Below are 141218 nucleotides of genomic sequence, written 5' to 3' on the forward strand. Positions count from 1 at the left end.
GTTTAATTTAATTTAATTTACATACATTCTCATACATGCATTCAGTAATTTATTTTAGTTTCCTTTAAAATAAAAACACACGGAAGGACAGCAAAAATATATATAATGACAACACATGATTTTTTGTTAACATCAAAATAAGAACAATAATAATGTATGCATACAAAACCAAACAAAATCTTTTTTTCACACTTCCCACTAATTGTGGGTATATTTTGCAGAATGGATGTAAACATGGCAAATATTTAGCTTTTATTGGAAGCAGATAGTATAATTAGTTCAGTAAATAACTATTATTGAAATAGCCAGTGTCTGTCACAGCTGAATAAGTGGGAGGAACATTGTTGTTCTTGAGAGCAATTGATTGAATAGAATCTGTGAATAGAATCTGTGGGTGCAGGATGACGTCATAATTATTTTTGGTCCGTTTTCCCAGAAGATAAAGAATGGAGCATTTAAATACATATATATTTGCTACAAGTTTGTGGTGTTAACATTTAGTACTGCAGTAGCATATTAGTGCTAATGGACAGCCTTAAACAAAAATCCAATTTTGAGACTTGAACTTGGATAGAATTTTGTGAACAAATAATGCTTGAATCCTAAGGACACCTGTGGGTGCAAATTTCGTACGGGAATTTTTTTTTATTTTAACACATACAAATCCTAATATATTATCTGAACATATTAACTCAGTCAATGATAAAACACAGAGCGTTGACCTACAGTAGAAGTAACACTATCAGAAAGTCAGATCAGAAAGGCTTTCTGCTCCAAACCTTAGCCTGCAGTCTCTCATACATTGAGGATAACAGATATATAAACTGAATTCCAAGGCTGCGTCCCAATTCACATGCCTACACTACACACTGAATGTACAAAGTAGAGAGTAAAAGTACTTCTGAGTTTGTAGTAAGATAGTATGCCAGTGTTAGGTCATTAAGTGTGTTTAGATTCCCCCCATCTACTGTTTGCTTTATAACGTTAGTATCTAGCTAAATTCCTAACCTTAAAATAACTAATGTTAAAATCATATCCAGTACACTTTAAAACTGCTGTGGCAACTTCTGCCTTGCATTCCTCGATACTTTTCTTTACCTGAAACAGTCAAAAGAAAAAACGTTATACTAATGGGGGACAATATTAGTTGAAATTAAAAAAAAAAAACATGCATGGATGCAATTCCACTAAAAAAAATGCCTTTGGCATATTATTGTGGTCTTGTTCATGAAACACAAGCACAATTATTGTCTGTCTTAATAAATTAATAAAACACAAAAATGTTTCATGAGTGAGACCTAACACTATTTGAGGGTAGATAATGTACAAATTGGGACGCAGTTCAGGATTTTAGAATCAGTTAAAGGAATAGAAAATGAACACCCAAAAATCAAAATTTCCTAAAAGTGTACTCACCCTCAGGCCATCAAAGATGTAGATTGTTTTTTGTAAATCCAGTGGATCCTCTGCAGTGAATGGGTGCCGTCAGAATGAGAGTCCAAACAGCTGATAAACACATCACAATAATCCAAGCTCCAATAGTCCAAGCTGTGTGTTTATAAGAACCTGAAGACTGTTTTCACCTGTAAATCCTGCTAAATATGTGCATATGTATCTCCTGAACCAGATGAGATGACTTTTTCACTGCAGAAAGCAGTATTATGGAGTCATATTTTAGCTGGAAGTAACAGTTTGAATTTAAAAAATCTTTGATGATAGATTTGTTTCCTACAAACAAGCAGCTTTTCTCTTCACAAGACGTTAACTGATGGACTGGAGTGCTGTGGATTACTTGTGGGTTACTTTGATGTGTTTATCAGCTGTTAGGACTCCCATTCTGACGGCACCCATTCACCGCAGAACAATCATTGCTGAGCAAGTGATGTAATGCTACATTTCTTACATTACAAATCTGTTCCCATGAAAAAAAAAAACATTTACATCTTAGATTGGCCTAATGTGATCACATTTACAGCTAATGTTAATTTTGTTTGGGTGAACTATTTAATCTGAGTTATGGAATCTTCAGCTGAGGATTCTAGAACTCTTGACTGGTTGGCATGGTGATTTTCGGTACAGTAGAGGAAGCGTATTAATGGAGCACAGATGAAACATACATGCTTCTCGAAGCAGAGGCACTTTCAGTTGTACTGTAAATTCAAAGCGAGAAAGTTAAGTTTATTGTCCATTCCCATATGGAGTTCAGTAGTGTGCACTGGGTTAAACACACACACACACACACACACACAGTAAAGCACATGCTCACACATACGTTCATTTTACCGCATCCAGAGGGCCGTACCCTGTATATCTGAATATCAGGGCCCTGTTAACCAACAAACACACATGAAGAGCACATCATGAACCTCAGTAATTCAGGATTGGATCAGAACAGCACCTCTTAGATTCTGCATATTTCAGTGTTTGGTTTCAGTTTGTCGTTCTTCCTCACATCCAATGTTTTTGGTGAACATCCCTCCAGTGATTTAATATATTGTAGCTTAAATAAACAAGTCTTTGATTGTATTTTTTCTACACACACACATGACCTGTCTCTCTCTCTCTCAGGTTCCCACTCCCAGTACTTTCCTCATGTGCTCGTAGACGACGTATGAGATGCTGACCGCCGGGATGACCTTGAGGAAGTTGGGAGCGATGCCTCGATAGAGACCCACCACTCCGTCCTGGGACACGATACTCCTGAAGAGGGCCAACATGGACAACTGAGGAGCTCCCTTCACTGACGCTGAGGAGCCGGAGGAAAAACAATCTTAACTTCTTATGATACCAAAAAAAAAAAAAGTATATATATATATATATATATATATATATATACAATTTCAGTTCATGCATATTTTATATGAAGTAATAAAATGTTTTTACAGTTTAAGTTCACAAAGATAACACTGTTACAAATCACACTAAAACATCTATTCTTCCAGCTTTATTATTAACTATCTCAAGTATTTTTATGTGGGTTTTGGGATATTGCATTAAAAACTCCAGATGGAAATGACAATATTTTAGATAAAATCTTAAAATGTACATTTAAAAAAACATATGCACTCAACTGTTGTTGATAATTTTGGGGAATAATTATGAGGTGGGAAAAAACCCTGTAAAAAAAAACACTTTTTATTAGTAATACATTGCACTACTTTTCCTGGAAGTGACAATTTTGTGTTTTATGTGATGATCTTCGTTTAGTTCTGAAGTGATCATTTGCAGTCTGGGAAGGAAGCACAGCTCTCGTCTGATTCTGTGTGTGTTAGGGATGTGCACGGATAGTCGAACATTCGAATATTCGTTCTGCTCTAATTATTCGATAAATAAAAATGATATTCGAATTTCGCAACAAAAAAAAAATTTGGTCTAATTTGGTCACTTTCTGTGATTCTCCACGGCATATTTGAAGGTGTATGCAAGCAAATAATTAATGAATGATTAAGGGGCCATTCACATATCGCGCCTAATAAGGCGTGGAAAAGGTTATGCGCGCCGCTTTCTCCTTCTTTCCAAAGCGCTCGGGCAGAAGCGCTCCTGAGGCGACGCGTTCTCTCCATGAAGACGCGGGAATTTCAGCAAAGGATAAATGGATTTGCAGCACAAAAAAAAAAATCGCTTTCAGTAGCTCTGCTACTAAATTTATTTCACAATGGCAATCCATATACAGCTATGATCAGCTGTTCCTTCATCTTGGCTGAGCTTTCAACGTTGTTACAGGAAAGGATGAAGCTGAATGTTTAGTTCTTGTCACATGACCTGCGGTGCGCTTGTAGCATTCTGAAAGTTGAGATGTTTTTAACTCTATGCTGTTTGGACGCGCCTGGAAAAAAACGGGACCGTGTCGCACCGCGTGCGCATCGCGACCGCGTCGCTTCCATTATGAGCGCGCATACCGCGCGCCTACATTGGAAATAATGAACTTGAGCATGCAGAAGACGCGATATGTGAACGCCCCCTAAAAGAACTGCGGTCTTCTAGTACTTCAAATATGCCGTGGAGAATCACAGAAAGTGATCCAAGAACATTGTTGCAGCATCTCTCAAGCAATGAAATAAAAACCGCTAACTTGGAGAATGCAGTGAAAACTCCTCTTCTCGTGTCTGCCCTAGACCCTCGGCACAAACATCTCAGGTTTCTCGATGAAAACATGAGAGAAGTCAGAAAAAAAAACTTTTTTAAACATTATCAGAACATTTTCCTTGATGTGAGTGGTGCGGATGCATTCGCGACGATGAAGAAGATGCAATGCCCACTCGTCGGAAAAGGCTGAGCCAGTTCTCCAGCGATGATTACAGAGAGTCCAGCTGAGACGAGTGGGAACAGTTCTTGCTGGAGCCATGTATTCCACCAGATGAGGATCCCATTCAGTGGTGAAACGAAAACACGAAGCGCTTCACAAAATGTATTCGCTTAGCACACCGTTATTTGTGAGTCCCGCAAACGTCTGTGTCGTCAGAGCGCGTTTTCTCCGCGGCCGGCCTTATTGTTAACAGACTAAGGAGCCGACTTTCCTCCGATCATGTTTACATGCCCGTATTTCTTAACAAGAACATTTGAAACAATAGGAAAAAAAAGCAAAAAAGATTTGCTGACAGTTTAAAAGTTAAGTGTAAGCTACATTCTGTACAATAGCCTACACTGAAAACCCTAATAAGTTGACTGAACTAAATTGATTGAGTAAACTTGTTGCCTCAATTTAATTGAGTAATGGAGTCTCCCAAAACTTACATATTTAAGTTTATTTAACTTGACGCTTTTGTAGACTCTACCTAAATCACTCAGAGGTTTAAATGTTGATACTTGATTCATTTGAAGTCACCATTGTGGTGGAAAGTGTATGGTTTAGTTGGGATCTTGGTCCAGTTGCTGCTGGGATGGTGTATTTTAAAACGCTGTTTTTGTGGTGAAAAAAGACAAATTTAAATGAGCTCAGGTGTTATCAGATGTTTTTTGTTGATGAGAAAGTCATCACATAATACGTATTTGAGATCATAAAATAAGTTTTGTTTGATATTTTTAACAGGCACCAAGAGCAAAATACTTATTTTGAAGATGGACAAAATGAATGCATTTGAAATATTTTGAGTAAAAGAATCAAGTACTCACACACACAGACTTCTAGATTTAGCATATGCATCACAACAACGGTGACAAACAAAAGAGCTCCATAGCACAAACTCATCCTTATTTTACAGCCTTTTTGTTCTGATTGTCACCATTGATGTGATGCATATCCAACATCTGTATGTCTGTTTGTGACGATGTGATCTGTTTTCAAAAAGTAAGTACATTATTTTATCTACTAGGTTTCTATCCATAAAAGTGAATCCACAGTTGCAGCAATACATTTTATTTTAACTTGTCACCATTACAAGCAAGATGTGCATGTCTGATCTCAACTCTCATTGCCACAATAACAGTGTTTTACAACACACAAGTTACAGCAGCAAGAGACAAGCTAACACCAATAAAGAGCTGATGACACCTGAGCTCATTTAAGTTTGTCTTTCTTCGCCACAAAAACAGTGTTTTAAAATACACTGTTACAGCATCAAAAGACAAGCTTACACAAGAAGTAACTGGACCAAGATCCCAACTAAACCAAACACTTTCCACCACAATGGTGACTTCAAATGTATAAAGTATCAACATTTAAACCTCTGTTAATTCTCAATAAGAGCTTCTCTAGATGTCTGACAGAAATAAAGTCACAGAACCTTGTGAGGAGGATCTGTGAACGTCTATATCGGATGTACAGAAGACATAGAAAACACTTAAAAAAGACATCATAAAAATATTCTGTCTCCTCAGTGGACATCTTTTCAACGTCTGCAAAGACATAAAAAGATGTCCACTGGACGTAACTTTGCCCAATGGATTAGGTTGATGTTAAAATACGCAAACATAGTAATTTTTTGTTAAGTTTACTCAAAAAAGCGCTAGCGATAAGTTGCCTTATTTTTTTAAGTTGACACAACTTTTTTTTTTTACAGTGCAGTATAGGGTTTACTGTATTTTCATAAATATTGTGACATTTTGTCAAAAGGTCAAAGTTTAAATATGCTGTTATTTGTTTTACTTCAGTGTGCGGTCAAAAATAAGAACATAATTTTCTGTTAAATTTACATGTTGAGTTAACTTAAATATATAAGTACACTTGAAATTAATACCAAGTTAAGTGAACATAATCATTTAAGTACATTAAATAGGAGTGATTTAAGTACAATCTACAAAACCGTCAAGTTAAATAAACTTAAATATATAAGTTTTGGGAAACTCCATTACTCAATTAAATTGAGGCAACGAGTTTACTCAATCAATTTAGTTCAGTCAACTTATTAGGGTTTCCAGTGTATTGGTTTAACGAGTTAAGCAGTAACGTTAGCTGCCATGTTCTTTCTCTCAAAGGAAAACGATTGGGCCACTTCATCAAATACTATAAGTTGTCGTTTCAATAATCATACCATATCAAAATCACGTACCACAAGGATAACGTATTTCACTAGTAGAAATCATGCAAAACAACTTTATATCTACATAACTTTACTCACCTAACATAATACCCTTAAAAAAATACGTCATCTTGAAATGTAGTTCAGCAAACCAAACAGACCAAAAGGACGAATTTTGTAATCCACCAATCAGTTCTTTTGTTCTCTTGTTGCTAGGCAGAATTCCTCCCATGGCCAATCACATTAAAGGAAGAACAGAGTGACGTTGAGTTTTTCCAAAGGATTACTCATGATTTTGAGCTCACAACACTTGAAATCTTAAGTTTATGCATTTTGAAGGTAAATTAGTTAAATTAACTCATATTTTTAAGTGGCAGGGCCAAAACGCAAAATTTTAAGTAATGTTTAGTCAACATTACTTGATTTAGGTCAAGACAACATTAGGGTTTACAGTGTAATTGCTGCAGGCTGCTTTACGTTTTTTCTTTGTTCACTTTTTTTTTTGCTTTTAATCTGTACTTTTGTTTGTTTGCACGCATTGTTAAAGGTTTTCAGCTACAAAACACTATGTGTAATGTTCAAGCTTATTGTAAGCTTGTTCAAAATGACGAAAACAAATGTTGCTGAAAAATAACGTCTGACTCATTAAACTTAATTTAAATAAAAGAATATTCGAATATTCGTTTTTTGTGAGCTCAAATATTCGAATGTGATATTTGTGGAAAACACCCATCCCTAGTGTGTGTCTCACCCTGCGCCTGCATGCGTGTTCGGATGAGGGCGAGCGGGTAGGACGCCAGCTGTCCGCAGGTGCTGGACACAGTCCCACAGCCCACCAGCACCAGGACGCCCGGGTCGGGCGAGCCCTCTGCGTACCGCTGCAGCCAGGCGTTCTTCAGCGTCTGAGAGAGGAGACAGCGTGAGAGAGAGCCTTTATGAAGGAATCATTCTCAACACACACACACACACACACACACACCTCGTAGACGGCGAGGTCTATGCCAGCGTACGGGATGATGCCCAGCATGTTGGGCAGGTATCCTTTATAAAAGGCCAGAACGCCCTCCTTCTGCAGGATCTGTTTAGCACAGTCCGCCACACTTGAATACTGTCCTGTTTTACGAAGAGTAAGACGAGTCTTCAGCACCTACAGAACCACACAGACAGACAGAAACCCACTCATAGCATTAAAACAAACACAAAAAAATGTTACAAATGGTTTTGACATTGATAAAAATAATAATACATGTTTCTTGAGCAGAAAATCAGCATATTATTCTGATTTCTGAAGATCATGTGACACTGAAGACTGGAGGAATGATGCTGAAAATACGGCTTTGATCATGGAAATAAATTACATTTTATAATATATTCAAGTATATATATATATTTTTTTATTAATATTATTTATAAATAATAATAAATAATATTAATAAATATTTCGCAATATTATAATTTTTACTGAATTTTTAATCAAATAATTGCAGCTTTGGTTAACAGATAAGACGTTTTTCAAAAACGACTGAACCCAAATTAAAACCCAAAGGCAATGTACTAATTATTGTCAGTGAATATTTATTTTACTTAAATTTCTTTTACTTTTAATTAAAACATTTACACCAATTAAACAATTAAAATAGTTTTTGAACTAATAAATATGTTCTTTACAAATATTGTTTATTGTGAATATTATTAATAAATGTGTTTTTTATTGAAGATATGTACATTTTGATAATGCAAATTTTTTTTAGAAGACTTTATTTGACATAAGTCCATTGTATTTCCAGGACTCCGCTTCACTCTCCATTAACCACAGCTCACTGCTTTATTCTGAAATGAGCCGCTGAATGCAGAGCGCTTTCTTTAGCGCACTGTGCCTGAACTTTATGTAAGGCCTTTGGTAATTTGAGCAGACATGTAGACGTGTGTGATAGCGAGGCCTTGACATATAGTGACCTTGACGTTCAGTGCATGCAGGAACCAGCTGTTGTGTGTGTGTGTGTGTGTGTGTGTGTGTGTGTTTACCTCCATTGGGTATATGACAGTTTGAGCTGTAGCTCCAGCCAGTGATCCAGCGACGAATCTCTCCTGAACTTTCAGAGTTCCTGCCTCTTTACTGCCTCTCATCAAGCATTTAATCTGCAGACACACAGATGCAGGCTGAGTTTTGAGGCGCTGTCCACTCGGCTGAGTGTAAGACAGAGCTGTACCTGCTCATAGGCCATGAATTTGATGGCTGTCTCTGGTGCGATCTTCAGGACATTGATGCCGTTGCCCCTCCACAGCGCAGTGAGGCCACCCTCCTTCACCATCGCACGGAGGCCGCGCCACACAGTCCCTTTATCAGAGCTCTGGCCGTGCACCTGAACATCAGCACACAATTCACATGAGTATTAATGTCAAGCTGTAGTCTAACTAGATTACAATTAAACCACAACACACCTAAACATAATAACAAAAAAAAGTTCAGTTGCAGTGTCTCATATGACCTCCAGGGGACCTCAATGTGGTGCTGAAAATATAGATGTGACGGTTAAGTTAAAATGTCTTTCATTTTATCCACAGAGGAATTGATTTTTAATAAATCATAAACCTTTAAAGACAGACCTACTGTGAGCTCCGAAGGCTGTTAATCGATGGGTCAACTTTAATTTTTAAATAATCCTGTTCAACATTAGTGAAAAACTACATTACCCATAATTCTAAACAGACTATTCACTAATCAGAGAATCGTAGCAGAAAAACAATGCATTCTTATTTTGTGTGACTATTAAACAAGTTATTCATCAGTATTTAACCCTTAAGATTGTTAGATGATTTAACTATATAAGTAAAAGCCATCTATACTCGTATAGATATCCTTTCAGAAGTGGTAAGAGTAACAGGCATGAACACATGTTGAGAGTATTCCTTCTCCTAGGGTCACAAGGCCAGGCTAAAAGGGTCAGGGTGACCTACTCTCTATGTGCATCAGATGGTTTCACTGATCCCAGACCAGCGCTGTCTCACCTGCAGAAAGACCTTGAGTCTGTCGAGCGGTGCGGTTCCTGTCCTGGACACAGATCCGGCCACGGCTCCTGCCATCAGCTGCCGCCACACAAACCCTGACTGCTTCTCCTTCTCCGAGAACTCGTCTGGGACCGTCAGATGCTCTCCGATGTCCAACATCTACACAAACACACCAACACATACACAACAGAGCAGTTACAGAAAGAAAGAGGCGCCATTTACAGTCATGAAAACCTCTTGATTCGTACCACTGAGTGTTTCCAGTACTGAGCGATTTCCTCCATGTTGAGCAGAGGGTTAAACAGGAAGTGATCTCGCCACTCGAACCAGTCGATGGTCATGGATTGGTCTTTATCCATACTGTACCGACACATTTCACAAGCACCATGTCAGAAAACCACAGCTGAAAAGCACTTCCCATACATGCTATGCACAAAAGCACACACCTTTGCAGGATTTTGGCGGCCTGCTCCAGCGTGACGTCCACGCCGAGATTGTGTAACGACTGCTGGATCTCCCCGACGTCCAGTTCACCTACAAACAATGTGGCATTGTACTGAAACATGAGATAACAGAGCTTAAACTGAATTCATGCTAATGCTATTATGATGCTAACAGTGATGTAAAGGTGCTAGCAGCAATATCACAGCTTCTGGGTTATTTTGATGCTAATATGTTACAGATAATATAAGGTTATAGATGCTATGTTGTGTAGTGGGATAGACTGTAGGGTTATTGGGAGGATATATATGGTAAATTTAATTATCATATCTGTAACATTAAAAAATTAGGTCTACTCTAACAGAGAATTAAGATTCTGACCAGTGTTGTTATTAACTAAAACTGAAGTGTAGTTGACTGAAATAAAATCTTGAAATATTAACACATATTGCAATAGAATATACAGTGAATAATACTAAAATAACACTGATTCTCATAATGCTGTGAAGCTGACAGAAACGAACCATCATTGTTTCGGTCCAAGCTGCGAAACATGAGTCTGAGGCGTTTCTCATGTGAACGCAGATACTCGGTGAACTCTTCAAAATCCAGCTGACCGTCTTTATTAACATCTCCAGCTCGTACAATCTGCTGAATATAGGGCATATACAGAGAGATAGAGGGGGGGGAGAGAGAGATGGAGGGACAGAGGGATGCCGGGATCATTAGGAAAGGTGGGATGGGGTGCAAATGAAGGAGAAACGCACATTAAAACCATGCAAAGCCACCGGCCCACAGCACCAACATCAAACATGAGCAATCAGACACTAATCATCGAATCTAAACAGGTTCATTTCATTAAATGCATTGAGAAAATGAATGCAAATGTGCAAACAAAGAAAGCCAAGCGCACGAAACAGTAGCTTTACAATGTGTTTCATTCATTTATAGACACTTAATCACTATATTAGTGTTTAAGTCCGATCCACTCCAAGACGCTGACCTTTCACGCAGTCTGCAGCCTACATGTGTTTCTGTGAGCCTATGTGTGAAGTTTAGCACTTTCTTGCCAAAATCATTCATAACAATGCACAATGCTCCCGAACCTCAAAAAGCAAAGCACTTTACAAAATCATCAAGTTTCAGAATCAATATGACACAAGACTGTCGCAGGCAAACAGATCAATAGTCTAGTCACTAAACTATAAACTGCTGTATACAGCAGTGTTGGGGTAACGTATGGAGCTACTTTTCAAATTAGTAATGCAAGTTATTTTTTCCCTGTTTATTCACGGACACGTCTTCTGTCCCTGTGTTGAGAGAAATTTGGAGTGAGGTGCAGAGGCACTTCCTTCAGTCTGAGGCTTATTATTTCACTTTTGGTGTAAAAGGCCCTTCACAGTGACCAAAAATCTACCTTTTAGGCTTTTTGTTGTTAAAGATAAATAAGCAAGCCCAACCCAGGTGACAAAAAGTAATGCAAAAGTAAAGTAATGCATCACTTTTCATGAAAAGTATTGCAATTTGTTTTTTTTTATAGAGTAACACAATACTGTATTGCATTATTTTTAAAAGTAGCTTCCACAACACTAAAAAAACAGCATGCAGGATGCTGTGGAAAGATAAGATAACAAAGATTCATTTAACACATGCGTGTGTCAGTTTGATCGTAACTTGGTTCTCATTGTTTCCTTGGCCTTTGGTTTGATGTGCTGGCATTACATCACTACAACCTTCTTAGCAATTAAATTCATTTAACATATGAAGCATCATGAGTTTGAGTATGTTAGCGAGTAGGCAGCTACATAATGTGTTACACTCTCACTATTGTCTGCAGCACATCTGTCTAATCTGAGCTGAACATCAGGCGCCATCCCAACCAGCAACAACTGATTTTTATTTGTTTTTTGTTTGTTTCTTTTTTTTGACCGCTTGTCTGCTTTCTACTTCTGGAGCACTGTTTGCCCAGTCTATCCACAGTGAAATCTCAGCATCCTGTAATCCGGTTTACATGAACATATATTAAATATTGCCGTTTCTACAGGTTTATCCCATTTTGTGTACTTTTTGTGCACCATTCTTGAAGTGTAATAGTGTGAGCAGTGCACTACAAGCGGCTTCACATCCTTGGAAACATGATTTCCTTCAAATTTTAAATCTACAGAAATTGTTGTATTTAAGATTACACTAATGTATGTATTTAGTGTAACCGCTCCACCTTTTTGTTTTGTAACATGCCAGCTTGAATGTGTCTTCATTTTATCTATAGCTGCATAAAATGACTGTAACAAACAACATTTGCTCTCAGAAGAGTCTAATTTGTTATCTTAATCATAAACACACTGCTCTGTAGCCCCTTTCATGATGTAATTAAAGCTGCAACAGTTGAGTGCATGAAGCGTCCAGATGTCGGACAGCTGTGACTACTGGACATGCTCACATCAATATAGTGTACATTTTGTCACACTGTACAACAATTATCTCTATTTTTGCATTACTGTAAGGGGTAGGTTAACAAACTTCCACACTTCCTTTTTTCGGGTTATCTAAGTGCACTTTTTGTTTTTGGAATTTTACACCCACTACTCAAACTATCTGTACTACAGAACGTCACAGAATGGTGCACGAGTACGCGATTTGAGACAGCGTAAGTTACACAATGTACAGTACACGGTTTGAGACGCAACTGTTCTCTTTACACTCATTGGTTCGAATCGCACTCTGCATTCTTGAATCTTGAGCATCAGACACAATCTGATTGGCTGCCTGAGATCGTATCGCGTACTGCGGCATTTTCGCTTTCAGTGTTCAGATCACGTGACCTGGAAGCGCAGGTTTAATTTCCACGTTAAATCATAAACCTTTCATTTCACGGATAGTTGTCCTGTTCTACAAGCACCCTTCCGTTATGACTGCATGCATTAGGTGTCCTCCGTACCTCCTCCACCGAGCTCCACGACATCCCCCGCGCGGAGAGTCCGACGCGCAGCTCGTTCACATCGATCCGTCCGTCCTTGTTCAGATCCAGCTGCAAGAAGAGCTCGGCCCAGAGCCGCTCGCGCTCGGGATCGACCCCGCTGTCCTGGCACCGCGCCCGCCACATGATGCTGTCCACGCACGGTCAGCCACGGAGAGACATCGGCCGGAAGACGCGTCCAAAAAAGGAGCTGGTGGGGAAACAAACTCCTTGCGTCGCGTCCAAGCTCGCGCTCAGCAGACGGCGTCAAACAGCTGTTTTGCACGCGAACCAGGAAGCTTGCGCAATCGTGAAACCCGTACTTCCAAGATAGCCATTCATATTCTTATCCTCAAGCATTGCGACATTTTAAGTCGAGATGAAAACACCACGCTGTCCTTGCGCGTCAAAACACGCTGTCCTTGTCTGAAACCCGAGGACTGCAGTGACTTACTGCTGCCACGATACAACAATAGCGGCTTCAGATTACACCCTCAGGGGGGGGGGGGGGGGGGGGGGCTTCCTTCTGCCAGCATGATATATGACCCTAAATATCCCGGTCCTGAAGTGTTAACAACAGAGAAACCGTGTTAAACCGTGCACAGTGCAGCCACTTCTCCAATGACTCTGCAGATGAATGGCACACAAATGAGATGACCGGAGTAAAACATTATCTGTCATGCAGAACGGAACATGATCTTCTCTTCACAAGGGTGATTGGTTATTTAGATTCAGGCTGCATGGCTTATGAAGTCACTTCCTGAGGGTTCAAGAAGAATTCAGGCAGCAGGTTCACTATTTTTTCAGTATATCTGCTGACTCTTATCAAACACATAGATGGATCAGAAATGTCAGCAGAAGAACATATGCCACCATGGACCACAAAATACCAGGACAGCTGACAGCTGAATAAATAGGGTTCCATCGATGTATGGTTTATTAGGATCGGACAATATTTGACCAAGATACAACTATTTGAAAATCTGGAGTCTGAGGGTGCAAAAGAACTCAAAATATTGAGAAAATCACCCTTAAAGTTGTCCAGATCTTAGCATTTCATATTACTAATCAAAAATTAAGTTTTGATATATTTAGGGTAGGAAATTAAAAAAATACCTTCATGGAACGTGATCTTTACTTAATATCCTAATGTTTTTTGGCATAAAAGAAAAATCGATAATTTTGATTCGTACAGTGCATTGTTGGGTATTGCTACAAATATACCCCAGCGACTTAAGACTGGTTTTGTGCTCCAGAGTCACAGATGGTAGAAACACATCTCTGACAGATCCTAAGGTGGTTTTGCTGGTTAGATGGTCCAAACCGGTCATTTAAGGTCATAACTGGTTTTTGATCTGTAGCTCATCTCTGTCAGTTTGGTTAGACCTAGTATACCTCCAAAAAACAGGTTTGACCACCTTAAAGGCTCCACCCCAAAATGTAAATGTTTACTTACCCTTATGTCAGTCTGAATGCAACCCAAAATAAGTTGTTTAGATGAATGTCCATGCTTTATGTTTCCTTATGATGTAAATGAATGGGTTCAAATGCTATCAAGCTCCAGAAAGGAGTCATTTGATAGATTTATGAGAGGAACAGATCCAAATGTAAGTTATTTTCCTCATCTCATCTGCATTTGCATATTGAGATCTTTCTGCACGAAGACATTTGAACTAAATATAGTGCACCAGTTGTTTGGACTACTTTTCAGTCATATACAAGGTCCAACAGTGTCCAATTCGTTCAGTTTCCCAACAGGGTCTGAAACAGCTCCACCATCATCCCTGTTCCAAAGAAACCCGAGATAACAGGACTAAACGACTACAGACCTGTGGCTCTAACGTCTGTCATCATGAAGTCGTTTGAAAAACTTATTCTGGCTTATCTGAAGGACATCACTGGACCCTTACTGGACCCCCTGCCGATTGCTTACCGAGCAAACAGGTCCGTGGATGATGCAATCAACATGGGATTGCACTTCATCCTGCAACATCTGGACAAAACAGGGACTTATGTGAGGATCCTATTTGTGGACCTTAGTTTGGCTTTCAACACCATCATCCCAACAGCACTCCAGACCAAACTTACCCAGCTCTCTGTTCCTAGCTCTATCTGTCAGTGGATCGCCAGCTTTCTTCAAATTCAAAATTTCTAATTCATGTCAAACAGCTGCTCCATCAACACTGGTGCCCCTCAGGGATGTGTTCTCTCCCCTCTGCTCTTCTCCCTGTACACCAACGACTGCAACTCTAAAGACCCCTCTGTCAAGCTCCTGAAGTTTGCAGACGACACTACAGTCATCGGCCTCATCCAGGACGGTGACGAGTCTGCTTACAGACAAGAGGTTGAGCAGCTGGCTGTCTGGTGCAGTCTTAACAACCTGGAGCTGAACACGCTCAAAACAGTGGAGATGATCGTAAACTTTAGGAGAAACCCCCCTGCACTCCCCCCACTCACCATCATGAACAGCACTGTGGCTGCAGTGGAGTCATTCATATTCTTGGGAACCACCATCTCTCAGGACCCGAAGTGGGACAATCCCATTGACTCCATTGTGAAAAAGGCCCAACAAAGGTTGCACTTCCTTCGCCAGCTGAGGAAGTTTAACCTGCCACAGGAGCTGCTGAAACAGTTCTACTCAGCTGTCATTGAGTCTGTCCTGTGTACTTCAATAACTGTCTGGTTTGGTTCAGCTAAAAAAAAATCAGACATCAGAAGACTACAAAGAACTGTCCGGACTGCTGAAAGGATTATTGGTGCTCCCCTGCCCACCCTCCAAGAACTGTACACATCCAGAGTGAGGAAAAGGACTCAGAAAATCACTCTGGATCCCTCACATCCAAGTCGCCCCATCTTTGAACTTTTGCCATCTGGCCGACACTTCAGAGCCGCAAATACCAGAACAGTCAGGCACAAGAACAGTTTCTTCCCCCAGGCAATCTACCTCATGAACAGTTAAATGTTACCCACTAATGCAATACAAATGTGCAATATCATTATATTTATTTGTTACCCCTCCATCCTAGTACATCCCTGCATCTTACTCAATCCTATTCCATTATCATTTATATCACAATTGTTTATACACATATGTATTTTTTGTCTGTGTATTATTGTCTATGTGTACTGGAAGCTTATGTCACTAAAACAAATTCCTTGTATACGCAAGCATACTTGCCAATAAAGCTCTTTTTTGACTTTAAATGCATTCACTATCACTATGATTAACAATTATAGCTTGACAAATGACAGTGACTGGAATCTGTGATCTGATGAACAGAGCACAAGATCAGCACACAGATAACCTAATGCACACCTGTTGCCTTCAGGCGCTGTTCTCGACACAAATACAGGTGATAACACACACAGATACACGCTTTCTGTAGAAAACCGCTGTCAGCTGCTGTCCACACTAACTGTATAACGTCAATACAGCCGGTAATCAGCACTGCTTGTGATGTGGACAGTCATTGTGTGGTGTTCTCACCCAACAGCTGTCCGTGTTGTTTCACGATCTCAGGATCAGATTAATGTCACTATATAACAGCAGCACACAGAGACAGAGAGAGTCAAGCGGAGCTGGAGACATTCGATCGATTCTCCGAGGTCCTTTCAGACGTCGTGTGATGTGTAAGGGGCTGTCTGCCATCCCCTCCTCATGCCTGGAGAAGTGAGTATCAGCGCTTTGAGACAGATACTGGAGCATTAAACTGTGTCTGGATGTGAAACTGTGTATTGATGTTTCAGGGCGAAGGGCATGAGGGTCAAACTGTCCCACCTGACCGAAAAGCAGGAGTGGGTTCACAAACACAGGTAAGAAGTCCACTGCTCTCATTTAAAGCTCAATATACATGTTAAGATTAATACAAAGTCCTTCCTTTTCTTTAAAAAAGCAACAAAAATGGGTGTTAATGGGATAGTTAACCCAAAACTGAAAATTCTGTCATTAATTAATATTGATTACTTTGTGATAACTTATACAGAACCCTTGTATTGTTTAAAACAAAAAGCTGAACGAAGTAATAATAAGCATATATTGTTTTGTTCAGAGCGTGTGAGAAGCTGCCTCAGGATCTGGAGTCTCTGCTCAACAGCAAGCGTGAGGGGACTTTCTTCTTGATCTGACTTGCTGAGCTCACTTCTCTTCTCTAAACTGAACTTCTCTGCGCAGCGGGCATCCAGGCGTTTCGCTGCTTCCTGCGCTCCGAGTTCAGCGAGGAGAACCTGGAGTTCTGGCTGGCATGTGAAGAGTACAAGAGCACATCCGGGTCCAGACTGGCGGCCAGAGCCCACAACATCTACAAGCAGTTCATCAACCCTGACACTCCTCGGGAGGTGAGAGACCAACACAGCTTAGAGCAGGGAGAATAAAAAAATAAATAGTAGTAGGCTTATTAAATTTAAGTAAATGAAATGAAGTAAAAAGTAAAATGTTTGCATTGTTTGGGATAATATTATCATTAACGGCAGTGCAAAAATAAAATATTTTAAATTAACTCAAATTATTACAATTTATAATACATTTAAATCAACTTATTTGTTTTAATGTATTACAGTTGAATTACATTTACATAATATGCTTTTGTATAATTATTTTAAGTGTATAGATTTTACTGTATTATTCTTAAAACTACTAAAATATTATAAAAACAATTATATTACATTTTATATTTGCATTTTATATAAATCTGTATAATAATGTATTTATATATTTAATAATTGTTTTTCTTCAAATAATATACCTATTTTTGCATTATTCTTATGACAAATTTAGATAGAAATGTGCTTAATTGTCATCAAAATAACATTAGAATGCAAAACATCTCTATGGAACTAAAATAGGCTTCATTTTCTTTTTCTAAAATGTGATTTCTTGTTTCTTTCTTCTGGTTTTAAAGTGAAATGCATTTCATGCATGCTCTTGACAGTTTTCGCTCTCATATTGGAGCTCGTGTGATGTGTTTCTCAGGTGAATCTGGACAGTGAGACCCGCGAGGCGTTGATGGGGCTGATGGAGGAGCCCACAGCGGACACATTCGACGAGGCTCAGCACCGGATCTTCTCTCTGATGGCTAAAGACTCGTTCCCACGTTTCCTGCGCTCCTCTTACAGCCAGCAGCCTCTCAGAGTCCTGTGAGACACACTGTGTATCTGTGGTCTAGACTAGATCTGGAGTTAATCTGTAGAGACGCATGAGCCACAGTCAGGTAGAATAAAGTGTAGTAGGACATAGACTCTTTAGACATTTGAAAACATCTATAATCACTCACTTTGCCTTTATATATATCTTTGAACCTAATAAAGTTATTTGGCTCAAAATGGAAGTGTTTGGCAGTCAATCACACACTGAGAGCCAGTCGGAGATCTTGAAGCTCAAGGTCGCCACACAATCAAGGCTGAACAAAGATAATAAAGCAGGCAGAGAATCACAGCGTTCAGCCAATCACAGAACGAGCAGCCCGTCCTTGACCACAGGGAGACCTCCAGAGATTAATCGCAGTAAGACAATGAGTGTGACTGCTTACCAGTGGAAAAACGTATATGTGACTCTGGAGCACAAAAGCAGTCATAAGTAGCACATTATATTTGAAGCAATAGCCAACAATACATTGTATGGGTCAGAATTATAGATTTTTCTTTTATGCCAAGAAAAATTAGGATTAAGTGAAGGTCATGTTCCATGAAAATATTTTGTAAACGTCCCACCATAAATATATCAAAGCTTAATTTTTTATTAGTAATATGCATTGCTAAGAACTTCATTTGGACAACTTTAAAGGCAATTTTCTCAACATTTTGATTTTTTTGCACTCATTTTCAAATAGTTGTATCTCAGTCAAATATTGTCCGATCCTAATAAACCATACATCAGTGGAAGAGAGAGAGCAAGTGCAAATCCTGGCAGTGGCACTTCTGGTGGCATCCCCAAACTAATAAAGTGATGAATGGAAATTGTGCAGTTCAATTAAGTCCATCCATCCATCCATCTTCTTCCGCTTATCCGGGGCCGGGTCGCGGGGGCAGCAGTCTAAGCAGAGAACCCCAGACTTCCCTCTCCCTAGACACTTCCTCCAGCTCTTCTGGGGGGACACCGAGGCGTTCCCAGGCCAGCCGGAAGACACAGTCTCTCCAGCGTGTCCTAGGTCTTCCCCGGGGTCTCCTCCCAGTGGGACGCGCCCGGAACACCTTCCCGGGAAGGCGTCCAGGAGGCATCCGGAACAGATGCCCGAGCCACCTCAGCTGACCCCTCTCGATGTGGAGGAGCAGCGGCTCTACTCTGAGCTCCTCCCAGGTGACTGAGCTTCTCACCCTATCTCTAAGGGATCGCCCAGCCACCCTGCGGAGAAAGCTCATTTCGGCCACCTGTATCCGTGATCTTGTCCTTTCGGTCATGACCCAAAGCTCATGACCATAGGTGAGAGTAGGAACGTAGATTGACCGGTAAATCGAGAGCTTCGCCTTGCGGCTCAGCTCTTTCTTCACCACGACAGACCGGTACATCGACCGCATTACTGCAGAAGCTGCACCGATCCGTCTGTCAATCTCCCGTTCCATCCTTCCCTCACTCGTGAACAAGACCCCAAGATACTTAAACTTCTCCACTTGAGGCAGGAACTCTCCACCAACCTGAAGTGGGCAAGCCACCCTTTTCCGACTGAGGACCATGGCCTCGGATTTGGAGGTGCTGATTCTCATCCCAGCCGCTTCACACTCGGCTGCAAACCGTCCCAGTGCATGCTGAAGGTCCTGGCTTGATGAGGCCAACACGACAACATCATCCGCAAAGAGCAGAGACGAAATCGTGTTGTCACCAAACCTGACCCCCTCCGGCCCCTGGCTGCGCCTAGAAATTCTGTCCATAAAAATCATGAACAGAACCGGCGACAAAGGGCAGCCCTGCCGGAGTCCAACACGCACCGGGAACAAGTCTGACTTACTGCTGGCAATACAACCAAGCTCCTGCTCCGGTCGTACAGGGACCGGATAGCCCTTAGCAAAGGGCCCCGGACCCCATACTCCCGGAGCACCCTCCACAGGCCGCCGCGAGGGACACAGTCGAATGCCTTCTCCAAATCCACAAAGCACATGTGGACTGGTTGGGCAAACTCCCATGAACCCTCCAGCACCCTGTAGAGGGTATAGAGCTGGTCCAGTGTTCCACGGCCTGGACGAAAACCACACTGTTCCTCCTGAATCCGAGGTTCTACTATCGGCCGGATTCTCCTCTCCAGTACCCTGGCATAGACTTTCCCAGGGAGGCTGAGAAGTGTGATCCCCCTGTAGTTGGAACACACCCTCCGGTCCCCCTTCTTAAAAAGAGGGACCACCACCCCGGTCTGCCATCCCAGAGGCACCGTCCCCGACTGCCACGCGATGCTGCAGAGGCGTGTCAGCCAAGACAGCCCCACAACATCCAGAGACTTGAGGTACTCAGGGCGGATCTCATCCACCCCCGGTGCCTTGCCACCGAGGAGTTTCTTGACTACCTCGGTGACTTCAGCTTGGGTGATGGACGAGTCCACATCTGAGCCCTCAGCCTCTGCTTCCTCAATGGAAGACGTGACAGCGGGATTGAGGAGATCCTCGAAGTATTCCTTCCACCGTCCAACGACATCCCCAGTTGAGGTCAACAGCTCCCCACCTCTACTGTAAACAGCGTTGGTAGGGCACTGCTTCCCTCTCCTGAGGCGCCGGACGGTTTGCCAGAATCTCTTCGAGGCCGATCGATAGTCCTTCTCCATGGCCTCACCGAACTCCTCCCAGGCCCGAGTTTTTGCCTCCACAACCACCCGGGCTGTAGTCCGCTTGGCCTGCCGGTACCTGTCAGCTGCCTCAGGAGTCCCACAAGCCAACCAGGCCCGATAGGACTCCTTCTTCAGCTTGACGGCATCCCTTACTTCCGGTGTCCACCACCGGGTTCGGGGATTACCGCCGCGACAGGCACCGGAAACCTTACGGCCACAGCTCCGAGCGGCCGCTTCGACAATGGAGGTGGAGAACATGGTCCATTCGGACTCAATATCTCCAGCCTCCCTCGGGATCCGGTCGAAGCTCTGCCGGAGGTGGGAGTTGAAGATCTCTCTGACAGGAGACTCGGCCAAACGTTCCCAGCAGACCCTCACAGTACGTCTGCCGTAGGTCTGCCTCACAGTAGGTCTGCCGAGTCTGTCCAGCTTCCTCCCCCGCCATCGGATCCAACTCACCACCAGGTGGTGATCGGTTGACAGCTCCGCCCCTCTCTTCACCCGAGTGTCCAAGACATACGGCCGGAGGTCGTACGGCCCCACGTCGCTCCTTCGGGCTGAGCTCGGCCGGACCCCGTGGGGGGAGGCCCGGCCACCAGGCGCTCGCATACGAGCCCCAACCCCGGGCCTGGCTCCAGGGTGGGGCCCCGGCTGCGCCATACCGGGCGACGTCACGGTCCTTTGATTTTGTCTTCTCATAAGGGGGTTCTGAACCGCTCTTAGTCTGACCCGTCGCCTAGGACCTGTTTGCCTTGGGAGACCCTACCAGGGGCATATAGCCCCGGACAACATAGCTCCTAGGGTCATTCGGGTACTCAAACCCCTCCACCACGTTAAGGTGGCAGTTCAAGGAGGGGCAATTAAGTATAGAATGTAAATGAAAATGGGCAAATATGGGATCACCGAGAAATTATTATTTTTTAATTACAATTTATATAACTACAGTTTTACAACAAATAGCATGCTTAAACTATAGTGAGTGTAACAAAGTGTTTTACCTGTAATAACCTTTTTTATTTGTTGCAAAACCATGTGTTATTTTCATGAGTTTTTAATGTTATTTTATAATAAGAAAACAGTATATATTTATAATATTTATAGAAAGCATTCAGTGTTAGAAAAGATCATGTATGTTATTTACTGTAAATGGTCTACAAGTTTGAGCCATTGATTGTTACAGTATTTATACCAAATATTTTGACTATACTTTTCTTCTTTCACAGCAGGAAACATTTTCTGAGAGACATCAGAACTGCCGCAGACTGGTGTGGTAACAGAAATTGAAATGGATTTTATTTTATTTATTTTTTTATAAAAAATTTATTATGCATAGGCTACTACATACCAACAAGCAAATGAGCACCAAATTAAATGCCTAGAAAAAACTGCGTGGGCAGAAGTTTGCCTTTCTATTAAAAAAAAAAAGATTTTGAAGTGTTCTGCACAGAAATGGTTGATAAAGTACAAAATCTTCGCCAGATATATATATACACACACACACACACACACACACAGTACAGTGCAAAAGTCTTAGGCCAGTAGTATTTCAGGTTGAAGATACAAACTAAACTGCGCATGCGCGTCCACACGAGTTCGCTCTGCTGCTGATGAGAAATATCTATTTAACGCTGTTTTACGTTCAGAATACTGTTCAAGGAAACAGTGCTTTCTTACCTCCTTTCTTGAGTGCTTTCGGTCTGTGTTGTTGCTTTTTAACCTCTCCGGGTCTTTGTGCTTTAAATTTTAGTTTGCCTTGAGCCATATCTACTCCGTAGTCGCAACCGGAAGTAGAAAGACATCCACGTTTAGGATGAAATAAAAATAAAAGTCTTTTCTAAATACCAAACAGTGTTTGTGTGTGCGTGTGATGTAGTGTAATTTAAGAGTTAAATTATGAATAGTCTTAGTGGTACGGATTAAATCTGTAAACTGATTTTAAAACTAATATATGACTTAAATTTGAAGAGTTTATTTGCAAAAACAGATAACTTTTTATTAATGTTCATTTTTTATTGTGTTAGTTAGCTATATATATATATATATATATATATATATGTTATTATTATTAAATCAAAACAATTCAACTGCAGTTGATTGATATTCATTTAAATGCAGGAGGGAAAAAAAGAGAGATTTTTGAACACACAAATTAACTCTTCATTTGCTCTTTTGTAGTGCCCAAAGATGTAAAGAAAGACTAGCTAGGTAGCTAGATTTGAACACACAGCCTACAAGTAATATGCAAAAACCACCACTTTTTGTTAATTGTGGCTTTATTAATAATAAAAAGTGCCACAAGTTAAAAGGTAAAGCATGCCACAAGAGTTTCCCATCGGTATATTTCTTTGCCGGAATGAGGGCCCTCAAAACACACACACACACACACACTAGGCACAGTAAACACAGCTGTACAGTTAGAGTTAGAAGTTTCTGATACCAAATAAAAGGTTAGGCACTTTTGAACAGGACAGAATGAGTGTTAAATAAAGTGATACATGGATCCTCCCGAACATAAACCCTCCGTCAATGACAGAAGCTCACAGCAAAACAATATGTGATTTAAAAACAGTCTTCATTCACACCAACCAATCACAGGCCTCGATTTGTTCAAATTAGACTGAGAGGAGGCGGGGTTACAGCAATACCGTGGATGCTGGAAAAATCAAGTTAATGCTCCAGTTTGCATGGACAAGAAGTTTTCACCACGAGTCCTTTCATTTGAAGATTTGTTTCTTGTATCTAAACTTGTGCTGTCAAACGATTAATCAAAATTAATCGCATCCAAAATAAAAGTTTTTGTTTACATAATGTTTGTGTGTGTGCATATTTATTGTCTATATAAATACACACATACAGTATTTAGAAAATATTTACATGCTCATTTAATTTCTATTATATATACACATATATTTAATATATAAATATACATTTTTTCTTATATATATATATATATATAGACAATGTACACAGCACACACACACACACATTATGTAAACAAATGGTTTATTTTGGATGCGATGAATTGTTTGACAGCACTAATCTAAAGCTGATTAGTGTAGAAGTCTTCATTTGATTGAGTCTGAAGAGGAGGACAGCAGATCTTCTCCATGCAGACCATATAAAGTAGACACAGTCAGATTCTCCCGATACACATGGACTAGAATCAGTTAACCCTCCAGAGCTTTTATACTTTACTCCGTGACCCTGAACATGAAACCAAAAGCAGCCATTAAAATCATATTCGTGCTGGTGGAAAATCAGAGAACAAGTCAAAGTGTGTTTAAAGCCCTCTTTAGTACTAGTTCTCATCCAGCCGTCATCACCTGAAAGCTTTACATGAAAAAAACAAACATTTAATTGATCAACCGACGTCAAAATCAATAAAAATAAATAATCTATATTCCTTGATTCCTCTGTGATTAAATAATTCAGAAATAATAATAACAACAATCAGACAGAATTGCACACAAATGGAGATTTGCACTGTTGTGGCGGATCGGATTCTCCGCTTTAAACCACACAACAACATATTCCCCACAATTCCCAGCTGCGCCTGATCAGAGCTCCAGCTAATCCTGATTTGGTCTCCGTAAGAAAGCCGTGGGTCCCCCCCGAGCCCGTCCTGCTCACACAGGGGTCCCTCAGTGATTGAGTCACCGAGGTATTCAGAATCCCGAGCTGGTTCATCCTCGGAGCCAGTGACCGTGACGGAGAGGCCTGATTGGCCGGGACGGGCTGTCCATCATCACCTCTTCTGCTCCCAGATCTCCGGCATGTTTAAGTCCAGATGCTCCAGAGAGCGCAGAGCCTGCACGCTCTCAGAGTAAAACGCCACATCCACCATCACCAGCCTGCAGAGAAGACCACGAGCTCATTTATCAAGAACAAATCACGAAAAAAACCTTTCCATCTAATAACAGTAAAAACATACTCATTATTAATATATATACATTATATGAAAAATAAGTATTAAAGAAATAATATAGTTCCGGTCCTTGATTCTTATTGGCTGAGCCACATTCAATTCAATTGTAAATTACTTTACAAACACACACCTTTGTTTACGTTTGTGTTTTTTTGTTAACAACTGTTGCAACAACAACTGATTCTGAAGAACTACATTGTTTGGTGGAAGAATACAAGTTTTTATCAATATTTTTACACTTTATTTGCTCAGATTTAAGGTCATTGCACACAGAGTTCGAAATTTTCGCATGCATTTTTTCGTATTTGTGATCCGAAAAATTCGTCACGCACAGAGTCCTTGCACACGGAGTCCGATGCGTAACGTATTAATCACTGCGTTACGAAAAAATGCAAATAATGAATGTCATTTTCAAATAGTGAGGATGATTTTTTTTGTCCTCTCTCTTCTTAAAAGAGAAAAAAAAAAGAAATATTGGGTCCACCCACTCCTGCGATCTCGTAGAGAGGAAGGAGAGTTCCACCTCCTTATCAAGAAGAGCGGGATTATCCAGAACGATTCAAAGTTTACTTTAGAATGTCAGTGGCTCAGTTTGATGTTTTGCTAGCGATACTGCAGATACATATAAAAAAAAGACCACCAATTTCCATGAATCAATTGATCCTGAATAGAGACTGGAAGTATGTCTAAGGTACCGCGCGCACACACACACACACACACGCAGTTTACAGAGACTTGGTGTGCTATAATTATAGCTGTTGTATAATAGTATTTGTATATATAATTGTAGGTATCGGAGCACTGGCGATTCATTCACCACCATTGCCAGCAGCATATGGTGGCTCTGAGTTGTCAAAACGTCTCTCAAAATGTGTTTTTATTGCAGTCTATGGTTTTAACGGATGTGAAAAACGGTCGAAAGTTTCGGAGGCAGTGAGCAAGCGTGATTGACATAACGTGAGGTCGAATTTATTTTTTGATGTGCGAAAATATTGCATGCGAATTTCGAACCCAGTGTGCAAAGGCCTTTATTCTGTGAACCTTACTCCGTGTATGGAATAACTATTTTATAAAAGCAATAAGCCCCGTGAAGCCGTGGTTTACAGTGAATTTACAACAATTAATGGGGTTTTCGTGCCCAACAACACCGCTTAGCTGTTATAAATTCACTGTAAACCACAGCTTCCCACAGCTAAATATACAACTAGATTAAATCAATTCTATATAGATAAATAGGTAAATAAAGGTATATGTTAGGTAAAAACTGTTAGCCTGAATGCACTAAGTCGCACTGGATAAAAGCGTCTGCTAAATGTATACATATATATATATATATATATATATATATATATATATATAAATAAAAGAGAGAATGTACATTTCTACATATTAAAATTTACTGAATATTATCTATATATAAATATATAAAATACTATTATATATGTAAATGTAAAAAAGTTTAAAAATAACAGTATAAATAATTAAATATGCATTTATAGATTTTTTTTTTTAAATATGCAAAATAAAAGATACATTAAAGCATATAGTATTTTCTCTAAAATGCAGCCTATTTTTGTAATCATCAGTCACTGGTTGTTCTCATTGCTGTAGCACACACACACACACACACACTCACCCATATTGAGGTCCGCCGTCATTGATGACTCCCAGTCGTGCTAGCTGTCTCTTCAGATTCAGCTTAAAGCTGGCGTTTATCCTGAGGAACAGCATCTTCACACACACACACACACACACACACACACACAATAAACACCACGAGATTGTAGTCTGTGTTCACGCTGACGACTCAAACATCACGTGAGCGTCTCACCTGCGTCTGCTCCTCCGGTAACAGCTCATTAATGGCCTCGTGCATTTTGGCCATCTGTTTACACACGTTACGCAAACACACAGACGGCATCGGTGCCTTCACCTCATACTGCAGAGAACACACACTTCAGCATTAATAAACCACAGGAACATCCCAGAGATCACACAGGTCCAAACCCACCTTAGACAGAGCCTTCTCAAACATGCTGTCCATGATGGCCACTAGTTTAGCAGAGATCTCTGCGATGTGATCGTTGTAGTCCTGGAGAGAGTCAGGAGGGAGTGTAAGAACAGCTGTGTGTGTGTATCACTGAGTGTTTGGAGGATGTGAGGACGTGTACCTTGGTGATGTGTCCGAAGTGTCTCAGTATGCTGTACTGTCTGGGCTGCAGTCTGCTCTCAAAGTGTGCTCTGATCACAGGGATGAAATGAACCAGCAGCTGAAGACAGCGAGACACCAGAGCTGAGGACGCACAACATCACTCTGACAATGGGTTGCTTCACAAAACACTTAAGAGAGACTTCAAGACATTTTTAAACAGCTGCACAAATCTTTATGCCCATAGACAACTAACATGAATAATAAAACATATAAAAAAATAAATAAATGCATTTTAGATTGCAAGCGCAAGTTTAAAAATACTACAAACATTTTATTCAATGGGTACACAAGTACTGAAGTTGGTTTGTGTGTTAATGCAGATATGACAACTTGTTTAAAGACAGGCAGTGGACTTTAATGCACTTATGCTAAAATCCATATACTCAGTGTGTTGAATAATAGCATTGGTTTGCATTTAATTGTGTTGAATTAAATGCCAGACAGTTTACTGTGCAATCAAAATAACAAGAAAGTTTGATTTTATACAAAATGCAGGACCTTTTTTTAAATGATAAGCAAGTCTGAAAAACATTTGGGCTCTTATTTTGAAATATGTTTTACTATTGCCTGTTGCTAATGCAAAAAAAGAAAAGAAAAAAAGAAGAGAAAGCTATGAAATATGCCCTTATACAACCCGAATTCCGGAAAGGTTGGGACGTTTTTTAAATTTTAATAAAATGAAAACTAAAAGACTTTCAAATCACATGAGCCAATATTTTATTCACAATAGAACATAGATAACATAGCAAATGTTTAAACTGAGAAAGTTTACAATTTTATGCACAAAATGAGCTCATTTCAATTTTGATTTCTGCTACAGGTCTCAAAATAGTTGGGACGGGGCATGTTTACCATGGTGTAGCATCTCCTTTTCTTTTCAAAACAGTTTGAAGACGTCTGGGCATTGAGGCTATGAGTTGCTGGAGTTTTGCTGTTGGAATTTGGTCCCATTCTTGCCTTATATAGATTTCCAGCTGCTGAAGAGTTCGTGGTCGTCTTTGACGTATTTTTCGTTTAATGATGCGCCAAATGTTCTCTATAGGTGAAAGATCTGGACTGCAGGCAGGCCAGGTTAGCACCCGGACTCTTCTACGACGAAGCCATGCTGTTGTTATAGCTGCAGTATGTGGTTTTGCATTGTCCTGCTGAAATAAACAAGGCCTTCCCTGAAATAGACGTTGTTTGGAGGGAAGCATATGTTGCTCTAAAACCTTTATATACCTTTCAGCATTCACAGAGCCTTCCAAAACATGCAAGCTGCCCATACCGTATGCACTTATGCACCCCCATACCATCAGAGATGCTGGCTTTTGAACTGAACGCTGATAACATGCTGGAAGGTCTCCCTCCTCTTTAGCCCGGAGGACACGGCGTCCGTGATTTCCAACAAGAATGTCAAATTTGGACTCGTCTGACCATAAAACACTATTCCACTTTGAAATAGTCCATTTTAAATGAGCCTTGGCCCACAGGACACGACGGCGCTTCTGGACCATGTTCACATATGGCTTCCTTTTTGCATGATAGAGCTTTAGTTGGCATCTGCTGATGGCACGGCGGATTGTGTTTACCGACAGTGGTTTCTGAAAGTATTCCTGGGCCCATTTAGTAATGTCATTGACACAATCATGCCGATGAGTGATGCAGTGTCGTCTGAGAGCCCGAAGACCACGGGCATCCAATAAAGGTCTCCGGCCTTGTCCCTTACGCACACAGATTTCTCCAGTTTCTCTGAATCTTTTGATGATGTTATGCACTGTAGATGATGAGATTTGCAAAGCCTTTGCAATTTGACGTTGAGGAACATTGTTTTTAAAGTTTTCCACAATTTTTTTACGCAGTCTTTCACAGATTGGAGAGCCTCTGCCCATCTTTACTTCTGAGAGACTCTGCTTCTCTAAGACAAAGCTTTTATAGCTAATCATGTTACAGACCTGATATCAATTAACTTAATTAATCACTAGATGTTCTCCCAGCTGAATCTTTTCAAAACCACTTGCTTTTTTAGCCATTTGTTGCCCCCGTGCCAACTTTTTTGAGACCTGTAGCAGGCATTAAATTTTAAATGAGCTAATTAAGTGGATAAAAGTGTAAAATTTCTCAGTTTAAACATTTGCTACGTTATCTATGTTCTATTGTGAATAAAATATTGGCTCGTGTGATTTGAAATTCCTTTAGTTTTCATTTTATTAAAATTTAAAAAACGTCCCAACTTTTCCGGAATTCGGGTTGTACAACGATCTACAGCACAGTAAAACTTAAACACCTTCATAGCTTTGCATCTGTGTGTAAATGTGCACAATCATTGATTGTGAACTATTCTGAAAGCGTGAGCCTGTGAAACACTTTGACTGAGACGTGCAGCGCTTGAATTTATTTAACTCAACAATGACCTTCTGTAGTTTAATTATCACATTAAATCATACTGTGACTCCTGTTTATGCATGGCCAGATTTACAATGATAAGGACTTTTGTTAAACCATTTAAGACTAAAAGAATTTAATCAAACTATGATATTTTAAGCACCCACAGTAACCCTGGGAAAGACATTAGCAGTAGTTTTATTTTATTTAATGCCATGTTAGCATCTTAGGCTATTTTCCTGGCAAAAACTATTAAAAAAACAAGTTTGTGAAAGGCATTTGCCAAATGAAGTAGTTCTTTCAGTATTTGGGGTTGTGCTTTGCTAAGCATCACTCCTCTTGCGTCTGAGATGTGGTGTGTGTGTGTGTGTGTGATCTCTCACCCAGGTTTCTGGTGGTGATGGTTTTCAGGCCGACCACCTGCAGAGCTCCCGCCCCCAGCACCAGCTGACAGCTGCGCGAGTTGAAGAGCTGGTGCACAGAGACAAAGCACAACCTGTCAGTCAAGTGATGTCACAGCTGAACATCACACACACACACACACACACACACACCTTGAGCAGGTCAGCGAGGCGTGTGAGGATGTCGGTGGTGATGGAGGGGATGTCGTTCACACACTGGCAGTACTCCAGAAACATGCGGATCAGCAGCAACACCGTCCTGTCAGAGCACACAAAGGTTAAAGGTCACAGTAGGGACCAGAGGGAACTAGCGGTGAGAAATGAAGCTCCAGCGCTGAAAACTCACCCGACCACAGCGTACTTCTGCCCGTCCACACACAGAAACTCACTGGGCTTCCTGTCCTCGGACCCTGAGACACACGAAACACATTTACTACACTCAGTTACTACAGTCATGAAGGACGCTAGGTATGAGATCAGCAAAACACTACAAATAAGGAATATTTTCTAAGAATTTAATTGAAAAAAAATCTAATATTATTATTATTGTATATAATAATGTTAAACCCATACTGTATGGTGCTTTTAAATATTTATTATAAAACAGCAAAAGGATTATTTTCGTTATAGTTAATATAGATAATCACAATAATAATCAGAACAAACATTTTTATTATTATCATAAAACAATTTATTGATACAGAAATTGTACAAATATGGAAAAAAATGAAATTACATGAATTAAACAAACTTGAATGATACACGGCAATAACTGGTCACTAAACAACTTATACCAACTCTTACTGTACTGTTAAATGAAAACAGGTATTAAACAATAATATTTTAATAATTACTTCGTTATTTTAACAACTATTATTATTTATATATTATAATTTATTCAATAATTTATTCATACGGAAATCCACACAAATATGGCAGAACCACATTGATGAAAATACCATTATATACTATTATAAAATAATAATAATAATAATGTCAATAAAAATAATAATCACACTTTTATTATACAAATATTACTTATATTGTATGGTATAAAAAAAAAACATTAAAAAATGAAGACCGAAATCTCTATAAATATGGAAACACCAGAACCCTGAAAATACATGAATTAAAGCCAAATGAAGTGTGACTGAAGGAGGGTTTGGTACCTGTGTGTTTGCGCTCAGGCAGTGTGATGCGTCCGTCAGCGATGGAGTCCACCAGATCCTGAAACTCAGCCGGGACATCGGCCTGCTTCCAGCGCTCGTTATCCAGCAGCAGACTGCACACACACACACACGAACAGTGACTCCCTGAGCTCAGACTGAGAGCTTCCCTTCACTGACAGCAGGAGCGCAGCTGTACCTGAGTTTATTCTTGCGCTCCTCGTGGAAGCGCTGCACGAAGCGGTTGGCCTGACTCTGCAGCGCCCCCCTCAGGCTCACACTGCGCCGGCCGCACAACTCATCAGCGTCTGAGACGAACGACTCCACCGCCTGACTCAAACACACGAACTCTGACGAGCTCAGGCGCTCCAGAGACCCGTCCTGCACACACACACACACACACACACACACAAACACACACTTCAACAGCCGTCAGTGTTATACAACTCAGACAGGGCGAGGCAGAAGAGGTTTGGTTGTAGATTTGAAAGCAGCGATCCGATATAGTGATCAAACAGGTTCAGGTGTGTGTCGTGTGTGTGTTCTGTGTATTTACCTTGGCTCGTGTCATGAGCACTTTGACGCAGCGGTCTTGACTGACGTCTGAAGAGGTGTACAGCAGCTCCTGAATGTTATTGGCCACCCGACCCAACTCCAGATCTGACGGCATCACGTCCTCACCGCTGCCACAGGGATGGGACATATTATCATGGTCTTTAAATATGAGGCTTATTCATACAGTCACACTAAGAGTCTTAAAAAAAAATCAAGTACATGTCAGTTCTTATTCTGCTGCATCTATCTGCGGCTTCTTACACTGTGAATCATCAGATCCTCCCGTCCTCCCTCTCATCACTGGGCATCACAGGGTCTAAGAGGTCTTTTCTGCTGACTAAGGCTGTATTTTTGTTAAAATGTAACTTATTTCTGTGATCAAAGCTGCATTTACTCCAGTCTTCAGTGTCACCCTAATATGCTGATTTGTTGCTCAATAAATATTTATAATTATTATCAATGTTTAAAACAATTGTGATGCATCATAAGTTTGTGGATACATTTATTCAGTACTTTTTGATGAATAGAAAGCATGAAGGATAGATTTGCTGTATATAGTATGTTTCTGTAACGCTAACAGCATGCAGTGTAACTCACATCGCAGTAGCGCCCCCTGTGGGCAGGGAGGAGGTAGTGTTGGAGTTGTGTTCCCTGCTGGAGGAAGATTCGGTGGTTGCGGAGGCCGAGTCGCTCCCGCAGGCGTCTGTGTGTGTCTGCGCTCTCGTCTGCGCATGTGCTGCTGTGTGACTGCTCTGCTCCACTTCATTCAGCGTCAGCGCATCACTGATGAACAGCCCCTCGTGTGTCAGATACGCAAGCTCCGCCTCTCCTGGGTGAAGGGCGGGGCCTCCAGACTCCTCCTCCTCTTCCTCCTCATTGGTCCTGCCATCAGAATGATTGGTTGAAGAGGAAACGTCTGCTAGCCGACTCCTCTGGCTGCTATCCAGCACTTCCAGCACCACACTGCGGATGACGCCGAGCGTAGCCTGAAACAAACACCAGAGAGTCTGAGGACGACTGCATTACTGAGAAAACCTTCTGACTAAAACACGCAGGCATGAAGTTCACCCTCCAGAGAATCTAGACATACAGTAACTCAATGGTAGTGCTGCTTTTCAAATGGATCTTTAATAGTGCAGTTATCATTAACAAAAACAATCATACTAAAAATTTTATAGACTAACACTGAAATTTAAAATATCAAAATAAAATCTAAATATTAGATTAGAAATGATTTCTTGGCAACTAACTAAAAGTTTGTTAAAATTACTAAATAAAAATAAATTTAAGCTAAATAAAAATATTTGTAAAAAAAGAAACTAATAAAGAAATTGTCAGCAAAAGCACAAAATGATGAAAACTTAAAATCAAATAAAACAATGAATATTAGATGGGAAAAAAAACTTAACTACAAATGATGCTTAAGCTATAAAATGAAAATTACCAAAGTAATAATATGACTAAACCTGAGAGAAAAAAAAGGCAAAAGAACATAAGATTAATTACTAAAACAAAAACATAAATATGGGTTTATTAAAAATATTATTTAATACTACAACAGGATATACATAATACTAAAATAACGAAGCTTACATGCTATTCATACAGTAAACTTTATTACAGTTATCATAACGGTCATGAAACAACTACATGTTCTATTAACAAGACAATGCAGTAAAACAGTAAATCTGAATCAACAGCTATTTGACTGATTTACATACATGAGCCAGGTGATGTCAGACAAACATGATAGTTGTTTCAATGGTTTTCAAGACAACAAACGTCTATTAAAGTCTGTTTTGAGGTCGTGTTGACCGGGTGAGGGTTTCTGAATGTCATCGGCTTCTCTAAAAGCCAGATATTGTGAGTTCTGTCAGGGTTTCACTGTATGTCCTGAAGAATATACGTTACCTTGATCCTCTTGAGGAACAGGATGAAGTGTTCAAAAATATCCAGCAGCAGATCAAACCACTGAGGAAAGGTCATCAAGCGCATCTGCTCGTGAAACCTATCACACACACACACACACACACACAGTCAGCTGGGATACACACGGCTGTGATAGTTACACTGTTCAGAACTCACCTGACAGTGTCTGCATCGATCTCACAGATCTGTAACACAGACTTCACAACACACTGCAGGGAAGAAGGAGAAATCATTCAGAGAAACACTCATTTGTGATCTGATGTTCCACTCTTTGTGTTCCCATCAGGCGCTGTACCTGTCGAACGACGCTCTTGGCGACGCGCACCATCTCCTCGCTGTAGATGTCCAGGAAATCCAGCTTCCTCTGTCTCAGCAGGCCGAAGACTAAAGACTGCAAGCGATCCTGTGATGAACACACACACACACAGACTCAGACTCATAATCAGATGAATACATCACTCGTAACACATGCTGCGGAGGTGATCTTGATTTGATTTCAGTCTTCGTCTGTGGTTGTGTACTTTCATTAAGGAAATTAAAAGCAAGCGGCGGTTTGTTTGCTGGTCGGCGTGGGATTCGGAGCGTGACCAACCTTTCCTGACGCTGCAGGCTGCTCTGAGACCTGTATGAGAAGACCTCACACTGTAAACCTCAAACCAACACTGGCCCACATCCAACACAAACATGACCTGATTTACCGAGCGCAGTCACATGATGGGATTTACGGGCTAAACGCTGTCACACCTGGGCACTGGAAACCACTGCGCTCTGCTTCAAACAACTCATCAACAACGACATTTACTCACAAGTTCAGCTTTTGCCATTTAAAATGACGTGACTGATTTTAAAAAAACGGCACCAATGCCAGCAGGACTGGATTTTAAAAAGCTTCTTTTTATCTTATTTTTTGTTTAAATGTTTGGGGTCAGTGAGTGTTTATTAATTTAAAATGATTTGATACTGTGATTCAGAAAGGATGCAATCAAAAGTGAGAGTAAAGATAGTTATAATGTTACTAAAGATTTTTTTTCTTTCTATTCATCAAAGAATCCTGAATAATAAAATGCATCACAGTTTCCACTAAAACATGAAGCAGCACAACTGTTTGCATCAATGATATTAATAATGAATGTTTCTTGAGCAGGAAATCACAAGTTAAAGTAATTTCTGAAGGATCATGTGACACTGAAGACTGGAGTAATGATGCTGAAAATACAGCTGCACATCACAGGAATAAATTATATTTTAACATTTATATTCACGTAGAAAACAGCTCGTTTGAACTGTAATTAATATTTAAATATTTCATCAATAAATGCAGCCTTGGTGAGCAGAAGAGATACAAAAAAAAAAAAAATCTCACTGATCCCAAACTTAAACTTTAAATAAGATACATCGGCATGTATTTAACCCTTTTATTTCCTAAATACATTTTTGTTGTTTAGCTCTGATAAATGCTCTTTTAGGTGAAGTGAGAGTTATGGTGTACAATGAAGTCGCTCCTGACACATGAGACTCATCTGACCTTCTCCAGGACCTGACTGTCCTCCTCAAAGGCTCGCCTGAGATCGCTCTGAACGTACGTGGAGAAATCGGCCACAATCATCTTATCGATCAACCTCTCCATCTCACAGAGCTGAGAACCCAAGTGTCTGCGGACACAAATCACAGGGAATGAGCGGCACTGCACATTCCTCTTCTCCTGGTGTGTGTGTGTGTCTGCGCACCTGAAGCTGTGAATCCCCTGCAGTTCCTGCTGCAGCACTTCTTTGGTGGTGGCGATGAGCTCCAGCGCCCCGACGAACTCTGAGGTGGAGAGCAGCAGCTGCACGGTGGGCTGCGTCTGGTGCACGGCCGCCATCAGCTTCAGCTTGTTGTGTAGCTTCATGCAGTTGTTGCGGGTCAGAGCGTCTCGCAGCGCTCGCAGCGGTCCGCGGCACATGATGCGGTCGATGGCGGCGGTGCGCGCGCGGAGCTTAGCCACGGCGTCCGCTGTTCCTCGCAGACGGTCCTGGAGCTCGTGCTGAGACGACATGGCGTGAAAAAAGGCCTCGGAGCGGAGAGAGATCTGGCGAGCGATGCTCACCTCCACCACGTCCAGATAGTGACTCAACTACACACACACACACACAGATTCAGAGCCAGACTGTTCACTTCATTTATGTACTTCTACTACTGTTTTTATTTGTTTAATTGATCATTATTATTTATGTCATGTCTTCAGTTTTAGGACTGTTTAATTATCTTTAATGTTTACGCCTACATGTAAAACAACAAATTTATTTAATTGAGAAATACTTCACTTGTTAATTATATATATATAAATATATATATATATAGTATTAAAATGTAATTTTCACATTAGCATATTGGCATTAATCCCCAAATAAAAAGTTATGGGAAAAAGAAAAATCCTGGTATTAGTTGCAAGGTTATTACAGTAACCTAAAATTCAAACCATTACAAAAATAAATAAATAAATAATATTAAAATAAGTAATATTTTTTTTATTAAAAAAATGTATTTGTTAATTGAAATACAATTAAATGTACCTGAAATATACATACATACATATAGATGAGATTTGTTTTTTTAAATTCAGTTAGTTGTCAAAGTAATTTCTCATTTTAATTTAGTTGTACTATTTACTAAAAAAAACGAAACTAAAAATAAATAAAAATCATAAAAGGCATATTAAAGCTAAAAATAAAAAAAACACAGCATAATTACCAAGAATTCAACAAAAACTCAAATAAAAATGGAAAATACAGAAATAAACAACTTGTTCAAACTGTTTAAAAAATAAACTATAATAACATCTTACTGATTCTAAAATAATGACTGCTAGTAACTTAAGGTACCAGATAATGACCTTTTCCTGCAGTAACCGTGACGATGCAACATCTCGGCTGTTCTTGCCCCCGGCGACGCTGAAGTGAGACCACGGCAACACAGCGTTAAACGTGGCTGGATCATTCAGCATAAACTCCGGCTTCATGAAGATCTGAGAGAGAGAACAGAGAAGAGAGGCAAGGAAACAGAGCAACAGTGACACACGCTTTCTAATCAGACTCTATAGATCACTAAGTGTACATCATGACTTCACAAGCTCCTGGTAGATCTGTTTTCAGGCTTGAGTTCTCACCTTGGGCACCTGCTCCAGTTCAGCTCGGGCTTTATCTACCAGACAGATGAGCCACAGACACAGAGCAGATTAATTCAAGCTCCTCTAATCAAGTGCAAACACCTCATTATTGTTCAAACTCAACGTTACCGTGATTATTGGTGATGTTGAGCACGGACAGATCGTCTTTGCTCTGGCAGATGTTCTTACAGCGCTCGTGAATCTTCTCCCTCTGAGATACAAACAAACAGTCAGCGTGAGAGCCTGACACAAACACTTACAAAACAGATTCAGACTCGGAAACTGAACTAATAATCAAACAGTGTTTTTAACAGTTTCAGTTAATAAAAGCTTGGTGTTTATTGGAGCGTCAGATGTCACTGTGCTCCTGTCTCTCTGTGTGAATCCTTCAGCTGCGGTCACCTGAGCCGTCTCCTGCAGGTACGAGCTGAAGTGTTCTCGGCTGATGTTGGGCAGGTAGAAGGAAGGCATGACCTCGGTCTCGGTGAAGTCCAGGCCCCACGTCTTGGTGAAGAAGTCTGACTCTCTCTTGGCCAGCCTGGGGTCGTTGAGGGCCGCGGGGAGGTTCACTTTAGAGTTATACACAGTCCAGCGGTGCTGATCGACCACAACAGACGGCCCGTCACAGAGAGCACCAGCCTCACCTGTACAGAGGACCACAGCGGGTCAGGAACAATCCTGAACGGTTTACTGAAAAAAGGCTTTGAAGGCTTTTAGACTGACGGTTAGGCAGAGCTATTATAATCAACTAACCAAAAACATTTTTTTTTTACTTAAAATAAAATAAATGTTAACTGAAATAAATAAATAGAAATGGAAAAACATCAAATAAAAAAATAAAAAAATATAATAATAAAAAAAAAAACATTTAATTTTTTTTAACTAAAACTAGTTAAATAGTTTTTGGTAAAAAATGACATGACAAATGTTTCCTTGTTTTTCTTGCAGTACTAAAAACAAAAAAATTAAACTAGTTTTAGTGGATTTAGGACTGACTAAAGTGCACAAAAGCCATAAAAAAAACACCTTTATTACTTGAAATAAAAGAAAATTTAATTAAAATCAATTTAAGTGTAAAAATCTTAAACTTATTTAATTTCAGCTAGATGCCAAGACAACATTTCCCATTTTCATTTAGTTTGCATTGAATACTAGAATAACAGAAAATGAAAAGGGTTAGGGTTTAAAATAAAAATAGGCATATATATAAAAATATAGACAAATATAGAAATTCAAAAAAAAAAAAAACACCACTACAACGTTAATAAAACTTTAACTGAAATTAAACTGAAAACAGAAAATACAAAAATAAAATCTAATTTAACGCATTGATAAAGAGCTATAGTATGTATAATATGTAGTCAGTAATACTGTAATAACAGTGCAGTGGTCTCTCACCGGTGGGCTCTTTAGGACAGACGTCTGGTAAAGAGTGCGGCGTTCGACCGTGTCTGGGGCCATTCGCAGGGGCCCTGGGCTTCCTGAAGAGCCCATCACTGGACTGAGAGAGCGGAGATGAGCCCTGGTTAGAGGACATCACTGCAGATCCCTCACATATGAGGAGGACTGGAAGGAGGCGCAAGAACACACATCAACTTCCTGCCAGCACAGGAAGTACCTGTCCTTTAGAGGAAAAGCACTAGATCTCCCTTCAAACTAATGTCAGATTGGTTTAAACTGCTGTGTGATTCTTTTTTTTAAATCACAACTGACCACATTTTTTCTAGAACAGAAGTATTTTTGGAAATAATTTAATTTAAATTTTAAATTGATTAAGTTGTATTTTATCTATGTATATTTAGTTTTGTATTTTGGGTTAAATGTTAGGTAAAAAAAATTTGCCTGAATGCACTGTAAGTCACTTTGGATAAAAGCGTCTGCTAAATGCATACATAAAAAAAAAAAAAACATTTTGTCATTGTGACATATATATTTTAATGTCTTTCAGCCTGAATTAACAGGGATTTACGAAAGCCAAGTAATGTCTAAATAATCAGATGCCAGTGCACTGAATGTGTCCAAATGCACTCCAATACTAAATCCTGCCATGTCGAATAATGAATGATTATAAATGGATAAGACTGAACACATGACATGACTGATGAAGTTCAGCAGCATCTGATCAAATCAAATCACACACATCAAGCCTCTCACTTCATCAAACAACTATTAATTATGATTCTGATTGTTATGTGTCTTCACCCAGAAACTATCAATGACAACTCCACAGATGATCTTATTTTAATCACTGTAAAAGTGATGTGGATACACAAGCCTTAGCTTCACGGTATTTCACAGAAGCAGAACACGAATTATGATTATTTACACATAATAATTCATGATAAAATCACTTGTTAAGAGCAACACACATCACCTCAGGGACAGCATCGCAATCGCTTTAACTGACACACAGACGTCTAATGACACTCTTGAACAGCTCGAGTGTGTGATTTTTTGGTGTTTTACAGCAGATTCAGTAACTCGTTAGTTTGGTGTGTTGTGTTTGTTGTTGTCCGAGCCGCTGTTAGCTGAGCGCTAATCATAACAAAGCTCCGTCTGCGCGCGCCGCACACGCTCACAAACACCGCTGCGCCGCTCATATACCTGTTAGAGGACAGAGAGCAGCTCCTGGAGATCATTATATCTTCAGATCTCACTCACTCACATCCTCACTGACGGATCAAATCACTCACTCTGCGGTCAGCCGGCCACCGGCCCATGATGCCCTGCGCGCGAAACCAAGAGACTTCCGGTTTACGATTGTCAGCGCGTGCAAATCTAACTCCGTCATAAAGTCTTTCGATTCATTGATTGGAAAAAAGCCATACTTTTAATGCGTGATTTTGGAGACTCTTTGACAACAGACACTTTTCATACTGAGCTTATAATTATTGTTTTATTTTATTATTTTTTCCTCATACAATAACATGTAACCTACATTCATAAATGTACTTTTTTTTTAAATAAATAAAAGAATACCTTCTTTTTATATTTTCAAGAAAGATATTGACAAATATTTGATTTCTTTAAAGAACTCTTAACTTATTTCTGTTCTTTATTTTATTGGTAGTTTTTTTTCTTTTATTCATTCTGTCTTCATTCTTTCATTCAATATTTCATTCTTTACTAATACAATTAAAAATAGGTGAAGTATTAACATTATTATTTATTTATTATTTAATTCTGAGAAAAAACAGTTTTCAACTATGATATAATATAATGTACTTTAGTTAATTTAATCAGTAACCTTAGGATTTATTTTATTTATTGTCTGAATGTTCTTTATTGCTAAATAAATACATACAGTAACTTGTTCTGATTACTTTTCATTAATTTCATTCATTCATTGTTTTCTGCCTTTTCTGTCTCATTTAACTCATTATTCTATAATGAGTAAAATATTTTTTATTACGTATTTTCTTTCATTCATTCAGCTCGTTCTCTCTATATTTCTTTCTATATAATGTCTGTCTGACCATATACAGTTTTTAAAAATATGTGGAAGACGTGCTCAGTGTTTATTGAAATATGATCTATAACTTTATTCTTTAAGAATGATACAAAAACATTTCTGAGAAAATACAACAAAAATACCGCTTTAATACTATATACATAATATAATAAAATAAAATAATATAATAACCTCATTTCAGACTCATTGTTGATGAAAATCATTGGTTTTTTGGAGTTGATAATCAACGGCAGTTTGAAACGAGCACAAATGAAAGTAACTGAATTCAGAAAACAGGTACACACACCCACTGAGGTGTATTCATACAGATTCCTCACATAACATTGTTTTTATGGCACAAGCGCAGTGGCTTTTCTACAGTAAACTACTGAACGTACAGTGAACAGCATCCAGTCAGACAGAGAACAGATGCCTTGTGGGAAATCAGAGCTGACATGGCCAAATCACCCCCTATACCCCCATCCACTATCCCCTACACTACACTACTAATACACTTTATTGAATGTGAAATTGGACACATTTTTTGTAATTTTTGTAATTTTACATCATCAGCTGAATAAACAAGCTTTCCATTGATGCATGTTTTTTTTTAGGATCGGACAATATTTGGCCGAGATCGACTAACTGTAAATCTGAAATCTGAGGGTGCAAAAAAAAAAAAGTTGAGAACACAGCCTTTGAAGTTGAGCAAATGAAGTTCTTTGTAATGCATATTACTAATCTCAAATGAAGTTTTGATATATTCATGGTAGGGAATTATCTAAATATCTCAATGGAAAATGATCTTTACTTAATATCCTAAAAGATTTTTGCCATAAAAGAAAAATGTATCATTTTGACCCATACAGTGTATTACAAATATTCCCCTGCTACTTAAGACTGGTTTTGTGCTCCACATATGACTCTGATTGGATTGGTCTGAAAGAAGAAAGTCATTTACACCTGGGATGCCTTGAGGGTGAGTGAAGCATGGGTTAAATCCATTTTTGGGTGGAGTAACCCTTTAAGGCTGTAGCTGGTGATTAGTGATGCAGCCACACACACTCAGTCCAGTGACCCCTGAAAGATGAGCCTGACGCTCTTTCTGTGGCGGGTGAGCGGCTGCATGCAGAAGGGGCAGGCGGGACAGAGGCGTTGAGTGCCTTGTGGCAGCAGCTGTCTGCTCCAGAAGGTGGCAGTGCGCTCCGAGCACACGTGTCCACAGGGGCTGAAAGCGTGCGTGGGGGGCGCGGAGTCCAGGTAGAAGCCCGACTCAAGGCCCAGCTTCAAAGGCACGTACAGGCCCCGGGTGCAGCACAGCGGGCACTCACACTCGCCCTGCTCCAGCCCCGGCTCCTCTCCACTCTGGGACTCGTCCTCCTTGAAGGAGCCCCTCCAGCTGTGCTGTCCGTGCACGTGGCCGCAGCTCAGGTAGGCCCAGAGCTGGTGGTCGGGGCGCTCCAGGCTGGGGAAGGCCAGGGTGTGCAGGCCCACGTGACACTGGGGCCGCGCCGCGTTCAGCTCCCTCCACAGCACCTCCAGGTGTTTGGGGGTCGGTGTGTGTGACAGACCCTCCGCCGAACGCCACAGAAGAGTCGCACCGCACAGATCGATTAAAGTTCCATCCACCAGCTCGTGACACTCATTCACCAGCTACAGAGAGAGACAGAAACAGAACAACATAATTAATGCCACTGATCACTTCACTATAACTTATATATTTAGATTTATTTTAAATATTTTTGCAGCATTTTTGTGTGATTTTGGTAACTAAAATGTTTGTATTTTTGTCTAAAATAAATAGTCTCAAAATAAAATGATCAAAACAATGTTGTTTTGTATCATTAAATATTGATGGAGCAACATGATTTGTGCAAAAAGTTAGCTTTGGTTGGAAATCATATTAAAATTATAAAAACTAAATGCTCACTTAATGGTGATTTTATATAAAAATAAAAAAGTATAATATAATAATATACTTTTTTTCATTATATGCATTTTTTATTTTATAATTGTATTAGAATAGAACATATATAGAATATATTGATATGAACAAACCCTGTTTGTAACTACAGTCCATTTTAATGGTCTCAAAATATATGATGATCAAAAAATATTATTTCAAGTTTCATTATATTGAATATTGGAGCAAAATATTATTTATATAGATGTTATGTAATGTTAAAAATACAAATATTTTTCATCTACTAAGTCGTGGCCTAATGGTTAGAGATTTGGACTTGTAATCAAAAGGATGTGAGTTCGAGTCTGTGTGTGCTCTTTGGATGGGTTAAATGCAGAGCATGAATTCTGAGTATGGTTCGCTGTATTGTCATGTCACTCACTTTTTGTCACAATTATTAAGGCCAGCATTTGGAACCGTCAAAATGGAAAACCACCTCTGCTGATCATCAAAGCAGGAGAATCATAAAACAGTCAGATATTGAGCGATTAATGTGTCTGGCTAATATAACCATCTACAGGTCGTTTCTTTCACTTGAGTTATCAAAGGATCAATCTGCACTGACTCTAAGCGTCCAGTAGATGATGCTCTCAAACACTGCTCAGCTCTGCACGAGTCAGTAATCTACAGTGAGTACACACAGAGTCAGAATGAAACAAGTCCAAACCACATCCACTATTTAGAGGGCAGACTGCACCTCAGGTTTGCCAGGACACACAAATCCTGCCCAACATCGCCAAATCACGACCAGAGAGACCCCAAACACAGCTACCGCCAACATACAGATGAGTTTACACAGGTGTGCTGTCAGAAATACTGCATTAGCAAAATTCACAGCACAAAACTAGAGTTAACACGACAGAGTTATTAAAAGGTAAGTCTCATGGAAATAGTAGTGGTTTTTATACATAGAAATAATGCCAAAATGCACAAAAAAATCCTAAATAAGAAAAAAACAATATTCCAGCTAACTAAAACCTAAACTAAAATAAACAAGAACTGAACTAAACTAAAATAAACATTTTGATTAAAGAAAACAACAACATATATATATATATATATATATATATATATATATATATATATATATATATATATATATATATATATATATATAGGCAACAAGGCAATATTTCTTTATTTTAACTTTAAGTACGAAAACAAATACATCTAATCAATAAAAGGTAATAATTTTTTTTTTAAAAAATGACCAAAACACTACAAGATTACTAAAACTTTGTTTACTAAAAAGTCGATGTATAAAAAAATCTAATAAATAATGATAAAAAAGGTATATCTAAAAGAACAGATATTGAGAAACACATTTCTGAGAGGAACTGGTTTAGAGGTTTTTGAGATTTGGAGTTGTTTACCAGTGACAGTCATTTCATAACCTCTCGTTCTCACACACTGTGCATCCAGAGAGAAAAAAAGGTTACAGACAGGACCTCTGACACCATGGAGACCAGATCTGAACAACACAACAAACTGTGCAGTCGGGCGAGAGTCATGTCACGCACAACATACACAAACACACAAACACACCAGCTATGTACTGAGTCAGTCCCCGTGGGCCTTTGCTGATTGTAAAGATACACAAATATACAAATTCTTCTTCACACTGCAACTGTGAGTACTTGTGTGATTCCAGATAAGGCCAGTGGGAATTGTCAAGCACTAAAACAAGTGTGTACCAGCACACGATCAGAGTTGTCATGGCGAAGCTGGGAAACAAGGAAATGCCACCCTTGTGTTTATCTGTCCCTATGGCAATGTTTTGACCTTGTTTTGGGGTATTTCATCAAGCCTTGGTCATTCTTTGATCTAAATTTGGTGGTGTGATAAATGGCTAGTCTATTAAAGTGTAATGTCAGCTCTCACCGGTTTTCCATGTTTCTGAGCGGACCGAGACTCTCGGAGGGTGAAGACATTGCCGCAGACTGAGATCTCTCTCCAGGAGCCTGCTCTGGACTCGCAGGTGAAGCCGTGCTGCGGTCGCATCACTAATACACCGTTGGTGGTCAGGCCGTCCATCTGGCTGTCAGAGCACCACCATTTCGCCGCTTGCTCCTGAGGACAGAAGATGAAACCTGTCCATTCATTTGTTGATTCACCGATTTTCTGATATATCATTTCGCTCACTTCTTTCACTGATTCATTCATTCATTAAGATTGGTTAATTCTTTCGTTTGTTTGCTCACTTCATTTACTGATTAATTTCTTCCTTCAATGCATGAAGCAATGAATTTGTTCACTCAAGTCATTTATCGATTCACTCATTCCCTCAATTCATTCACCAATTCATTAGTTTGCTCACTTCATTCACTGATTCATTCATTTTCTCATTGATTCTCACTTCGTGGACTGATTCATTTATTCGCACATTCAATTTACTGATTCATTCGCTCACTTAATTCACTGTTGCATTCATCCATTCACTTCGTTCACTGATTCATTCATTTGCTCACTTTGTTCACTGATTCATCTATTCACTGATTCATTAATTCACTGATTCATTCATTCGGTCACTTCGTTCACTGATTCATTCATTCACTCACTTTGTTCACTGATTCATTCATTCACAGATTGATTCATTCACTCACTTTATTCACTGATTCATTCATTCGCTAACTTCGTTCACTGATTAATTTGCTCACTTCATTCACTGATTCATTAATTTGCTCAATTTATTCACTGAATCATTAATTCACTGATTCATTCAATTGGTCACTTCGTTCACTGATTCCTTTATTCACTCACTTCGATCACTAATTCATTCATTCGCTCACTTCGTTCACTGATTAATTCATTTGCTCACTTTGTTCACTGGTTTCATCCATTCACTGATTCATTAATTCACCGATTCATTCATTCACTCACTTAGTTAACTGATTCATTCATTCACTCACTTCGTTCACTGATTCATTCATTCATTCGTTCACTTCATTCACTGATCCATTCAATCACACTTCGTTCACTGATTCATTCATTCGCTCAATTCGTTCACTGATTCATTCATTCGCTCACTTTGTTCACTGATTCATTCATTTGCTCACTTCGTTCACTGATTCATATATTCGCTCACTTTGTTCACTGATTCATTCATTCGCTCACTTAATTTACTGATCCATTCATTCGCACAATTCGTTCACTGATTCATTTGTTCATTAACAGATTCATTAATTCTTTCATTTGTTTGCTCACTTCATTTATCGATTCACTCATTCCCACAATTCATTCACCAATTAATTCATTCATACACACAGACTACCATTTAAATGTTTGGGGTCAGTAAGATTTTTGTATTTCATTAATTAATACTTCTATTAATCTAGGATGCACTAAATTGATCAAAAGTGGCAGTAAACACATAATGTTTATCTATTTTTAAAATATCCTTAAAAAAACTTTTACAGACCGCAAACTTTCGAACAGCAGTGTAGTTTACTCACGTCATGAATTAGTTCATTCACTCACTCACTTGTTCATTTCCAGCCTCTCCAGGATGAGTGATAGTGGACAGATGAACACATGAAAGCATCATGGAGTGGACGGATGGATGGATGAGTATGAAAGACTGTTAGAGAGGAGAGAGTGTGTTTGACCCACCCCCAGGAAGATGCTTTTGGACGAGTCGAAGCCAGCGGCGTAGATGTGCGCGGTGTAGGGCGGCGCTCTCTGACACATGATCCGACACGCGAATCGTGATATAGTGCTCTGAGATGACATCGTGCCACTTTTGTTGTGACAACCAGGCACCGTGTCCAACACCACGAAATCAATGGGGCTTTCAGTGGACCTGCCGATCTGCAAAATAAAGAGGGTTTCTGCAATGATTAAGGCAATATTGTGTGGGAACCTCTAATCTGTGACACACAGAGTAAAAACAGAGTGACATGCATGAATGAGATGAAGAACATTCAGTGTTTAGAAAGTGTTTATATTGCACCACTAACTGTGCAGTTTATTTATATGTACTTTCAGCATAAAGTAGTAATGCACCGAAATTTCCAAAACTGAAAATGGATTTTTGGTTTTCGGAAGGCATTGATAATATAATTTTATCTCCATTTCTTCAGAGATCTTTTAGTCTGTGCCTTTTTTAGTTAGTTCTGTCCATTTTATCACACAATTCAAACAATAAATGTGGTTTTGATGCTCTTTAATGTAGCGTGACCGGTCGCTGTAGTGCCTTATTTCAAGCGGCACAGGAAGCGATCATCTCTTTTTCTTTTATACTAGATATAGTACAAAATAAACATGAATGAACATTAGAAGGAATTAAGATTTCAATTTATTGAAATGCATCAATCACTCATGTTGGAGTAGAAACATGATTTTATAATGAAGTTGACATAAAAACATCTTTATGTGCAATTTAAATGTTTATAATTATTTTTATTTGAATGTTTATTATTAAATTAATGTGATTATTAAATAAACTTTATTTTCGGTTTCAGCTAATTTTGGTGTTGCATTTAGGTGCTTTACCGATTTGAAGGATGCAAACCAGATCCAAGTACAAATGCACCCACTAAATCTGTGCGCAAACACACAGTTACCTGAGGAAACATAAACATACCTGAAACATGTCAGTGGTGCTGTCGTGTGTGTACTCCACGACTACCGTCTGGGCCCTGGACAGCGTATACGACACACTGTGCTGATTTTTGTTGCTGATGGCCTGCAGAAACACCACATGCACACCAGAACCCTCGTCAAGAGCATGCCAGTTCATAATATTTACATCGGTCAAATCAGCTTACAGTTCATTTATCATATTCAGACATGCAGGAGTAACAGATGACAATAAAATGTTAGGGTTAAGTCACTCTGGATAAATGGGTCACATGCTACGCATGCTTCAGATACGACAAATGATAAGGAAAAACTTTGAAACACTTGGCTTGTGCAGAAGCCCTTAAAAAATACAATGTGATATGTAAATCCACAATAAAGACTTTTAAAAAAATATACAAAATGATTATCGGAAAACTGGGCGTGTACCTTGGCGGTCTGTAGACTGCATGTGCTGTGGACGGTGCTGGGTATGACTCCACTGGCTTTGGGTCTCTTAAAAAGAGCAAAACGACTCCTTCTTCTTCCCCGGTCTCCTTTCGGTAGGGAGCCGTTGTAGCTGTGGAAACAAAACATTAGTACTCAATGCTGAACTAGTAAGTCTTACTAATCATAAATGTAAATCTGATTGAGAAAGAGGAGTCATTCTTACCCGAGGATGATGATCTCTCCGTATTTGATGGGTTTGGAAGAGCTCAGAAGCTCCTGTTCAGGGGCAAACATCACTCTGGTCTGGTCTACAGCTCAAACTCTTTCTCTGAAATATTTCTGACTTCCCTTCTTGATCTTGTATCCTCAATGCTCCACCATCATGGGCTCACCAAAAGACATCTGCAAATGAAAAACACAACAAAAGCCGGTTACACTAATTTGTGGCACTAAACGAATGACTAAGCGACAGATGTCTCTGATCATGTCTGTGATCCAGTGATTAGTTTGCTCTCCTCCTACCATACGCCTCTGAAAGCAGCACAAAATCTAAAGATGTTAATCTTATTCCCACCTGTATGGTGGCACCACTGAGACTACAGTGCAAATAAAAACCCTGCAACAAGCAAATAAAAGTTATAGAAAGGGAATATTACCCAGAAGAGACACATTCGATATCATACAAGCAAGTAATGAAATAACGGAGGTGGTCATCTCCAAATATCACCAAGATGGTTTCACTTCCTCTCAGTGTGGGTTGTCATCAGTACTGTTTTGCTCTGTCAGGGTCAAACGGTCACAAAAAGTTGGCGCTGGCACGCGATGAAACCACAAACATAAAAATAGCAGGCGACAGACATCGCTGTTTCCGACACACACAAAAAAACCCAACAACAACTCACACAGCCTCAGATGACAGAACTTTAATCTCTCATGTGCATGAACAGAGATAAACAAGTGCAAAACAAAAACACACGTCAACATAGATGCAAAATCAAGACATAAGAAAAACCATCAGTTTAAACAAAACTAGAAAACAACAATAAATGTATACAAGTATAAAGCAACAAACACAAGTACAATTCTACAAATTAACACAAGTTCCAATTCCCTCCCTCTTGTGACCATATTTGGAATTCCTGTTCCTGTCCTTGTTTAGTTCTAAATAACTAATTTTTATTAGTCCCCAGCCCTGTGTCTTTAATTATCTATATTATTCTTCATTTAGTTCTGTACCTAAACCCTGTGTTTCCCTGTCTTTGGAGTCTGGTCTTGAATGTCTTTCTTGGAGCAATAAAGCCTGTTATTTAAAGAATTCCTTGTCTCCCTGTTCCCTGCTTGAGAAGCGTGACAGATGACCGGACCTTGAATGATGACCTTAAGGAACCTCCAAGTACCTCCAAGTGCCTTCCAGAGTGCCCTCCAGTGCCCGCTCCTTCAGAGCTTGCTCCACTGTCGGCCCCAGCCCCTGATCCCGGTCCACTGTTGGCTCCAACCCCAGAGCTTGGTCCAGTGTCGGCTTCAGCCCCAGAGCTGGCTCCACTGTCGGCTCCAGCCCCAGAGCTCGCTCCACTGTCCGCTCCAGCCCCAGAGCTCGCTCCAGCGTCGGCTCCAGCCCCAGAGCTCGCTCCAGCAGCTCGCTCCAGCTCGCTCCAGTGTTGGCCCCAGCCCCAGAGCTCGCTCCAGTGTCGCCTCCAGCCCCAGAGCTCGCTCCAGCTCGCTCCAGTGTTGGCTCCAGCCCCAGAGCTTGCTCCAGCGTTGGCTCCAGAGCTCGCTCCAGCGTCAGCTCCAGCTCCAGAGCTCGCTCCAGCATCGGCTCCAGCCCCAGAGCTCGCTCCACTGTCGGATCCAGCCCCAGAGCTCGCTCTAGTGTCGGCTCCAGCCCCAGAGCTCGCTCCAGCATCAGCTCCAGCCCCATAGCGCGCTCCAGCGTCGGCTCCAGCCCCAGAGCTCGCTCCAGTGTCGCCTCCAGCCCCAGAGCTCGCTCCAGCAGCTCGCTCCAGCTCGCTCCAGTGTTGGCTCCAGCCTCAGAGCTTGCTCCAGCGTTGGCTCCAGCTCCAGAGCTCGCTCCAGTGTCAGCTCCAGCTCCAGAGCTCGCTCCAGCATCGGCTCCAGACCCAGAGCTCGCTCCACTGTCGGCTCCAGCCCCAGAGCTCGCTCTAGTGTCGGCTCCAGCCCCAGAGCTCGCTCCAGCATCAGCTCCAGCCCCAGAGCTCGCTCCAGCATCGGCTCCAGCCCCAGAGCTCGCTCCTGCGTCGGCTCCAGCCCCAGAGCTCGCTCCAGTGTCGCCTCCAGCCCCAGAGCTCGCTCCAGCAGCTCGCTCCAGCTCGCTCCAGTGTAGGCTCCAGCCCCAGAGCTTGCTCCAGCGTTGGCTCCAGCTCCAGAGCTCGCTCCAGTGTCAGCTCCAGCTCCAGAGCTCGCTCCAGCATCGGCTCCAGACCCAGAGCTCGCTCCACTGTCGGCTCCAGCCCCAGAGCTCGCTCTAGTGTCGGCTCCAGCCCCAGAGCTCGCTCCAGCATCAGCTCCAGCCCCATAGCGCGCTCCAGCGTCGGCTCCAGCCCCAGAGCTCGCTCCAGTGTCGCCTCCAGCCCCAGAGCTCGCTCCAGCAGCTCGCTCCAGCAGCTCGCTCCAGCTCGCTCCAGTGTTGGCCCCAGCTCCAAAGCTTGCTCCAGCGTCGGCTCCAGACCCAGAGCTCGCTCCACTGTCGGCTCCAGCCCCAGAGCTCGCTCCAGCGTTGGCTCCAGCTCCAGAGCTCGCTCCACTGTCGGCTCCAGCCCCAGAGCTCGCTCTTGTGTCGGCTCCAGCCCCAGAGCTCGCTCCAGCATCAGCTCCAGCCCCATAGCGCGCTCCAGCGTCGGCTCCAGCCCCAGAGCTCGCTCCAGTGTCGCCTCCAGCCCCAGAGCTCGCTCCAGCAGCTCGCTCCAGCTCGCTCCAGTGTTGGCCCCAGCTCCAGAGCTCGCTCCAGCATCGGCTCCAGACCCAGAGCTCGCTCCACTGTCGGCTCCAGCCCCAGAGCTCGCTCTAGTGTCGGCTCCAGCCCCAGAGCTCGCTCCAGCATCAGCTCCAGCCCCAGAGCTCGCTCCAGCATCGGCTCCAGCCCCAGAGCTCGCTCCTGCGTCGGCTCCAGCCCCAGAGCTCGCTCCAGTGTCGCCTCCAGCCCCAGAGCTCGCTCCAGCAGCTCGCTCCAGCTTGCTCCAGTGTTGGCTCCAGCCCCAGAGCTTGCTCCAGCGTTGGCTCCAGCTCCAGAGCTCGCTCCAGTGTCAGCTCCAGCTCCAGAGCTCGCTCCAGCATCGGCTCCAGACCCAGAGCTCGTTTCACTGTCGGATCCAGCCCCAGAGCTCGCTCTAGTGTCGGCTCCAGCCCCAGAGCTCGCTCCAGCATCAGCTCCAGCCCCATAGCGCGCTCCATCGTCGGCTCCAGCCCCAGAGCTCGCTCCAGTGTCGCCTCCAGCCCCAGAGCTCGCTCCAGCAGGTCGCTCCAGCTCGCTCCAGTGTTGGCCCCAGCTCCAGAGCTTGCTCCAGCGTCGCCTCCAGCTACAGAGCTCGCTCCAGCGTCGCCTCCAGCCCCAGAGCTCGATCCAGCAGCTCGCTCCAGCTCGCTCCAGTGTTGGCCCCAGCCCCAGAGCTTGCTCCAGCGTCGCCTCCAGCTCCAGAGCTCGCTCCCGCGTCAAACAAAACAAGAAACAAATGACGCTTTTCTACTGTGTGGTAGACTCAGCTCGGCACGGCTCAGTATAGTACAGCTTGGCTAGGGATGATTTGCATTTCCACTGCCGTTTAGTATAGCTTTAGAGTGGGCGGGATTATTCACATGTTGTTGGGGTGGTGTTGGCGCAGTGGATAAGACACACGTCTTAGGTGTGTGAGACCCGGGTTTGAATCCCACCAATGTGTCCCTGAGCAAGACACTTAACCCCTAGTTACTCCAGAGGCGTGCGACCTCTGACATATATAGCAATTGTAAGTCGCTTTGGATAAAAGCGTCAGATGTTATAGTTGCACTGCCTTTACTGCCACGACTCCTAAAAAGTACTTTTTCATTCCGCGTTGCCCCATCAAACTCTCGTTAGATCCGCTCCTCTGCTATCAACAAGAGGCTGTTTTTGGTTGTTAAAAATTTTTCGCTCGTTCTGAACAGATCCTTTGCTGCCTGTGCTGATTTGTTTTTATATTTTACTTTTGTGTTTGTGTCACATGTTCAGTGACGCAGGTAGTGACAATTTTCTCTGGCCAATCCATGATCAGCAGAGTTTACACCTTACATTTTGGTAACAGTACAGTTTAATTGGAAACTCAACCGAGATGGTACTAAAAAATACCAGGTAACAGGAACTGTACCCAGTGGAAAACCCCACAAAAGTGAACCGTGCCGTATCAAACCGTACCTTGCCATACCATACAGTGGAAAAATGCCAAAACAAACACAAGAACAAATCTACAAATAAATCCAAGTGCAAAGCAACAGACATATAAAAAAAATACAAAACAAGACACAAACAAACACAAGAACAATTCTACAAACAAATGCAAGTGCAAAGCAACAAACAAACAAAAATAAGTGTAACGTAACAAACAGAAAACAGCAGATAAAAACAAAACTTAAATAAAAACATAAAGTGACAAGCTTACAAATGTATAAATTAAAAAACTCAAAATTAGTAACTCAAAATCAACAAACACACACCAACACAGCTCAACAAACTGGAAAACAACTGAAAACAAGAAACAAATTAAAATATAAAGCAGCAGCAGCAAACAAAAAAAAAACAGAACAAACACAACTGCAAAAAGAAAATGGAAAAATTACAAACCAACAAATGAAAATAAGCAATAAAAAAAACACACAAGTACAAATCGACAAAAATAATCTAACATAAATACAAGAACTGACCAACAAACAAACAGGTATAAATCACTTAACAAGCATCAACACAAGCACAAAATCCATAAAGAAAACTACTTTGTATATTGAGTACTGCAGAAGTGTAATGAATCTGTGCATGACTTTTTTTTTAGCAATTGGATGGCTAGCAACACCACACCTGTGTGTAAACGTACAAACCTTCAGCCGCTTGCTGTCTTTCATGTGGGTCTGTATGAATGACCCAGAGGGAGCTCTCTTGAGCAGGATAGATATCTGATCTGGGCTTGAAGCACTGACAGGACGACTCTGACATAGTGTGAATAATCTTCTCACCCCATTCCTGCCTGACACACACACACACACACACACACATGCACACACACACACACACACACACACTAACCACACAAAGCCAGATATGTTTCTTAAGGACAGATACTGTCAGCCCTAAGGGCAGCGTGTGTGTGTGTGTGTGTGTGTCACATCCTGGCCTCGTCCCTGTATCCATGCCAGACATTTACTCACATACAGAAGAAATTTGCACTCTTGCCAGCTGGCTACAACACACCGTAGTGTTTCCACAGCGACCCATTATACACCGGGTGATGCAGGACACACACCTCTCCCAGTTTATGCTCTTTGAAGTATGCATGGGAACGCTTGCTAATGATGAGCTGTGATTTATGAGTGATTTATGAGGATTGAAACACACACATATACATACAAGCCTGCATGTTTAGCACAGATTTTTGGGGTGGAGAGACGTAAAGGATAAAGACAAACATAGTTGCTGGGGGGTTCAGTCTGGTTGCTAGGGTGTTATGTAATCATCCACCAGGTAAAGAAATCACAAGACTGATCACTTATAAAAGTAACTGCAAGTAATGATAGAGTGACATTTATATACAGTAGATATTATGCAAACAAAAACTTTTATTTTGTATGCAATTAATCCAGATTAATTATTTGACACACTACTACGAACCTTTAAGAAACAAAAGTTAAGTGAAGTAACTGCTTGGTTTTTATTTAAAGCCTTTGTTTAATGCAAACAGCCACAGTTATTTTCCTTGCACTGTGCACAGTTAAGCAAAATAAACTTCTTAAATTCAATTATTAACCCTCAGGGCCCTTTTTGGGGAACAATAGTTACATTTAAGAATTAAGTTATATTTAAAATTGAGAGGGACAAAATCCCAAAGTATGAGCAAGAATGACTCTAGCCTTAGCAAACAGACTGCTAAGAGCAGCTGAAGCTCTGATGCTGAGATCTGACTAAGCTGTCCGTGTGAAGGTGGCTCGACATAGAGCTTCATTCACCCCACATCTGACTTTGAAAGCCCTACGCTGGGCTCTCAGCTCTGTTCAGTCCCACCCAACCAGCTCACGAGCCGTAGAGTGACTTCACTGCCAATAACACAGGATCTTTCGTGACACATGCTATAAACACACACTCACACGACCTTCACGCTGATGCTGAGATTAAACACACGCTCGACTTAGAGCTACAGTTCACTTCATCTATAGTATGTGTGAGAGAGACGGTTAGAATAAACAGTTTGTTTGTTAGGCAGCATTTTAGCCGTGCAATAGAGAGAAGTCTTTGTTTTGATTAAGCTGCAAAGGCTTCATTTCTCAGATTTATATATAAATGTAAATGCAAAGTTAGTTGTGATTTCTGATTCTGATTCATTAAACAACCAAATATTCAGGAAATTCCAGTACAGATTCTGTGTAAATTATTTTTTATTAATTTATTCATATGTTATGAAATGATAAACAAACGTGGAACATTTGCATATTTTCATCAATGTCATGTTTTGCACAAAAACCCTTTTCAGGATAGACAGTATATGGCCACAGAAGATCGCAGTGTTTAACAGAACAGCAACCACAGAAGTTTGTACATTTGTCCCTCCTATTTTTACATAACCATTGGTGTGCATTAACGATTTTGAAAATTTGACCCAATGCATGCTGGTCCTTCAGTTTAGTGCAGAATGTTTTGTCTGGAGAGCAGCTGTACTCTTAGCAGATTCAGCATATGAACAGTGTTTGAGTTGCACTGAATTAAACATACAGGGGAGACTGATGATTATGGAATAATTAGCAGAAAATATATCCTAAAACTCAAAAAGGAAAGAGCCGAATGGAAACAGTGAAGGGACAGTGTGTGTGTTCAAGAACAACATAAACATGATTTTTAGGATACTGAATATCACTGGTGACATTTTTGTTGGACCAATTAAGCAGTTTTTTAAAATAAACAAATCCTTTTTTATTTTTGTAGTGTTTTGATTTACTTGTTTTTTTTTTCATTACTTAAAAATGTATTTTAATGTTTGTTATGCATTTTAGCATGTATGAGTTTGCACAAAATAACAGAACAACATAGCCCTGCTAACAAAAAAAATAAATAAAAAATAATATTTCAGTGTTTTTTTCTTTCAACGAAACATGGTAAATTAAAAAAATAAATACTGAAAGCATATGTGCAAGCTGTTTTCATTATTCAACTGAGAAAGCTGTAGGCTTATTAGACTACTTTTCTCCTTCAAAAGTTTGACATTTATTTTTTTTATTTCTTTATTGATGACAGTGATGGCTAGTATCACCATGTCTCAGTTTTTGTCGACAAAAACTTTTGTAGTGCTCATTTTCTCATCGTCAGATGTTTTTAAACCGACTTTGTAACCTCAGAAATGACAGACTTTACACTCCTAAAAAAAAGGTTCCAAAAGAGGCTTTCACAGCAATTTTGGTTCTCCAAAGAACCTTTCAGTGAACAGTTCTTTAAAAAGAAAATTTTTCTTCCTGTGTGAAGAACATTTTAATAATCTAAAGAACCTTTTATCACTGTAAATAACCTTTTGTGGAATGAGAAGGTTCCATGGATGGTAAAAGTTCTTTGTGAAACCTATTGATTTCAGTAAAGAACCTTTATTTTTAAGAGTGTAGTGGCATACACACCACGCACGATCGAGTCTGCAGAGAAGGATAAAGATCCAGAGCCTATTCAGACTCAGGAAACATGATAATGCACTGATTCACATTATATTGTATAGCAGCAGTATTCATAGCTGAGAACTTCCTGACCGGATATTAATGCTGACAATCACAGACTCCCAACTAGGAATGTTTTCGTTCCGAGAATGTTCCGAGAACATTATATATGTTCTAGGAATGTTTTCAGCGGCAGTTATTTTTAGTTCCCAGGATGTTCTGCTAAAAGGTACATTCTAAATATGTTTATCGAAAACATTATTAGAACATTATCCCCTAACATTCTAATTAAGATTTAAACGGGAAACTTTCCATTGGACATTGTGTGTGGACTCAGGTTGAAGGTAAAAACCCAACCTTGCCAACACCAATAAATAACTCCAAAAATATTATTTTTAACTTCACTTATTATAAACCAGATTGACTTTACTGTCATACATTAACAAAATGTATTTTTGAGATTAACATAGGTTTGATGTTGTTGTCTGTTTGAAAGAAATAGTTTGGTTTGATGTCACCATTATGGTGATCAGTGTCAGCTTTAGTTGGTCAATTTGACACTTGACTTTTCAATATTTTTCTCTTGCTGCTGTAGCTATGTTTGTTATGGCAAATACAGCATGAGAACAGGGGATCGGATGATGCTAGTTGCTTGCATCATGTAGTGGTCTGATTTCATACAGTCAAATCTATGGTATTAGCTGCACACCATTTATTATAGCAGCTCAATGGGTTAACAGACTGAGAACCAGCAGAATTTTATCCAAATAATTTCGAGGATTTAAAAAATAGCCCTTCTTTGTCACACAAACATCAAGAATCAGTGTATGAATCTCAACAGTGGTGACATTCTTCACGCTGTAATGTATTGTGGGTGAATCATACAAAACTCATGTCTCACAGAATGCATTGTGGCATGAAGCATGTCAACATTGTTGAGATTTATACACTAATTCTTGATATATGTGTGTGTCAAAAAATTCAGTATTTCAAAGTGATTTATGAACAATGTGATTTAAAAAAGTTCAGACCGAAATACAGGTTATCTGATTAAAATACTGCTGGATCTTATGCTGTTGAAAAACACTTACAATAATCACTAATATAAAACTAACAGAATATACTCTAGATGAGATCAGTTGATCAGATCACTACATGACGATATCTTTAACATCAGCAAGTAGCCAACATCTCCTGATCACATTTTTTTCTCACTGTTTTTGCCGTAACAAACATAGTTACAACAACCAAGTAAAAACTAGCATTGAAAAGTTTGAGTCAAGCTGCCTAACTACTGATCATCATAATGGTTACGTCAAACCAAACTATTATTTTCAATAAAACATCAACATCTAAACCTCTGTTAATCTTAATCTAACATGTAAATGTATTTCAGAAATAAAATAAAGTCAATCTGGTTTATAAGTGAAGCTGGTAATGTTATTTATGCTGGAGCTTGACATGAAACAGAGGTTGGGTTTTTAATTTCAATCAACATTTGATTTCTGAGCAATGTCAGCCCACATCTAGTGTGATGGGAAGCTTTATTAGAATGTTAGAGAATAATTTTTGTAAACAATGTTATCAATAAACATTTTTAGAATGTTTTTAGAGAATTTTGTCCTACCTTTTAGCAGAACATTCTGGTAATTTAAATAAAACTTACCACTGAAAACATTCCTAGAACATGAAAAATTTCGAGATGGGATATCATTACAAATATGCTGACAGCTGTCAGTCAATCAACGCTGCTGATCAATCAGTGACGGTTTAATGACATCCAAAGCATACCTTCTCACAACAAACGGTAAACATATGAATGAATAAACAAGACACAGAAAAAAATAAAGCAGACACTAAATATAAATATGAGAATATATGCTTAACGAATTTTTCATTTAATTCATAGATTAATCACATTCAGCACGTATAGAGAATTATTTATTTCGTAGACTAACAAAAGTTAGTCAAATTCGGAGGTCAAATTCATTTTGCAAACTTATTGCAAAGGTTTTCATAATAGATATAAACTAAAATTAAATGTGCCTGGGCTGACTTAGAGTGCTTTAATTTCCATTCACTAAAGGTAACAGCTTACCTCTAATAAGACTTTTTAGTGTTCCTTCTCAGATATGCGCCAAACTAAAGAAACTCCAGGTGGACTGACTCGGGAGTGGTCGGAAATATGTAACAACAGTCGTTCTGTTTGTCGGATAAAATGGCAGAAAAAAAAATTATCCTGTAAGGAGTGAAGAATGTGCACGCAGTCTCCGTGCACTGACAGCTCTCCAGAATCGCGTCTGTGTCCACAAAGCGTGAGAGATGACGTCACAGAGCGCACCGCGAGGGGTTATGGATAATGAAGTCCGCCCATTAGTCCTTAAATATCACCCCTTTACTTTTGGATTAATAGCAGTTAACCAAAAAAAAAGTTTTGTTAGTGACCTTCATTAATAATAAGAATAAGAATAGCACTGCATAAACAACATTATACTAGGTTAGCAATTTCACACATTTTCACACACACATATATATATATATATATATATATATATATATATATATATATATATATATAAAATCATGAATAGAATGGAATATAAAATAACTCAAAAGAACAAAGCTATAATGTACTACAATGTGAATGTACTGGAATATAATAGAAAGTAAAAGGCAGGGAATGTGGCATTTAAAAGCACAAGATATATATAAAGTATAACAGGATAGAATATAACAGACTGAAATAGACTAGATTGGAACAAATAAGCATATAATAGTATTATGGGATAGCATAATAGAACAGAAATTCAACTTGATTTGAAGAAACAGACTAGACAAGAATAAACTAGAATGGAACACAATAGAATAGTATAGAATGTGGCATATATATAGTAGCATACAATATAATTGTGACACGACACTGCCCGGAAGGAACATGGAGCCGAGGATAATAGAAATAAGACTTTATTACTCCAACACAGGATATATCCAACATGGAACACTGAGGAAGACACATGTGGTTTGTAGACCCAACAAACATGGACTGAACAGACATGGGTATTTAAAGACAGGATAACGAAGAGCAGACAGGTGCATGGAGTAACTTAATGAACGGGAACATGGAACACATGGGGAAGAAACTAGACACACCTGGGAACTAATCAAACCAAACCCAGGAGACAGAAACTGGGTCACAGGGGCAAAAAAAAAGTCCAGGGGTGTGATACTATTCTCCCCTCCCAGTAGGTGCGTCCTCGCACCGTAGAAACAGAGGGGGAGGGGGAGAGAGAAGGGGTGGTAACTTGGGAGGAGGTTCCAGTGAAGAACGGACTTTCAGGAGGGGGGAGCAGACAGGGACCATGGAGGAAGGAGTCAGGGAGGAGACAGGAGGAATCTGGAGTAGGAGGAGCCCAGCAGGACCCAGGCCACAGCCATAATGGCCCAAGGTGGAGCCGACGGGGGAGGAACCATGGAGGAGGCCGCCCACGGCAGCAGAGCAGGTGGAGGAGGAGCCCGAGGCAGAGACGGAGAGCTGAAGAGCCAGGGTGATGGGGAGGATCCGGAAGTCCTAGGCGGAACTGATGGCTCTGGCAACCGACGCAGGGATGTGGATCTGGAAGGCCGCAGTGGACCCAGAGCGACAGAGGACTGAGGTGGAGCCAAGGGGATGAAGGAGCCTGAGGGACGAGGCGAAGCCAGAGCAGTGGAGTCCTGAGGCATAGGATGGTTGACGCCAGATCAAGGTGGAGCCGGAGGGACGAGGGAGCCAGGCAGAGCTTGTGGACTGCCGGGCCATGGTGGAGAGGAGGGAGCTAGGAGCCATGGTGGAGCTGACGGGTCAACGGGCGGAGATGGAGTCCAGGCCTTGGAGGCTGAAGGTGGAGGTGAGGGAGACTCTGGCCATGCTGGAGGATGGCAGTCCGGTGGAGCTCGCACTGCAATGGAGGGCTGAGGGCGAGCAGAGGGGCTGCCAGATGACAGCAGTGGAGGAGGCAGGAGCAGATGGGAGGGCGGGCATTTCGGAGTCACAGGCACTGGAGACACCTTCTAGGAACAGGCACTGGGGTGAGCTCTGGGACTGGAGCCAACACTGGAGAGAGCTCTGGGGCTGGAGAAAGCTCTGGGGCCGTCCCTGGGCTTAACTGGGGATCGGGAGCCCACCCTGGGCTTAACTGGGGATCATGCACTGGAGAATTGGAAGCCCCCTCAGGGCTGGATGAGGAAACCAAGGAGGGCTGGAGGGGACCAGCGGAGACGGAGAGAGGAGAGGTAGCAGTGCAACTTCCAGTACCGATTCACAGTCTATGAGATCCTCCTCCTCATTTTGACCCATTTGGCATTCTATATGCAGGGGCATAGCTCCATTCCACACTCACACCGTCCAGGACTTGCTACCTCGTGGTGGGCATTGTTGCCGGCTCTTGCATCTGATCTGATGGGTTGTGCTCTGGTTCTCCATCACTGGTGGGCTCGGGTTTATGCTCCGTACTGTGGGGAGATGATTGGCTGAGCTCTGGGTCGGGAGTGGATATCCTCCACAGGGCAGATGGTAAGCAGCGACCCGTTTCTCGCCAGAGTCCACTCCACAAAGGCGGCGAATTCCTCCAGAGGACCATTTTTGGACGACAACGCTCTGCACACTGTGTTCAGGCTGGCATTATAGAAAGCGCGGAATGCGTCATCCGGGTAGCTGTTGATGTTAACTAGCATAGTAACATTCACGTATGGTCCTCAAGAGAATGAGGAGGAGGAATTTGGGGCGAAGAAAAAGGACTGAGGAAAACCAGAAAGAAAACAGAGGGTTGACACGAAAATTTAACTTTTTTTAGGTCGGGACTTCTGTCACACTGCCCGGAAGGAACACGAAGCCAAAGATAAGTGAAATAAGACTTTATTACTCCAACACAGGATATATCCAACATGGAACACTGAGGAAGACACACACATGTGGTTTGTAGACCCGACAAACATGGACTGAACAGACATGGGTATTTAAAGACAGGATAACGAAGAGCAGACAGGTGCATGAAGTAACTTAATTAACACGGACATGGAACACATGGGGAAGAAACTAGACACACCTGGGAACTAATCAAACCAAACACGAGAGACAGAAACTGGGACACAGGGGCAAAAACACACATAAAAGAGTCCAGGGGTGTGACAATAATAGATTGTAGCATAATATGCCATAATAATATAGAATAGAATATAATGTAAATTAGACTTGACTAGAAGAAATAGACTAGACTAGACTAGACTAGACTAGACTAGACTGGACGGGACTGGAATAGAATAGAATAGAAATTAGACTTGACTAGAAGAAACAGACTAGACTAGACTAGACTAGACTAGACTAGACTAGACTGGACTGGACTGGAATAGAATAGAATAGAAATTTGACTCAATTAGAAGAAACTGACTAGCCTAGAACAGAATAGAATGTGGCACATAATAGCATAAGATATAATAAAAGTGCAACTGATTAGAGTAAAAAAAATAGCAATACAGAATAGAAAAGAAGATAATGAAATAGAACAGGTCTTAAAATGTGGGTATATAAAATCCCAGGGTGACATCATTGTTGCTCAGCCCGACGGCAACCCATAAATACATGTTTGACTTAGCGAGTGTTTGCCATGCAATGATAGAGTGTCAATGTGGTGTGTTGAATCGACACAGGTGTAGTCATGGGTGTAGTCCACACAAACATAAACAGGGAAAGCCATGCGTTTACTCACACAGTTTAACCTTTAGTCTCTCTTCAGAATAAGCAATTCCCAAATTACCCTGTAAAGTGAGTCAGATTCCAACACACAGCAACAGCATTCAAACACTTTCCTCATCCGTCTGCCGGAGGCAAAGCCATGAGCCTGGCACAGGCAATAACCTGCATCTGTTCTGTGTCATATCTGTCTGTCTGTCTGTCTGTCTGTCTGCCCAGCCCACTCCTCTCTCTCTCTCTCTCTCTCTCTCTCTCTCTCTCAGAGCACATCACGCCCCGGGGACATTTTTTTCACCAGATGTTCCTCTTAAGGAAGTACTTCAGCATGGGTTTGTTGCCACAGTTGCAACTCAACACACACCAACATAGCAACCGTCCCGCGCCGACTGCCCTGAACTTCAATAATGTGCGCCGCCTCTCTGCCTCGGCCTTACATAATGAAAATGTTATGCTAACGCAACGCAAATATTAAGTTACACCAGCTGCCAAGGACTTGTTGTCATGCTGTCATGGAGACAGTTGCCATGAGTATAAGTGTGTTTACACTGTGTTTTAAATACCCTGAACTTAGACTGGGGAGGGAAACAAAAGGACTGCTCGGCTGGAGTCCTGATGTCTGAGTGTGTGAGTGTGTGTGTGTGTGTGTGTGTGTGTGTGTTATAGCTGGGTGTAGGAGATAGAAAAGATAGATATTGCATTAGAAGTCTTTGTCTGTGTAACACATTAGTGTGTTGTTTACATGCAGTCTTCTTGAGTCTATGTATTCTCAAACCAGTCGTGCACCATAGGCATGGCACAATCCACAATGACACAGCAGAGCTTTATGATTCGCTTACTCTCTTTACAAAGGATTCAACTAAAACTGCCACACTTTTAAACTTGAATGAGGCAACAGGTTGTTGGAAACAAACACAACGAGGAGATGTTTGGAAATCAGATTTTTTTGAGAGAGATTCTGGTTGAGGTTGCACTGTCGGTCAAGCTGAGAGACCATCCTGGACTCTGTGGCTGTAATAATATGATATAATAATATACTATTTTTATAATTTTCTTTTATAAAAAAAAAGTAGACAGGTAGACTAATAAATGGATGGACGGATGACGGACGAATGGATGGACGGACAGACAGACAGACAGATAGATAGATAGATAGATAGATAGATAGATAGATAGATAGATAGATAGATAGATAGATAGATAGATAGATAGATAGATAGATAGATAGATGAGGTGTTTCAGTAGTATTCAGGTAAAGGCAGAAAGTAAAGTGTTGCTCTAGACCGCCCCCTGCTGTATATACCCTCACAACACAACACGTGTGTGGCTGTGTGGTGCTACCTTCACCTTGATTCAGACAGACAGTTTATATCAGTCCTGTGAACATCACAACAGCCAAAATATGTGTGATAATACTGTGTAAAAATGCCAAAGTCCTCCGTCGGCATACATGAGTAATAGTTAAAGATGAGTTATTATGGAATCTGTCTGCTGTATATTCATGAGATATAAAATTCCGGAAAAGTTGGGACGTTTTTTAAATTTTAATAAAATGAAAACTAAAGGAATTTCAAATCACATGAGCCAATATTTTATTCACAATAGAACATAGATAACGTAGCAAATGTTTAAACTGAGAAATTTTACACTTTTATCCACTTAAATAGCTCATTTAAAATTTAATGCCTGCTACAGGTCTCAAAAAAGTTGGCACGGGGGCAACAAATGGCTAAAAAAGCAAGCAGTTTTGAAAAGATTCAGCTGGGAGAACATCTAGTGATTAATTAAGTTAATTGATATCAGGTCTGTAACATGATTAGCTATAAAAGCTTTGTCTTAGAGAAGCCGAGTCTCTCAGAAGTAAAGATGGGCAGAGGCTCTCCAATCTGTGAAAGACTGCGTAAAAAAATTGTGGAAAACTTTAAAAACAATGTTCCTCAACGTCAAATTGCAAAGGCTTTGCAAATCTCATCATCTACAGTGCATAACATCATCAAAAGATTCAGAGAAACTGGAGAAATCTCTGTGCGTAAGGGACAAGGCCGGAGACCTTTATTGGATGCCCGTGGTCTTCGGGCTCTCAGACGACACTGCATCACTCATCGGCATGATTGTGTCAATGACATTACTAAATGGGCCCAGGAATACTTTCAGAAACCACTGTCGGTAAACACAATCCGCCGTGCCATCAGCAGATGCCAACTAAAGCTCTATCATACAAAAAGGAAGCCATATGTGAACATGGTCCAGAAGCGCCGTCGTGTCCTGTGGGCCAAGGCTCATTTAAAATGGACTATTTCAAAGTGGAATAGTGTTTTATGGTCAGACGAGTCCAAATTTGACATTCTTGATGGAAATCACGGACGCCGTGTCCTCCGGGCTAAAGAGGAGGGAGACCTTCCAGCATGTTATCAGCGTTCAGTTCAAAAGCCAGCATCTCTGATGGTATGGGGGTGCATAAGTGCATACGGTATGGGCAGCTTGCATGTTTTGGAAGGCTCTGTGAATGCTGAAAGGTATATAAAGGTTTTAGAGCAACATATGCTTCCCTCCAAACAACGTCTATTTCAGGGAAGGCCTTGTTTATTTCAGCAGGACAATGCAAAACCACATACTGCAGCTATAACAACAGCATGGCTTCGTCGTAGAAGAGTCCGGGTGCTAACCTGGCCTGCCTGCAGTCCAGATCTTTCACCTATAGAGAACATTTGGCGCATCATTAAACGAAAAATACGTCAAAGACGACCACGAACTCTTCAGCAGCTGGAAATCTATATAAGGCAAGAATGGGACCAAATTCCAACAGCAAAACTCCAGCAACTCATAGCCTCAATGCCCAGACGTCTTCAAACTGTTTTGAAAAGAAAAGGAGATGCTACACCATGGTAAACATGCCCCGTCCCAACTATTTTGAGACCTGTAGCAGAAATCAAAATTGAAATGAGCTAATTTTGTGCATAAAATTGTAAACTTTCTCAGTTTAAACATTTGCTATGTTATCTATGTTCTATTGTGAATAAAATATTGGCTCATGTGATTTGAAAGTCTTTTAGTTTTCATTTTATTAAAATTTAAAAAACGTCCCAACTTTTCCGGAATTCGGGTTGTAGATGATTCTGACAGCAAAGCTCAATAACCTTATGAGGATCATTTTAGTTCAAAATCAGATTTATGACTTTTAAATGCATGCAAAATATGATGTTTGATATGATATAAAGATGTTTAATTTCCGATCTTTTTCTTTTCAATGCGTTTTCTTGCCACATGGCACTTCAGTGTTCCCCAGGAATGTTCTCAGAACTCTGACTAACGAACATTCTTCCATTAGCGTTAATAGAACGCTTGTGGAATGTTATCTGATTTCAAATAATGTTTTCAAAACATTGTCAAAAATGTTAGCTCAAAAACGTTTTCTTGTTCAGTGCGCCGTGGTGTACATCAAAAAAAAGAAAGAAAAAAGTTTTACTATGGTATCATTTTCAAAAATGTAACATGCTATTTTTAGTTCTGATGGTGGTCAATCCTTTTTCATATACACTGCATCATTGATTTTCAAAAGTATGTCTTGTAAACTAACATTTTAGGAGTTTTTCAGTGAGTTGGTGAACAGGTGCTGAGTTTGCAAGAAGATGTTGATCGAATATAACATTTGACTTTATATTATAAAAAGTGCTCCACAGATTATAATGACGTAAAAAATAAATTCCAAAAAACATTTTTCTTCTCAGTCCCAGGGGGATAAACACAGACTAAAGTCATTAGAGCTGATTTAAGTTTTAGGACAAGCGCTCGGATTAACATCCTGCCCACGTCACAATGCAAACCCTGCTGGGCGCGCGCTGATTGGACACTGGACAGACGCTTCTTTCAGCGTTCTGCTCATAGACTGCTGGAGATACAGAACAGGCGAACTGACTCCTGGATCCCGGAGCCCGAGCGCTCGCGCTTTCCGTGGAGCATCTGCGTGGAACATGGCGGAGCTGAGCGCAGTCCGACACGAACTTGTGAGTATTGTCATAATAAAGAAACTAATTCGTCAGCAATGAGAATCAGACTAGAGAATTCACACGCATTGATGTTTTAAAGAAATTTTACACATTCAAATAACATGCATTATTTACTTACCCTCGTGTTTTTACAGTGTAAGTGAATGGGACTGGAGCTGATAAGACAGATGTGCTATATTATCTTATGAAGCCAGACAATACTTTTGTGTGAGGAGAAAATGTCTGCTTCAATTTTTTTGTCAAATATAATTGGATGTCTTGATAGTTTCAATGATTTAGGTTCTGAAGACTTGGACTTTATTTAACATGGAGTAGGTTTAAGATATTTTTATGGTTCTTTTAGTCCTATGAGTGCTTGACAGCTCCAGTCCCCATTCACTTTTAATTGTGTGTTAAAGAAGGAAGCTTGTATATTGTGCATTTGTATGTTCCCTTAGTGAATGAATCAGTGTTTCCACCTGTTCAGTGCTGTGTATCTATCTGTAATTTGCATGTTTTTTGCACAAACGGCCGTCTCTTAACTTCCTGGTTGTGCTTTATCCACTACAGAGAACCAGAAATCTGAGCGGTTCTTTTGAGGAGCCTCAGTGCATTTCACCACAAAAAGATGAGCAACAGACACTGGTAATGACCTGACAGATGTGGATCTGTCTATATGTCCAGGCTGTGTTGTCTCATGTCGCTGTGCTGTGTTTGACAGGCCGTGCCATTCTGTGGCAGCATCCAGGGAGGACTGAGACCGGGGAAGAAAATCACAGTCATGGGCGTCGTGAATGCAGATCCCGACAGGTACAGTAGCTCATGTCAACACACACACACACACACACACACACAAGTGCTCACACACGTGCAGGACACACCCTGAGAGACACAGCTGGCATGTGCTTCATATTATCTGTATAAGTTAAATGATCAAAGCTAGCTAGTTCACTAGGAATGAGGTTAGACAGAAAACGTCTAGACGATGAGCTCCTGTATTCTGTTGTTTCGGTTGATTCAGTCGCTGGTTTGACCTCAGTGTTGAATGTTCCTGCTCTCTCTCTCTCTCTCTCTCTCTCTCTCTCTCTCTCTCTCTCTCTCTCTCTCTCTCTCTCTCTCTCTCTCTGGGGCAGTTTTGACATCAGTCTGACGTGCGGCTGTGGGGACGTGGCTCTGGATATGTGCGTGCGGTTCGAAGACCGGGAGGTTTCACGAAACGCCTGTGTTTCTGAAAGCTGGGGCGAGGAGGAGAGGTCAATACCGTACTTCCCCTTCATCGCAGAGCAGCCTTTCAGGGTCAGTGTCATCATCTGAATTCACCTGAATGACCTCATGTTTTGTGTCGGGATACATATTTGCAAAACTGAACGATTGGCTGTCTACTAAATAGTTGACTTGTTGGTGTTTTTGAAGGCTTGTTAACCCCATAAACATATAAAATAATAGACAGAAAAAGTGGTAACACTTTAGTTTAGGGACCAGTTCTCACTATTAACTAGTTGCTTATTAGCATGACTATTATTAATACATTTGCTGTTATTATTTATTATACAGCACATATTCTACATACCTAATTTGAACCAATACTTAAAATTAACCACTACCTTTACTATTAATAAGCAGCAAATTAGGAATTTATTGAGGCAGAAGTTGTAGTAAATGGCTTGTTAATAGCGAGAATGGAACATTTAATAGTTTGTATGTGCTTTCATTGAGTATTATATTTGATACATCAGGCTTCTATGGCTCATGTAGTATGATATAGTGTGAATGTGGAGGAACAAGGCCAAAAGAGGCCCGAAGTAAGGAAAAGTGTGCAATTTGATGCAGTTCCTGATGTTTATATGAGACAATTCTGATAGCTTGTAATGTAAATCAATGAGATCTTGATTATAACAGTATAGTAGATACAAAAAACATTATAAATATATACACTCTATATCTCCCATTAGTGTGTCTTAGTAAGATGATATTTAAATGCTTAGTTTTATGACCAAAGCTCTGTAGTTTCAAAACGCAATGCATTACATTGTTGATTGAGAGATGAATGAAGAAACCTTCATCAGAAGCCTGATGATCAAATGTGATGCTGATTTTTCAAAAGAATTATATATATATGGATAATCAAGTACGCGTAAACTGAAGTTGCTTTAGCCCAGTAAGTGTTGGCAATAACAAAATAAAAGTGATTTACTTTATAAAATTCAGTAAAGATTTCAGAGCAATTAGACAAGTGAAGCACAAGCCATTTTATACTTGTACTAAAAGGCATTTTACTTGCTAAAAAAGTCTAAACTATCAATCGGACAATAGAAGGCATGTAGTAGATTGCGTGCAGCTGATTTAACAGCAAGGTTTTGATCATATTTATCACTTTTGTGCATCAAATATAATACAGCAGGCTTTATGGGGTTAATGGAGGATGGTATAGGGTCATGCTGACCGCAACACCAAGATCTTGGGTTCGATTCCCAGCAAATACATGAACTGATTAAATGTAAGTCAGTCGCTTTGGATAAAAGCGTATGCCTAATTGCATAAGTGTAAATATTTAGAGTGACTGATGAATATGCGAAAAATAAATAGTCTAAATAACTGTTTATTGCATGAAACTCTCATATTCCTTACAAAACAGCAGGAACATGAACATGCAATTAGAAGCAGTATGTGACATGTTCTTGTTGTTTGTTCAGGTTGAGATTCATTGCGATCACCCGCGCTTCCGCGTGCTCGTGGACGGCCATCAGCTCTTTGACTTCTACCACCGCGTGACGCCGCTGACGGCCATCGACACCATCCAGATCAGCGGCAGTCTGACCATCACCAAGCTCAACTGAAGACTGCTGCGTGTCCCTTCTGAGTGCTAAAGACTGTCTGTGATGCTGAAGGACGCTCCAGAATCATCTAGAACTGATGAATTGATGCACTTTGAGCTATAAGGAGATATTCATTTTTATGAGCATCACAATTCTCAGTAGCATTTTAGCAGAAGTCAACATGAAATGCCATTCGCATCCGATTTAGTTTGTTTTTTCTGAGTGCAAAGGGATATTCAAATAGGGTGGGACTTGATTTTGATGTATTTCTGTAGTCCATCTCATAAGTTCACATCATCCTGGACTCAACTGGACTTTCCATTGGCTTTTAGATTAAGAAAAAAAGCTCTGTGACCAAGATTTTTACTCATTTTGTTCATCTTCACAATCAATTTTGAATCCTGAACACAATCACCAAAAGTAAAAAACGAAATGTAAACAAACTACGAGATTGTGTAACTTCAACATCACCATCAGCTTATTTAAAACCGTTTTCGCTGAACGTTTGAGTTTGAATAGTGCACGAGCATGATTATAATCACAATGAGGCCGTGAAAGCACCTAGTGAGTAGATCAGTTTAACCTCTGTGATTAAATGTGTACACTTGTTAGCAATTGTGATACAATGTGAAAATATTGTGAGCTTGTGTTCACCACAGAGATTACTTCAGGAACTGAACCTAAACCCAATCAGAAAACCAGCCCTGGACTTCAGTGCTGAAATGCCACTTGCTTCATAGTTTTGGACTACAGAAATAGTGCAGAGCACTATTAAGTGAAATCAGTAAATGAATTACAAAATATTGATATATATAAAAAATATATGTAAATATATTTATATGTAAAATGTTACATATATGAAAAAATCATATTAAATATAAGACCAAGAGCATGCATTCAGAAAGTAAAGTTGTCCGTTTGCATTCCATATAGAACATAAAAAGGGTGATTTGAGATCTGCAGTGATCTTAACACTTTAATTCCATTGACAAGCAGTTAAACACACTGTGTTGAGCCGCTGATGATGTGAACTTCATTTAGGTGCTTTGGTTACTTGAGACCATCAGAAAATCAGGGGTAAAAATCGTTGCATTCCAGTGCTTTCTGTGTATTTATTGTCTCTGAGCACACGGTGTGTCACATCAGCCTCTTCTTGATTGTACACACATTGTTTCTAATTAATAAAGGCTTATAATTGATGAAATGGTATTGTAAGTGATGATATTAGCAGGGCCGGACACACTATTGAGTAATATTGTAGATCGTTTACATGAAGCAGGTGCTATACTCTAAAGTTATCTTGAGGAGTATTTGGTGTATACAGAAAGACATTTCAAATGTGCAAATGACTGATGTGCTGCACTCCTGTTACTAAACGTTCTCATCCCTTCTGAAGAGTTTAATTTTAGTGTTCATGGAAGAGTCTTCCTGCATATTGTGCTGATAAACTCCTGCCTTTGGATTTCCTGTTGGCTTTCTTATCTCTGCTCTGCTTCCTGATGATTGTGTCTATTATAGTAGAGCTGCTTCTCAGCTGTGCTTCAGTATGTTATAATAACTGTATTATGCCTTGGTACTTTCTAAGCAAAAACTTGATAATAAAAATTGACTAAATAAATAAAATAATAATAATTATAAAGAGATAGATATGCTAAACAATAGATAGATAAAAAAAAACAAATAATACTTATAGCAATACAGTTCTAGTGAGTAGCAAAGCTTAATGTAACTTTATAGAAACTCAATTTTTTCTTTTTATAATATACATTTTTACAGTATAAATGGGGCGTTTAGGCTAAGCAGTGTAAAAAAGGTAGATTAAAATGTACCAAAAAAATCTTAAAAAGTAGATTAAAATAATAAAAAAATAGATTAATGTAAATAATAAATAGTAGAATAAAATGAGATTAAAATAAATAGACGTAAAAATTACATTATAAACATATTTACATAAATAAACAAACAATACATAGAGCAGTAAAGCACTATGTAATCTAATGTAAAAGATACTCAATATTTTGCTAGATTGTATTTTTCACATATTTTAATGTTATCTTTTCACTGTATGAACTGGGTCTTTAGGCTAGCAGTGTAAAAAATTATAACAAAAAATTAAAGTATGATATAAATAAATAAGTGCTGCCAAACAATTTATCGCATCCAAAATAAAAGTTTTTGTTTACATAATGTATGTATATTTATTATTTATTTATAAACACACACACATACTGTACAGATTTAGAAAATATTTACATGTATTTGCATGTATATATTTATAGCGATTTAATTTATTTTATACATATAAATATATTTAATATATAAATATTACATATTTTTCTTTAATATATGCATGCATGTGTGTTTATTTATATATAAATAATAAATAAAAACAGCACATACAAATATGATATGTAAACAAAGAACGTTTATTTTAGATTTATCGCGATTAATCGCTTGACAGATATTACTAAATAACTTAATAAACTAAACAAATAATGAATTATTATTAATTAAAATATATTTCAAAATGACATTAAATTAACAAATACAGTACAGTACTATAATGAGAAAAAGATAAGCCAAATAATGTGACATAATTATAATATTATTTGTTCAAGCCAGCCTCAGCCAATCAAGACGCGAGTCCAGCAGTGCCACACCAGCGCGTGGTGCATGCTGGGTAATACTTAGAAATAGAGCAGGATCTATAGCTCACACTTTCACACTCACACAGACATAGAGAGCGGGATTTGAGCGGGTCTCCCGTGACGCCGGTGCGCGGGATGCGCTCGTGACGATGGGACTCTTCACTCCGGTCTCGTGAGGTAAGAAGATGACTGACAGCTGCGTGACAGCTAGCCGTTAGCACCGAGGCTACAGCTAGTGTTAGCCTGCTAGCATCGTCCATGTTAACCAATGGGTTCTGATGCTACTCTGAGCTCGTATGCTAACAGACCGAGTTTGCTCTGCTGAATCACTCATGAAACAATAACACGACTCTTACGGGAACTTAATGTCATAGTTTAGACAGAAGAAGATCATTTTGACGGATTTAAACGCTGTATTTTATGCTGTCAGGTGTAATCAAGCTAACGGCTAACTGCTAGCCGTGAGGTAAACATCTCCAAAACCGATTCGATTCTGTCTAAAAGCCTAAAAATCCAGATTTAATCCAGATTTAATCTAGGATAAACACAGTTTCATTTAAACTAATCTCCTCGTCAGGTTAATAAAGTGTGTGTAGATTGAACAGTTTATGAGCTGAAGGCCTGGTGTTTTTAACAGCTGTGATGAACTGATTTAATAACTTCACTCCTGAAGTGTGTCCTGCGCACTTAAACACTGTCATCTATTTTAGAAACTATATTACTCATAATCCTCATATTACTACATTTTAGTCTTGGTATGTGTAATATGAATGTACCGTTATAGCCTAATTATAGATATTTATAGATGAAGTGTATCATCAGAAGAAAATAAGAGTATCTTCTGAAATGCACAGGGATTTTTAATTTGCAGTAATACAAACTAAAGGAGTAAAATAATTAAGCTGGAAATTTGTTGTTGCTTTCTGATAGTAAAATTATTTATTTTTTATTTTTTATTTGTGCTAGATTATAGACATCTGCAGTTAAAATGGTGTAAACGTAAATGGTAGTTTAGCACAATTTGCTTTCTGTTCCTGTTTTAATCTTCCTGTTTTTGATAGTATAACTTTCATAATAATTATAAAATGAATACTCAGTTATGATTATTAATATCAGTTATTTACCAAAGGTTTTATCCTTACAGGAAACTTGAGCATACTGTTAGTCAAGTCACCATTAAATCTATGAAGATATATCTTACATGCATACATATATATATATATATATATATATATACATTTTCTTTTTTTTTCGCTTTATAATGTCTGTAAGACATCGGCCACTTAAGTGGTGTGAATGTAAACTGAGGGTTGGGAAAGATCTTGCTGTTTTCACGAGTGTCACTCTGTCATTGTTTGACCCAGCTCTGAGCAAACAGCTCTGACGATGCTCCCAGCGCGAGACAGTGGATCATTTAAAAGCCCTGTTTAATTTGGTTTGTGCTTTTGCTCTCCTTTGTAAACTATTGCATTGAGTGACGTGGATTTTCCAGACTGATCTGGTTTCCCTGCTCCACTCGAGTCACCACTTCTTCTGTTAGCACTTAATTAGCGTCTGATTCGAAGACAGTCTGTCTTGTTTTAACTCTTGTTGATTTGATTTGAGTTAGACAACAAAAACCTGTTCCTGTTAATGAGCCCTTGAGCACTATCATGATGAGCGCTGTCTACAGAGGGCGATTGCTTAGTGGTGTTACGATGGTGATCAGCGGTTTGAATAAAGAAAATAAGCATGCATTTTATTCATGTCAAGATTAAGAAGATTTACTGATGTTGTCTTCTCAAAGATGGCTTGATGTACTCAAGCACAAGCAGTGTGTGATGATTCACTCACCAGTTAGTTATTTATGGCTTAAAGCATTAACACATATGCAGAGCAACAGCAAAGTGTTGCTTGTCTTTGCAAAGAGCAGTAATTAGACGTCGGATGATGCTGATGTACAAAAATGAGGCTTAAGGTCATTAAAGAGAAGAATTAGTGATAATACAGCGTCTCCCTGCTGTTCTCACTGTTGCGATTAAAACATGAAACGTTGCAGAAGAGCTGATTTTCTGTTGCTGTGACAGAAAGCATTTCCAAACGACTTTTTGCATTTCACATTAAATCTGATTATGGGTTTGGACTAATCCTGAGGGCATCCTGACACTTTAATTATTTTAGTAGCCTTCCAACAGTTTCATTGTGTTACATGCATTGTAGGGCTGTGCAATTCAGGAGGAAAAATTGTGACTATATATGATTATAAAATTGGAAATAAGATATCAAACAAAACAATAACTATTTCTATTGTAATATGTGTTGATTGGCACATCTCTTCACAAAATGGGAAGATGATGGATGCCTGTTGCATTTTCAAATGCATGTTGTCATTTGCGACACAAACTCAGATTAGTAGCATAGATTTTGATGTGGATTAGCATTTACTGTAAACTTGATCATGTTTTGCTTGTGTAAATGAACACAAAGCCACGTTACTCTAAAACACTGTGTAGTCAATGAAATTTAATACTTTGCATTGCAATTGTATTAATTGCACCTATCCATGCTGAATTTTCTATGCATCATATTTCTTTTGCCAGAAAAAGAAAATGTTTTCTCAAACAATAACATATCTAGTAACTCTTTTGTGATAACCAATGTCTAATTGAAAAATATTGATGTGTAAGATTAGATTAAAGGCCCTGAGAATAAATTACCCTATATTTTTACTTTAATGATTTGTAAGTCATATTCCTGAATGCTAATCTGTGCATGCATGGCTTTGCTTCAGGTGTGAGCTCTCGGCTGTGTTTCTGCTCAAGGCCCCATGGAGCCTGACGTGATACACATGTACTCCTCCTCTCCGCCCCCGATGGAGGATGGCATCGAGGACGAGGACGAGGATTTCAGCGACTTCACCGGTGTCCCGAACAGCACCAGCTTTTCTGAGTTCGACACTCCAACCACATTCAACCAGTCTCAGGCTTTGAACGCCACTTCGCCGCCGGAGTTGCTGAGCAACGGAAGGATCGTGGGGCTGTCCGCTCAACCCGCAGGGTCTACGAAAGCCAACGGCATGACCCCTGGCTCCAGCCAGACCTCCACACCCAATGGCAGAACAGTTAGCGTAGAGGAACTCAAAAAGTTCAGTGAGCACCAAGCTCACATCGCATCCCTGGAGTTCACAACAGGCTCTCGGACTGACAGTGATGTCATTGACTGCAATGGCACCGCTGAAGTGCTCACCAACGGGTTTGCAACATTACACCAAGGTGGAAGCCCGGCCACACCACACAAAACCAACGAATTTGATATCAGTCCAGATGATTTTGCAGATTTCTCTGCCTTTTCTTATGCTGAACACAACCAGCCTTCAGAGACAGACTGGGAACATTCGAATCAAGGATGCATACCGCCACAGAATGATGCTAGCGACAGCGTTGAAGAGCGAGGCACTAGTTTAGAAGACAATAGCAGGGACTCGAGAAACACAGGGTTTGGGTTCTTTTCTGGAAACTCTGAAAGTCTCAGCAACGGTGACTGGGGTTTCCATGAAGGGTCGGATTTAGATCGAAGGGAGCTAGAAGCTGATACTGCTGAAGTCGTTAGCACAGTGCAACCGCTAGCCCTTAATGGTGTCACTTTTAGTGAAACCGATGAGAACAGGGGGTCGCCCGACTCTATTGGGGATAAGTCTAGTGGCAAGCAATCAGATGAGAAAGGCTCAGAGAATGAGACTTTAGAAATGGAGACGGAAACGGAGACTTCCTTTGGTCGGCCGCTATCAACAGACGCGCTCGAAGAATTCGGCGACTTTAGCATGACAGGATCTGTACCCTCGCCTCCGCTTCAGGAGGAGACGGCCACTCCGGCCGACCACAGCCAGCTGGCCGAGGATGACTATGAGGATTTTGGAGATTTTGGTGACTTTGGAGATGCCAGCTCGTTTAGCGCGACTGGATTTGCTGATTTTGACCAGAGTACCCCTCCGGGGGCAGAGGATGATGAATTTGGTGATTTTGACACATCAAAAGAACCTAGTAAAACAGAGTTGGAGGGTGAGGAGGCAACAACGTTTGCGGATTTTCCTGGAAGTGACAGTTTCGCAGATTTTAGCTCTGCGCAGGTGGGCGATAACGAAGGATGGCAGGCCTTCTCTGAGCCGGATCAGAGCCAGAAGGAAGGAGAATCGTGGGCAATGTTTGATGCATCGGCTACAGAAGAAAACAGAGATGATTGGCAGGAAAGCCAACCGGTTACAGCACCCCCTACTGCTGCGGAGGAGCACAAAAGTTGTACAATGGTAGGTCGAATTACTTAAACATACTAGTTAGATGGTTTATATTTACTGTTTTTACTTTTCCCCATTCTGTCCTTCAGAAAAACTAGCACAGAAAATTAAATCAGATTGAGGAATGAACCTGGACAAGATGGTTTACTCTGTCTACAGAGCCTATATAATATCTATTTTTTACAGATACCTTTCACTAATAAATGAAATGTAATATTTCACCAAGTCACCAAGGCTGCATTTATTTGATCAAAAATACATTTAAAATGGTAATATTGTGTAATATCATTACAATTAAAAAAACTGTTTTCTATTTGGACAAATGTAATTTATCCCTGTGATTTCAGCATCATTACTCCAGTCTTCAGTGTCACATGATCTTCAGAAATCAGTATAATATGCTGATTTACTGCTCAGGGAACATTTCTGGTTATTATCAGTGTTGGAAACCATTGTGCTGCTGAATATTTTTATGGAAACCATGATGCTTTTATTTCAGAATTCTTTGATGAACAGAAAACTCAAAAGAACAGCATTTATCTGTTGCAACATTACAAAAGTCTTTTGATCCCCTCTCTATTATAACAGTTTTCTTCTTTCTGTGTTTTACGAAGTCTGCACTGCTCAGCCGTTTGGAGAAGCTTTTCCAGGCCAGTTTCGAGCTGGTGGTCGCCCCTCCGGTGGAGGAACAGGTGACCACGCTCGACACCTTCCTCAAACCTCCTGACAACTCACAACAGGAAGAAGCTGACAGAGGGCCGACCAATGGGTGAGGAGCTACGGGTTTATATGTTTAGTGCTGCTGGTGGCCAGTTACCTCAGTTAAGTCACCTTTATTGTCCTGTGGTGAATGAAACGCTCTCGTTCTCCTCCTGCGGGATCTGTAGGGCACTGCGGGACGTATGGCAGCAGTTGCAGGATGTTCATAATGCCTACGGCCTCCGGTACCAGTGGGGCGGCTCTCACACCAATAAAGCACTGCTCTGCTCGCTTGGTATCGACACCAGAAACATCGTGAGTTTGGTTATGGTCAAGTCATGTAAATAAGAAGCTGTGTTTTGTGTGTAACTGACTTCTCTTCTGTTTTTATTTCTTTCTCCTCAGCTGTTCACGGGCCAGAAAAAGCAGCCTGTAATTGTGCCAATGTATGCTGCCAGTCTGGTGAGTGAAGCCCAGCTGCAGGCGAGCTGTGTGTGTGAGAGAATGATGGACGCTGGTTTATTTTAGACGACCTTTAAAGCTCATATGTGTTTAATCAATCATCTTTGACGACTGTTGGTCTGCAGGGGATGCTGGAACCCACGAAAGAGCCGGTGAAGCCGGTCTCCGCCGCTGAAATGATCGCCTCAATCGCAAAATCTCCTTCAGTCTCCACGGAGCTGAACACCTGTCCACCTGACACTGCCCAGGTGAGCGTCTTCAGGAACCTTCACCTGGTAAAATAGTACACACATTACACACCCGATTCCAAAAAAGCTGGGACACTGTACAAATTGTGAGTAAAAAAGGAATGGAATAATTTACAAATCTCATAAACTTGTACTTTATTCTTAACTTAAAAAAGTTACAGCTTCTATATTTCTAAATGTAATAACTGGGCGGCAATCATTAAATAATAAACCTAGTCCTGCACATAAAAAACAAACAAATGCAATTGTCGCACATCAAAAGTATCATACAGACAACTAAATGGAACTTTTTTCATTTAATTATAATTTTTGCATTACTTTGTAAAATGTGACATCTGGTCTCTCTCTTTTTCTGTGGTCAGGAGTCTCTTCCTCCCGTTCAGTTTGACTGGAGCAGCAGTGGCCTTACAAACCCTCTGGACGGTAAGACCGATCAATCGATTCACGAGGAGGAACATCACTGAGAAACAAGCTTTTCTCATTCTCAAATATATAGAAACATGTCTCGTGTCGTGAAAACTAAATGCTTGATTAACAGTTCTCCACATTTATGTTGGATGCTCATGTCCTCTTCATGCTTCTCGCTAACAGAAACCAGCACTAATCCAGTCACGTAGTTTCATCACTAATCCAGATCTGAGCGTTTTTCAACTTCTGCTTCTCCTGTGTTCTCTTTCTCTCTGTTTGTAACCTTTCTCTCGTCTTTCACCATCCCTCGTTCTGAAGCGAGTGGAGGCTCCTCTCTGCTCAACCTCGATTTTTTCGGCCCTGTGGACGAGTCGCCCTCCGGCACGGCCACATCCATACCAGGTTTGCTGAAACATTTCCAGTTTAACACCAAAACTGTCTGTGCGTTCTGGATTTCTGCTCTATTTCCATCTATATCTTTAACCGTCCATTCAGACGATTGTTGTTGCGTGCGTGCATGTACTGGTGTATCACAAGTGTGCTGCTCTGCTTGTGCAGGTGTGGACCCGGAGCTGTACGAGTTGACCCAGGCGAAGCTGGACGTCAGCGGAGGCAGCAGTAGAGTCGTGGATGCGTTCGCTCGCCTCATGTCCACCGTGGAGAAGACCAGCACCTCCACCAGGTCAGTGAGCCTCTCACATTCACAGTACTGCTGCTGGGCCACCAGGAGGAGCCACACCACAGACCGTGAGGAGTTCAGAGCAGCAGGCTTTCTGTAGGCGTTGACTCGTTATTTGATCCAACTGTCAAAAGGTTTGATGGTTTTACACAGAATTTTATAAAAATGCAAATATTTAAAAAATTTAAAATATTTAAAATTTAAAAAATTTTAATGGGATGCCTGGATGTAGGTCATGTGATGCCATCTCTATTTACTGCTGTTGTAGTACTTCTGCGTATTTCTATCATGCTGCTCATAAAAAAAATCCTGTGTGGTACTAGGTTTATTGGTTCATTTAATGATTGGCGTTCAGTAATTACCCTTAGAAAAATAGGGTTATTTTGCATTTTTGCAAGTCTGATCAAACAACAAATCAAGATCTGTTTGATCTCTCGTTCTGATCTCTGTCTATTTTGTTTGAGCTCTGTCTGTTTTGTCTGATCTCTTACTCAGATTTGTCTGTTCTGATCTCTGTCTGATCTCTCGTTCTGATCTCCGTATATTCTGTCTGATCTCTCTCTGATCTGTCTGATCTCTTGTTCAGATTTGTCTATTCTCTGATCTTTTTCTGATCTCTTGTCTATTCTGTCTGATTTCAGTCTGATCTTTGTCTGATCTCTTATTCAGATTTGTCTATTGTCTGATCTTTGTCTGATCTCTCTCTGATATGTCTGATCTCTGTCTGATATCGTTCTATTCTGTCTGATCTCTGTCTGATATCGGTCTATTCTGTCTGATCTCTGTCTGATATAGGTCTATTCTGTCTGATCTCTCGTTCTGATCTCCGTCTACTCTGTCTGATATCTGTCTATTCTGTCTGATATCTGTCTGATATCTGTCTGATATCTGTCTATTCTGTCTGATATCTGTCTGATTTCTGTCTGATATCGGTCTATTCTGTATGATCTCTCATTCTGATCTCCGTCTATTGTCTATTCTGTCTGACATCTGTCTATTCTGTCTGATGTTTGTCTGATCTCTCTCTGATATGTCTGATCTCTCGTTCTGATCTCATCTATTCTGTCTGATCTTTGTCTGATCTCTCTCTGATGTCTGATCTGTCTGATCTCTTGTTCAGATTTGTCTTTTCTGTCTGATCTTTGTCTGATCTCTTATTCAGATTTGTCTATTCTGTCTGATGTCTTTCTGATATGTCTGATCTCTCATTCTGATCTCCGTCTATTGTCTACTCTGTCTGATATCTGTCTATTCTGTCTGATATCGGTCTATTCTTTCCGATCTCTGTCTGATATCTGTCTATTCTGTCTGATCTCTGTCTGATCTCTCTCTGATATGTCTGATCTCTCGTTCTGATCTCCGTCTATTGTCTACTCTGTCTGATATCGGTCTATTCTTTCCGATCTCTGTCTGATATCTGTCTATTCTGTCTGATATCGGTCTATTCTGTCTGATCTCTGTCTGATCTCTCGTTCTGATCTCCGTCTATTGTGTCTATTCTGTCTGATATCGGTCTATTCTGTCTGATCTCTCGTTCTGATCTCCGTCTATTGTGTCTACTCTGTCTGATATGTCTATTCTGTCCTATCTCTGTCTGATATCGGTCTATTCTGTCTGATATCGGTCTATTCTGTCTGATCTCGGTTTTAAATGTTTCTCTCTGATGTGATCTCTCTCTCTGACTGGTCTGATCTCTCTCAGCAGAAAGCCTGTGCAGAAGGAGGAGAATCTGAGTGAAGAGGCTCGGCGAGTGATCTCAGGTCTGCCGGATCTGTCCTTCATGCAGGCTAAAGTCCTCATGTTCCCCTCCACACTGACTCCTCTCCTCCCCTCCTCCTCCTCGCCCTGTCCCACGCCCGACTGATGCGGTCCTCTCCTCCTGCCGTTTCACCTCTCTTTCTCTGTGTAACGCTCTCCAGCTTTTCACGAAACGGACAGTAATGATTTTAATTTCATCCTTTTGGTTGTCTAGTTCCTGTGTGTCATGTTCCCGGGCGTTTTTAAGTTAAAAAACATTGTCTACATTAGAGAGAGTGGATAAGATAATCGACTAATGATTGATCGCTTTAGAGGAGAAAAGACTAGTTAATTTTATTAGTAGGATGAGAGTAGAAAAAGAGTTTGTGTTTATATTAGAGCCAATCTGTATATAATCAGGGATGATTTCCTTTCGAGTATTCTTCACAGTTAAGATAGTCTGTATGAGGGAGAACGAGGCACTTTGTTATTTTCAGGTCGTTTGTTTTTATGAAACACTGGCTTAAACGTCCTTCAATGGCACAAATGATGATGTGAATGATCTGATTTGTATGTAGATACATAAATGCGTAGTTATATCGACTTGAAACCAAACCGCCTGCAAAACTTTCTTTTAGATTTTGAGTAACAAAGGCCTTAGTTTTTTATCATTTTGGCTATTACAATCAATATTGTTATTACTTGTAGGTTTTAGGTTATTTGATTTCGCACAGGCGCACATTAGTGAACACTTTATCATTTTGTTGTGCAAATAGTTTAACAATTAACTCGCTTTCCATACTGACAGACAGCAACTATAGAAACCACATCTCTGCATTCGCTGCTCTTGTTTTTCAGTTGTCATTTTTTTATTATTGTTTTTTTAATGTAGGTTGAAACCACTGGCTTTGAACTATATTGTAGTGAAGGAATTGTTGAATGAATGATCAACTTGAATATATAAATATATGTATCAAGAATAAGGGACCAATATCTGCTGTATCGGTTTGCTCATTTACCTGTTATCATTGTGTTTTGGTCATTCTGTATCAGTGTTTTATTTACTCTGATAAATCTTAAGTGACTCTTTTGGAGGATGTCTGCTATCACTGTGGTCCTGTACACCACACTTCTGGTTTTTCTGTCTCCTGGATCTTTTTTTCAGTTGTGTCTCTGTTTATTCTGTCTCCTGGAGGATTTTGCACATTGTAAAGATATACAGAAGAACTGCTTACATAGTTAACTGTGGCTTCGGACTGTGTACAGTCAAACTATGGAACATGTAAAAATTGTTATGGGAAAATTCCTATGGAAAACTCATACAGATGAATGATATCTCTAAAGAGCCTGTACCGAGGTCAATCGTGCATGCCCAGGTTCTTTAAAAAATACAAACAAGTGTGTAAATTTTCTTTAAGTGTACACAAGAAATTAAAATAATTTAAGAGAAAATGCTGTTTTTGTGTGTGTTTTTTCAGTCAAGGTCAAAGCCAGTTTATTTTATTTTTTTTATTTAATCCTACATATAACATAATTCATATGAAATTTCCACAAGAAAAACACTAAAATAGCATTCTATAACATTATAAAATGGTTGCAATATATTACATTACATCAATGTATTGTGTAGCCTTTGATACTGTATCAAAATAAATATACACACATTTGCATATATCTTCTTTTACCATAGTAACCCTTTTACTAACCCTTTACTTTCATAGTAACATACCATAATACAAAAAAATGTACCGTAATATTCAGTACAGTTTCAAACGTTTTGCACATCAAATTACGAGCCAACCAAAACCTCCATGATGTGATCCAGTTCGTTCAGATCCAGTTTGAAAGTCTTGAGTAGAGGGAAGCGCTGATTGGCTCGTCCCGCCGTTACCGTAACCAGCGAGCGTCTTGACGAGGTCGTCTGTTACAATGGAAACCACTTTTGATGCGCCCGAGCTCCCGCAGGGGACGTTATCAAACAGCAAGCTGTCTATCTCTGTGAGCAGGAAATCGTCCAATGAGAAATCGGCGAGGAGTGAGGGGGTGTGGCCAAACAGTGACTGGGCGGAGTCAGAGAGAGACGATGCTGAGTCCATACCGCTGTTCATTTCAGAAAGATCTGGGTCTGTGTGCCTGGATTCATCTGAATTTGGGTCTGATGCGAGCGAGCGGCCCGTCTCCGTAGAAAATAAAGTGGTTATTCCTACAGTCGGACACAGATCTTCAATTTCAGCCAGTGCTGAGGCGAAGCTGTCTTTAAAAACGGAGGATGATGGAGGCTGCTGTCTGGAGATGGGCGGAGACAGACAGAGAAACAGATGTCTGTCCTCCAGCTGTGACACAGGCATCAAGCTGCCCTCACTTTGAGTCTCGACCCTGCTGGGGAAGGACTGGGGTGCCGGGACGTCCTGGATGAGCCGGAGTGTGTTGGTGATGAGCACCCTGCGGGCCAGGCCCGGCTCCGAGTGTCCCGGACGGCTGTGCAGCTTCAGCAGCGAGAGGTTGAGCACGGTCTGCCGCTGGAGCCAGTAACAGACGGGTGACGCCTCCTGAGGACAGCTCATCTTCATCACACCATCCTCTTCCTCCTGCTCCAGCTTCCGCTTCAGGCCTTTACCCAACATGTAGCGTATATCAGAGAGAGAACGCACAGAAAGCACATTGTATTTATAATATTTTAAATGTCTAATTTAACATTCTATTTTAAAATAGTTATGATATGTTAAAAATTAGGATCTGACAATATTTGACAGAGATGCAACTATTTGAAAATCTGGAATCTGAGGGAGCAAAAAAATCAAACGAATCAAAAATAAAGCTTGATATATTTATGGTAGGAAATTTACTAAATATCTTCATGGAACATCATCTTTAATTAATATCCTTAAGATTTTTGGCATAAAAGAAAAATCGATAATTTTTACCCATACAATGTATTTTTGGCTCTTACTACAAATACACCTGTGCTACTTATGGTTTTGTGCTCCAGGGATTTAAAAATTAATGAAATAATTTGTAAAAATAATTAAATATTAATATATTATTACGTTTTAAGTTTTTAGATTTTAAGCATCTTCTATATTAACATTTTTAATATTTTAAAAAGTCTTTTTTGAAAATACAATTAACTGAATATTGTTAAGTATTCATTTTAATATTATCTTCAAAATTTAATTTGAATGAATAAAATGCAATGTAATAAAATGACAATTAATAAAAATATCATTGGAAAAAGAAATTGTATTTTAAATGTTTTTCTATAATAACATTTTAAATATAAAAATAAATGTAATAAAATTTAAGTTAATTGTTTATTTTATTTGATCTTAAATGAATAAAATTGAATGCGATTAAATTACTACATATTTAAATTAATTTTTTGTGTAAATTTCCTATATTAACATTTGAAATATAAAAAAGCAGCAAAAATGAATTGAACAGAATGACCTGAATATATTTTTTTCTGTATTTTAAAATGAACATTCTGCTCAAATGAACTTCTGAAGAGTTAGTTCCTCGACGAACAGCCAGATACACAGTACTTTCGAGTTCAGTGCCTCAGTGACAGCTCATGACTACACACATGACTGTGGGATTACTGTAAATCACAGCACTGCTCTGACTCACTTCCACTCTTGAACTGATTGCTCAGTAGTTATAGTTAATAGTTTGTACTAACAATCATGTGTTCATGAGAACAACAGCTAGAGCTGGACAAATAATGCCCGAGTCACGCAATGCACAAATACTTACTGGATTATAGAACATTGCTTAAATCAGTTTATATTTGAGAATTCTAGAACTGTTATGTCTTGAGTGTGATATTGTAACTGTTATCATAATGTGCACATATGAGGTTTACATTAGACGACACTGAGCAGACGTGCAAAAATGAACCAAAAGCTCTTATTTTCGTATAAATGCGTGTATATGTACACAACTAGATTATTTCTTAAATTAGCTGAGGTCTGAACTGAAGCGCTGCACGCCCACATCAGCTCAGCAGTCAAACTTCAGATGACTTACAGTAAAATGAAAGCTTTACAGCTCTCTCAAGTAAAGGTTGACAGTATTAACCCGTTCTTGGCCGTCTTGCGGGAGCTGCTACAGTAAACAGCGCACAACAGACCGAGTTTCATCGCGTTCAGAGTCTTAGCGTGACGTTAACGGAGTTTAGTAGCGTTTAAATCCGACCTGTTTTATTTCGATACATTTTTAAGACAATAGAACACATTTGAAACACTCCATACATTAAAATTCCAAAAGTAAGTTAATACCACACAGTCACACATTAACACAAGTTGTTAAAGCAGCTCACCGCGTGCAGGTCAGACGGGGACACATCGGACTCGTTCACCGTTCACCGTGTTTCACGCGCAGTCACTCGTTCAACAAACGCGCGAGCGGAGTCTTCGACAGTGGCGTCAGCCTCGCAGATGTCCACTGATATTCGTGAACGAATCTTTTGATGGAACCGATTCGTTCGATCCGATTCGCGAAGCTTTTCTTGGCGCTCGAAGGGACGCGTAACAATTAAACAAGAATAAACAATGTCATTTATTAGCCTACATACCTACAGGCTTTTAGTTGGATGCCAATAAACGTCGCTACTTGACGCAAAGTATTTTTTAAATGTTAATTCTTGATAGCAGTGTTGAAATAAGCTATTGTGATTTATAGTAAATACTATAGTGTTTCTGAACCATACTATAGTAGAGTCTTTGAATTAATTTGTTGTGGTAATTCTATAGTTGCTGTGGTAATATAACAAATATACTAACAGAAACAAATTACCTAATACTGTACTAAGTTTCATGCAACTATAGGATATTTATTTATGAACATTTATTAGAGGATAAACCCCATGAGATGAATCATCTCGTTTTCATGGGGGTCCTCAGAATAGAACAGAACAGCAAAGCAGCAGAGTAGATGCAATCAAAAAAATTATAAAATAATAATAATAATCTTAACACACTCTCTCATTCTCACCCAACATACAAACACACATACATATACACACACACACACAAGCTCTCACTTTACCTACCCAGTGTACATATATACACACATATCGATGCAACTGTAAGTCTGAGATGCTAGAAACATAGACAAGTATTCTGAAGATGTGTTAACAAAGCAGTTCGGAACAAAGGAAAAGACGTAAGCGAGCGAATAGTTAAAAATAAGCTGAAGCCAATGATATTGTCTTCTGGCTGAGGGTGCAAGCCAGGACAGCTGTTCATACATCACACAATGATGAGTCCTATAGGGGCAGCGAAGGACGAATCGGCACAGGCTGTTATATACCACATCAAGAGAATGTAGACGAGTGGCAGTAGTGTTAGCATATATAGTATCAGCATAGTCCAGAATAGGTAGCAGCAACTGAGAGACTATTCTTTTCCTAACCTGAAAGTTAAAGCAGTCTATCGATTGATATAATGCTTTAAGACGAAAGCTAAGCTTGTTATTAAGCGCATGTATATGAGCCTTGAATGAGAGATCAGTTTCTAGCCAAACACCAAGATATTTAAATTTTTCGGTTGGCTCTAGAGGAGAAGAATCCAGAAAATGCAAATTAAGATTATTTTCATCATGAAGATTATCATTCTTCTGGAATAGCATAGAGTAAGATTTTGATTTATTCAGCAGAAGTTTATTAAATGACAGCCACTGCTGTACAGAATCAAAATTATGTTGTAAAGAATAATGTCAGAAATGTTTGGTTTAGAACAGTAAATAATTGTATCATCTGCATAAAGATGAATATCACATCCTGAACAGCACAGTGGCAAGTCATTAATAAAAATTGAAAATAACAAAGGCCCAAGCGAAGAACCCTGAGGTATGCCTTTATCTACCCCTATATAATTCGACTGACTGCCCCTGAAGGACACACACTGGCGACGGTGATGAAAATATGAGTTAAACCATAACAGAGATGAATGGGAAAGGCCAATTGAATATAATTTATCCAGGAGCAGATAATGATCTACTAAATCAAATGCTTTTGTGAGATCTAAAAAGATGGCACCAGTACACATATTATTATCAAAACTAGAAAAAATATCATTCGTAAATTTCAAGAGAGCAGTGGTAGTTGAGAAGTGTTTCCTGAAACCTGACTGGCATTGAGATAGTAAGTTGTTATGAGAGAGATAATTAGATAATTGATCGAAGATAATTTTCATTTTTTTCCAAAATTGTTTAGGATTACTGAAGTCATTTGACAAGCTATTTCTGTAGCTTGTATTATACTACTATACACTAGAATTTACTGTAGTAAAAACCACAGTATTCATTACAGTTTATCAGTTCACTACTACAGTATGCTGTAGCATTCATTAACAAAGTGTTGCAAATAGCCTATTATATATAGAGTACAATACACTTTATATGGTTATAGTATGGTTCAAAACACTATATTTACTATAGATTACTACAGTATTTGTACACGTGACTAGGTGCAGTAATAACATTACTTTTACAGTAACAGCTCGTCACTTGGTTACTGTTGATTATACAACACTTTTAATTAAACATCACTGTCAGCCACCACTGAGAGTCATTAATAACTGTGATCTAGTGTGGGTTTGGTGAAGCGATGAGGCAGAAATATATTGTTTAGAAAAATTTCACGGGGAAGAAAGAAAACCATTGTAACTAGTAGTGTACTGTTGACAGAAAGTAATAATGTAATAATATTACTTTTGATAGAAGTAACTAATGAGTAATAAATTACATGTTTTGAGTAAGAGCCCAACATTGTAGACAACATTGTCAGCACTATTGATTTCTCCACAGTATATTTGTTTACGATAATGTTACTTAAATTTAACAAACATTTGAGGCTAATAGCAACGGAAGAAATAGGTTAATATTGACCTTAACGTGCTGGGAACACTTGATCGCTCAAAAGAATCGTTGTTGAAGGTTTCATTGAAATGAATCGCTCGAGCGAGTCGATTCACAATAATGAATCGGACCTCGCGATGCTACAGATGTCACCCCTCCCTCCCTCTCTCTCTCCAGTCTGCATATGTCAGTGAACGTGACCTCGCGCTCCGCGCTCCCGTGGAAAAGCCGCAAATATGTGAAGAATTTCTTGTGAAGCTCAGCTGAACAACAGCACTCCAGAAAATAATGATAAATGGAAAAAAAACATGACAAATAGATTGCCCTTATTTTAGTGCAGCTGAAGTCTATATGTGCATATTTGTCACAGACAACAGAAATCATCACATGAAGATTCAGAAGATTTGTCTGTAGTCATTTCTATATGAACTCAAACATCTCTCGGCTTTCTTTTTTAAAGATACAGACTCTTACTGGATCATTTCTGACTGTATCTCCTTCACCTCATACTGACCAGATGGCCTGAACAAGAGAAACGAGATGAAGCAGCAGTCAGTCAGAGCAGCTGAATCATCTCACACAAACACACACACACACACGTCTGCATCAAAACCACATCAAACACACAAAGAAACGCACACAACCTTTGACCTCGTCTCGGTGAATATGATCACATTAGAGTATTCTTGAACGCTTGTCATCAGAAAACTCCCAGATGTACACTGAAACCACATCTGCATGATTAAGTGCTGATTCCACTGATTCAGTTTAATATCATTTTGACTAGATTATCTGTTTGTATACAAGCAGTCTGTTGTTCTCACACTGTGTTCTGTTCATCCCAAACTCATCCGTCTTGCTCTCCTCCTCTGAATAGCTGCCGTCTCGCTCGGCTCCTCCCAGAGGACCCCTGAGGAGTCACACGTGCTCCTGCATTGTTCTTGACCCTGACCTCTGACCTCTGCAGGACAGCTGTCTCTTTCTGCAGGAGCGTGTAAGTGTGCAGATGTCAGACTTCAGCTCAGTGTGTGAACTCTTGTTGTCGGAAAGAACCGTGCTAATGTTTAGGATCAGTATGATTTTAATCAATAATACAGTAAAATTGTGACTATTTAAAATAACTGTTTTCTGTTTGATTATATTGTAGAATGCTATTTATTCCCGTGAAGTGCAGCTGTATTTTCGGCATCATTCCTCCAGTCTTCAGTGTCACATGATCTTTAGAAATGACTCTAAATATACTGATTTACTGCTCAAGAAACATTTCTGATTTATCAATGTTGAAAACAGATGTGTTGCTTCATATTTTTGTGAAAAACCGCGAAACATTTAAATTTCCAAGATTCTTTGATGAATAACAAGTTCAAAAGAACAGCATTTATATGAAATAGAAACCTTTTGAAACATTATCAATGTTGGGGGAAACAAGCATCAAGTCCCGTAATCAGATTACTTAATTATTAAAATATTGCATTACTCTTACATTTACAAGAAAATAGCAGTTACTTTTTCAGCTTGAATGCACTGTAAGTCGCTTTGGATAAAAGCGTCTGCTAAATGCATAAATTTAAATTTAATTTATTGACTGACAGCTCTCATCTTCAGGGGAACTGAGGATCATAAATGTCAGTTTTCATGTGTAAGGGCCTTAAAGGGATAGTTCACCCAATAATCAAAATTATGTCATTAATGACTCCCCCTGATGTCGTTCCAAACCTGTAAGATCTCCGTTTATCGGGTAAACCGAAGGCTTGCAGTCATCGCCAATGACATCATTAGATCGAGCGCGAAAGAACCAGTGAACCGTTTTCTTCAACCGGATTTTTGGGTGAACTATCCCTTTAACAGTTGCCAAAAATATAACTTTTGGGTTTTTTGTTAATAGAAACAAATAAGCAAGCCCAGCTCAGGTGACAAAAAGTAATGAAATGCACTACTTTACAATAAAATATTAACCAACTATCTTACTTTCTGGAGTACTGTATATTGTATAACATTACCTTTCCCCAGCACTGGTCTTCAGTCACTTTAATGCATCCGTGCTGAATGAAAGTATTAATTTTCTTTAACATTAGTGTGAACAGCATTGCTCCTGGTTAATGACGACACCCACCGGAAACAATCAGCTTCATCTGTGACAGGAAGCTTCATGATGAAACACATGAACATGTCACCTAACACTCCAGTTAAAACTATTTAATTCTGCTTATCCTTCATAGTTTAATTAAACATCAGGGGACGTAAAAGAAAACAATACAGGAGAGAAAGAGCATTTCTCCCTGAAAACAAAAAGCTACATATGCAATGTTGCTTTATTTGTGATGTCATTTCCTGTTTATCTGTGGGATTTCTATAGATACATTTGTACATAGATCTGTTATTGCTCCTGTTACAGTGACACTTTTACAGAAGCTTGTTTACAACAAAAACATTTTTTTTTGCAATTCAGACTTAAAGAATTGCAATAAAAAGAAAAGAAAAAAGAACCAACTTTTTTTCTCATAATTCTATTTTGTTGTCGCCATGGAATAAAAAAAAAATAATAATAATAATATTTCAATTTTCTTGTAATTGCGAGAAAAAAGTCAGAGTTAAAAAATTGTGAGGTGAAGAATTGCTCTTACTGTTATATTTTTTATCCCATGGATACAAAGCCAAGCTTCCACATAATATACATGTATAAGAATCAAAACTAATGAAAATAACTAATTGATAATATAGACATTTAAAGGCATAGTTCGCAGTTCATTTATTCACCCTGATGTTGTACAAGACATGTCAGAGTTTCTTTCTTCTGTTGAACACAAAAGAAGATATTCTGAAAACGGTTGAGAACCAAAAAGTTGCCGGTATCACACACAGCAGTTTTTTACAGACTACGGAAGTGAATGGCTACCGGCAATGAAATATCACAACAAAATAACCAAGATGTTTTGTGATCAACAGAAGAAAGAAACTCACACAGCTGTGGAACAACCTGAAGGAGAGTAAATGATGACAGAATGAGGATTTATTTGATAATTTTTAGTTGAAATATGCATCTAAACTACAAGCGGCCCAGGATTTGGTTCTTGATTTCCAAATTATAGCACAAACAAACTGCCCAGGATAATATTAATAATACGGTTAGAAACATGACTAGCTCTATTGTAAGTGTTACGTTGGTCTCGCTCAGAGGAGCACTAATAAAAACCAAACAGAAGAAATGGCCAAACAGGCGAAACGCTCCACCAAACGAGAGAGACGGAGAGGGACGTAGCAACCCCACTGGGAGCCATAGTAACAGATCCCGCTGTTCCGAGGTCAGTTATGACATCACAGTCCACAGCTTCCTTCAAAGTTCCAAAGAGGAAGTTCAAAGCCAAACCTGGTGGTGCTCCTCTACAACCGCTGGTGTCGGGAAGTGCTGCCGGATGCTTGTGTAAAGAGTGACAGAATCTGAGCCGTGAAGACGTGTGTTTGTCTCGGCCGACGGCTGGACGTGTGTTTGTCTGGTCATGCATCCATGTGCATGCATGAGTCAATGTCAGGCAATGTTTCATTTGATCCTCTCTCACTCTCCTGTTCTTTAATATTCTCAGTCTTTATTGCACATACACATACACAGACTCTCCCTCTCTCCCTCTCACACACACACACACACACACACACACACACACTCACTTCCTGGTATCTCAGCTGTGGCGTATGGTTGGTAGCGTTACTGTCGTTGGTCTCAGCAGCATCCTGCGGAGGATGTATTGACCGGCGTGCTCTGAATCTTGACGTTGGATTTCTCGGAGCCTCCCGCAGTGGCCCCGGGGCCCATTCTCTTCTTGATCTCTGCTGCCATGGTCATGAAGGCCTGTTCCACATTAGAGGAGCTCTTGGCGCTCGTCTCCAGGAACGGGATGCTGAGAGAGTCTGCAAACTCCTGAAGACAGAAAACAACAGCCTGATCTCAAACAGAGCGAATAGCTCCGCAATTAAATGAGAAAAAAAAAGTTGATACTATATATTTAAATATTCCAACCTATTTAGGGCTGTACATTAGTAGTAATCTTAAACAAAAACATTGAAAAAACATTTGAAATGAATGTAGAATAAACAAAGGAAATAAAAAAAAAAGTAAAGAAAAAAAAAATTTCAAAAACATCTAAAATGTTCTATTATTAAAAAAATATTTACTCATTATTTCAGAATTAATAATGATAAAAAAATACTTTTGGTTTGCAAGAAAGGTTTTGTATATGATAAATTACTTATTTAATGTTTATTAATAAATATTTAAATAACTGCTCATTATTTAGGCTAGTCTTTTGTGTTACAAGAAGGAAAGTTTTTTAAAAGATCATGGATACATTATTAATTTAAATAATTTACAATTTTAATACATTATAATAAATCAAAATTCAAATAAACAGCTATTCTCAAAGTCTGCAATCAGGAAAGTTTTTTTTACATACATAATTAGTTTATCATTTAATAATTAATAAGGTTTTTAATTAAATTAAAAGAGTTTCAACCAGGAAATGTTTAAAATTATTCATTATTTATTGATTAACAATAAATAATATGCATTTAATCAGCCAATCTTTTTTATAAATAATAAATAATTGTATAAATAAAAATAATTAATCAGGTATTCTCTCAGTTTGCAGATAGAAAAGGATTTTAAACAACAACAAATAACTTCTAAATGACTGACAATAATGATTTGTTGTTTAACAAATGATAATAAATGATCAGTTAATGAAAACGTCATTCTGTAAAATATGAATCTTGTTGTGATTTTGCTGAATGTAGTGTTGTGTTGACCTTGGCTGTGGTGTAATCCACAACCTTCTTGGTGGTCAGATCACACTTGTTTCCCACCAGGAGCTTGTTAACGTTTTCACTAGCGTAGCGATCGATCTCCTGAAGCCACTGCTTGATGTTGTTGAAGGACTCCTGAGGAACACATTAGAACAGCACTGAAGCAGACGTGCTGTGTGTGAAGCTCACACTGAAGGAATGTCTGGTCACCTGATCCGTGACATCATACACGACGATGATCCCGTGAGCTCCTCTGTAGTAGCTGGAGGTGATGGTGCGAAACCGCTCCTGACCGGCCGTGTCCCACTGACAACACAACACAACACACACATTCAGCACGGAGTCAAGTGACAGGGAAGTCCTTTACACAAGATTTCCATTTCAAACTTTTGAACTTTGGATTCAGCAAAGAAACCTGAAAATTAAAAGGCATCACGGTTTCCATGAAAACATGAAGCGGCAAAACGGTTTGATAATCAGAAATGTTTCTTGAGCAGATAATTAGGATATTAGAATGATCTCTGAAGGATCATGTGACACTGAAGACTGGAGGAATGATGCTGAAAATACAGCTGCGCATCACAGAAATAAATTACATTTTACAATAAAATTAAACAGAAAGCTGACACTTTGAACAGCAATAATATTTCACAATTTTTACTATTTTTTTTAAATCAAACTAATTTGATTTAAAATGCATCAAACTAATTTGACTACCAAAAACATTTAAAACTCTCACAGATCCAAAGTTAAAAAGAAAGTCATGTAATAAACGGTATTGGGTGTTGAAGTGGAGCGCACTTACGATCTGTAGTTTGATGGTCTTTCCGTCGAGCTCTATCGTCCTGATTTTGAAGTCCACTCCGATCGTGCTGATGTAGCTGTCCGTGTACGTGTCGTCCTGAGGAAACACACACACAATCACAGATGAGGCATCGTTTTCACACATCATGCACTAAAAAGAAGAGCAGCTACACGTCTGCTTCACCTCGAACATGGAGCTCTTTGACAGTCAAATCTAAGACATTATCTGACCCTGTGTGTGAACATCATCTGAGCAGTAACTTACAGCGAAACGCAGCAGGAGACAGGACTTCCCCACGCCAGAGTCTCCGATCAGCAGGAGCTTGAACAGGTAATCACTGAAACACAAACCACAGGACGGTTAAAGCATCATCAGTTAGTGAAAGAGGGGATCACATTATGTGTTTAACACGTGTGTCACCATGAAATAATGCCATCTCAGGCTCATATTTCACCCCGAAATAAACAAGAAATCAATTTTGCATGATACAAAAAAGAAAACAATGCCAATGCAGTTGATGTGAATTATGACCTATGCATGCATGCATGTGTATGACAGGTTCACATGATGTCTTTCAATACCAAGGTATTACCATGGTAAAACCACAGATTTTGAAAGAGTGGTGTGGCAACAAATGACTTAACTACACAGCCCTGAAACAAAACTCAACATGTCACAAACTCCGTGAGTTCAGGCCTAAGATCAGATTTGGTCACCTCAGGACTGACAGTATATGATCAGCTCTCTGACAGCAGATGAGGAGGGCTTTAAACTTCCTTAAACTTGATTATAAACGCGATAATAATTATGCAGACGGTTTCTTTAGTTGTATTATTATGACATGGCGCTCAGAGAGCTCGAGACACAGACTGACGGTTATTGTTTACATCTCTATTTGAAGCATTACTAACGGACACATATGTACGCAAACTTCAATGTTGATACTTTTAAATCAAGTCGAAACAACACTCGGTTGGTCGATCTCGTTAGAAAGACACAGCACAGTTAAGAAAAGTAGGAATTAATTAACCCAAAATACATCAAGTAACGTTAACTAATGTTTAGTTTACTGACGCGGTAATTATTTGTGTGAATAATAATAAAGCTGGTGACGTGTGATTGATGTGTCATCGGCGCTTTCCTACACAAACTTACTATTCGGGATTCATGATGACAAAGACTCCCAAATTATCTGTCGTGTTCTTTCTCTGCGACAAAAGCGATTAAAGTTGGCCGGTTTGCTGGTGATACCCGTTATTAATAGCTGTTAAACGCAGTTTTTGGAGAGGAATAAGCGGAAGTGGGATCTGGACGCACATAAAAATAAAAAATGGCCACTCGCTGGTGATGAAGTAACGTCACTTTCACTGCACGACCTGCCAAAATAAAAGTCCTGACAGACGCACGATTGTGTTCAATTCTTCTTATTAAATTAGTTGTCATAATCTATTTTTAACATTTTATATTTCTAAACACACACATTTTTTAATTATTTTATATATATATATAAATATATATAAATATATATATATATATATATATATATATATATATATATAAATATATATATATATATATATATATATATATATATATATATATATATATATATATATATATATATATATATATAAATAAATCGCATATATTGCAGTATATTTGGAAGAACGATTTTGGAACTTTTATTTTGCCAGAAATCGGAAAAAAAAAGTTTACTTAAACATTTTTTGTTTGTCTCTTAAATGACTTTTAGTCGATTATCACTTGATCTGCATGAATACTAAAATACGACTGCGCTTCTCCGTCCAAATGGACTTCTAAACTTTAAATCGACTACGCATGTACACAAAATGCAAGAACTGAAGCACGTTAGCAGTTTTTTCTCTAGATGGCGCTGAACTCAAGTCAAAAGCGATTCTCTGTCCCGGATCACTCCGTAGTGCATCTGTTTGTCTGTCTGTCATCATTAACATTAGCTAAAAGGTCAAAGACTATCTTATGGCAGAGCAGATTTTCTCTCTTTTTCTTTCTCTTGGTGATCGAAGCACAACTGTTTGACTATCTTTATCTCATGGAAAGTGTTTGTAGTCCAGAGTTGGTCCCAGTGTATTTAGCTCCTCTCATTTCTGCCAGGTTTTGGTAGTTTGGCAGTGGACGCTGAACTTGACCCGTCTTTGAACCAGTCCAAATGGAGGGGAATGGCTTTCCATTATCCAAATACACACTCACACATGTTCCACGGCCCTACAAATGCTATAAATACACCTGTCTGGTGATTGCAGCAGAGAGACAATGAGTGCTGGGATAGATATGGCCAAAGACAGGGCTGCACAGCTTTTATTGCTCATTTTTGATGGAGTTTTCCTGTGTTTGTTTGCACACGCGTCGGTCATTGTTTTGTTTTCCGGAGCCAAAGCCTTGAACGCTCATCCATTCACCCCAAATCAAACTCAGAGACGCCTCATCTGTTTTTTTCCACTACTTGAACTTGCAGAAGAGCATGACACAGTGGGAGAGATGATGCTGTGGAAGTAAACCATCTGGCACATCTCAAAATGACTTTTAAAGTGAATATAGGTGTGCAGATAGGCATATGTGGGTTGTGCAGCAATGCAAATGCTGTGGAATAATACAGTGAGCATCTCAAATGGATTCAGTTGCAGATCCGTTCTACGTGTGTGTGTGTGTGTGTGCTGGTGGGGGCAAACAGAGGGGTGGGGTTAGCATTTCAAGACAAGGAGAGGGACAGTGTGATTGACAGGTGACATCACAAGGACGCTGTATAAAAGGTGAAAGTGGGAAATCTGAGCTCATTTGGGGAGTTTTTGGGAGAAACTCATTTGGGGAGTTTTCCAAACCTTCATCCAGTCTCACGCTCTTCAGAGAGGACGCTGATATCGGTAAGGTGTTTGACTGGACTTTATAAAGCTTTGTGCAAAAGATGCAAATTATTCCCAGCAGACTGCATCTGTCATTCCTGGGGGTTATTTTAATACTTAAAATGTTTTTTTTATTTTATTTAGGAATTCTACCTGTATTGTTTTGATCATTTTAAATAAACATAACACTACTTTCATTCTTTTGCAGCAGAAATTATACAAGAAGGGAAAACTAGTACATTTATATATTTAAAATCATCCATAAAAGTTAAATGGTAGTTTATTCTAATATAATTTGCAGCCGAATTCATTTAGAATTTGAAAGCTGAAGTTAAACTCAAAAGTAATTCGTTTTTTAATGGAGGGAAAAAGTAAGGAAAACATGCACAACAAGAAAAAAAGATATTAAAAAGAGCAGAATATGTTTGGGAAGAATAAAGCTAGACTTCTAATTAATATAAAAATAAAAAATATTGCTAATGGCAGAATTTGTTAAATTTGCGAAAACTAATAAAAAAAATTGATGTTAAAGATTTTTTACAGAGGAAAAAACCAAAACATAAAAATTATATTTCAATGTCGGTTTTGTTTTACAGAGGAAAAAACAAGTCCAAATTGAATTTTTTTTTGAGAAAGAAAAACTAATAGAAAAGGTAATGGAAAAACCCCAGCTGAAGGTAAAATAAGCTCGAGTAAAAATGCAGATTTGTTGGTCTGTAGACGAGCGGTGCCGTGTGTGGCGCAGGACTAGACGAGATCTACAGAGCGTCCTCAAGGTCACTCACGTTCCAGATCACTGGAGCCTCAAACTGAACTGAGTCGAGTCGCCTCAAACAACATGCTGCACTTTAATGCAGAGGTTATTAATGTTAATAACTACAATAGATGCTACATTATTTTGATTAATGCAGCTAATCAGCCAAGCAAAGTGCAAACAAACACTAAAAATAATCTATTCTATGATCTAGTTATTGGACAAATGGTACTAATTAAGCTCATTTATAAGTTCTTTAGAGGTCAAATGTCGAGGTCAATCATCCATCTAAAAACATAAATACTCACACTCACATCGCTCGTTTAATGTGTGCAAACGAGAGCACAGTAAACAGTGTAAGTCCATAGGCTCTCCTGCCTGACATAAGTTCAGGAGGTCATAGTTTTAAAGTAGCTTTACAGCTGAAAGTGGCTTGATCTGGGTCACGAGTGAAGCGAAGGCCATGTGATAGGCACAGACTGAAACGCGTCGCCCATAAACACCTTGTTTAAGAATGCAAATGCGATTCCTAACAGCTGAAATGTTGGCTGGAGAATACTGGCTGGTTATAAGTGACGGGTGTGTTTTCTCCCGCAGACGATGGCTGATCACGAACTGGTTCTGAAATGCTGGGGGGTCGTCGAAGCCGACTTCGAGGGCACCGGAGGAGAAGTTCTGACCCGGTCAGTCCCGACACAATCCTGATTAACGTCTCTGTGGTCTGCCGAGAGCTGCCTGATGTTTTCTGTCTCTTCAGTCTGTTTAAGCAGCATCCCGAGACTCAGAAGCTGTTCCCGAAGTTCGTGGGCATCGCTCAGTCTGATCTGGCGGGGAACGCGGCGGTGAACGCCCATGGAGCGACCGTGCTGAAGAAGCTGGGTGAGCTGCTGAAGGCCAGAGGAGATCACGCTGCCATCCTCAAACCGCTGGCCACCACTCACGCCAACAAGCACAAGATCGCCCTCAACAACTTCAGGGTAACACGGCACACTTTCAGTCCCAGTCTGACCTTCACTTCTGACTTTCAAAACCCAGTGAACGGACTCACTCACTACACAGACAGCACCTCATAAGTGACTGATTTTAATTGATGCACATTATACATACACAATTTATAATTAAATAAAATATTAAAACGTTGCTAGAAAATGTAAAACTAGTAAAAAGACCATAAACATGCGCACACACACATAAATGTGTGTATGTATGTGTATATATGCGTGTATATATATAAGAAATGAAATAGCAGAATATTTTAGATTATATATTTTGTTTAATTTTAATTTAAGTGCAGATTGTTGCAAAAAAGACCAAATTAAACTTCACAAAAGTAAAATTCTTACTGTAACTCCTCTCATAAGTGGCTGATTTTGAATGTTGTATATTATAAATTTAAATAATAAAATATTTTTTTTAATCATAAAAATGGAATAGAAGTAAAAAAAGAAAAATTTATATATACACAAATATATACTGTATTGCTCCTCCATATATATATATATATATATATTTATACATATACAGTAGACCAAAAGTTTCTTCTGCTCATCAAGCCTGCATTTATTTGATCAAAAATACAGAAAAAACTGTAATATTGTGAAATATAATTACAACTTAAAATAATAGTTTTCTATTTGAATATACTTTAAAAAAATAATTTATTCCTGTGATGCAAAGCTGAATTTTCAGCATCATTCCTCCAGCCTTCAGGGTCACATGTAACATCAGTCTATCACATGATCATTTAGAAATCATTCTAATATTCTGATTTATTATGAGTGTTGGAAACAGTTCTGCTGTCTCATATATTTGATCAATAAAAGGTTCAAAAGAACTGCATTTATTCAAAATAAAAAAATTCTAATAATATATTTTCTTTACTATCACTTTTTATCAATTTAACACATCCTTGCTGAATAAAAGTATTGATTTTATTTAAAAAATAGAAAGGAAAAAAAATTACTGACCCCAAATAACTGACCAGTAGTGTATATTATTACAAAATATTTATATTTTAAAAACATAGCTTCTTTTTTTTCCTTTTTATTCATCAAAGTATCCTAAAAAAGTATCACATGTTCTGAAGAAATATTAAGCAGCAGAACTGTTTCCAACTTTGATAATGAATCATCATATTAGAATAATTTCTAAAGGATCATGTGATAATGATCCTAAAAATTCAACTTTGCATCACAGAAATAAATTATAATTTAAAGTATTATACATTTAAAAACAATTATTTTAAATTGTAATAATATATCACAATATTACATTTTTTTCTGTATTTTTGATCAAATAAATGCAGGCTTGATGAGCAGAAGAAACTTCTTTCAAAAACATTAAAAATAGTAATGTTTCCAAACTTTTGGTCTGTACTGTATATATATATATATATATATATATATATATATATATATATATATATATGCTTAAGTTAAATTTCACTGAAAATAGTTATATTTCATTATAGCGAAAAAATGCTGTGCATTATTTCTATAAAAAATAAGAGTATAAGAATTAAAGCAGTAGTTTCCACTGTTGACAGCACGTAACCAAGCTAACAACAGGATTCTAAAAATACGCAGCACGCATCAGTTTTGGATGAAATCCATGCTGTCTAAGTTGTTGCCACTAGAGGAAACTCATTAGTTTTGAGACGGAGTGTTGAGATCTCTCTCTTCCTTCCATTCGCACGCAGACAGACTCCACGAAGCCTGTTCTCAGAAAACAGCCAGTCGTGTCTGTTAGTGCGTCCCAAAAACGCAGACTTATGCGCTATTCTGTGACGTTTTGTAGTACACAGTGTGAGTAGTGTTCACACTGACAAATTCCTAAGTGATACACTTCAATAACCCCCCCCCTCCAACAAAAAAAGAGTGGGATGTTGGACACTTCATAAGATTTTCTTACTATCAGGAGATGAGGATCACGTTCACGGATCCCATAGGAATGAATGAGCAATGAACTCAATCCCACCTGTCGCAAAAGGGGGAGGGGCTATCAGATTCTAATTATTAATGACAAAATAACCTTATAAACTCAGTTAACTACATGGTTAATGTGTGTGTGTGTGTGTGTGCAGCTGATCACGGAGGTGCTGGTGAAGGTGATGGCAGAGAAGGCGGGGCTGGACGCGGCTGGACAGAGCGCGCTCAGGAAAGTCATGGACGTCGTGATCGGAGACATCGACGTTTACTACAAGGAGTTCGGATTCGCCGGTTAAACGACACGCTGAGCGTCACGAACGCAGCGGCATCACAGAAAAAAAACGCTTGTCTTGTTCATGCATTAGTCAGCAGAAATTACTGTGCAACTAATATGATTAGAAACTATCTGCAGAGAACAAATCATGTCTAAAATCCGAATAAACGTACAACTGTCTGTATATGTGTTAGTCAGGACAGCGCCATGTTTCATTTCGACGGGAATGAAAATGAGGCTGGAGCTGAAGTGACGTTAATTACAGTGCGGTCACTGGACGACACTGTTGAAATCATACTGATTGTTCAGCTGACCACACTCAGTACAACTTTGTCTAGACAAAAACTCAAAAACAAAGTTGATGAAAGCCTCGTTTCATATGCGTTAGATCCAAGATGGCGCCTGACCTGATTAACGTAAACGTACCTTAGAACGAGCCAATAACGTCAGGTGTGGAGTGTCAGCTGATCTGATGACGTCATGGCGGTGAGTGTTAGGGTCTCAGGAGGAGCCTCAGATTTGGACTAAACTTCATCTGAACTGCACTCGAGTGATTGCACAGGAATAAAATGAGTTCAATTTGGGAGAAAAAAATGACGATTGAAATTGTTTAATTCTAATGACGCCTCTATTATCTTGAAAAAGGCCATAGATATTTGTTTCTCTACAGTTGCTGTCTCTTACAATTATTAACCTGCATTACAAATCATTTGCTTTGCTTTTGATTAGCAACACTTATTAATAAACATCGCTTTTAATTGCTGAAAAACTGTGTTGTGTCTTTATTTGTCATTCCTGCAGTGAAAACTTCACCATTGCCACTCAATATTTGTTTGATTATAAACAGACACAAAAATAATACAATAAACTAAACTATATATATATATATATATCAGACTACTTTTAGATGACTTTTGTCCTCACTTGTTTATCACATTGATTTAAATATGATAATTTTGTACCATATTGATATAAAAATACAAAGACAAAAATATATTCCATTCTTTGTTATTAACAACATGAAGTGCATTAAACATTACATCAAGGTTTTCCTGAATTAGGTTTGTGAAGAAACTGCTGGGGGTTTATGAATTTAATGAGAAGCAAATAATGAATGAAATCATAAAAACGTTAAACGTAATATTGTATTTGTTTAGCTTCATGTCATGCGGCTATAACCAACATTAGAGGACTGTGAACATGCAAATGTGATGTTTATTAAATTATTTATATTAAACTATCTCAGGGGTACTTCAAATAAAAATATATTAGGTAAAAGCAGATCAGATGATAAAAGAGTTTGTGAATTGAATGTGTTTGAAAGACAAAGGCCTTCCAAAGACGCAGAAATCCACTGTTGAACAACCGACCGAGTGACAACTGACTTAAAACACTTCTCAAACCTGAAATGATTTAACACCTGATTTAACACTTCAAGTGTATGTAAGCGGCAGGCGATTTTAGAAAAGAAACATTTAAAAGATGAAAAAGAGGAATTAGGGAAAATCAATATTATTATTAATATTCTATTGCTCGTGTGTGAATAATTGGTAATCATGTAGTCAATATAAAAGTAACTGTAGTCTGATTACAAGTACTTTAATCTAATCACAAGTGCATAAAGATTACATGTTATCAATAACTGCCCAGTTCTGTAAATATATATATATATACACACATAAACACACAAGTTATTAGCTGACTTATGGCTGCGGTGGGCTGTTTTCAGCTCATATTGACCTGAAGGATCACGGCTGCATGTGTTTACGGTCTGTTTGGCAAGTGCTTTATTCTAAGCTGCTGTGTAATCACATGCTAAAGTCATCTGGTCTGATCTGGGGCTGGAATGAGCTTTATTTATAATATTGTGACCCTTACTCTTTGCTAAACCTCGACCTCTTGTTTACGTTCTTCCGCTGGCCGGTATTTCTCTGAAATCTTTATCCTCAGAAAAACTGCAGGCTGATCTGCAGCCGTGCACAGACGCACATGCTCGAGGTCAAACGCTCTCGCGCTTTTCCATCCCTCACAAATCTCATTCCAGGACGTCTGTGGACGTGACTGGAGCCACAGAGGTTTCCTGCTCTGCAACTGCCATTCGCTTTTACTTTACAGTTGTGTTAAGAGATGTCATGAGCATGTGTTAAGTTGTCCCGGGGGGGGGGGGGGGTCTCTTTGTCCCACCAGACAACAGTTACTCTCTCTCTCTCTCTCTGCCTTTCTTTAGTTGTCACGTAGTCGAGTGTTTGGAGACCTGACCTCATATCCGAAAGCTGCACATGATATCACGCACATGAGATAGCTGACATATAAAGCATATCAGCCTGAGCTCCAATATCCCTGTTTCTCCTAGAAAGCAACCAGATTGAAAGAAGAGACTTGATTTTTTTTACTTTGATTACTTAGGGCCGCGGTGGAGCAATGGGAGTCTGTGGAAACATTTGTTTCAAACAAACAAACTATTGCAGTGACTGGGTCTGTGGAAATATGTTTAAAAATGTTTACTTTGTTCTAAATAAATAATTGGATTGATTGGGTCTGTGGAAATATTTGTTAAAAAAAAACAAAACTCACATTTGTTAAAAAAACAAAAAACAAAAATTATAACAAAAAAAAAGAAAACGCTTCTTAATATAAAAATACACGATACATTAAACTAAAATGATTAAATAGAAATAGAAGCAGATTAAGATAAATGAAAAATGAGATTAAAACAAATAAGTAAAATTTTATTGTAATAAAAGATTAAGACAAGTATATTAAAAATTAAAATCAGTTATTAAACAAACAATGAGAAATGAATACATTTAAAAAAGTACTAGCAAATAATATTTTATACATATTCATACTATATTTTTGTCCTGTGTCATTTGGCTTTTTATTTATGAAAATCTATGGCAGCATTTTAAATTGTAGGATAGGGATGACGAGGATTATATTTGCAGTCTTGTGGTTGAGTTTTTCTATCGAAAGAAATTCTAAGAGAAGCCTCAAAGTTAATAATCACAGTCTCTGGAGCAGTAGAAAAGGGACTTCTGTGCATTGAGACTTTCCTCTGAGCTCTCGAATCAAGCGCTGGTTTGATCGCTTCTCCTCTCAATACCAGCATTGTTCTGCTGAAAGGGAGCATCTGGTTTCTGAGCACTTTCTAAACATCTCCCGACTGAATGAGTGTGTGTTTGTTTGTAAGGAAGCTCAGAGTCATCCTGCATTATCTTCTGTGAGAGGAAGAGGCAGGGCAGGAAAGCTGAGATATCTGGAGCTCTCCAGAGAGTCCGTCACACACACAATGATGCTTGTCACTATCATGCAGGCATTTGATGATAATAAGTCAAAACTAGATTATGATCACGTACTCTCAAAACACAAATAAATAATAAATATGCATTGCTAATCATGCAAATCTCACCGTTACAACACTGGAGCAGCGCTGGGAGGGTGCCAGGGTGTTTGCTAAGCAGTGTCAAGTGCTCTAATAGGTTTTGAGCATATTGTTGTGCAGTTGCTGTTTCTTTTTTTTAAGGGTTATGATTATCAATGCTATAGCATTGATAAGATGATGCTAGGTTTTCTGATTTGTTTTAAACATGTTTCTACATGCTTTCTAGAGGTTTATGGTTTTTAGAGCATTCCTGTGCAGTTGCCAGGTGTTTTAAGAGTTTCTTACTTGGTTGCAAGGGTGTTTCTATGTAGTTACCAGGAGTTTTAAGTGGTTTTTACCATGTTTCTACACGCTTGCTAGAGTTTTCTTGTTGCGAGGGTGTTGCTATGCAGTAGTCAGATGTTTAACATGATGCATGTCAATGTTAGAATTTGTGGCATGTTTTTTTTTTTTTTTTTTAACACATTGCTATGCATTTTCTGGATGTTTTCTAGAGTGTTGTCTTGCAGGTCAGTTTCTAGAGTTGGGGTACCTGGACTCTTGACATTTTGGACACAGAGACTTGTGTAATGCTTTTGACAATGTACATTGTATTAGAGCAGCTTTACCCAAAAATGAACTTTCCTGAACCAAGACATGTGGATTTAAGATCACACTTAACTTGAAAGCGTTGATCAGTAACTGTGTGCATTGCCAGTAGTGATGCTTCACTTAACAAATCCACACTTCACCTGGACATAAACAAGTGCAGGAATGTGTGTGAAAGTGGTACGTGCAGGTAGAAACGCCTCAACTGCCATCCAGCTCTGCCAGTCTCCCAACACACACACACTGCATTATTCAGTAACCGAATGTGGAGTGGGACAAAGGCAGGGCTCTGGAGGGACGGCTGCACTGTAGATGTGTTTGTGAAGGACTCTAATGGACGCCAGCAGAGCAGATCATGGAACAATATCACACAGAGCCACTGAGAATGAACCGAGTCGGTGACCTCATGAGAATAACAGGCCTATAATTAGGTACTTTGATGACTTTTATAGTTAAAGCCAAATACAGAACATCTATCCCAGAGCTCGTAGGTTCAAGCCCAACTCATGAGCGCCATCAGATGTGTGCATTACAAGAACAATAAAAAAAAAGACTCTAAAATTAGACTGCGATGGCCTCTTTGTGACAGTCGAGGCCCTCTGTGTGTCTGTGGGGTGAGAGGATATCTGGACCGTGACCCCGGGTGTGAAGTGGTCAGTGGAGAGATTGTTGAATGAGGTCAGTCACGAGGGAGCCAACGGAAAGGTTGGGCGAGCGAGAGAGAGAGAGAGTGCAGGTAAGATGCCAGAAAGCCTTTTTGTCATTTCTTCGCAAAGAACGTCCATTATTCAGGACTCGGGTTACCGATAGGATTGGTTTCCAACAGGTGAGGTTGTCATAGAAACCCCAAAAGATTCGAGGGAGAATAAGAGGATTCTGGGATGAGGTTACTGTAGTGCACCAAACACAGAAGGTAACAACAACTAAAACCAGAAACAAACAGCAACTATATAATTATTGACAAACTTATATGGTCAAAGAAATATTTACCCTTTTTGTAAAATACAGAAATAACTAAAACTGAAATAAAAATGAATGAAAACAACAAAATGACTAAAATCTAAAATGAAGAAATCATAAAAAAACCAAATTCAAACTATTAATAGAAACTATAATATTATTTGAAAGAACACTGGAGTAGACACATATTTAATCTCACTAATCAATTATTTTTTTGAGCCATCAAAAAAAAAACAACCAAAAAAAACCTCCGAGACTCCAAGACACATATAATAGTACATATGTTTTTCCTACCATAATTATTGGGTTTTAAGATATTCTAGGGCAAGAACAGTAATGATTTATAGGATCAGTACCAGTCAGAATTTTGGACTTATTTACTCATTCTTTTTTTATTTTATAACAGTAGTTAAGCATTTAAAACTGGGAAAGCATGGGAATAATAATAATAGTGAGCTCACAAAGTACATCCAAACTTTTTACTAGTATTGTAGTAAATATATGAAATGAAAAACAAACTTAAATTGCATAAAAACAGTACAGTAATCTGGTTAAAAATGCGCTTCTTTTATTTATAAATATGGTAACAGGATGATTACTTGGGGAACATGTTAGGAGCGATTCCTTCGCTACACAATGGCTCTCCCTGCTGGTTCTGATGTGATAATCCATTACAAGAGCTGGATGTGAACACACAGTATTTGATAAAGGTCAGTTTCACAGACAGTGGCACCCACCTGAACTAATCTGCAGCCCAGAGTGATTATCTGCAGCTTGTGCTTCCTGTGTGGAAATTCAAAGTAATGAATCGAGTCTTAATGTGGTTATTCATTGATCATATTGGAGGTCAGTCCTCTTCGAGGTCAGAGGTCACCGAGCAGCGGGTCAGAGAGGACAGATAGAGGGCAGTGGTTGCTATGGGTGACATTCCCGCCGACACCTTCAAGATGTTGAGGAGCCGCACAGCTGCTGCGTTCACGCCATCTACCGTCTGAGACAGAGAGAGTAACACACGTCTGCTTGAGGGGACCGGTAGTGTGTGTGGTGTACGTGTATGTATGTATGTGTGTGTGTGCATGTGTCTCTCTGTGTGTGTTTACCCTGTGCTCGGCGCAGAGGACGGGACACTGATGTGAAGCAGCCAGTTTTCTTATGCTGACCAAACGCTCCTGAGTGTGAGAGCCACAGCGAGCTGCAGACACACACGTAAAACACACTCACCTCACACACACTTCTGACAATCATTGACAGACCGAGCGTTCAGAAACCAGGGTAAACGTCTGGGGTCAGGAAGATTTGTTTTTAAAAAAAAATATATATAATGCTTTGATTATTATTTGATGCTGAAAATCAAGCTTTGATTAAAGGAATAAATTATATCTCACTATATATTTACATAGAAATGAGTGACTTTAAATAGTAATAATTTCACAATTTTTACTGTCTTTTTAATAAAATAAATGCAGCTCTGGTGAGCAGAAAATACTTATTTTGTAATCATTAAATCTTAGTGAGCCCAGACTTTTAAATGGAACTATGTAAATATGCCACAACACTCAAACTCATGCCATTTAAGTACATGATCAGAAAAAGAAGGCGCTTGACCTTCGTAAGTGTTGCTTATCCATATTGAGGTCAACCCAAATAACATATGAACCATTTATTTTATGTTACCATTTTGCTACATTGTTACCCAAATGGGACCCTGAATTGTGTGATATCATGAACTTCACAAATAAAAAATATAAAAAGCAACCCATTTCATCTTTTTTGAGTACAGTGTTGGAGTAACTACATTTTCTATCTGGGTTAATGTATTCTTTATGTTTTAAGATGAAGTGTTTTTCCAAGGCACTGTTAGATACCAGTGCTTCCTGTCATGATTTTAAGCTGTGCTTTAAAATTGAATTATTATAATCTTAATTCAAGTGATGAAGGCTTCTGAAAGTCTGACAGTAGTGTTCAGTAGGCTACTACTGTAAGGTTAAACCTGCCTGCTTTAAATGTTTGAAAATGAATAAGTTGAAAACATTCGTTAGAAATTTGGAAAAGTAATCAAATGTAATCAGTTACTTTAATAAAGTATCTGAAATAGTTATACTACTTAATACATTTTAAATAGAGTATCCCATTACATTTCCAAAAGTAACCTACCCAACACTGAGTGTATGTGACTATAAATGCATTTTCATGAATACTTTGCATTGCTTTTTGGTGGAAAACTGTAATGAGACAAAAATGAGTGTGCGCACATTTACAACCGTTCTCAACTCACCATCAGTCACCAAGAAACACACTTTCCCCAGGAAGCAGTCAGAGTGCAGATGAGCGAGAGAGCTTTCCACTGACTGCAGACTGAGAGAGAGAGAGAGAGAGAGAGAGATTTGGTGGTGTAGGGGGTAAAGTTTTTGACATTAAAAAAAAAATCTATGTATTAAAACAACAAATGTGCAATCCGAATTGGCAACAAACATACAGAATTCTTCACCCAGAAAAGAGGAGTGCAGCAGGGCCGTAGCCTGAGTCCAATGCTGTTCAACATTTACATCAATGAATTAGCGGTGCAGTTGTCTCTAACAACAATGCTCTAACAACCACCAAACAGATCACTGAGCAGATCACAGAGACAGAACAACAACACCCAGACTCTGTTTTAATCATTCTTGGGGACTTTAATAAAGCCAATCTCTCCCGTGAACTGCCAAAATACAGACAGCATGTTACTTGTCCCACAAGAGACAGTAATATATTGGATCACTGTTACACAACAATAAAGGATGCATTTCACTCTGTTCCACGAGCAGCTTTGGGACGTTCTGATCACCTTCTGGTTCATCTTATACCGACCTACAGGCAGAAACTGAAATCAGCTAAACCTGTATTAAGGACTGTAAAAAGATGGACTAATGAAGCAGAGCAGGATTTACAATCTTGTTTTGACCTCACTGATTGGAGTGTTTTTGAAGCTGCTGCCACCGATCTGGATTAACTCACAGAGACCGTAACATCATATATCAGTTTCTGTGAGGATATGTGTATTCCTACCAAGACTCAACTAAATTACAACAATGACAAACCGTGGTTCTCTGCAAAACTCAGACAGCTCCGTCAGGCCAAAGAAGATGCTTACAGGAAGGGGGACAATGTCTTGTATAAACAGGCTAAATACACATTGGAAAAGGAGATCAAAGTGGCAAAGAGGAATTATTCTGAAAAAATAAGGACTCAGTTCACTTTGAACGACTCCGCATCAGTGTGGAAAAGCCTAAAGAAGATCACCAATTACAAGACACCACCCCCCAGCACTGTGGAGAATCAACGACTGGCAGACGATCTGAACGAGTTTTACTGCAGGTTTGAAAGAACACCCATCACCTGCCCTGAACACCTCCCCACACAACCATTCACAACTCCTGCAACCAACCCTGAATGCCTCTCCAAACAACCGTTCACACCATTCACAGCTCCTGCAACCAACCCTGATCACCTCTCCAAACAACCGCTCTCACCATTCACAACTCCTGCAACCCATCCTGATCACCTCTCCAATCCAGCACTCTCACCATTCACACCTCCTGCAACCCATCCTGATCACCTCTCCAAACAACCGTTCACACCATTCACAGCTCCTGCAACCCATCCTGATCACCTCTCCAATCAACCGCTCTCACCATTCACAACTCCTGCAACCCATCCTGATCACCTCTCCAAACAACCGCTCTCACCATTCACAACTCCTGCAACCCATCCTGATCACCTCTCCAATCAACCGCTCTCACCATTCACAACTCCTGCAACCCATCCTGATCACCTCTCCAAACAACCGCTCTCACCATTCACAACTCCTGCAACCCATCCTGATCACCTCTCCAATCCAGCACTCTCACCATTCACACCTCCTGCAACCCATCCTGATCACCTCTCCAATCAACCGCTCTCACCATTCACAACTCCTGCAACCCATCCTGAACACCTCTCCAATCAAGCGCTCTCACCATTCACACCTCCTGCATCCCCCCTCTCCCCCACACCTGCAATACAGATCAGCGAGGATGCGGTGCGCCAGGTCTTCTGGAAGCAGAAAAGGAAAAAAGCACCAGGCCCAGATTGCGTTACACCAGCCTGTCTGAAATCCTGTGCTGACCAGCTGGCCCCCATCTTCACACAGATCTTCAACAGATCGCTGGAGCTGTGCGAAGTCCCTTCATGCTTCAAACGCTCCACCATCACCCCTATCCCAAAGAAATCCAAAATTACAGGACTAAATGACTACAGGCCTGTGGCTCTAACGTCTGTAGTCATGAAGTCATTTGAAAAACTGGTGCTGGCCCACCTGAAAGACATCACTGGACCCTTGCTGGATCCTCTTCAGTTTGCCTACAGAGCAAACAGGTCTGTGGACGATGCAGTAAACATCGGACTGCATTATGTTCTGCAACACCTAGACAGACCGGGGACCTATGTGAGGATCCTGTTTTTGGACTTCAGCTCTGCCTTCAACACGATCATCCCAAACCTCCTCTTGCCCAAACTAACTCAGCTCTCCGTGCCCACCTCCGTCTGTCAGTGGATCAACAGCTTCCTGACAGACAGGCAGCAGCTAGTGAGGCTGGGAAAATACACATCCAGCACCCGTACAATCAGCACCGGAGCTCCCCAGGGCTGTGTTCTCTCCCCACTGCTCTTCTCCCTGTACACTAATGACTGCACATCTAAGGACCCCTCTGTCAAGCTCCTGAAGTTTGCAGATGACACCACACTCATCGGCCTCATTCAGGACGGTGACGAGTCTGCTTACAGACAGGAGGTTAAAGAGCTGGCTGTCTGGTGCACTCTCAACAACCTGGAGCTTAACACGCTCAAAACAGTGGAGATGATCGTGGACTTCAGGAGAAACCCCCCCCTGCACTCCCCGCACTCACCATCATGAACAGCACTGTGACTGCAGTGGAGTCATTCAGGTTCCTGGGCACCACTATCTCTCAGGACCTGAAGTGGGACATTCACATTGACTCCATTGTGAAAAAGGCCCAGCAGAGGTTGTACTTCCTTCGCCAGCTGAGGAAGTTTAACCTGCCACAGGATCTGCTGAAACAGTTCTACTCCACCATCATCAAATCCATCCTCTGCACTTCAGTAACTGTCTGGTTCAGCTCAGCTTCTAAATCTGACCTCAGAAGACTACAGAGGGTAGTCCGGACTGCTGAGCGAATCATCGGTTCAACTCTCCCATCTATTCAAGAACTGTACTTATCCAGAGTGAGCAAAAGGGCTGTTAAAATCACTCTGGACCCCTCACATCCAGCACACTCCCTCTTTGAACTGTTGCCATCTGGTCGACGCTACAGAGCACTGAGCACCAGAACGACCAGACACAGGAACAGTTTCTTCCCTCAGGCAATCCATCTTATGAACAGCTGATAATAACTGTGGGACACACTACACTATTTATATTTATATACACTACACTTTTTATCCAACACACATACTTAGCGTACACTTAAATCTTTTGCACATAATATACATGTACATACATGGAACACACTACACTACTTATATTTATATACACATACACTTATTTATCCAACACACATACTTAGCGTACAGTTAAAACTTTTCCACATAATATACATGTACTTACATAAATGCTCATTTTAATATACCTGCCATACATTGTCAATTTGTATATTGTCAATCCTTACCCACCTATTTGTATTTTTTTGTATTTTTATTCCTTATGTTTTTTGTTCTGTCGCTGTTATGTTGCACTGCGGAGCTCTGTCACGAAAACAAATTCCTCGTATGTGTGAACATACCTGGCAATAAAGCTCATTCTGATTCTGATTCAAACACAAGACAAGAACATCAAGCTATTGCTGTACGCAGATGACCTGGTGCTGCTGTCATCCACCCCACAGGGACTACAGCAGCACCTGGACCTGCTGGACAACTACTGCCAGAACTGGGCCCTGGCAGTAAACCTCAACAAGACCAACATTATGGTCTTTCAGATGTCAGGAACACAGATGGCAGTTCAGTCTAGGCAGCAACGCTCTAGAACACGATGCATTACACTTACCTCAGCCTGATCCTCACTGCATCGGGAAGTTTCAGTTCGGCAGTGAATATCTCAAAGATAAAGCTCCAAGAGCTCTATACGCAATCAAGAAAAAATTCCAAAATATTGAAATACCACTTCCAATCTGGTGTAAAATCTTTGATGGTGTGATTCAGCTCATAGCTCTGTATGGAAGTGAGGTTTGGGGTCCACTCAGTGATCAGAGCTACACTAGATGGGACAGACATCTAACAGAAGCCCTACACACAGAATTCTGCAAAATGATTCTAAAATTACAAAGAAGAATTCCCAATAATGCATGTAGGGCAGAATTAGGCCGATTCCCATTGATTATTAATATGCATAAAAGATCCCTCAAATTCTGGATGCATCTTAAATCAAGTCCCACAAAATCGCTACATTTTAAAGCGCTACAAACCCAAGAACTGAACCCTGAAAAGAGTCCTCTCAGTCAGCTTGTACTGAGACTTACTAACCTGACTAACTCTACTAACACTAACCAGTCTCAGACCAGCACTGCTTCTCATCCAAACATCAGAACCAATCAAATTATCAAACAATCTAAAATACACATCTGGAACACTCGGATCAAGAAACTAAAACACAAAGTAAATTACAATTCTATTGAACTCTAAAATCATTTAAAATCTAAAATCTTTTTCTTTCATTTAAAATCCGTCCGGTCAGACAGGAGAAATCGAGACAGAGATGCACTTCCTCCTTCACTGTCAGAAATACATATCCATAAGAGACCTCTACTTCAACAAAATCACCAACTTACTAAAGAACTTTACAGCCATTAGTGAAACAGAACAAATAAAGATACTATTAGGAGAGGGACAGGCAGCTTTGGAAATACTGTATAATTTACATTCATGCCAATAAAGCAATTTTAAATTGAATTGAGAGAGAGAGAGAGAGAGAGAGAGAGAGAGAGAGAGAGAGAGAGAGAGAGAGGGAGATGAGGGTCTGTCCACTCACAGTCAGTGCTATGAGAAAGAGATGAGTTTACCTGCGCTCTGACAGCAGATTCACCACAAACACGATTAAATCAATGCGAGGACGAGTGTCCTTGTTCTCGACGGGCAGAGGGAGCTTTCGGGCCAGACGCCTGGAACACATCACGAACATTTAATACATGAGATACATAATATCACATCATATCCGCACACATGATAATAATAACTGTAGACACTCACACATTGACGTTGAAATCTTTCTTATATTGCACCAAGGCGTTGGCTAGTTTGGACTGCAGCTCCTCCTCGTTTTCCACCAACTGTTAAGATATATATAAAACATTAAAAGAGCTGTATTGTCCTACGAGCTTTATCAACAGTATCAGAGAGATGAGCTGAGGCGCGTTACTCACGAGCACCGTCGCGGTGTTCAGCTCCGGGACTTTACTGAACGGAGTCAGGAGCGCCATGATGAGGTGAAATAAGTCGAGTTTTATGGATTTGTTTGTGTGTTCATCGGAAAGAAAAAACAGCGGAAACTCGGCGATTAACGCGACGGTTCCTCCTCGCGCTTATTTTCAAAGTTCATGCGCGTGACGTCACACAGCGCGACCTAACGTAGAGCGCGCGCTGCTGCCCTCGCGCGTACACGAACCGCCTTGCATTAGTGATTAAACTTGATATATTTTACTTTTTTTCTTCTTCTTCTTGGAACATGTGTCTTAAAACGTAAGAAACATAATGTATTTCATTTAAGATAATATATAAAAACATTTATATTGAATAATCATAATAGTATGCAAGTTTCAAAGGATATTAAATTGATCTTTGATGAGAAATACGGAATTTTATAGATTCTCTCAATATATACAAGTCTGGAACTGGTTTACTCTGACTGAAGTTAGCGCCATATCAGATACTGTGAATATCGTCACCTGCAATTAAACTGCTTTTTCTGTCGCATCTTAAGTTTGTGTAACCTAATGCATTTAGTTCAAATCGGTGACGTTAAAGTACATTTTGGGCTTCAATAAATAGATTAAAGTTTTATGGGTAAATATTTAAGCATAGTGTTCTTCTTACACTTTAACAGGTTTGTTTAATTGTAAACACTGGTATTTCCACGCAGAAATGCAAACAAAGCATTATTCACATTTATTTCAGCAGAAGCAGAAATTTATTCAAACCAGCTTTCATGAAGACAAAAAGCCTGACACACTTTAAACAATGAAAGCAAGAGATTTATTATTTCATAGCATTAGCATAATGACAAGGCCAGATGAAGTTTAGACAACCTCAACGCAGCAAAATCAAATTGTGAGAAACGGGCGAGAGAAACTCACACACATCATGGTACCATGAGAAATAATGTAAGCCGAGCTACAAACCTGTGCAGATGTGTGTGAGAAAAAAAAAAAAAACTGGTTTGGTTTTTGCAGAGAGAAAAAAAAGATCCAGGATTACTGCTCAGTCCAGATCTTCGTTTATACTTGTATCCAATGAAAAACCATGAGAAAATAATTATCCACATCAAAATAGTCATTTTAAGGGGGTTTAATTATTAAAAAAGGAACAAAAATAATAAAAAATAAACAAGAGTAGCCAGTTTAAAAAGATGAAAATGACTTTATATCCCCGCAGGTTCTCCTTCATCCACCTCTCCTTATTTCACAACATAAAAAACTAACTTCTAAATGCACTCTTTCCCTTTACAGCATTTCTGTCAAATGTTCTTTTGGTTTGCGGACTAGTTTGGCTCAACTAGATCAGAGTGTGAAACTCTTGCTGTCTGAGGCGTCATCTGGATCTCAAATAAAGATGCTGTCTGTCTCTCTCTCTCTCTCTCTCTCTCTCTCACACACACACACACACAAACACACACACACACACACACACACACAAAGCTGGTCCAGTTGTTGTCTGATCAGTGCAGGGATCGGAAGCTACAGTGTGTAAAGTATCTGGATCTTGTCCTCTAGATCTCTCCGGACTCTCTCTCCTCGGAGCTGGAGCGCTGATCTCTCTCCAGCGACACGGATCTCTCCCGCTCTTTCATTCGGCTCATGTCTGGGGAGACGGGGGATCTCTCTCTCTCCATGTCTCTGCCTCCGTTGTCCCACCATCTCTCATCCGCAGCATTCTCCCGCCATCTCTCCTGAGACAGATTCGGCTCTGGATCTCTGGTGTGTGAAGACCTGCAGGAACAAGCACAAGTGTCAGGATATGAGTGTCTGAGTGAGTGTGACAGGCAAGAACGGGAATATACAGGATTTATTAAACATTCATTATTTTTAACTAATGTTGTTATATTAACAGAAGTATTTAATTCAATATTTGCAAATAAGTTCAAAATATTACATTTATATTTAGGGTTTATATAAGTTTATATAAATTGTTTAATAACTTTAATTTACATTCCAATTATTTGATAATAACAATTTTTCATGACTTCATTTAAAATGTATCATGACCATTTAATGCCCATCATGTGTACCATTTCCTCTAACTGAACATGGGTATCGTTGTCATAATGATGTGGTTTACACTCATTTGACCACATTTCATTAATTAACTAGCTTAAAATAATTTATACTAATTCATTTAAAATATATCTATGACCATTTAACACCACATGTATATTCATTTTAACTCATTGATCACTGGTGTCAATGTTATATTTCTCTTCTCCTGACTATGGTAACTTCACTGTAAACCATGCCTTCTTGCTCAGATGTAATGGTTACTCAGGTCAGGTCAGGTCAGACAGGTCTGGAGCTGGAGTTGTTGTGGTACCTCTTTCTTTTGCTCCTGTGTGAGTGGGAGCGAGAGCGATGGCGATCTTTGTGTCTGTGCTTCCTCTCCCGGTCTCGTTCCCTCTCTCCCTCCTCACGGTGTCGACGAGAGCGATGGGAGGACGAGCTTCCTCCTTCCCTGAGGAGCACACACAGATATCATTTCATCACAGTACACCCTTTGATTACTGACACAGATTTTATTCGACAGGAAGCTGATCCTCACCGATATCGCTCAGCACTTCTGGATCTGGACCTGAGAACAGCAGGATAAAGAGAAAATTCATCATGATGAAACACACTTGTGCATTTCGGTGTTACCACAGATATATTATATAGCTTGTGTTTTGTTATTCTAGTTCTTTAAGTTACTATTAGATTTAAGATTCTGAATCCATTTGGCTGCTTAATCTAGATCTTAATCTTTCCCAGCTGTAATATCAAGGCTTAATATCAATTATGATGCACACATCTGGGTGAATGAAATGAAAGCATGGCACAGAGACGGACCTCCTGCGTTCTCTCTCTCGTTCTCTCTCACGCTCTCTCTCTCGCTCCCGTTCTCTCTCTCGTTCTCTCTCTCTCTCGCGTTCCCGCTCGCGCTCCCTCTCTCTCTCCAGCTCCCACTCTCTGGCTCGCTCCTCCTCTCGGTCACGCTCCTCTCTTCTCCTGGTGCGCATGCGCTCCTGTTTCTCCGTCACAGCCGTCTGTAAATCACAGAGGAGATCGTCGATGAAGAGCTGCGTGACACCAGCCTCCACTGAGCTGTGAGTCGTCCTCGTACCCGCAGTTTTTCTAGTTTTTCCCGGATTTCGATGAAACCCAGATGAAGTTTCCCTCCGAAGTGGTCGGCGAGGCGGCGGTCGTTGTCGTGGAGGCCGAGGTAGGCGGAGCAAACCTCACACACGCGCAGCTTCTGCTGCTGGAAGCTGGAGGCCGGCATGGAGTTACGATAGACGTCCTAAACACAATGACAGAATTAACTGCAAATACTAAAACACATCTAATTGTTTATTTAAGAAAATCAAAAATGAAACACTGCACACGGAATATTTAACATACAGTTTATAAAACAGAAGCCACATCTGGAATTTGTTTTTGGACCTACTATGAGCCCTTTAACTTAATATCCACTGTTATCACACTGACCTCTCATGTGCTATCATTTGACTTCAGTTAACACAGATTGGATTTGAGGATGTATGTTTTCATATCTGTATACTCTGATGCTATTTAATTTAGGTTGTTTTTGAATTGTTAGCGTAAACCAATAAATAAATAAAAAACCAGAACAAATACCTAATCAAATGTTATTTGTGATTTAAGAGCTAGAACCGAGGATCACAATGATATTTGCACCATGACCTTTGACCCACACCGACCTCTGCCTCTTTCTTCAGGGTGCGTGTTTTCTCCACCTTCTCCAGCACCTGCTGCGCCTCCTCCACGTTCCCCTCGCCGCCCAGCTGCTCCGCTCGCGCCAGCAGCTTCCCGATCTCCTCGTTCAGCTCGTGCACTCGCTCCGCCTGCCAATCAGAGAGCATCCAGATTAGAGTCACAGCTGCAAAAACAGACAGATTCGGAGGAAAGGTCAGAGGAGGGGCAGGCGGGCTTGAAACATTTACTTGAATAATGTTAATACACTTATCTCGGGCAAAATAACTAAAAGCTACCAAATGGCAAGATATTAAGGAAGCCCGTTTCTACCACAGAAAAAACTAATTCAATCCACTATTCCTACGTCTCACAACTCTTTTGACTTTTTTCTTAGAAGTCTATGTTAACATCTCATAATTCTGACTTTATCTCTCAGAACTCAAGTTTACACTTTTTTTTACACATTTGTTTTCTCTGAATTCATGAATTCTGAACTCACATCTCAATTCGATCTTTTTTTGTTACATATCACAAGTCTGACACTCTCTCAAAACTCAACGCTTATATTCCACAACTGAGACTTTTTTTTCTCAGAATTCTAAGTTTACATTCTAGCTTTAGACTTTTAGTTAAAACTGTGAACTAAAAAACTTAAAGTTCTGAAAGAAAACATGTGTGATATAAACTTGTAGAATTGAGGGATTTTTGTGGTGAAAACAAGACTCCGTAGGATATGGTCTCTTTAAAAAGAAAATAAACTGATTGGATTTCTTTTCTGTTTGCATGTACTTCCTATCGACACATGAAGTTGGAACAGGACACATTGAAGAGCCCATCCTCCTTTTTTCTTCATAAAAAGTCAGTTTATACCAGAGCTGTGCACCATGACTCACTAGTCACTGGTCTGTGCACAACAAGCAGGTGTGTGAAACTTCAGCATGAAAATGATGTGAAAGTGAAATCTCGTGGTCGTCAGGTTTCACCTTGGCAGCCACTTCAGCGCTGATCTCCTCCTGCGTTTCGACCAACCGTTTCTTGGCCAGTTCAGTTCTTCGGTCACAGTCTGCGATGAAGGACTGCAGGTGCTCTGTGGCCTGAGGAGACGTGGCACGATCAGCCATTTAGAAGCACATACAGTCAAATAAATGCAAAGGGTTTATACTCACATCCAGCTCAAAGAAATACTCCTGCTGTTTAGACGCGATCTCATAATCTGCTCTCAAAGCGAGATCGTGAATCTTCACACACTCCCCCAGATCCATGCGCTGCACAACCACAAACACAAACCTTTAGAAAACTCAGGCCACCTTTCAGTGTGTTTGATGTCATAATGTGACTGTGGGCCAAGCATAAATACAGTCCTGCAATTATCAGACCGGTTAAAGATGAGTGAAGTCAACCCCGCAAAGATGAGGGAGGATAACCAGACACTTACGGTTCCAGACAGTATGTCATGTGGACACGACTCCAGCAGATGACTCTTACACACTCGCTCGTCCGTGAACTTGATCCGCTGTCTCATCGTGTCGCCTGCCAGAAACCAGATCCACACATTATGAGCATCAAAATTCACAATTCCCCTTGTGTCAAACACACAACCAGACACACCAATCAAAGAAACAACAATGCCACAAATCAAATCATGATTCTCCATAGAACAAACATGAGAATTATGACACTGATGATCAAACTACAAGTTTCATTGTCATTTCATTCAATCATTGTCATATAATTCCAAAAAATAATCTCTTTACTTTTAAAAACTTATTTAATATTTCAGAAATGTAGTTTAATGTATAAAATTGTGAATGATCTTGCACCTCCACCTTTAAAGATGTTTGTTTCATTGTGCAATGACAGCATAAGATAGACAAGAGCCTCGTTAGAAAAACAGATTTTGGACGATCAGCTTTTCTGTAAAAGCTGTTAATAATTGGAATAGTTAACTGATTTATATTAGACCGTGTACTACCTTTGTGCAGTTTAAATTACATTTGAGAAGATTTTTAAAGCCAAGTCAGGTTTGTGAGCATTGATTATACAAGGTAATGATTTTTGAATGTTTTTATACTTCTTGTGTTCTATTGTTTTTAATTTGTGTGGTATTTTCATTGATAATTTGGTTTACTCCTGCTCAGGAACAGCAGATGAAATTTAGCTCTGTAGCTAATTCTGGGGTAATATTTTATCATCCATTGTTCCTGTCAAATAAAGAATAAATAAGTGCAACAAAATTAGACTAATGATGGTAATAATAACTAAAATAAGAATACTTCAAATTGAAGTATAATTCAAATTGTGATCATAAGTTGTCAACCAAACATGTGACTTGTGATTCTTCTCATAGCAAATAAATAATAAAATTCATGATTCCCACGAAATGATTGACTGATATGAAATGATTTCAAGCAAAGCATAGGCTTTATTTTATTATACCGACAGAATCGTTAGAATTATGAAATAAACCAATCGAAAAGTGAAAGTAGCAGAATGATTGCAACATAATCACTGGAAATCATCAATCTGACGTGCTTCCCATCAATCAAATCACTAAACGCAATGCTATTAAATGATTCAACCAAATCACGACAGCCATGAATCACATGAAACCGTGACTTTTAAACAGCAAGAGATCAAGAGAGTATCAATATATACAGTATATAAAACATAAAATAAAGTAACGAGGCACTGAGTCAAACGCATGGTTTAGTTTCGCTTTGATGAGACTGAAGGAAACACTCACCATCTCTGCCAGTGCCCATGAGCTGGTCCAGCATGGCTCTCATCTGCGCCTGGGCCGACATTTTCACCTGTTCAGCTCGATACACCTGTTAGACGCGTTAAACACACCGATCTGATCTGAGCTGTTTACAACTGACTCCTCATCAAGCAGAGCAGGCCTCGAGCCCAGCGGGCGCCGAACACAACATAAACCTCCTCCTGAGACTCTCTCACACACTCTCCACTAACGCCACACACTTTTCTGAGTCTGAGAGGCTCCAGAAAGCGCAGCTTATGGCTGAAGTGCCGCTGAAATCAGTTAGTCGTGAATCAGGGAGCTAGTGTCGTGTGTTAGCAGCAGCGGCTAACTCTTCCTCAATCCGCCATAAGTGCGCTTATTTATCAGTCCTCGCGCTGCTTTATCAAACCGCAGTTCGGTATTTTGTGTAGTGGTCCATATTCTCAAAGTTTTGACAGTGTTTATTTGTTGTTGGTTTATTGTTTTATTAGTTTTTTTGCCTCTCGGAATGAGACTTCCGACCCGCGCGCGCTGTTCCCGCTTGGTTGCGCGGCCTCGAGGAAGTGCTGCAGAGCTCGAGCGCTGATTGGATGAAGGGCGGGTGACGTCTTTACGTCTGGCCGCCGTGAGGTCATCAGAGCGATAACATAACTTATAAAATAAAAAATGTGAAAATTTAACTCAAATGATCAAAACGTTTGTTTGTTCTTAAATCAAACGTACAAATTGTAGTCCATTACCGACCCCCCCCCCCCAAAAGAAAAAATGTTTAATTACTAACGTAAACCATTACATTACTACACATTTTAAGTAATATAATCCGACTACTTTTTAAATGCATTACTTTAAATAAGATAAACTTAATAGAATATCGATATAAAAATACAAAGAGAAAGAAAATTAGTTCCATTCATTGTTATTAAAGATGACAAAGGATATAAAAATAGAGAGATTCATTAAATTATGAATGATTTATTGCTGTTGTGTGAATTATATGTAATTACGTACTCAGTAAAAAAGTAACTGTAGTCTGGTTACATTTTTTTTTAGTTTTTAAGTCTAATATAATCTAATTACATGTACTTAATGTTTGAAATCTGATTATGTAATCCAAATTGAATGTTACTATCTTATAGTAAGTTATAGAAGCTTATTTTTAAACAAAATAATAATAATAATAATAATAATAATCCAAAAGTTTTCGCCCCCAGTGGTACTAAATTAATGATATTAAACATCTGGTTCAAAACTTGCACCACGTTTGTATCTAACAATAGAAACTTGTGGTTTTAACCGTTAACAGTACTGAGGTGAACCAGAGAGGTCTGAAAGATACATGTTTTAATAGTATAATTAAATTTTAAAAGAGAAAGAGATGAGTGCTTTGATATTGGGTCTCCTCGTTAGCATCTCATAGGTCAATAACTACACAAGAAACGACCACAAACACAACAGTATTGGTTCTCTCTGTTTATTGTTCTGATGTGTAACAGACATCTCTTAATTTATGTACGTTGTATATTATATTCATATGTATAAAAAAAACATCCAGTGTAATAGTTTTTTCTCCAACTACTTCCACAGAATACAAAATCAAACCCAGTTGTGATTATCAATAAGAAGAACGAGAACAAACAGAAACACATAGAGGTCCTCTCAGACGGACATCCGCTCCAGAGCTTTTAGTCTTTAAATGATTTAAATCAGAGAAATTTCATTGCTTTTCACTGTAGAATTTGCATCTAGTTGTCGAGTGGCGTGTCCCGTCTATAGAGGGCCTCTCAAATAACAGTTTCATCACCAATAATCACAATTCATGGATATACAATGTATAGATATACATAAATCAAATCATAAGCTTACATAGTTCAAGTAAAAAAGAAAAAATAATCAATATGATGTGAAAAAAAGATCAACTTTGTACCTTCAGAACCCTACAAATCCACACGGATGAACTCGAATTATGCTACATTTGTCTTTAGAATGAATCCTTCCATATTTCCCATTCATAGTCGTCAAAACCAAAGATAAAGCAAAAGGCAAAAAGGCAAAAAATAAAGCATATTTTGTCTTGAGCTGTATTATATGAGAATTTGGATAAAAAAAATATGATACACATTTACAGCTGCTCTAAGTGTTTCGATGCTACATTTTTTTATTTAAGCAGATGAAAGTGTAAAAATAAATGCGCATTCAGTACTGTGTGATCCAAAGTTATTTAAATACACCCGTTCACACCAAGAACAATAACTGTGAAGATCACTATATTTATCTGCCCCTTAAATTCTCCAGCTCGTTATATATAGCAGGATTGATTCTGATTGGCTGTCAATGTTTGTATTGTTCATCAGCTGAAAAAATCTTTAGCTCATCTTTATCATTATAGCTGCGGTGTGGATAATATTGAGAACAATTTTCTCATGATTTTTAGAACTATATCTTTATTGTTATCTTTATAGTTATTGTTCTTGGCTTGTTCACACCAAGCACGAAAACTATAAAGATAACAATAAAGATACAGTTCTAAAAATCATTCTCAATATTAAAGAATAGCAGAGTAAACACTACAACTATAACGATAAAGGCACAGAGAAACGATATTACATTGACAGCCAATCAAAATCAATCCTGCTATAACGAGCTCGAATTTAAAGCTGCAGACGCACTGCGCTTGGAATAAACAGATGATATCAGATTATAGTTATCTTTATAGTTATCGTTCTTGGTGTGAACGTGCAAATAGGCCTTTAATCAGGTTAAACGCCATTATGAATTAAACGCGAATTAAAAACGAGGACGTACTGTCGTCGCACACACTGTATAAAGGTCTATAAACTCACAGCCTTCAAGACATGAAGAGTTTTATACATAAAGACGTTTCATTAGATATGTTGTTAAACAACAGTTCAATCCATTTAACGTGCTGTAATTCTGTCCAGCCTCGTTTTCATTTCCTTCAGAAATTCAATGCGGCGTTACCCTGACTAAGGTTTATTAATGTGACACTGATACTGTGAGAAACTGGACTGTGATGAAAACCATAAGTTGTTATTTAAGTAAGTTTATTATGACTGGCATGCTGTGGTGAATTCAGAATGCTGTAAGTGAGAGGTGGGCGTGGCTCCGTCTCATTCAGCCAATCGGACATCAGTGGGCGGGGTGTTTTTGCTGGTCTCGTAAGGCAGTGAGGATCTTGGGCCTCGTTACATTCGGTTTCTCGGAGCGCAAGCCCGGACCAACTCACGGCGCTGATCCGCAGCCGAAGATCCGCCCAAAACCAGGCTCGACTGTGTTCATGTGTTTGTGTGTGCGATCGTATGAATATATACAACACAGAACTAGGATAAAAACAGAGTGGAAGTACTAGAGGAGTCTGGGATCTCTACTGAGGTATTGTCTAACATCTAGCTCCATAGCACCATTTTCCCACACCTTGATCAAACACAACTGCCCAAATTACAGTTTTAAAGAAACATCGCAGGTTTAACTCCAGCGTCTGTGGCTGTACGTGAAAATAATTCGGATTCGTACCTCATTTTTACCAATCCATAGTGCTCGAGATAAACCTGAAAGCTTGAAGTTCAAATCACCGTCCGGTAATTGTTCATTTTAGGTAGATTGACAATTCTATTCTAAATGAGTTTGTTTTTACATACTGTATTTCCTCAAATAAGGTTAAAAATCATCTGCATATGAATGCTCATACTCTCTATTTGTTTTATTTGCTCAATTGCAGGCTTCACATCTCTCTTAATGTTAATATAACATCTTGATTTTGTTACATGAGACAGTTTATATGGCACTGCCTGTACCAGGACTGCCACTCAGATCACCATAAATCGTTTATATGTAGATTAAAGTACAGCCCTTATCTAAAATGGGCTGATATTTGACATAAATCTGTTATTATCACTAATAAACAGTCGGACCGGTAAGGGAAAGTCTCATGAAGACACTTAACCACAAAATCAAAAGAAATGGCATTACATTTTCCATTAAGTCTTGCGAAAACATTTTAGGATAATGAAGATGACACTAATATATTTTCCGCCCCAAAATTCTCAAAAATAATGTAATGCAAAAAAAAAAAAAAAAAAAGACTACCGTTTACATTTTTTTTATTTATTTATTTTTTTACTCTGTTTGGAATGTAGTTTTGAGAATATTTTAAAATGTCTTTATTAGGATTCTCATTACTGTAATATATTACTATTTTTACAGTATTACAGTAAAAATATTATAGTAATACAACACAATATTATTTAATGTTAGATAATATTTTTTAATCAAAAATTCTGTTAAATATCTGTTTTGTTTTGTATTACATTACTGATAATATGGAGGAATTTCAAAATATTTAAGTGGCATTAAAATCACAATGCAACATCTTTCTTAATAGTTCCAAAATAGGCTTTCTCTACTTTATAAAAATGTAATGCTCATTTTCCATTTGATTTTGGGGTGAAATACGACCCGGATGTGTTCTCAACAGCTGTCATGAGCGTCCCCCTTAAGGGACATCAGTTGACCCGTATTTGGAAATACTCTGAATGTACTACACTGTTTACCACCTCTGTGAAACACTTCCTGTTTAAAACGGGAGCTGAGCCAGAGAGAGGGGAAGAAACGAGTGGAAAAAGGAAGAAGACATGAGATGACGTGACATGAGCTGTACACACAGAGAGAAGGATAACGTACGTGTGTGTGTGTGTGTGTGTGTGTGTTTGCAAGCATCCCTGGGTTGTACAAGTGTGTGTCACATGGTGTTATTCCTCGTTGTAAGTGTTGAATCGAACGTGTCTAGTATACCTTGTTTACACCTCGGTGCTGACGCTTGTGTGTGTAGTTAGAGGTGTAAGTTCCACCACAGTGAGGTGAACCCATGAGGAGAGCGAGCGCCTACAGCGCGGTGAGTCTCCCGGTCAGAGCGGCCTGCAGCTCAGACGGCAGGAACACACCCAGCTCTGTGATGATGCCGCCCGTGATCAGCTGGTGAGGAGTGACGTCAAACGCCGGGTTCCACACATCGATCCCTGCAGCACAACACAGACGACGAACACACTCTCAATCACATTTCATTCTGAGATTTTCTGTGTGCACTTATGGTTTAGGATTTTGTTTTTGTAATTTTTATTAGTTTTAGTTTTTCTTATGTGAACCACAAAACCAGCCATAAGGGACAATTTTATAAAATAATTATAGAGAAGCTGAATAAATATGCTTTCCATTGATGTATGGTTGATTGGGATTGGACAATATTTGGTTGAGATGCAACTATTTGAAAATCTAGAATTTGTGGGTGCAAAAATAAATACAAATTTTTTTTGTTGTTGAGAAAATCGCCTTTGAAGTTGTCCAAATTAAGTCCTTAGCAATACATATTACTAATCAAAATTTAAGTTTTGATATATTTTACGGTAGGAAATTCACAAAATATATCCATGGAACATGATCTTTACTTAATATCCTAATGATTTTTGACATAAAAGAATAATTTATAATTTCTACCCATATAGTGTATTGTTGGATATTGCTACAAACATACCCCATTGACTTAAGACTGTTTTTTTGCTCCAGGGTCACATATGAGGCTTGTTCACTTTTATTTAATAGTTTTAGTTTATTTGAAGTACTAATTAGCAATGTATAAACTACCACTTTTCATAATCGACTTGTCAGTGTTTTGGATTGATATTTTGGACAGAAGTGACATTTTAAAGTTAAAATGCATCAAAGGGCATCTATTATTCAAAATGAACTTTTACATGTTGTTGGCAGTGTGTGTACAACCACCATATAATGATAACTATCCACACACTCCATTTGTTTGGTAAATAACCTTAAATTATAAGCATTGTTTTAGAACAAGCTGTTCTCAAAATCCATCAAATATGACGTCACATTTTACAAGCTCCGCCCACGACTGTTGACAGACACTGCTGCTTTAGCAGAGACCCGCTGTGATCATGTAGTACTCACACGCTGTGTGACAGCCACTTTCTGTGCGTTCGCTTCACTCAGGAAACTGTGTATCAGAAGTTTAAACTAATGTGGTTTAAAACGCATGATTTCAGTGTGGTAGACATGATAATCCAAACCAAGATTATCAGAGGAACGAGCTTTAAAGACACAGTTCAGTTTTGGAAAGGGGGGCAGTGAGAAACAGCAGCTCATTAGCATTTAAAGAGACATGCACGAAAACAGCATGTTTCTGCTTCCACTAAAAACAGCCATTTCCAAATGATATAATAAATGATCATGTGGGGTATTTTGAGCAGAAACTTCAGACACATTCTGGGGACACCAGAGACTTATATTACATCTTGTAGAAAGGAGCATAATAAGTCCTTTTATGATGGATTTGTTTCTTACAACCGTGCAGTTTATTGCTTCACAAGAAGTTAATTGATGTACTGGAGTGGTTTGGATTACTGTTTTTATCAGCTGTTTCTGACGGCACCCATTCACTGCTGAGCAAGTGATGCAATGCTACACTTCTGTAAATCAGCTGCCATGAACAAACATTAACACTACTATTTTACTCTACAGTCATCAATCTAGCTGATATAATTCATGCTGTTTCTCTTCAGATATAACGGACGTATAACAGTTCCAGTCAGAGAAGTTGATTTGCTAAGATGAACTGCATGGGGTGTTGATCTGGGAGCAGCGTTCCCGTCTCTATCTCCCGGTCTGGTCTTCAGGAGAGCAGTGCAGTAATCTGTCTCTCCCCTCGAGACCCCAGCAGATATTAAACACCGCAGCTTTAATTAATCTGCGGATTCTGTCTGTCTCTCTCTCTCTCTCTCCACACGTGCGGAGGATCGTTCCTCCCTCACATCAGAAGCGTTTAATTAAACGCAGCTTTGCTCTGTTTCAGATCTCACTTAAACCCTGCGGTCACACACTCACACTAATCATCTTTTTCTGCTTTTCTCATCCCTTCTTCAGCAACAACAACAAAAATCCCTGCTGCTTTGAACATTATTAAAATAAACACAAATAGCCATTTACTGTACATGATCACGATAGCAGCAGCACATTTAATAGACTTTCACCATCATTCAGAAGTTCAGCACTGATGAGATGTTCTCTTCTGCTCACCAAGGCTGCTTTTATTTAATGAAAAATACAGTCAAAACTAATATTGTGAAATATTATTACAAGTTGGATCCAATGTTTTCTATGTGAATATATGTTAAAATTTAATTTAATAAATATTCCAGTTTAAAATAAGTGTTTTGTATGTTATTAAATTGTAAAATGTAATTTATTCCTGTGATGTGCAGCTGTATTTTATGCATCATTCCTCCAGTCTTCAGTGTCACATGATCTTCAGAAATCATTAGCATATGCTGATTTACTGCTCAACAAACATTTATTATTATTATCCAAGTTGAAAAAAGTTTTGCTGCTTCATATGTTTATGGAAACAGTGATATATTTCTATTCTCTGTATTCTTCGATGACTAGGAAAGTTCAAAAGAACAGCATTTATTTGAAAAAAAAAAAAAAGAGAAATGTTGCATGTTGTATTTGAATGTTTTTCATCTAATATGAATTTATTTCAGTAGTTCTGATTTGAATCCTAAAGTGCTTCGGATCTTAGTTTAGTGTGAAGTGTATTTGCGGTGTCCTCTTGACTCACCAGGAGCGGCCACAGGAAGTCCATTGATGCTGGTGAGCTCGTGAGCCGGACGCTCCTCGATTATGATGTCTCGTCCGCTCTCCAGACTCAGGTCGCAGGACGTGCTGGGCGCCGCCACGTAAAACGGTATCCCATGATGCTTGGCAGCGATGGCTAGCTGATACGTGCCCACTTTGTTGGCCGTGTCGCCGTTGGCCACAACCCTGTCCGCTCCGACGACCACAGCTGTGTGTGCAGAACAACATTAACATCTCACACACCTGACACAGTCACAACACTCAAACACACTCCACATGCGTCACCTGTGATGCCCTTCTCCCTCATGGCGAGCGCTGCCATGCTGTCTGTGATGAGGGTGGCTGGGAACCCCTCCGCCACGGCCTCGTACGCCGTCAGCCGGGCGCCCTGGTTATAGGGTCGAGTCTCTGTGCAGTACAGACGCTTCAAGCGGCCCAGCGTGTGCAGCGACCGCACCACTCCTGCACAGATCAGTTACAGTCTTATCAGAGTCGCTCTACAGTCGAATCTTTCCGTGTTAAACACTACAGGATTTTTCTCCATATAGTGGACTTCAATGGTGGTCCAAAATGCAGCTTCAAGCTGAAGCAAGCCAAGCATTTGTGGTTAAAATGTGTATAAATATGAATCTTTTTTTCAGAAAACGTTTAACTAGATAAGGCTCTTATTCCTCGGCTGATATCCCTTATGAAGCTGCATTTTGGACTTTAAAATCATTGGCCACTATTGAAGTCCACTATATGGAGAAAAATCCTGGAACGTAATTTCTTTGCGATTGAAGAGAGTAAGACATGAACATGACTTGGCAGTGGGTCAATTTTCAGGAAAGGTTTTATTGTGGTATGGACTTATCCTCTGATTTCTGTAGTAATGCTCAGAGCGTGGACTGACCGAGAGCCGTGCCGTATCCCGCGGTGGCCAGGCTGCCCGTGTTACAGTGCGTGAGGATGGTGATCGAGTCTCGCGGGACGCCCGACAGGATGTGCTGCGCGCCGTAGTTGCCGATTTTTTTGTTGTCGTTCACGTCTCGCTCCAACATCTCCTCGATCCAGCCAATCACGCTGCAGAGGGGCGTGGCCAAGAGACAGGCACGTTAGAGGAGGATGAAGAGGAGTAATTAACGCAGCACTTCATATTTAGGCTGTGTTGATCAGTTGTTTACATTTTTGATGAAAATTAAGTGTCGTTAAATATAATTGCGTTTCATGATTTAAACTCCTCTCTCACAGTGAATATCTGATAAACAGTTATACACTATAAATTTGGATACATAACCATTCTTCCTTCAAGGCTCTTTAATCAAATACTGTACAAAGTAGAAAGGTGTGTAGATAATTTAAAATATTTTAAAGAACTTCAAAACCTTTAGTGCTTTTCTATAGTATTAAGCCTCAAATTTCAAATATACATCGAATTGGTTTCTTTTTTAAATGATAAAAAAGTAAAAATATAAATGGTATTATAATGTTATACTATAACTAATACAAAGGAAAAACCCTTAAGATAACATGTAGCAGAAAAAAAAATATCCTAAGCGTGCAGAATTACATAAGTGGACTTTGAACGACTTATTTGCGCTTTGAACAAATACTTAATTGTGGCATCCATAATTGTAATTGTTATTAGAAATTCAATTAATTGTGCAGCCCTAATTTTCAATAATTTTAGTACTTAAATTGAGAAGAAAAGTCGAATTCTCCTTAGCAACTAACAAAATAATAATTATAATAATAATTTATAACAACTATATTTTATTTCAGTTTTATTTTCATTAATGAAAACTATTTTTAATAGTTTTAGTCAACAACATCACTGGCACAGACACTACAATTAGAATTTCTGATAGTTATTTCAAAAGCTTTACGATTATTTCACAGAAAGCAAAGCAGAATATACCAATCTTTTCTGGAATATCTGGTTGACTAGCTATTAAAACCAAACTATTCCCACATCCCAAACTCTTCAGATCCCAGGTAAACCCTGGAGCGCGCGGCGGGCCGTCACCTGTCTCGGAGCTGCTCCGTGTTCTTCTCCATGCTCTCGTTCTCGGTGAACTCCATGAGCTCGCGGGCGGCTCGGCCCATGTTGACCGCTGTGGGTCGAGCGGACGTCAGGTGGCACAGAGAGTCCCTGATGAAGGACACAAGGTCCTCGCCCCCCGCGCCCCCCCGCAGCTCCACCGCCAGGCTCAGGCAGCCCACGATGGCGATGGCGGGAGCGCCGCGCACCTGTGGGGTGAAGGGTCACAGGGTCACAGGACCGCCAGCACTTATCACCAGGAGCTTTGATACACTCACAAATCATCCATCATCCAAATATGAGAACACTTCCAGTCAGCTCTAACATCAGCTCACTGGAGTGAAAAGCCACAGACATTCATTTATACTGATTTGAAAAAAACAATCTGAGATAAAAATTGTGTGCCGAAGCTAAAATGCTGTTTGCAAAACCCATTTTACATTCATAATGTTAAATATAACCAGGAAATCCACTGGGACTCATTGCATTTAGTGAACCTATTAAAGGAAAACGACCTTTCCATTTAAGAGTCATCCAGAGTAATCACAGTTCACAGATTATTCAATCACTACAATGAGAAATTATGGCAAGTACGAAGTCATCAGTTCTTCAGAACTTGGAATTCTGCCGGAATGATTACAATGAGCGATCATGACATCATTCTGAAAGGGGCATTCAGTTCAAAGAGATAATTAAAGAACTGTGATGTCATAATGACTTAAAGGAACAGTTCACAAGAAAAAAAGACTTTGTCATCACTTACTCGCCCTCAAGTTGTTGAGTTTCATCATCTCCTGAGAACAAAAGAAGATGTTCTGAAGAATGTTACTGAGTGAATAGTTTACATAGAATGGGAAAAAAAAGCATGGAGGTCAATGGCTACCGGCAACTCTTCGGTTACCAACATTCTTCAAGAAATCTTCTGTGTTCAACAGAAGAAAGAGACTCATACAGGTTTGGAATGAAGACAGACGGGATATTTATATTTAGATGAACTACCACTTTAATAATCGTATGACATCACCATTCTAAACTGAACATCTGACATTCATTATGTCTTCTTTCTTTTATATTCATCTATTCTTCATTCATAATCATTTATCACTTAATCATTTTGTTATTCCATTTAATCATGTAATCATTTACAATAATCATTTTAAAGCCATTTATATACTCATTTCATTGATTAGTCATTTATAGTACATGATCGTTTTTTCATTTTTTCCCATTGTTGTTTAGTCTTATGATGAGTGGTTGGACGTTTGTCTTCATTATAGTAAGAGTTTTTACTTTCAGTGTTTTTTAGGTCATGGGATGTTGTTGTGAAGCAGTCATTTTCCAGATTTGTGCTTCACTGAAACACACAACTAAGATTATTCAATAAAATGCTCTTTTTTTATCACTTCATCTCCTGCTTCTACTCTTCTCTGGCTTTACTCAGTCAACTTCTTGGCTGATAGAAGACTGTTAAAACAGTTTTGTCTATTAGACAGTTTTGTTGATGAACTGTAAATCTGTAACAAGTCAAATCAGATATTTTCTGACAGGATCTGGTATTTCTGGTGTGGAAGTATGATCTCTATTATATGGGCCGCTGGTGATGACTCTTGTGGAGTAAACAGAGTCTGTCTGGTGTAGGACTGACCGTAACTCAAGCGCTGGCTGGTGATTGTCATTTCCCGTCCATGAGTAAAGCTCTCATGACAGTGACAGCGGCTGGCACAGGACCAGAGCCCCCGAATCCCCGATTGATCAATAATTCATGCCAGATATTTGCAGTAAGGACTATTAATGAGGCGCAGACATGGCTGCCGGAAAACCATCACCCCAACACATTAATTATGCACTACGTTAATCAATACTGGAACAGCTGGAGAGAGAAATCTGGAGGTTTATGAAACACCTTTCTGATGTCACAACATGTGTTTGCAAGCACATATAGCCTACATCGGTTTAGAAAACTAGAAACTAGAATGGGTGTAAAACTGACATCTTATAGACGTCTGTCACATGAACACTGCAGGTGTTTAAAAACTTCAGACGTTGAGGTTCCTTCATAAAACCACAGTCGTGGCAAACAAGAAAACAAATTAGCACATTAAACCGTTAATGTATGATTGACTTCTTTAAGGACATTTCTTTTAATTTTTTACAAGCATGAACTAACACTCCCAAATCTTTAACTCAGGAAGTCACTTGTTTACCCAAGCGGCTGTGCACAGTTAACTCATGTATTCCCACCGCTCACTCAAAATAGAGTCTGTAAAGAAGCTTTTCATTGATAAAGCTCTAAAAATATTACTGACTGCTGTTTTAGTGCATTCTCAGCAAATAAGGAAATCATAAAGGGTCTTAAGTCTGGATGTCCTGTACAGAGCACATTCAGGGCTTTTCAGAGACACCAAATGATTGGATATTTCACCGTGAACACTTTCTCTCACGGTTCATCAAACATGTCTGCAATTAATTTAGTGACACTCTTATGGAAATGATAATATTTTGTTATTATCATATAAATATGTCTCATTTTTAAACTGTGTCATAAATCAACATCTCAGGAAAACATTAAAAATACAAAATATGTTTTTCTGTTACGAAACAGGATGTTGATTTCATTCATGTCCTCATATGAGGACACCGGGACTAAAAGCATGTTTATTACGCATTTTGGGAGACATAACAAATGAACATGGAAAGAAATTATATTTCAATATTCTATGAAATATTATATATTATTATGAAAATCCTGTTAATTAATTTTTCCATTGTTACACTTCTTTATTTCATTACATGTTGCCCCAAAAACACATTAATACGCAAATTAGATTTAGTCTATAGAGACATTGTACTTAATGAGAAAACCTGTTTATGGCCGTTTTACACACATTTTGCAGAAAGAAAAATTGTGTATTGAATCATTCTGTTATTACATAGTTGATAATCATCTTTATACAAAATTTGGTTAAAAAATAAATCTTGAAAAACTAAAAATGTATTGGTGATTTAAAAAACAATTGTTTTTGTCTATGCATGTCCATTCATGTATTTTTATTTTTATTTTTTAAAGAACTTCAGTGCCAAGGACAGCATAACTTATGAACACAATATCTTTTTTTACATTATTTTTAATGCTCCAAAAAAACGTAAAGACATGGAGAAAACTAACCTTTTCTCTGGTCTTAAGAGGTTAATTAAATCATGTGTTTACTGCAAAGTGTCACATGACCAGAGCGGTTTACTTCCTGTTTGCATCATGAGATCATCAAAGCTCCAAAACTAAAGGCTAGTGAAGTATGTTAAGAAAGATTTTTGGTATGCATTATCTTTCAGGTGTCTAGTATTAATATATGAATTATTCAGTTTTGTTGAGAGTGGACACAGAATGAGTAAACATGTTGATGGTCACAACAGTGATTATAGTGGCATAATAACTATATGTGACTCTGGAGCACAAACCAGTCTAAGCACAGGTATGTTTGTAGCAATAGCCAAAAATACATTGTATGGGTCAAAATGATGGATTTTTCTTTTATGTCAAAAAGATTGTGTTCCATGAAGATACTTTGTACATTTCTTACCATATCAAAACTTAATTTTTGATTGGTAATATGCATAGCAAAAGAACTTAATTTGGACAACTTCAAATGTGATTTTCTCAATATTTAGATTTTTTTGCACCCTCAGTTTCCAGATTTTCCAATAGTTGTATCTTATCCAAATATTGTCCTAACAAACCACACATCGATGGAGAGCTCATTTGTGGTTTTGTGGTCCAGAGTCACATTTCTGTTTTTTATCCTAATATACCTATTCAGTGTTGTATAAGGGGTTTTATTGTATAATACGAAGCATAGTGATGAAACAGTTTCAGATGGGTTAATAGCTGGCTGAGATGCATAAGAATTCTGATGACTGCAGAAATAAGTGAATTTCAGTGTACACATTATCACACCGGTCACAACAGTGACCAACCATAAAACACATTACTGATTATTTCAAGGGGTTACTATGACACATTATACTACTTTCATGCCTGAGAAAAATTTGGGGTTTTCTATATATATATATATATATATATAAACACACACAGAAACAGCGTAGGGACGTTGTCAATCGCATGTTATGCAGATCACACATGCACACGCGTGCACGAACAAAAAGCGCAAGCCCGTGCTCTGATCCCACACAAAGAGGGCTTTACCGGCTTTGAGATGTTCGGACGTGCGCGAGCGAAACCGGGCAGAGGATCCGTCGACCGGGCCTGCCGTAGCTTACCTTCATGCTCTTTATGGCCTCATATGCGTCCCGCACCGAGCGGATCTCGTCGTACACGGTCTCGTGCGGCAGCAGCAGCTGGTTGAGGATCTGCAGAGAACCGAGCCGGTACCGGATCGCCTCCAGCGTCATGACCCGTATGAGATGCGGCTGAACGTATACCGGGAGCGCTGGGTTCCGTAGGTCCGCTTCGCGTCCGGTGGAGTCGGGGTGCGTTAAACGCGCTGCGATTCGTGAATCATGAATCGCGAATCACAAGGTGTGGGCGTCTGCACGGATCGAGGGGGAACGGCGCACCGATCAACGGAGCAGCGTGTTCGCTTCGCTCTGGCAGAAAGCCCCGCCCACTGACCACGCCCACTCTCTCAATCATCCCGCGGAGGCGCGTTTGACATTCAGATGAAGCCTTTTATTATTCACATAACTACGGCGAAGCAACAATAAAGCGATTCAGAATATTCTCATCGAGTGAATGCAGGGATCCAATGAAGAGCAGATGAGGACACGCAAGATCATGTTTCTGTGGAGGAATCGATTAAAACGCACACCGCTGAGGCTATTGTTCATATGTTAATAAGCCACGACGTCATCACGGTCTTTCATCCGATGGAATCTTTCTTCCCAAAATGAGAATTCTGCCATTTCCTCATTTAAATAGTCGCAAACGGTCTAATGTTTATTTTGGGGGAATTATCCCTTTAAGTGTGTGCTTATAATAAACAGGACATTATCTTTCTTAAGAGGCCACTCACAAATGAACTCATTCTGTGTGAACTTTGTCCATAAGATTTTTTTAAACTTCAAAGAGCTTACTTAAATTAGTGAACTTTTAAATATGGCTTGGTAAGTTGTACTCTAAACATTTATAACCTACCATAAAAGGTGTTTTTGTTTTGTCCCATTCGCTTTCAGTTTTAGAGCAGCCAGGACATTCTGCTAAACATCTCCTTTTGTATTTCTTAAGCATAAAAAAGTCAATGACTTTAAACAATACAAGTATGAGAGAATGATGACAGAATCTAAATTTTGATGTCATCTTTAATTTTTAATTATTACATTAGACATTATCATATCCTTCACCATAGACACATTAACAAATTAATGCAGCTTTAAATAATAGTCCCATCGTCCGAAAATAAGTACATACATTAATATATTAGCAGTGATTGCCTTCAGAGACCCTAATGAACCTGATCTGTACATGCTGGAGTGAACGAGGATGATGAAGAATAACTGGGTTCAGACAGCATCCTAAGAGATGATGGTGTGCCGAATAAAACAAACAAACAAACAAACAAACAAACAAACAAACGGTTGATATAATGACTGACTGTTGCACATGCTGAGATCTTCTCTACACAAACAACAAGCGGTTTGGACTGTGTCAGTCGGGTTAAAACAGATGCTCTCGGACTCTGAAACAGACAAGAAGAAACAGAAGAAGAGGCGACAGCTTCCCTAGAAACATGCTGATCTCAGCATATGACTGACCACATCTCCAACAACACAAAATCACCCGGATACAAAACCTCTCATTCCACCTTATCAAACCAAACAGACCCAGGACACACACAGCTACACACCCGAAACACACCCGAAACAGCCCCGAAGCGGCGGGGTGCGGATAATCCACATATTATCAGCATCTACTCCTTCTAACACACACACTTGAACATCTTCCCTGGAGTGCTGAGATTATTCCCATATCACAGCAGTGCAGTGGCATTATCCTAATCTGGGAATACTGGAGGACACAGACTACTGTAAAGACGGCGGATTAACAGCATTTATACGTGAAAGAGAGGTTAGGAAGAGCCATATCAGACAGAAGACAGAGACAAAACTGGGTTTAAATAAAATAATTTCTCTTTTGTAGTGTTAGGTACATACAACTGTCAGAGGGAATGAATGACCGTCTGTAATCCTGTTCTCTGATAAACGTTACTTCATGTGATGTGTGTGTATATATACACACACACACACACACACACACACACAAAGCATTGCTGTTGATTGGTTTTGTGAGATTTCCGCTTTAGTGTTTGACTGGTGTTTATTTTTGCATGAGATAAAATCAGTTTGATCTCACTCGAAACATTCAGACGTCAAACTGAGGAATGTTTTGATGGTCTGGACCGCAGAGTAATGAAGTGCAGCAATGCCAAAGGTGCTTAATTGCATACGTGTGTGTGTGTGTGTGTGTGACGCTTCCCTCTGCAGCTCCTTTATATCTGTCAGGATTCATTTCTATTCTCATGATTTCAGAAGTGTGAAGAGTTTCCAGCAGACAGTCGTGTCACTCTCTGATGGCCCGTTTTTTCCTGACTGACTCCAGCTGTGAGAGAGAGACAATGAAGAAGACGACAGTGAGTTCTCACGGAGAAGCGACTGAAGCAGAGACAGAAGGCTTTAATATTCACCTCGTTCTCCACGATCTTCAATCGGCCGAGGGCGTCTTTTGCTGCATCCTGAGAAACCAGAACAGCTCTTTAGCTTGAATCTAAACGACTGATTTCAAAATGTTGAAATGACTTGATAAAAGTGACATCCAGCTTCTGCTGTGTTTGTTCTGATGAAACATCTGAGCAACTGCATGAGTGTTTCATGTCAACACGAAGTGACATTCAAAACCCATTTTACTTCAGTAATCAAGTATTTCGGAGTGAAATGAGAATAAAAACAGACACCTCACAGCTCATCAGTGCTGATTTTGTGTGTGTGTGTGTGTGTGTGTGTGTGGTTTGCTCACCCTGTTGCCTTGGCTGGAAAACGTTTTAACTGAATCTGACAGACCGTGAACAAACTTCCGCAGCACATTTTCATATTCTGAGAAACAGACAGAGAGATACAGTACATTACTGATGACCTGATGTACTCTTAAGATGTAGCACTGGAAAGTGAATCAGTTTATTCAGAAGGTTCATTTGAATCATCAGTCAGTCCACATGCAGCATTTTATGCTCTCATTCGTAAAATAAACCTCTAGTTTAGTGCAGTTTATGGTTAGGGTTTTGGGAGTTCTTCTCTTAAAACTACTGATTTTTTTTATGTTTCTGAAAGAAGTCTCTTCTGTTCACCAAGTCTGCATTCATTTGATACAATTTGATTCAATTTAAAATGACTTTCCTATTATAAAATATATTAAAAGTTAATTCATTCATGTGATGTGCAGATGAATTTTCAGCATCATTCCTCCAGTCTACAGTGTCACATGATCTTCAGAACTGATTTGCCGCTCAAACATTTCTGGGCTGTGTTTCCCAAAAGCATTGTAAGCTCAAGTACATCGTAGACGCTTACGATGCTTTAAGGAAACTCAGCCCTGATCCATATTATCAATGTTCAAAACAGTTGAGCTGCTGCATACTTTTGTTGAATCCATGAAACATTTCTGTCAGGATTCTCTGTTGACTATAAAGAGATGAACCCCTGTCCGGACCCTTTTGAAGTGAACTGTAGTGCAGATGATGAGTTTCTAATGTCACGTGGTACCTGTCAGTGCTGCCGGATGTTTCTCCAGATATGATTTCTGCCACTGCAGTCTCTGACAGACGTCCATGTGCTGCTTGATCAGCTCTGACGGGTCTCGTCTGTTCTTCTTATACTCGTTGATCTAAAGAGACACACAGAATGACTCCTGATCCACTCTAGATCCAGTCAACAGCTCGATCCGGTCACTGACACACACCTTCCACTCCAGCCTCTCTTTGTCGTGGTGAAGCAGACCGAAGCTGTGCATCTTATACTGTGGAGGAGACGAGCTGAAACAAACAGAGACAGGTGTTAGACACAGGACACCAGTGCTGAATGATCAGCTATCGTGTTACCTTGGTTTAGAGTTCCTGTCGTGATCGTTCCTAGGTTTGGATCTTGGATCCAAAGGAGCCTGCTGGGAATAAAATGCTTTATGTGGATTCTGTCCAACTCTTCTTGTCTGCAAGATCCTGTGTGTAATGAAAACAGCACTTATTTTCATCTCATACCCGATCCTTTTCCCTGCTTGTCTCCCTCTCCCGGTCCTTCTCCCTCTCTCTGTCCTTCTCCCGCTCTCTGTCCTTCTCCGGTGAGGGTGTGAGCGTGTCGATGACGAGCCACTTCTCCGTCACCGGATGCAGCTGAACTCCAGACAGTGGCTCGCGGATCTTCACTTGCACCTCCAGCTTCCCTCCCGTCGCCTTGCGTCCGTCCAACACCTGCAACGGCAGCACAGCCTCATGGGACACCAGCGCTCGTGTGCATGTGACATATGTGTGTGAGTTAGAGTGAACCGCTCACATCAATGATCTCTCTGATCTCACACTGGTTCTCAAGAGCTTCTAGCTTCATCTGAGCACTTCCCACCACTTTATCTGTCTTGAAGAGACCGCTGCGGACGCACACACACACACACACACACACACACACACACACACACACACACACACGATTATTAGACACTGCTAATGATAGTGAAACCACACTTCAACCCTGTATGAAAAGTGAAAAACTATTTTGTCTAAAGAAAACCGGGCTTATTTTTAATATTAATTTAAACCAATTACATGGCAATTAAAATGAAAAATAATTTAACCTGTAATAAACCATTTATGCTGATTTATTTTTAAATTCCTTTTAAAAAATATTTAAAAAATTAACATCAGAACTGTAAGATTAGAATACATTGCAAAATTCTAAATTGTGGAATTTAAAGTCAAAATTACCTGTTTTTAAAGATTTCTTAATTTTCATTATTAAACACATTAGTAAGGTCATTTGTTTTGGGGTGAATGTGATCTGGGCGTGTTATTGTCAGTGATGATCCCTAAGAGTCTCACCCTTTGTGTACGATCTCAAACTTGATGCCTTTGGCCTGAACCACTCTCTTAAAGCCCCTGTGATCTCGCTTGATGTTCAGCTTGAACTGCTCCTTAAACTCTGAAACACACAGACTGTCAGCTACTGCCACCACAGATCGTGCATGTGTGTGTGTGTGTGTGTGTGTGTACCTGGACAGTTGGTGTTCCTCACAGTACTGGTTTTGTCTCTCTGAGCTTCTTCCTAAGGAGCAAACACACTGTTAGATGCCAGTAGAGTGTGTGTGTGTGTGTGTGTGTGTGTGTGTGTGTGTGTGTTGCGTACGGCGCTGGGGAACGGGAACTCAAAGCGCACACTCGCGTCCAGATCATTGGCTGAGACTCCTGGAGAAAACAAAGAAAATAACATTTACAGCATTCTGTGACAGAGTCTCATGATTCTGTATTATATATAGACACTGATGTTCAAAAGGTTGGAATCAGAAAACTTTTTTTAAAGAAATAATACATTTCTTACTTTTCAATGGTAGTGTATTTCAGTGACCATCTGTTTACAGCATTATGAAACACACACACACACACACACACCTGGAGGAGTGGGCAGGTTGATTCCTTTCACGATGGTCAGCACCATCTCACTGGACGTCAGGTTAGGAAAGATCCTAAACACAGATGAAGATATTAGTGAATCCGCAGGACGACTGCACTGACAGACTGCGTGTGTGTGTGTGTGTGTGTGTGTTCTCTCACTTGACAGAGTTGAAGGTGCGCTCCTCTGTGTGGTATTTAGGAACTGATCTTCCTTTAGCGTGAGCTTTCTTCAGCACTTCAATATTACTCATGCATTCCTCAGCCAGCTTCTCAAACCTACAAACACACACACACACACACACAAATACAAATATGTTCTATCATGGGGGCTTTCCATTTAGACCTTTGCTCAGCAGCAATCTTTAAAGCAGACCCTCAGCATTTTTTCTTTTTTTTATGTACCATTTACGGTTTATGAATCAGTTGTCCTCATGAGGACAGTTTGCTGCTCCCTCAAATGTTCATTTCAGGTTTTAATATCCATGTGACGACATATAGTCTTTACAATGTAGACAAAATCTAGCAACTCACAAACAAATACACTTTAAGGCTAGATTTCATATATGTTAGTATTTATGGTTAGAGCTTAGATTCTAATAAATATTATCTATTTTAATTAATATTTTTTACACCATTAGTACATAAAAAAAAAGAAAAATCAGTACTATAAAATACAATTTATAAAAAATAAGATTCTTTTAAAATGGCATTTTTAGTGCTTGTTTAGGTCAATATGATCAAATGTGTCTGTTTTCATGCTCATTCCAAGGTTTGGGGCTGCGTTGATATGATAAAAAATTCAGTAAAACTGTAATATTGTAAAATATAACAATTTAAAATAATTCTGTGTGAATATATCGTCAAATATAGTTTATTTCTGTGTTCAAAGCCAAATTTTCTTCAGTGTCACACGATCCTTTAGAAATCAATCTAATGTGCTGATCTGCTGCTCATGAAAGATTTCTGATTAATATCCATGTTGAAAATAGTTTTATGCATTTTCCTTAAGGATTCTTTGAAGAATAGAAAGTTCAAAAGGACAGCATTTATTAAAAATAGAAAAAAAAACGGGCACGTTTGATCAATTTAATTCATACTTGCTGAAAAAAAACCCTTCTTTTAATAGAATACTCAAACTTTTAAACAGTAGTGTAGACTCATCACTCAAAACAACACCTGGAGATTCTTCTTACCTGACCATGTTTTATATATATAATAAATGAAAACCCACCTGGCGGTTTCTGCTACGTTCCCCATATGAGTGAACTGCTGCGAGTACGCCAGGCATTTCTGGAAACAAGCGTTAGAAAGTCATGTGGACAGTTAATAAAGCATGTGTTTGGATCAGATCTGTGTGTAATAACCTCGTGCTGCTGTTTGAGCTGTGCCATCAGCTGAGTGTACTGCTCGAGTGAGCGCGGAGAGAGAGCGGAAGAGCGGGAATGAGACAGTCTGTAGTCATCCTCACTGACCGGAGCAGCCGGCACCTGGACACCAGACATAAAACACACACTTTACACACACATCTGATCCACAAATGGCATTACACATTCAACTTGTCTCTTTCAGTCAATGGCGTTAGTCCTCCAGAACCAATTCTGATTCATTTACTGTGCATCAGTGATTCACAAACCTTGCTGATGTCCACAGGAAGTCCTGCCTTGGCGGCAGTGATCATGGGCTCGAGTCCTTTAGCGTTCCTCAGGTGCTGAGCGGCTCCCTGCATGTCCTTCATCTCTTTAGAGCGCAGCGCGGCCTTCACGAACTGCTGCCTGCGTATGGTCAGGAAATCCAGCTGCTGCTGGGCTGCACAACCACACAGACGACGTCACACAGCGGTGCGGACACGTTAATGCCCCTATAACAATACACTTACCTTTCCCTCCTAGTTTGGGGGTGTTAGTGGAGCCGGTGGGCGTCCCTGCAGCGGACGAGGCTTTCGGAGGAGCGGGAGCTCTGGATTTCTGAACGGCAGGCTGAGCTGATGGCTACACAGACACAGAGATGAAGAACCAGACCCAAACACAGTTTCTAGAGGTGCTGCTGAACTCTGACATTACCTTCTGTGGTTCTTCATCTGCGTCTGCGTCTGCATCTGCATCCTGATTGGCCAGCTTCATAGCGGTCTCCAGGACGCCCATAAAGTTCTGCTCGCCGCCCTCAGTGCCCTGCAGCGGAGGACAACCTACACGCACAAACATTAACAGAGTCAAAACTGAGGTGCACAAACTACCTACTATGAGACTCTAAGAACAAATTCTGAATGGTGAGAAACAAAAATCACAATTACCCTTTTTTTTTTTAAATGTTATCCAAAACAAAACAACTAAACAGAATTATGAAAAGAAAACTCTAGACTGCATATACTATATTTATCTAATATAATTGCTCAAGTGACAGTAAAGACATCTATGTTACAGAAGATGCTGTTCTTTTGGAGTTTCTATTTATCAAAAAATCATGTTTTCAACATTGATAATAATCAGAAATGTGTCTCGAGCAGTAAATAAACATAAGTATGATTTCTGAAGGATCATGTGATGCTGAAAACTGGAGTAATGATGCTGAAAATACAGATTTGATCACAGGAATGCATTATATTTTAAAACATATTTACACATTAATTAGTTCTTTTAAGTTGTAGTAGTATTTCACAATATAACTGTATTTTTTAACACATAAACACAGTCTTGGCGAGCATTAGAGACGCTCATCTTACCGATCCCAAACTGTGAATAACAGTGTGTATAATTAAATTACTCATCGAATTATGAAGATAAAAATAATCAGCACACCACGCTCTAACATTTACAAACACCTCCTGATATATTTCGATTTTATTTAACACATTATTTGGTTTAACATCTTAACCTTTTCCACAGGTGAGGCACATTAAGGACGTTTTTCTATATTTGTGAAGACATTTGTCAGAAGTTTTGCTCTCGCTAGGAACAAGTAAACCAGCGTTACCTGGAGGAACAGGAAGTTCTGCCAAATTCACCGGCCGTCCCGCTTTATGAGCTTTAATGGCGTCTTGATATTGCTGAGGTCAAGAACACACACACACACACACACACACACACACACAGGAGAGGTTAATGAAACCGCACCTGTTCTTCTTGAAGCGAGTCTTCACGTGTGTTACCTTGATTATGCGCTGGTGCATGCGTGCCTTGCGCTCGTCTCCTTTGCTCTTGGCGCTCTCTGCAGCTTCTCTGTATTTGTCCATGCGCTGCTGTAAGGCCTCGGCGACGCTCCGGGGAGCAGAGACAGCTGAAACACACACACACACACACGTATAACTGATGTGTGTGAGTGGGACGTCTCACACACACACACACACACGCTCTCACCTGTGTCTGGGGCAGCAACGGGTGCAGCAGGAGGGGCAGCTGGTTTGGAGGACAGCTGAGGAGGGTCAGAGCGTGGCACTTCAACATCTCCTGAAAGACACACACTTTCATCAGAACCAGACTGAAGTGAGCGGAGAGGTGAGCTGTGAGGTAGAGCTGTACCAGGAGGGGGCGGCAGTGAGCTGAGGTCCACGAACTCCCCTCGGTCAACACTCTCCACCACCGAGTCCAGTCTCTGAGAAGAAGAGAGAGACAAAGAGTGAGCCAGATAAATCTACACACCTACACTTCTGTTCAGATGTTTGCGCTCAGTATGGATTTCTTTCAATACAGTCTGTTCAGGTTTCTATGTGAATATATATTAAAATGTAACTTGTTGCTGTGGTCTTTATTTTCAGCATCCTTCCTCCAGTCTTCAGTGTCACATGATCTTTCAGAAATCATTATCATATGCTGATTGGATGCTCAAGAAATGTTTATTATTATCACTCTTGAAATCAGTCGAGGTGCTTCATACTACTGTGTGTGTTTTTCAGGTTTATTTGATAAACAAAGTTAAAAATAACAGCAGTTTTTTGTAACATTATAAATGTGTTATTTTAGTAATATTAAAAAGTTTTATAAGTTTTTTTTTTAATATGTCTCTTTAGTTTTAATTCATTTTTATTTAAGTTTAAGTATAACAAGATAAACTAAATGAAAATGAGAAATCTTGCCTAGACAACTAGCTGAAGTACAATAGGTTTAGGTTTTTATATTTTTATATATCTGTAATAACCCTGGTCTTTACTGTCCCTTTTGATCACTTTAATGCATTCTTAATGAATAAAAGTATTCATATCTTTCAAAATAAATAATTGTACAAACCCATTTACCATCTGGAGAAACTCCCTCACCTTGGACACTTGGTAGAGTTGTTTGGCTTGTTCAGTGTTCCCGCTCTGCTTGGCCTTTAAGGCTGCCAGCTTATACTCTCTCTGTCTGCTTAATACACTGGCTTTGAGCTCTGAGACACACACAAACACACGACAGCATCACAGTGACAGTTAATGAGAGTGTGTGTGTGTGTGTGTGTGTGTGAGAGAGAGAGAGTGTGAGAGTGTGAGAGTGTGAGTGAGTGTGTGTGTGTGTTTGTGTGTGTGTGTGTGTGTGTGTGTGTGTGTGTGAGAGAGAGTGTGAGAGTGTGAGTGAGTGTGTGTGTGTGTTTGTGTGTGTGTGTGTGTGTGTGAGAGAGAGTGTGAGTGAGTGTGTGTGTGTGTGTGTGTGTGTGTGTGCGCGTGTACCCGAGTGCTGTGTGTTGGGCTGGCCGGGTGTGAGGGGTGATATGGCGGGTGTATCGGGTGTCATGGCCGTCACTCTCTGTGGTGGAGGCTGTAGCAGCTGAGGTTTGGACGGAGCGACTGGCTTGACGTTGGCCGTCTGCGGTGGCGTGTTTGCTGGAGCTGGTTTCTCTAGCTCTGTGATTGGCTCGGCCTGTGGAGCACCGGAGGGGTTTCCCCCAGTGGCCACAGGAGGAGGAATCTCATCTTCACTGATGGGCTTCCCTTTTTTAACTGACGTCAGCATGGACTGTAGAGTCTAAAAACAGGAAATCGGAAATCCTCAGTATAAATGACTTATCTTACAGATTCTTTTTTCTTCAGATCGATACATTTTGAAATAATTTATTTCTAATTGTTTTAGTGAGATGTGTCAAATAAACAGCAGTAATTGTTGTATATCACCTTCACATCAGCCAGCCTGCTCTCTAAGACAGAGGTCTTCAGCCCTGCTCCTGCAGAGGTTATTTTATACAGTCCTGAGGAGATTAATCATCTGTCTCTGGTGTGTTTAGTTAGGCTTGCAGCTAAACTCTGCAGGACAGAGGGTTGAAGACCCCTGCTCTAAGACATTATCATCTTCCATCAAAAAGTGGATGTGGATGGAGCTCTAGTCTTGGACATGTCCCACCTTCAGTCCGCGGTCGTATCGCCGTGCTTTGCTGGTCTCCCCCGTGGCCTTGGCGTTGGTGATGGCCGTTTGGTACATGTCCAAGCGCTCTTGCAGGCGAGCCTCCAGGCTGGCAGGTGCATTCTGGGACGCGGG

General features: G+C 39.7%; 12 protein-coding genes and 1 pseudogene across 24 annotated transcripts in view; 4 read left to right on the forward strand and 9 right to left on the reverse strand.

Moving 5' to 3' along the window:
* Positions 1 to 766: 766 nt before the first annotated feature.
* On the reverse strand, positions 767 to 13508 carry slc25a23a (solute carrier family 25 member 23a). Of its 6 annotated transcripts, XM_059554796.1 has the most exons (12): positions 12847 to 13508; positions 10433 to 10559; positions 9914 to 10001; positions 9716 to 9827; positions 9468 to 9626; positions 8669 to 8821; positions 8484 to 8597; positions 7438 to 7605; positions 7210 to 7360; positions 2589 to 2746; positions 2273 to 2325; positions 767 to 1098 (listed from the first exon to the last, which is right to left on the reverse strand). In XM_059554796.1, exons 1-11 carry the CDS (start codon positions 13009 to 13011, stop codon positions 2275 to 2277), a joined length of 1446 nt encoding a protein of 481 aa, XP_059410779.1. In that variant the 5' UTR covers positions 13012 to 13508; the 3' UTR covers positions 767 to 1098; positions 2273 to 2274. The 6 variants fall into 6 exon arrangements, 5 of the variants coding, with proteins under 5 accessions (XP_059410779.1, XP_059410778.1, XP_059410781.1 ...); XR_009434315.1 differs by having other exon boundaries at positions 2273 to 2746; positions 12847 to 13506; XM_059554795.1 differs by lacking the exon at positions 767 to 1098 and having other exon boundaries at positions 2270 to 2325.
* A 2814-nt stretch (positions 13509 to 16322) lies between these two features.
* On the forward strand, positions 16323 to 18411 carry si:ch211-196h16.12 (regulator of G-protein signaling 5; the record flags this gene model as incomplete). The annotated part of the gene is made up of 5 exons (XM_059555039.1): positions 16323 to 16534; positions 16612 to 16677; positions 16914 to 16963; positions 17036 to 17199; positions 17834 to 18411. Coding segments are annotated over 5 exons (660 nt in total), but the record flags the coding sequence as incomplete, so codon positions are not given.
* A 5184-nt stretch (positions 18412 to 23595) lies between these two features.
* Positions 23596 to 39093, reverse strand: LOC132144069 (vacuolar protein sorting-associated protein 54-like). 2 transcript variants are annotated; one of them, XM_059554802.1, is made up of 23 exons: positions 39000 to 39093; positions 37705 to 37872; positions 36709 to 36950; positions 36436 to 36517; positions 36307 to 36341; positions 36034 to 36165; positions 34889 to 35274; positions 34687 to 34813; positions 33457 to 33564; positions 33318 to 33370; positions 33144 to 33240; positions 31830 to 32218; positions 31234 to 31360; positions 30877 to 31058; positions 30681 to 30793; positions 29858 to 29921; positions 29665 to 29770; positions 29494 to 29581; positions 26706 to 26827; positions 26546 to 26626; positions 26366 to 26473; positions 26171 to 26265; positions 23596 to 24460 (listed from the first exon to the last, which is right to left on the reverse strand). In XM_059554802.1, exons 2-23 carry the CDS (start codon positions 37841 to 37843, stop codon positions 24355 to 24357), a joined length of 2982 nt encoding a protein of 993 aa, XP_059410785.1. In that variant the 5' UTR covers positions 37844 to 37872; positions 39000 to 39093; the 3' UTR covers positions 23596 to 24354. The 2 variants fall into 2 exon arrangements, with proteins under 2 accessions (XP_059410785.1, XP_059410784.1); XM_059554801.1 differs by having other exon boundaries at positions 38911 to 39068.
* A 1549-nt stretch (positions 39094 to 40642) lies between these two features.
* Positions 40643 to 60464, reverse strand: LOC132144070 (E3 ubiquitin-protein ligase pellino homolog 1-like). 3 transcript variants are annotated; one of them, XM_059554805.1, is made up of 7 exons: positions 60335 to 60464; positions 46951 to 47129; positions 46728 to 46857; positions 46303 to 46404; positions 45330 to 45527; positions 43602 to 43790; positions 40643 to 41410 (listed from the first exon to the last, which is right to left on the reverse strand). In XM_059554805.1, exons 2-7 carry the CDS (start codon positions 47019 to 47021, stop codon positions 40823 to 40825), a joined length of 1278 nt encoding a protein of 425 aa, XP_059410788.1. In that variant the 5' UTR covers positions 47022 to 47129; positions 60335 to 60464; the 3' UTR covers positions 40643 to 40822. The 3 variants fall into 3 exon arrangements, with proteins under 3 accessions (XP_059410788.1, XP_059410786.1, XP_059410787.1); XM_059554803.1 differs by lacking the exon at positions 60335 to 60464 and adding an exon at positions 56692 to 56839; XM_059554804.1 differs by lacking the exon at positions 60335 to 60464 and adding an exon at positions 47384 to 48342.
* A 3710-nt stretch (positions 60465 to 64174) lies between these two features.
* On the forward strand, positions 64175 to 67871 carry LOC132143207 (galectin-related protein-like). The gene is made up of 5 exons (XM_059553349.1): positions 64175 to 64319; positions 64872 to 64946; positions 65023 to 65111; positions 65435 to 65597; positions 66995 to 67871. The coding sequence occupies exons 1-5, from the start codon at positions 64287 to 64289 to the stop codon at positions 67136 to 67138; spliced, it is 504 nt and encodes a 167-aa protein (XP_059409332.1). The 5' UTR covers positions 64175 to 64286; the 3' UTR covers positions 67139 to 67871.
* A 1912-nt stretch (positions 67872 to 69783) lies between these two features.
* LOC132144072 (aftiphilin-like) lies at positions 69784 to 79358 on the forward strand. 4 transcript variants are annotated; one of them, XM_059554807.1, is made up of 10 exons: positions 69784 to 69942; positions 72536 to 74047; positions 74650 to 74804; positions 74923 to 75049; positions 75140 to 75196; positions 75322 to 75444; positions 75807 to 75867; positions 76171 to 76254; positions 76411 to 76534; positions 78233 to 79358. In XM_059554807.1, exons 2-10 carry the CDS (start codon positions 72572 to 72574, stop codon positions 78393 to 78395), a joined length of 2370 nt encoding a protein of 789 aa, XP_059410790.1. In that variant the 5' UTR covers positions 69784 to 69942; positions 72536 to 72571; the 3' UTR covers positions 78396 to 79358. The 4 variants fall into 4 exon arrangements, with proteins under 4 accessions (XP_059410790.1, XP_059410792.1, XP_059410791.1 ...); XM_059554808.1 differs by having other exon boundaries at positions 69785 to 69942; positions 78236 to 79358; XM_059554809.1 differs by lacking the exon at positions 76171 to 76254.
* Positions 79359 to 79773: 415 nt separating this feature from the next.
* On the reverse strand, positions 79774 to 80898 carry LOC132144073 (SERTA domain-containing protein 2-like; annotated as a pseudogene).
* Positions 80899 to 87733: 6835 nt separating this feature from the next.
* On the reverse strand, positions 87734 to 92065 carry LOC132144074 (ras-related protein ORAB-1-like). 2 transcript variants are annotated; one of them, XR_009434316.1, is made up of 7 exons: positions 91881 to 92065; positions 90990 to 91062; positions 90726 to 90821; positions 90131 to 90226; positions 89924 to 90055; positions 88786 to 89039; positions 87734 to 88750 (listed from the first exon to the last, which is right to left on the reverse strand). XR_009434316.1 is itself a non-coding variant. In XM_059554811.1 (6 exons), exons 1-6 carry the CDS (start codon positions 91892 to 91894, stop codon positions 88842 to 88844), a joined length of 609 nt encoding a protein of 202 aa, XP_059410794.1. In that variant the 5' UTR covers positions 91895 to 92065; the 3' UTR covers positions 87734 to 88841. The 2 variants fall into 2 exon arrangements, 1 of the variants encoding a protein (XP_059410794.1); XM_059554811.1 differs by having other exon boundaries at positions 87734 to 89039.
* A 2817-nt stretch (positions 92066 to 94882) lies between these two features.
* mb (myoglobin) lies at positions 94883 to 98328 on the forward strand. Its single transcript, XM_059554812.1, has 3 exons — positions 94883 to 95041; positions 95116 to 95335; positions 97441 to 98328. The coding sequence occupies exons 1-3, from the start codon at positions 94959 to 94961 to the stop codon at positions 97579 to 97581; spliced, it is 444 nt and encodes a 147-aa protein (XP_059410795.1). The 5' UTR covers positions 94883 to 94958; the 3' UTR covers positions 97582 to 98328.
* Positions 98329 to 103040: 4712 nt separating this feature from the next.
* Positions 103041 to 110076, reverse strand: pane1 (proliferation associated nuclear element). The gene is made up of 6 exons (XM_059553350.1): positions 109941 to 110076; positions 109768 to 109847; positions 109581 to 109679; positions 104765 to 104844; positions 103590 to 103681; positions 103041 to 103480 (listed from the first exon to the last, which is right to left on the reverse strand). Exons 1-6 carry the CDS (start codon positions 109995 to 109997, stop codon positions 103337 to 103339), a joined length of 552 nt encoding a protein of 183 aa, XP_059409333.1. The 5' UTR covers positions 109998 to 110076; the 3' UTR covers positions 103041 to 103336.
* Positions 110077 to 111500: 1424 nt separating this feature from the next.
* Positions 111501 to 117001, reverse strand: zgc:158803 (LUC7 domain-containing protein). The gene is made up of 10 exons (XM_059554813.1): positions 116440 to 117001; positions 115132 to 115226; positions 114863 to 114961; positions 114680 to 114790; positions 113702 to 113845; positions 113104 to 113280; positions 112830 to 113026; positions 112546 to 112575; positions 112321 to 112458; positions 111501 to 111722 (listed from the first exon to the last, which is right to left on the reverse strand). Exons 1-10 carry the CDS (start codon positions 116498 to 116500, stop codon positions 111503 to 111505), a joined length of 1272 nt encoding a protein of 423 aa, XP_059410796.1. The 5' UTR covers positions 116501 to 117001; the 3' UTR covers positions 111501 to 111502.
* Positions 117002 to 120842: 3841 nt separating this feature from the next.
* mri1 (methylthioribose-1-phosphate isomerase 1) lies at positions 120843 to 130720 on the reverse strand. The gene is made up of 6 exons (XM_059554814.1): positions 130397 to 130720; positions 126107 to 126330; positions 124994 to 125163; positions 124387 to 124563; positions 124085 to 124309; positions 120843 to 121469 (listed from the first exon to the last, which is right to left on the reverse strand). The coding sequence occupies exons 1-6, from the start codon at positions 130526 to 130528 to the stop codon at positions 121336 to 121338; spliced, it is 1062 nt and encodes a 353-aa protein (XP_059410797.1). The 5' UTR covers positions 130529 to 130720; the 3' UTR covers positions 120843 to 121335.
* Positions 130721 to 132409: 1689 nt separating this feature from the next.
* The window catches only part of cc2d1a (coiled-coil and C2 domain containing 1A), an 11197-nt gene continuing 2388 nt past the window's right edge, over positions 132410 to 141218 (reverse strand). The window contains exons 5-29 of the mRNA XM_059554843.1: positions 141084 to 141218; positions 140417 to 140711; positions 140030 to 140139; positions 139296 to 139368; positions 139134 to 139223; positions 138926 to 139053; positions 138751 to 138823; positions 137841 to 137965; positions 137657 to 137768; positions 137414 to 137586; positions 137145 to 137267; positions 137012 to 137070; positions 135940 to 136056; positions 135778 to 135851; positions 135515 to 135573; positions 135382 to 135433; positions 135211 to 135310; positions 134672 to 134762; positions 134380 to 134589; positions 134224 to 134285; positions 134085 to 134157; positions 133889 to 134009; positions 133146 to 133222; positions 132817 to 132864; positions 132410 to 132731 (exon numbers count right to left, since the gene is read on the reverse strand). The exon at positions 141084 to 141218 is cut by the window's right edge and continues 93 nt beyond it. Of these exons, the coding sequence (XP_059410826.1) occupies positions 132693 to 132731; positions 132817 to 132864; positions 133146 to 133222; positions 133889 to 134009; positions 134085 to 134157; positions 134224 to 134285; positions 134380 to 134589; positions 134672 to 134762; positions 135211 to 135310; positions 135382 to 135433; positions 135515 to 135573; positions 135778 to 135851; positions 135940 to 136056; positions 137012 to 137070; positions 137145 to 137267; positions 137414 to 137586; positions 137657 to 137768; positions 137841 to 137965; positions 138751 to 138823; positions 138926 to 139053; positions 139134 to 139223; positions 139296 to 139368; positions 140030 to 140139; positions 140417 to 140711; positions 141084 to 141218 (2619 nt within the window). The 3' untranslated portion in view covers positions 132410 to 132692. The remainder of the gene's footprint in view (positions 132732 to 132816; positions 132865 to 133145; positions 133223 to 133888; positions 134010 to 134084; positions 134158 to 134223; positions 134286 to 134379; positions 134590 to 134671; positions 134763 to 135210; positions 135311 to 135381; positions 135434 to 135514; positions 135574 to 135777; positions 135852 to 135939; positions 136057 to 137011; positions 137071 to 137144; positions 137268 to 137413; positions 137587 to 137656; positions 137769 to 137840; positions 137966 to 138750; positions 138824 to 138925; positions 139054 to 139133; positions 139224 to 139295; positions 139369 to 140029; positions 140140 to 140416; positions 140712 to 141083) is intronic.

Source organism: Carassius carassius, chromosome 7, assembly GCF_963082965.1.
Source record: "Carassius carassius chromosome 7, fCarCar2.1, whole genome shotgun sequence".
In the NCBI taxonomy this organism is placed as follows: domain Eukaryota; kingdom Metazoa; phylum Chordata; class Actinopteri; order Cypriniformes; family Cyprinidae; genus Carassius; species Carassius carassius.

What these genes read in the sequence shown, in the direction of transcription:
- slc25a23a (XM_059554796.1), bottom strand. Translation starts at nt 13,011, where the DNA reads ATGTGGCGGGCGCGGTGCCAGGACAGCGGGGTCGATCCCGAGCGCGAG. An exon ending in CGTGGAGCTCGGTGGAGGAG is followed by an intron (nt 10,560 to 12,846) that starts GTACGGAGGACA and finishes CCCTATATTCAG; the next exon opens with CAGATTGTACGAGCTGGAGA. An exon ending in TAGACCTCGCCGTCTACGAG is followed by an intron (nt 7,361 to 7,437) that starts GTGTGTGTGTGT and finishes CTCCTCTCTCAG; the next exon opens with ACGCTGAAGAACGCCTGGCT.
- LOC132144069 (XM_059554802.1), bottom strand. Translation starts at nt 37,843, where the DNA reads ATGTCCTCTAACCAGGGCTCATCTCCGCTCTCTCAGTCCAGTGATGGG. An exon ending in CAACATCACCAATAATCACG is followed by an intron (nt 36,342 to 36,435) that starts GTAACGTTGAGT and finishes TCTGTCTGGTAG; the next exon opens with ATAAAGCCCGAGCTGAACTG. An exon ending in GCCTCGCTGACCTGCTCAAG is followed by an intron (nt 29,582 to 29,664) that starts GTGTGTGTGTGT and finishes TCTGTGCACCAG; the next exon opens with CTCTTCAACTCGCGCAGCTG.
- LOC132144070 (XM_059554805.1), bottom strand. Translation starts at nt 47,021, where the DNA reads ATGTTTGCCCCTGAACAGGAGCTTCTGAGCTCTTCCAAACCCATCAAA. An exon ending in GGAGAGATCATCATCCTCGG is followed by an intron (nt 46,858 to 46,950) that starts GTAAGAATGACT and finishes TTGTTTCCACAG; the next exon opens with CTACAACGGCTCCCTACCGA. An exon ending in GCAGTCTACAGACCGCCAAG is followed by an intron (nt 46,405 to 46,727) that starts GTACACGCCCAG and finishes GTGTTTCTGCAG; the next exon opens with GCCATCAGCAACAAAAATCA.
- LOC132143207 (XM_059553349.1), top strand. Translation starts at nt 64,287, where the DNA reads ATGGCGGAGCTGAGCGCAGTCCGACACGAACTT. An exon ending in GTGAATGCAGATCCCGACAG is followed by an intron (nt 65,112 to 65,434) that starts GTACAGTAGCTC and finishes TCTCTGGGGCAG; the next exon opens with TTTTGACATCAGTCTGACGT. An exon ending in TCGCAGAGCAGCCTTTCAGG is followed by an intron (nt 65,598 to 66,994) that starts GTCAGTGTCATC and finishes TTGTTTGTTCAG; the next exon opens with GTTGAGATTCATTGCGATCA.
- LOC132144072 (XM_059554807.1), top strand. Translation starts at nt 72,572, where the DNA reads ATGGAGCCTGACGTGATACACATGTACTCCTCCTCTCCGCCCCCGATG. An exon ending in CAATGTATGCTGCCAGTCTG is followed by an intron (nt 75,197 to 75,321) that starts GTGAGTGAAGCC and finishes GTTGGTCTGCAG; the next exon opens with GGGATGCTGGAACCCACGAA. An exon ending in CACGGCCACATCCATACCAG is followed by an intron (nt 76,255 to 76,410) that starts GTTTGCTGAAAC and finishes CTGCTTGTGCAG; the next exon opens with GTGTGGACCCGGAGCTGTAC.
- LOC132144074 (XM_059554811.1), bottom strand. An exon ending in GTCTCCTGCTGCGTTTCGCT is followed by an intron (nt 90,822 to 90,989) that starts GTAAGTTACTGC and finishes GTGTTTCCTCAG; the next exon opens with GACGACACGTACACGGACAG. An exon ending in AGACCATCAAACTACAGATC is followed by an intron (nt 90,227 to 90,725) that starts GTAAGTGCGCTC and finishes TTGTGTTGTCAG; the next exon opens with TGGGACACGGCCGGTCAGGA.
- mb (XM_059554812.1), top strand. Translation starts at nt 94,959, where the DNA reads ATGGCTGATCACGAACTGGTTCTGAAATGCTGGGGGGTCGTCGAAGCC. An exon ending in GGAGGAGAAGTTCTGACCCG is followed by an intron (nt 95,042 to 95,115) that starts GTCAGTCCCGAC and finishes CTGTCTCTTCAG; the next exon opens with TCTGTTTAAGCAGCATCCCG. An exon ending in TCGCCCTCAACAACTTCAGG is followed by an intron (nt 95,336 to 97,440) that starts GTAACACGGCAC and finishes GTGTGTGTGCAG; the next exon opens with CTGATCACGGAGGTGCTGGT.
- pane1 (XM_059553350.1), bottom strand. Translation starts at nt 109,997, where the DNA reads ATGGCGCTCCTGACTCCGTTCAGTAAAGTCCCGGAGCTGAACACCGCG. An exon ending in TGAACACCGCGACGGTGCTC is followed by an intron (nt 109,848 to 109,940) that starts GTGAGTAACGCG and finishes ATATCTTAACAG; the next exon opens with TTGGTGGAAAACGAGGAGGA. An exon ending in AAAGATTTCAACGTCAATGT is followed by an intron (nt 109,680 to 109,767) that starts GTGAGTGTCTAC and finishes GATGTGTTCCAG; the next exon opens with GCGTCTGGCCCGAAAGCTCC.
- zgc:158803 (XM_059554813.1), bottom strand. Translation starts at nt 116,500, where the DNA reads ATGTCGGCCCAGGCGCAGATGAGAGCCATGCTGGACCAGCTCATGGGC. An exon ending in AGTATTTCTTTGAGCTGGAT is followed by an intron (nt 114,791 to 114,862) that starts GTGAGTATAAAC and finishes ACGTCTCCTCAG; the next exon opens with GCCACAGAGCACCTGCAGTC. An exon ending in AAAAACTAGAAAAACTGCGG is followed by an intron (nt 113,027 to 113,103) that starts GTACGAGGACGA and finishes TGTGATTTACAG; the next exon opens with ACGGCTGTGACGGAGAAACA.
- mri1 (XM_059554814.1), bottom strand. Translation starts at nt 130,528, where the DNA reads ATGACGCTGGAGGCGATCCGGTACCGGCTCGGTTCTCTGCAGATCCTC. An exon ending in ACGGAGCAGCTCCGAGACAG is followed by an intron (nt 125,164 to 126,106) that starts GTGACGGCCCGC and finishes GCCCCTCTGCAG; the next exon opens with CGTGATTGGCTGGATCGAGG. An exon ending in GAGGGAGAAGGGCATCACAG is followed by an intron (nt 124,310 to 124,386) that starts GTGACGCATGTG and finishes CTGCACACACAG; the next exon opens with CTGTGGTCGTCGGAGCGGAC.